Raw genomic sequence first — 144,179 nt, 5'->3', positions numbered from 1 at the left:
ATTCAAAACAGTTCCTGTCTGCAGAGACACAGAGGGACACGTCACAGGCTCTCTGTGTCTCTTTCTCTACATTATGAGCTATTTCCTATTCCCTGCATGATCTAAGTGTAAAGACATGCACAGTTTTATTCAGCATGATGCTTTTGGCTTTCACAGCCTATCACAAAGCATTGTGGATTCATGCTAGCTGCAGAAATGATCGAAAACTGAATGCAAAATGAGTGAGAAGATGTTCAATGTTGGAGTTACTGGTGTGGATTTAATATTTATATACCCTGGAAAGTCACCCATGTTCCAGGCTCACTAGAAAAGCTTCTGCAAGGACTACACAAGCATGGATAGCATCATTAGAAAGGCACAATGGCAGGCACAACAAGGAAACCTGCGTCTCCTCTTGTCATATATGACTATGTTGGTCTCAGAGGATTATAATATTTTGGCCTCATTTAAAGGATGTGTTGGGTCCTGATGACTGTCGAGTTGAGAACCACTGATTTAGAGTGCAAATGGAGATTGTACTGGAGTAAGACAGTAAAACAAGAAAAAGTAAGGTTCATTCACATGGCTGAAATGTGTCCAAGTTTATATTCAAAAAAGGTCTGATACAGATCCGATGTAATCCTGACATACAGTGCAAGGAAAACCAGCAATGGTAAAAGATTACAAAATACTCCAATGGGTCTCAGTCAAATGTCAAAGAGACAATTACAAGACCTAGAGACATGTGAAAAGGTGACAAGAAATAAAAAAAATTACTCCTGACTGAAGTTGTGTCCACCTGTCCTGCTTTCATCACCGATTTATTTTCATTTCCACTCTCTAATTTTGGGTTTATCCCATTTCTGGATGCCATTTATCCACTCAGATGACCAGTTGGTGTAAATGTTACATGATGCTGTCACATGTCTGTATGTCTTTCCTTTGTAAACTGGACAAAGGCACAACGAGAGTCCTGCTGCATGTTTGTGAGACGTTAGCATGTGAGACTTCCATCAATGAAAAGCTCATGTGGCTTTTAGCTATACAGGACATGTCCCACAAACATTAAACCATGACTGAATGAACTCTGCTGGTGAATAATCGACTGTGTACATTGTTTACAGCTGTTTATGTGCGTGTGTATCAGTCTTTTTCCCTGGCAACATCGATATAAAGGAGTCAGGGTGAAGTGACGATGATGATGTACAGAAATAGCATTATATTTTAAAATTCAAGAATAAAACAGTGACACTTTACTCTCTTGTTCATGGTTTTTTATTGGGTTAACACCACACTCAGCCTCTGGATGATAAATACAGCAAAATGTAAATGATCTTTAATAAATACCCTCTGTTAAGGCATATAAATAAAAACTTAAATAAGAACATTAAGTCATAAATAAGTCATGATAAAATAAATACACCCATGTTGAATTCAAGCATAAGCAACAGTGTTTCTCTGCGTTTTGACCTTTTCCAGACAAAATATCAAAAACAAATGCAAATTCTTAATTTAAAAAGGTTATAAACACAACTCCAAATTCACAAAACAGCCTGCCTTACACAAATGTCTGCAACTTTTACAAAGCTTTCCTATCAGTGGCTGCATGAGGATAAGTATGTTATTTGTTCCTATGCAGACGACTTACTGTTATACACTCCAAAATCATACAATCCAAATCAGAACAACGTAGTTTCATAAATAAGACGCATGGATGTCAGTGTGTCCGCTCAGGGCTTCTGTTCTTGTCAATAGTACAAAAATATTTCAACATTTTTCCTTGTTTTTTTTTTTTTTTTTGGTCAGTGCCGGTCTTCCCGGCTTTCTGCGTTTGTCTGGTAACCAAATCTGCGTTGCTCTTCACTGTTGTTCGTGTTTATAGTTCGGTCGGACACAGGTGCAGCCCACAGCGATTTGGCGTGACTCCAGGCGGAAGCTGTAGCTGCTGTCTGATCCTGACTCATCCTCCGATGACCTGACCCGGCGCAGCACCAGCACCTGGTGCATTATGGGTCTGGACCGCAGGTTCATGTCCTCCTGGCCCGCAGAGTTCAAACAGCCTTGCAGCAAACAGTGAGCCTCACGGAGCACCGGGGGGTACAGAGAGTCATCACGAGAATCACTGAGGACAAAGAGACATGACATGAGCACATTCAATAATAGATACAACACTTAAAGGGCCATTCTGACTAATCTATGTGTGTGTTTGTGCCTTCTTACTTGTACGTCCATGGGGAGATTGAGGCGTTGTGCAGCGGCCTGATGCCCCTGATATGAGAGAAAGTGTGGGGGTCAAGCTGCAATGGCACCGTTCTTATCACCGCTGCATTAGTCAACTTCTTGTGTGCCTTTGCTTGTGTCACAGCCGCAGCCTCTGTCATCATCATCATCATCATCATCACGGCCACACAGGCAACCTGCAGAGGAAGAGAGGAGAAACACATTAACCTTTGGGCCATTGCTAAGCTGACTGTGGCAGGAATAAAATGTTTGCTTTTTTAATTATGGATGAATGTTTTAAACTTTCAGTGTCTGATGATCTCCATCAGAAGAGTCATTAAAGTTTATAAATGACACAAAGGTGGAAAACATGAGGGCACAGCTTTCCTGAAAAAACTAAAAACTTTCCAAGGCAATTTTCTATGGACACACCCTGGTATAACAGGGTTCTATATAAATCAGGGATTTACAGCTGAGGTTGTTGAATTAGGACCATGTGGAATTAAGTCTGGCTACCAGAGGGTCTCGTATTTTTTATACTCATAATCAGACAGTGACTTCCGGTTTATCAGAAGGAATACTTAAATAAATATACCATCAGAATTTATCTAAGTGTACCAACACATTATGTAAACTCAACAGTGATGGAAAATTTCATGACCTAAACACAAAATTAAGACAATTTAGGCCCTTTTTAATGAGTTTTACTCAACTTTCTATGTTTTTCTAATGTAAGAAAACAGTTTCACAGATGCTAGATATACCTGAAGTCAACAGATTATTATAGAAATATTTGTCTTGTTCATGTACGCATATGAATTCACTTGTACTTTCATTGTGTTTCTTCATGTTTATAATTTATTGATTTTGTTAACTAACTTGCGGGGCACAGTGAGTGAGGAGGAGGGCCATAAATGGCTCCACGGGCGTGTGTTCCCCACCCGTGATATGAATGACAAACATTCACTCTTTTACGAAAGAAATGCAGAGATAGTTCCTCTTTAGTTTATGTCAACAACTTGTAATCAAATCCCAAAGATTACAAACGCATTTACATTTGATTGCAAATGCATTTAAAATGTTAAAAAATTAATTTAAAGTCACATTTTACAGGTGGAGCATTCAAAATGTGGTCTTTGTTTGCATGGAAATATAACCAGGTATAAAAGAGAAAATAAGAAAATAAAGAGAAGACATTGCAGAAGAAAATACTAGAAAAGTAAAAAAATATCAATGATGGCTTTACAATTAAATTCCAGTGACATTATGTAATTATATACTATAAAACTATAAAGAGGATGGTCATGAATGCATTATTTATGATTCTTAGTATTTATTTATTTTTAATTAACTCAGGATGTTAAACTAACATTGTAAATATATTGTGATATTATGATCTATCCAAAATATAAATATAAATAAATAAATCAGAGTAGAAAATAAATAAATAAATAAATAAATATTTAGGCTTAAGCTTCAGAAATATATGGAAGCCCTGTGAGGTCAAATTTATCAAAAACTAAACTAAACATAAAATAATTTAAAAAAGGAATTAAATTTTTCAGTGTTATTTACAATGAAATGGTTTAAGAATTTTTTTTAATTGCCTGTCATAATATCACTTTTCCCATCAAACCCTCTGCCTGACTGCAGCCGACTGGAATAGAAGTTTAACTTCAGAAAAATAATCCAACCATAAAACACTGAAAATCACATTTCATAATGATTTAAGTTTTGTGCATTAAAATGATTAAATATTTGTACTGAGTTGGCTATTCTGAAACGCCTCTTGACCTTTTAAGGTGCCTGACCAGACCCCGTTTCTGTCCTCGACCATGCATTCAAAGCTTTAGTCAGTGATAAAAATCAAATCTTAGAGATGAAGTGATGATCTGGTCTTACCGTCACTTTGGAGTAGCTCGATGTTGAAAACATGCTGGTGGTCTGGTCTCTTCTGCTCTGCTCTATCTGTCCTTCAGATCTGGATTTTGCGTAAATGTTTCAGCCTCGGTTTCAGGGGTCCTCTGGCTCTGCTGGAGATAAAGTTGTTGATTGATACCCAGGTGGATTGATGGTTCTTGTCTCCTGATGTTCACACCTTTTCTGTGTGCTCTGCTGGACCTGGGGCCTCCTCTGATATTTATCCTGATCGCCGTCAGAGTCAGCACTGCCGTCGGACTTCCTTTGATGATGTCACCATCTTTCCTGTCATCCTCTTTGAGTCTTTGATCGTCCTCTGTAAACCACGCAGACCAGACTGCATGACAGAGCCCGATGCTTGACCCATTTTCACAGCCAAAGCTGAGGTTCAAGAATCCTGCAAAGTTCCTGCAGATTTTCTGGGTCATTTTTAAAAATCTACTGCATCAAATCTGCACCTCAAAATATCTAAATATAAATTCAAATCAGCAAACTGCTCCAAGAAAGTCACTGACAACTCTGCAAAATGTTCCTAGTTTCACACTTGAGAGTACTTTGGTCTGCTTGACCTCATTTGTTCACACTGAGAGTGATTCAAATGCCACAGCATGGAATCATACTTCAGATCAAAAGCTCTTGCATCAGGTTGGTTTTACTCTGTTTCATAATACCACCTTGCAAAAAATGCTTACACGAGGAAATTATTCATTCATTGATTTATTTATTGGAAAAAAAAACATTTGAGATGAGCTTGAAAAATACACTGCCTCATTGAGGACGATGCCGTACGTAGACATGACCCACTGAATATGTCTTATTTTTCTTTCTCAGTAAATTTTCTTGTTTAGATGATAAAATCATGCTGTGCACATTTACTGACATAAACAGATTAAAATGCAATAGTTTACATGCCAGATGAGAGGCTGGCTCTGTAATGAATTGACACACATGCACACACTTGCTTCCTCCTCCTGAAGGCTGAGCGGGTTCAACTACAAGATTAAGTGGGCCAACAAAGTTTTGACTGTGCCTGTTAATATCAAAAGTTTAAACTGTTTTCCTTTCTTATCCGTTACTCTATTCGACTCTTATTTTGAAGAAAATACTGGAGGTGTATAAAATCCAACACTTAGCCATGCAGTCTCCATTTGTGGTATAAAACGGGTTGTTCTGAAGAGTGTACTGTGATGGATGCCACCCTTGAGATAAGACGGTTGGTGGAATTTCATCCCCGCCGGATATTCCAAAGAAAGTGGAAGCATTTAGGAACAACAGCAATTCAGCCACGAAGCATAAGACCACGTAAAATCACAGAGCAGAGACTGACTGCTAAGGCACATGGTGCATAAATGTCGCCATGCTCTGCTGATTCCACTGCTGAAGAGTACTGAACTTATACTAGCATTAATGTAAGCACAAAAAATGTGTGGAGGTATCTTCATGGGTTTCTATGGCGGAGCAGCTGCATGCAAGCCTCACATCACTAAGTCTAATGCCAAGCATTGTATGGACAGACACTGGATTGTGATGCGGCGTGTTCTGTGGAGTTGCAAATCATGCTTCCCTGTTTGATAGTCAAATGGGTGAGTCTGGGTTTGAAGGATGCTGGTAGAACATTACTTGTCTGGCTGTATTGTAGTAACTTTGAAGCTTGGAGGAGAAGGGATAACGGTATGGACAATGCTATGCTTCCAACTTCATGGCAACAGTTTGGGGAAGGCCCTTTTCTATGCCAACATGGCTGTGCCCCAGTGCACAAAGCAAGGACTATGAAGACATGGTTTGATGAGTTTGGTGTGAAGGAACATGACTGTCCCACTGATGATCTCAATCCCATTGAGCACCAATAGGATGAACTGGAACAGAGGTTGAGAACCAGGCCTTCTCCTCCAACATTAGTGCCTGACCTCATAAATACTCTACAGAGTGAATGGGCACAAATTCCCACAGAGACACTCCAAAATCTCGTGGAAGCCTTCCAAGAAGAGTGGAGGCTGTTTTAGCTGCAAACGGAGTGCTACTCCATATTAAAGTACATGTATTTGAATATAGTCTCATTACAGTCCCTACTGGTGTAATGGCCAGGTGGCTGAAAACTTTTGTCTATATAGTATATGTTTTTTTAATCATGCTTGAGAAACATAAATGATAGGTTATACAGTGCTGGGAGAAAGTATTTGCCCCCTTTCTGATTCCTGACTTCTTTACATATTTATCACACTTAAATGTTTCAGATCATCAAACCAATTTTTACTTTTCACAAAGACCACCCAAGTTAATAGAAAATGCAGTGTCTGAATAATTATTTAATTTTTTTTAGGGGGGTAAAAAAAAATCAATCTGGCCCTGTGTGAAAAAGTAAACCCCCATTGTTAAATCATGAGTTAACTGTGATTCACCACAGGTCTTGGAAAGCTGAGTTCAATTTCACTGGCCACACCCAGGTCTGATTACCACCAGATCTGTTTAATCAAGAAATCACTTAAATAGAAGCTGTCAGACAAAGTGAAGTATGCTACAAGATCCAAAGAAATTCAAGAACAAATGAGAAACAAAGCCATTGAAATCTATCAGTCTGGAAAAGGTTACAAAGCCATTTCCAAGACTTTGGGACTCCAGTAAACCACAGTCAGAGCCATTATCCACAAATTGAGAAAACTGGGAACAGTGGTGAACCTTCCCAGGAGTGGTTGGCCAACCAAAATTACTCTGAGAGTGCAACGACAACTCATCCAGGAGGTCACAAAAGAACCCAGAACCACATCCAAAGACCTGCAGGCCTCACTGGCTTCAGTAAAGGTCAGAGTTCATGACTCAAACATAAGAAAGACACTGGGCAAAAATGGCATCATGGGAGGGTTCCAAGGCTAAAACCACTGCTGACAAAAAAGAAAGAAACATCCTGATGATCCTTTGGAGAAATATTCTGTGGACTGACGAGACAAAAGTTGAACTTTTTGGAGGGTGTGTGGCCCGTTACATCTGGTGTAAAAATTACAGAATTTGATAAAAAGAACATCATGCCAACAGTCAAACATGGTGGTGTCAGTGCGATGGTCTGGGGCTGCTTTGCTGCTTCAGGACCTGGACCACTTGCTGTGATTGATGGAACAATGAATTCTGTTGTCTACCAGAAAATCCTGAAGGCAAACGTCCGGCCATCAGTTCATGACCTCAAGCTCAAGCACTCTTGGGTTATGCAGCAGGACAATGACCCAACATATACCAGCAAGTCCACCTTTGAATGGCTCAAGATAAACAAAATTAAGGTTTTGGAGTGGCCCAGTCAAAGTCTGGACTTATATCCGATTGAAATGCTGTGGTGTGACCTCAAACTTGCAGTTCATGCTGAAAAACCCTCCAATATGGCTGAGTTAAAACAATTCTGTGAAGAAGAGTCAGCCAGAATTCCTCCACAGCAATGAGAAAGACTCATCACCAGTTATCACAAACACTTGATTTCAGTTATTGCTGCCAACAGTGGAACAACCAGTTATTAGGTTCAGGGGGCAATTACTTTTTCACACAGGGCCAGATAGATTTTTCCCCCTTAATAAATAAAATCATCATTTAAAAACAGACTTTTTTATTCACTTGGGTTGTCTTTGTGCAATATTAAAATTAGTTTGATGATTCGAAACATTTAGGTGTGATAAATATGCAAAAAAATAATTAAATAAATTAAAAAATCAGGAATCAGAAAGGGGTGCTGTAAGCTGGATGGTCCCTCTCCTCTTTTGTCAACAAGACATGGTGACCATATAGAAATTTTTAGAATTCCAAGAATTTCAAAATATCAAGTGAATTTCAGTTGATTCATCCGACCACAGAAGAGTTTTCCATTTTGCTATAAAATGGTGAAATGTCTCAGTTTCAGCATCTGATTTGTTGTTTATGTTTATGTTGTTGTTTATGAGATTTGCACTGTGTTTACTTAAATTTCACACAGTGCTCCAACTTCTTGGGAATTGAGGTTGTACATCACATTCTTTGTATATTTGTAGGAAAACAGTTAATAATGTTGGATAGATTTATGTCTTTTTTTTTTTTACCTGTTGTGTAAGCAGTCGGTGACTCTACAGGAAGGAAAATCATGTATAGTGACATCACATTATGACTTCAGTCTTTAATATCTGACAACACAGGAAGAACACCCCCTCATGACGACATTTCGGCCACTTCATAAAGGCCCCTGGTCAATTTGGGCCCCTGAATCACCAACTGCCCCCCCTTCACCTTTATTGGGGTTTGATTTGCTGAGTTGCCTCTGCAGCATCACAGTCGCTGCAGGAAGCCAGCGTGTTGCAGTCTGACCTGGTTTACAGTCATGCTGTGACTCAGGTTGCTCTCTTCTGTAGAAGCATCACTACCTCGTTCATTCTCTGCTTCTACTTCATCCCACGCTGTCAGCTCGTCTCTGACCTGATTTGATCGATAGGTTGATGCTTATCAGCGATGTGAGAAACTTTCTGCAGCTAAGGGTTTTCCTTTGTTGCCCACCAGTCTTCAAAACATGTACAAAGAAAATCTCTGAAGTGGAAAAATCTCTGAAGTGGATTTGTTCTTATCGAGGCTTGCTTCTTCTGTTCTATTTTCAGTGTATTTAATCATTTGCATAAGACGAGGTATATCTAAAACACATGATGCTGCCCTATGAGCTGCAGTGGTGTTAAAATAGAAAGATAATTTGTACCATAGTTCAGTATCGCTAAGAGTGCAGTGCAAAAATGTTCGTTAGAAAACACACAACGTGGAATATCTTTTTCGACTGTTTAGTGCTGCTAAATTTGTTGCATTTTTAGTAGGTGTAGTCAGTCCTGTTCAAGGAGGTGGTGTGGTTTTTGAGGTTCTTCTTTGGTCACAACAGCTCATATAATTTGCTGCAGCATTTGCACTCTGTTGCACTTCACCCAGCAGATATGGAAGCTTCTGCTCATTATTCATCCTGATGAATTGAAAAGTAAGAAGAACTTGTCAGTGTTGTCCTTGTATAAAGGACAGGAGGTTAGAAAGCACAGCTCTGTTTCACCTCCTGTTGGCTGCAGTGGGTGCACACTCTTTCTTTTTTAGGGTTCCAGCTTTGTCTGTGGCGTCTGCTCTTATTGGCGAGGTTGTGTTCACTGAGCCTGTACAAGGTTAAATATTTCCTCAGCTGTGGATCAGTCACAGTGCTTAAGTATTCTGTTCTGCATGTTAACCTTCTGAGGCCTAAGCATACACTGGCATGTTTTGGCTGAGCTTTAATTAATATCTTTGTCATTTTACATCATAGAAAACACTCCTGTGAACAGAAAAATCTCATCTTTTACTTTCACCTTTCTTTGCCATTCCATGTGATCCACAGACAGAGTTACCAGGCCAATAAGAGAGCAATGGGCATATGCTGTCACTTCTCCCTGTGCGTCATCCGTCAACCTTTTCCCAACCAATTGACACTCTGAAATCCTTAAGGCCCTCCTTATCACAGATTTTGCAGGAGAGGAAAGGGGAGCGACTGGAGCACGAGGAGAGAATCAGACCTGTTGATCTCCAAAGATGGCGGAGCGTTTTAATGTTGCAGAAGCCGAACAAATACTGAGAAGCAGTGATAAAGCTAACACAGTTTCGTTTTGGTGAAAATAGCATGACAGACAACATTTATGCTCAACAAACAATATGGCAAAATTTCATTTTAGACACGTTTTCTGCACTTACCTGTTATATTATTCATTTATTCCACTACTTTTGTGAAGCTAAGACATTGATAAATCTATTTCAAGCACCAAAACAATTGGTCCACATGAGTAAAAGTGTGTTTTCACAAGAGATTTAAACATTTTCAAATTTTGGCATTTGGGCTAAAATAACTCTTTACACAGTCCTCTAGGACAAACATGAGCCTCAGCATACATAAAGCTGAGATTGTCCTGAAAATTTTGGTATAAACCACTGGGGTATTGTGTTAGTTGCATGTACAGTAAAATGGTAACCTTGCCAAGCAGATGGATTCGCCCGTTTCCGTGTTCCTCACTGGTTACTCCATCTTGCAAAGCTCCCATCTGAACTGTTTGGGCCCCGTTAGAAAGTGAAAGGACCAATCAGTGTCGAGGGGCAGTACTTTGGGGCGTGGCAGAGTCATGACGTAAGCAAGCAGCAACAAGAGGCCAGTGCAATTATGGTGAAAGAGATTAGCATGGATGCTGCTGAAGGGCCAGTTTTATCAGAACTTGTTCTTTGTTAAAAGAAGAATAAAGAACAGCAATGGCTTGTTTTCTTTTCAAAAATGACAAAAGTCATGTACTGACATGTCTACAGACGCCATGGTTTGCGTTGTGCAGTTCTGCATGGAGTTTATGGTAGCGGCTATGTCATGTGTGAAGCACATCCATCTGGCATGTCAGGTTAGTAAAATGGCAAATTAGAAAACAAGGTAAAAATCAAGGAAAACCCCGTAAGACCTTAGAAAGTTAATGCTGATAGTTACAGCTACCAGCTCACAAAATTTAAAAATCCACAATTTCAAAATATTGGAATATCACAGAAGGCTAGTCCAAAATAAGGATTCATATTGCAGAAATATTGACCTTTTGGAAAATTGTGCTAATTTATGCAGGTCCTTTTGCATGAAGAATTGCATCTATGCTATGTGGTACTACGCCAATCAGCCTGTTACCCTGCTGCCCAGGTAGTTCTAATAGCAGCCTTCAGCTCATCTATATTGTTGAGTCTGGTGTCTCTTATCTTCACTTCTGACATTTCCCTGAGATTCTCTACGGAGTTCAGGTCAGACCAGTTGGCTGACCAATCAAACACAGTAACACCATGGTCATCAAACCAGTTTCTGGTAGTTTTGGCTTCACAGTTGGCAGGCGCCAAGTCCTGCTGGAAAAGGAAATCTGTATTTCTATAAAGCTTCTAAGAAGATGACAGCATGAAGTTCTCTAAAATCTCCTGGTAGACAGCTGACAGTGTTGACTCAGGATTTGATAAAGCAGAGCGGACCAACAGCAGCAGATGATATTATTATAAACCATAATCATCAAGATTAAAACGGGAAGGCCTTTGAAATATTTCACTTTGTTTGAGACAAATCTAGAATACATGTAAGCCTAACCTTTTGAATTAAATTTTAAAAATTAACCTTTTCATGGTTTATTTTTCTTAGATGTACCTGTATGGACAGAAGTTCTAAGCAGATGTAGAATACCAAGGCTTTGTAATGATGGGCTTTACTGGCCAGTTTTAAGGAGTAGTAGTAAATGTGCCTTTATTTGTAAGGGAGGACAGTCGATAGAGTCAGAAATGGGATGAGAGTGGGGAGAGACATGCGGCAAAGGGCCACAGGCCAGATTCGAACCCAGGCCGCCCGTGTACATGTGCCGTAAGGCCCATTTATACTCCCTTTACGTACAAAAATGTATACGTCCTTTTCAAACGATGTTAGCGTCACTGCCCACATACTTCCATGCGTCCTTTACGTTGGCATGGATGTTAACCGATACATCCACCAGGGGAGGCAGCCCAGAGTCAAAAGTTTATGACAACAACAGACTCAAAAACAAACATGGCGACTGTGGAGGAGGTATTGGTAATGTACCTCTTGCATAAAAGACAAAAACGGAGGCATCGTTTCTAACCAACTCGCACAACTTTTCCTCAAAAAGTTCTGCCATTGTTATTTCTTCTTCGTGTCTCACTAGAGCATCTCCATTTTCACTGCTCCATTTGGCCCCTATCTGTAAGCTTTAGGGAAACATGCAGAAATACGAACGAAATGAACGCGGAGCACGGACAGAAGGCTCCGGCCGTATCCGTATTTAATGTTGAGCATAAATGAGCCTTTAGACCGCTAGGCCATCTGTGTGCCAAAAATAGTATTGGTTTTTAATACAAACTCCTAAAAATTTACAGAAAACTGCTTATAAAAGCCTACCTCGAAAGGTGCTATATAAATTCAAGATATTATTATTATTATTATTATTATTACCCATCATGCTTATCAAATTAATGAAACTTTGAGAGTAAGAATAAGTTTTTAAAATCACATAATGGAAATATCTGAATAAAAAAGGATCTAAAATGTTTCTTAAATCAGAGCCCTCAAACATATCGGGATTTTTCCCATGTGTAGGTTTATGTCTCAGGATTCCGATAAACTTTCCTCACTGACCCTTTAAAGCAAACTGTATCATATTTGATACACGATTTTGTGAGACCTCTGTCTAATCAACATGGTCAATAATTTCCTTGAAAACCTCTTGAAAACAAACTGATGAGTGGTTAAAAAAATTCTTTCCAGGTCATTATCAATAGTCAGAAATGCCTTATGCATCAAATGTGATGGAAAAATATATATGTGAAATGTTATGGCAATTTTTGTTTTTGGTGTTCTGTAGAAGGTTAAAAAAACAACTTATTTCCAAACAAAAGAGAGAATTTTCTGACTATTATTTGAGGCATCAGGCTTTAAAGGGTTAAAATATTCATCCATAAACTTCCAGCGAATGCCGAATATAATGAGCAGAAAAAATGAAGGTGCAACAAGGAAAGAAGTGTCATCTTCCACAGAATCTGTTTACCTCCCCCACCCACCAAAATAAAAGAGGGTCACAATAATTCAGTTTCCTGCAAAGGAGGCGGTTTTGGTTTTCTGTGACACATGCTCAGATTTATTAATCAGAGGGGTGAGTTTCAGCTACTCTGATTGCGGCGGTGTTTGCCTTTCTAGGACTTGTACTGCTGCGGTGACTGGAAACACCTTGAGAGAGCGGTGAACCTGACGCTGCAGCGGGGGCTTTCTGAACAAACCACTCTGCTGTGGTCAGAACGGAAAGCTTTTACTCTCTGAGTGACAGGAGGAGAGGACAATTTCAGGGGGATCAGACCACGTGTTACTACCATCTTCTGATAATACAATTTAATGTAAAACATGAAAAACATTTTTATAAACTGTACTAGAAGGTGAAAAGATTCAGTTAAAACTACAATACATTTACCTCTGACACTGCTGCTGCAGTGGCGTATGGATGTGTGTGGATACGTATGAATGGATCAGACTGAAGGCCACCCTTCTTACTGTAGGCCTCTACAGTTCATCACCAGATTAAATCATATCAAAGAGATGTAAAGCTTATCATTTCTGTCATTACTGAAATCAGGCCGCAGAATTACAGATTCTGAGCTCTAAACTAAGCTGTAGAATGACAGTAGTCGGCACATTCAAAGGAAAACAGTCAGCTATGACTTTATTGTGAGGAAATCACCAAAGTAGAACAAGTCACTTCAGAGTTTCAGTCTTTGGAAGTGCAAAAGTGTTTTAATGTGATACCTCTCTCAGTACATAGGGCCTGTTTTAGTTATTTTGAGCCCCCAAGCAGAAGTTAGCACAAGGCCCCTCAGCAGCAATCTAAAACCAATCGTAGCAAGTGAATAAACTATTTTGGAGCGTCTCTTCTAAGGTAACAAAGCCAGAGAACCTCAGGGAATATCCAAATCTAAAATAGAAATACCCAAATACCCAACAACACCTACTTATCACATTTATTGACAGGGGATCGCAAACTTTTCAGCCTGCCACCCCAGAATAACAGAGCCTGTCCCTGAAGATGGTTAAGGCATATAATGTCCATATGCTCAACATAGGCCTTTCCCAACACTGGTATGAGAACAACACAAATACAACAGGCTGAAAACTATAGAATAATTTTAATGCAATTACTTCTGATAATTCTAGAAGCAGAATTAAAAGAATCCCCATGTATGGATGGCAGCACTGAGGGGACAAACTAAAAGTAATAATGCACAGGTGATGTAAAGCAAATCCTCAAATAAATATTAGGCCTCTTTTGAAAAATAAAAAAAAGTAGAAAGTACAATATAAAGGAGGATTATTATTTGGAGGCAGGCCTTTATCTGTATTTTTTGCTGAGAAAAAGAAATATTCCTATTTTAATAAAATGAAATTGAATCTCTATAGTAATAGCCCAGAAAATATTTGATGAAGTGGGACTTATCTGATAACTATCTGATAACAATGGAAAAATATGGCATTCAATACAATATATTTTTCAAGTAAACTAAAAGAGGGCTTTAAAGTACACAGAGTATGAAAAAGGAATGTTAAACCATTTATCTACTTCCCTTCTCTCTCCCATTAATTCAACTTGAAAACATTTGAAATCTGAGCTCAAAGTGTGACAGGAAAAGATTTTCATGTTGATATAAAACCAGTGTTAAAGAACATTGTTGGCTCATTATTAGTCAGGAATTAGTTGTGTAACCTGAAAACTGGCACATCAGGCTCCGTGATAACTCCATTGCGCCCTCCAGGCTTAAAACTTACACATGCGACCCCCAACCCCCATCATTACTCAAACCTACAACATCTAGATATATATATATCAAAATGTCCATGGGTCTAACTTTTGAAAATAAACACATAGACTGTGCATGTTCACTATTGTTGCAATATAATGCTTTGGTGTTAAATCTTATTTTTGTACTTATTTCATGCCATTTTTCCACACAGTAATCATTGTACTCATTGTCTCCATGTGTCTATAGGGATCTACCTTACTATGGTTTGACATTTTAATGCAGTTGCTGCTCTATGAAATGCATCTTTTGATGCTGTACATATTATGAATGTTGTGTTTTTCATAGGGCTGTGAGTATAAATGCTAATCGTGATAAGTCAAGGTCCATTATTAGTGCATCAGTTTTTGATCCTGATTAATCTCACACTTTATCTTCCCTTCCAGCACACTTTGATTATGCCTCTGGAACTTCTCCCTGCAGCTGCAGTGATGTAGAATAAGTGAACCTCTGCTCCTTCATGTCATATTTCCCTTTAAAATCCTCACAGACAGCTCAGTGGACCAGTCCAAAGTCATCTGAACCTTGTGTTATTAACTGAGGTTATGAGTGTGCTGTGATGCTTCCTCTTCTGCTGCTGCAATCAGGACAAACCACATTATTTCTTCTGTGTTGGCATAAGGGGGCTAGTACTGGTTTCGCTCAGTTGTACTGGTAAATGTTGAAGTGTAGCTGCTGGCTTCATTTCCACCCTCATGATCAAGTAGTTTCTCTAGTTGTAGTCCTGCATTTTTCTGGTCTCTATGAAGATATAAACCTCCTGATGTTGCTACTCCTTGTCTGGAGGTGTTTATCTTACAGTTTGGGGTTAAAATCGTTTCCTGTCTGCGTTTAAAAACTGCTGACAGCTTTGACAGCAACCAGCGGCGGGGTTTGAATCCGTTGAATTATCAGATGAATCCTCGTCGTCTCAGGAGCCTTCTCGCTCATTTAAACCAGGTCAGAGAGAAGCTGCTGACGCCTCTGATAGAAACCCTCAGAGTCGACCACAACACATATCAAACCACAACTCCAGCTGTGATGTCACAGAGAGGGGCGGGGCCGTGTCACAGCAGGCTCTCTGCTGTCTGGGCTCCATATAAGGAAACAGGAACAGGAAACAGCCTGGTGTATGAAAGGAAGGTTCACAATAAAATAAAAATCGCAGCATTATCAGAACAACATGTCATTATATTAATTTAAAAAAAAACTGAATTAATGAAGCTCCCATCTATAATTTTCTATAATTTCTGAAATCCAGTGACATTTTTTTTCCTTTGTTTTTAATGGAGAAGAATCCCTGTGTAAAATGTTGCTTTTTGGATTTTAGACTAAATAAAAATTCACGATTGCAGATTTGCTATTAAAGTATCTCTGATACTTTGTTAGAATGTAAAAAAATCTGACCGTAAATTTATTTTATTGTGATAGAAGACTTTTAGACTTTTAATGGCACTTTAATGTACACTTTCCTGGGCCTGATCCAGCTCATTGCTTACAGGGAGTCCAGAACCTGATGGGCTGGTCCATACAGTGGGTCCTAGACCGCAACTGGGAGGGTGGAGAGATGGGACATGGGCCTGGCACAGGCTTGGAGGATGGCCATCAGGATGCCAGAGCAGTATGGACCAAGGTTGATGTGGCGAAGTGCTGAACTGGGATATGTTCCCAGACCTGACCTGACCTGAAGACTTATCCTGATTGTGCTTTTTACCTGTGAAAAAATGAAAAAAAAAAAAAAAAAAAAAAGAAAAGAAAAACTTTACAGGAAAGAGTGAAGCATTTAAAACAAATACTACCTTTATAGGGAGAAAAGTTAGTGAAATGTCTCAGTGTATGGGCCTGGTGGTTGGTCTGTTTGACTCAGAGGTTATTGTCCTTATCGTCCTCAGCTAGCCATGATCCCACTTGTGGCTCCTTTTCCACATCATTCCCTGTTCTACCTCTCCCCTGAGAGTTTCTGACTCTGTCCCCTGTCTAATCTTACTACTATAAATGGAGAGCTGTCTGTCTCTATGTCTGGATGTATGTCCGTCTCGACTTGCAAACCTCCCTGTTGCTCCAATTGTCATTCATACCTCTCAGAGATCTTCTTGGGTATACTGGTTCGAAACTGGAACCACAACATCATTATTAAAATGTATGGATTTTGTATAAAACTCAAAAATTGCTGTTTTTTGCTTCAGTTTGCTCCCCCTCACAACCCCATCCATCAGTATGGCTGGCGTATGGTGAGCATATTCTGTCATTTCCTCCTACTGCAGATGCTCTGCTAAGGTTTTCTAAGCGCTGATCAAGCTACAGTTAATTTTATGTACTCTTTCTACGTCTAATCACTACTGTTTTACAGCTATTGTGTGTTTAGGCAAGCAGTTTAGGGTAGCAGTTCAGCTGCTTTTCTCTTAGCCCCCCTTTCCTCTTTTACCACGACTTAGCTAAGCTTAGCCTCGGCTTCTTTGTCTGCATCTGCCTCTCCTGCTCGGCGAGCCAGAGGTTCAGCTTTTCCCTGTCCTCCTTTGACGACAGTGGTAGCCTACATGTATTAATTGGCCAAGTACGCAACAAGGACTTTGACTCTGGTTAGCTTTCCTCTCAATGTACAGGAATGAAATATTAAATACGACAATACATAAACTTGCAAAGTATCAAAATTAAGATTGAGAAATGTACAAGCTTTTGCTGGTATTATTTCTACTCTCTCTAATGGAGGAATTAAAAGCTTATGATAAAATAAAAATCAAAAACCCATGGGTTAATGATTAGATATTCATGTGGAAAAACTAAACCTTTTGCAGCTTTAACAGCCTTCACTCTCCTTGGAAGGCTTTCCACAAGAATTTGGAGTGTTTCTGTGCGCATTCATTCTGTAGAACATTTATGAGGTCAGGTGCTGATGTTGGACCAGAAGGCCTGGTCCATAATCTCATGGAAACCCATTCCATGAAGCTCCTGCTGCACAGTTTTAGTGCTTAGATTAATGCTAGTGGGACTTCAGAACTCTTCAGCAGTGGAATCAGCAGAGTGTTGACGGCATTTATGCATCAAACCTTAGTGATCGTTGACCCCACTCTGATTTTATGTGATCTTCTGCTTTGTGGCTGAGTTGCTGTTGCTCCTAAACTTTCTAATATCACTTACAGTTGACAGTGGAATATCTAGCTGGGATGAAATTTCACTAAATGTCTTGTTGCCAAGTTGGCATCCATCACAGTACCACACTTTAAGTCACTGAGCTCTTTACAAAAACCCATTTAATACCACAAATGGAGGTAGGTGTTTGATTTTATACACCTGTCACAGCAGGTCTGGTTGGAACACCTGATGTCAAAAAATTGACAGGGGTGTCCAAATACTTTTGTCCATAAAGTGTCTTAGGGCTGAAGTGGTACTTGTATTCATCCTGACACAGTCATGGTTTGATAGAGAGGTAAGAACCAACATGCGGCCTCTGTGAATTGTTTGACCTGTAATATCTGTCGTCTTTAACTGCTAAGAATCATGGGTAAAATCAGTCAAAAGTGCCTGTCCAGGAATACCTAAACTAAATTGAAAGCTGGGTCTGAACCATTTGGAGTACAAGCAGAGACAAGGTGTCTTTGGAAAGGTAACATCCTGAAGTGTGTCACTTTTAGTATTGTTTGTTTGTAGTCTGACAAATGCATTTATTGTGTCTGCTGTGATTTTATCCTGATATGGTTTACGTGGTCAGAATCCTGAGAATTGGAGCTTTCTGGTGGTGTATAACATGTTATACACCTGTTATTTACTTTTTGTAAATAACTGAATTGTTGCAACAAAAACAAACAAAACAAAAAAAAAAAACAAAAAACAAAACCTGCCCTCAGAATTCAATGGGGTTAGTGTGTAGTCTGTACAGTCTTTATATACAGCCATGCTTTTAATGTCTGTTCATAAGCATCTTTTATTCTTAGAGGTTAAGGATGAGTTAGAAATCATGTTCACTTATCCTGTTTTATCCTCCCTATGATGGTTATCTAAATCTAAGCCAAACAAATATTTATTTCATGGTCCCTCCTCCTCTGGGTAGTCAGTCTCATTTTTCATAACGGTGATTCTCAGAAATATAAAATATTTTGTCAAAATTTGAACTTAAAACAAAATTTAAACAGCGATAAAGTCACTGCTTCAGTCTTAGTCATGGCATCGTGATAAATATCAATGCCATCATTATTACCATAAACTGTATCACATTATAATCTGTCTCTACTGCCCCTTATCATTTCATCAAGGTTTCTGGGAACCTCAGGGTCATATCGAAACTTTGACTTGGCATCTTTGGTGCACGTTTCAGCTGCACTGACATCTTCTGCATCTCTAGGAACTGACTTAAAAAAATAATCTCGATGTTAATCAGCAGAAATGCTGGCTGGATGCCTTTGTCTGCACGCGGAGGTTTCTGTTGTTTTCTTATCAGTCAGTCAGAGATGTTATCAGTGGGTCAATTACATCAGTTAGCTCTTTTTGATGATGTGCAGAGGTAACAGGAAACTCCCCCCTGCTTTCAGCCTGTTTATCTTCTCAGGAATCTGCTGTAACCAGATCAATGGTCACATCCTTATCATAAATACACCTGAGGCTGCAGCCGTTGCACGAAGACGCCTGGCAGAACAGCACAGACAACATGAAGATGAGACCCAGCGCCTGCACCCTGCTGGTGAGCATGAACTTATCTAACCAAAACGGCAATGATAGAATCTCTTTCTCTACCAGACAAGACAACATCAGCGATATTTAATCTAATGAAACAAACATGGCACAAATAAACAGTTGCAGCCATGTTTACTATCATACTTTACCTGGATGACACTTAAATATGTGACTTTGTTTTAGCTGGACTGGTTTATTCAGATTTATATCATTACATGGAGTTACAAACAGAGCTCTAACTACAGATGTTACCTCAGTATTTAGTTACTTTTCAATTTAATTACTGTTCATTAACATTTAATACTATGTTACTTTATTCTTTTAGTTTCATCGATTTGTGATTAACTTTTCAATACTTCTTATGCTTGAACATATTTTGTACTTGAATTATGGTCTTTTTTCTAATAATAAAATAATGCAGTCAAAACTAATAATTTTGATGTAAACTCACAATTCTGGAAAAAACACGTCAAAATGATCAAATAAAAACTCATAATGATGAGTTTTAAAAAATCAAAATTATGCAAAAAAGTCAAATGTCAGAATTTTAAAATAAAAACCTACTGTGATGAGCTTAGAGGTCAGTATGATGAAAATCCAAGTTATGCAATATAAACATAATAATAATATTAAACATGGCATTTATGAGATGAAAAATTGGAATCATTAGATTAAAAAATAAGATTGAAAATTGAAATTGTTGATTAAAATGTATAATTATGTGACAAAACATCCAAATTAGGGCATTAAAAACCACAATTCTGGAAATAAATGTCAACATTTTCTAATAAAAACACAAATGATGAGTTTAAAACTCATTTTGATTTAAAAAAAATGAAAATTATACAAAAAAAAAAGTCAAATGTCAGAATTATTAAATAAAAACCCACAATGATGAGATTAGAGGTCAATATGATGAAAATCCAAACTTGACATTAAAAAATAATAATGAGATTTAACATCGTATTTATGAGATTAAAAATTGAAATAATAAGACAAAAAAATTTAAATTGTGGAATAAATATATATGAGTATGAGAAAAAAGTCAAAGTTTTGAGAAAAAAAGTCAAAATTATAAGATAAAACTCAAAATTATTTAATAAAAACTCACAATGATGAGATAAAATGTCATTATGACAAAAAGTCAAATTTATGCAATAAAAACTTAAAATGAAAAGTAGATATTATAAGATAACAGTCTTATGAAAATGCTGATATTTTGAGGTAGTAAGTCATAATAAAATATTAAATAAATGAATTTATCATTAAAAAGTAACATGAGATAAAAAAAAGAAACTCATTGACATTTTAAAAAGTCAAAAATACAACATAAAAATTCATGTGATGACCCAACAGAATGGCATTATGAGATAGTTAATCTTAATTTTGAGAAAAAAGTTCTCATTTTAATTTTACACCTTAGTAATTACATGCTAAATCATAATTTTAGCATTCTAATCTCATATATAGGACTTTTTATATCATGATTTTGACTTTTCATCACATAATGAAAAGGTATCTCCAAATTAAGACTTTTAAAATTAAAAATGTTGACTTTTATCTCACTTTTTATATGGTTATGACTTATTGTCTCATAACTTTGACTCTTTATACTGACAAAGGGCAAAATATGACCTTTACCCTTTATTATCGCACTTATGGTGCATTGAAAAAAAGATGGTAAATTAGTTTTTTTATTTGTGCATGAAAGACAAAGGCGATACAACACACAGAGAAAGTGCATGTACTGATGTTTACTGATGTTCGGGCAGCTCAGTCTGGAGACGCTATTCGAAAAGGCCTCTAGGGGTGCTGTGGAGTCATTTTTAATGCATGTACTCAAACTCGGTGAAATATCTACATTTTCATCCGGATTTATATATCTGCAAATTTTGGTGAGTTTTAGAGCATATGTCGATATCTAAATTATCAGTTTATTTGCTAGAAAAATCACAACATCTACCATTTACAGTAGGGTCCTCGCACCAATGCTGGGCTTTACCCAGATGATCAGAAAGTTGGTGTTAGAGAAAAATGTTCCTAGAAAAGCCACAGAAATGATGTCTGGCTTTATTAATTCTAGCTTTATTTTCTAATTTCCAAAGAAACCACACAATGCAGGACACTAACAATATAAATCTCTTCTCAGATATGCTGCAGTGTATTGTGGGTTGCGCCCTCTTCCTCCTCATCGCCCTCCACTGTTAAGGCTTCTCCTCCTCACAGCTGTCACTCCAACCTGACGTTCTCCTCAGAGGTCATCTCCTCAGCTGAAGGAAACGGGGACATCCACGTCAGATCTCTGTCTCCGTGGATATGGAGGTCTGTGTAGGGTTAAGATAATAGCAGTCCTTTTCATATCCTGTCTTTAACCACCACTTCAGCTGAAAATAATTAGCAGACTCCAACAGCTCCAAGATGGTTCAGACAGATTCCATGTTTTCGGTTTTCATGTTTCCATGCAATAAATGTTTGAAACAGTCTATCTGGGGTGCCAGGTTACCAGAAAAGAGTGTCAATAACATGACGCCTTCATGGTTATTGTCTAAAAAACCCAATCCATATACTAAGCATTAAGAAAGTATTCAGAAGCCCCTCAGTGTTTTTCAGTTTTTTTATGTTGCAGCCTGATGCTACAGTCACAAAGAATCATTTTAATTCTGATTAATCTAATCTCAGTACATTATCATGACAAAGTAAAAAAACAGATCATATTTTTAAATTTATCCAAAATAGAAAACTGAAATATCACATTGACATAAGTATTCACACCCTTTGCAAGAAAACCTTGAAATTTAGCTCAGGATCCTTCCATTTCTCTGGATGGTTACTGGGATGTTTCTGCACCTTAATTGGAGTCCACCTGTGGTAAATTTAACTGGTTGGACATGATTTGGAAAGGCACTCATCTCTCATGGCTTTATTTGGAGATTTTTGCTAAATCTGTGCAGGATTTGATGAGTTTTACACTGAGGAGAGGTTTCCGTCTAGCCACTCTGCCATGAAGCCCAGATCAGAGGAGGGCTGCAGTGATATTTGTCCTTCCAGAACTTTGTCCCATCTCCACACAGGATCTCTGGAGCTCAGTCATAGCGACCATCAGGTTCTTGGTTGCCTCTCCCCTGATTGCTCAGTTTAGCCAGGCGACCAGCTCTTGAAAGCACGCCTGCCCACACAATTTTCTGGGCCCCTGAAAACCCAAAGACAGGGCCCTCCCCAGCTGTGATTTATTGATATCAACATGTGTTTGATAAGTAGCATTGGTGCTAGCATCCTGGCTAACATTTACCTTATTTTGGTGTTGAAAAGTTTGTCTAAGTATTATTGGGTTCTGATGCTGGAATGATTTATTAACGGTACTTTTAACTACTTTCACTACTTCTTTCCATCCATTATTACCACATCTTTATGCCACTTTTAACACATTCTTTGCTGCTTTTGTCCCATTTTTGCCACTTTGCCCATTTTTGCCACTTTAATCTCATCTCTGCCCTTTTTTAACCATTTCTTTCCTGCTTTTGTTTTTACCACTCTCTGTCCCTTTTCCCATTTCTGCAACATCTTTTTGCAACTTTTTGCCCACTTTACCTGCCTTCAGCCCCTTTTTGCTGTATTTAACCCATTTTTGCTACTTTTGCCAATTTCTTGCCATGTAACGCAATTTTTGCCACTTTTCTCCCATTTTGTTGTTTTATGAGCCCATTTTTCCCCATTGCTTTCACTTTTAGAACATTTCTTCCATTTTTACCCCATCTTGCCAATTTTCACCCATTTTTGCTTTTTTTTTGCCTATTTTTTGCCACTTTTAATGCACTGATGCCATTTTCTTCACTATTTTGACCCATTCTTGCAGGGTTGCATGGCAGCACAGGGGTTAGCGACGTTGCCTCACAGCAAGAAGGTCCCTGGTTTGCATCCTGGTCAGGGCCTTTTGTGCTGAGTTTGCATATTGTCCCTGTGCATGCGTGGGTTCTCTCTGGGTACTTTGGCTTCCCACCACAAAAAACATGCTTATCAGGTTAATTAATCACTCTAAATTGGCCTGGTTGTCTGTCTCTATGTGTCAGCCCTGCAATTGACCAGCGACTAGTCCAGGGTGTACCCCACCTCTTGCCCAATGACAGTGACCACAACGGGATAAGCAGTGTAGAAAATGGATGGATGTGTCTGTGCGTTGAGTGTGTCATTCATTAGTGTATAGTTCAGACCTGAACTGGGTGGGTCTGGGGTAGGGTGGGGTTAGTGCTTTAAGACATTGCTATAAACCTGTGCCTTACTAACCAATGCAACTGGATGATGTCTGTTGTAATGTCGGATGGACACATTCTTGCCACTTTTCACCCATTCTTTTCACAGTTTTTTAAATTATTCACTATTAAAAAAGAAATTCTGTCAGTTTCCTCTATTTTATTTTCTGGTATCCTGACATTTGTGCACATCATGGCTGAGCTATAAAGCCTGACATCATTTAATAGTTCAGTGCATCCATCCACATCGTTAACATTACTAAAAAAGGGTAATTCTTTTTAATAAAAGGGCTTTGCATTTGGAAAAGGCCTCAGCGTATATGAATGAAGATCATGTTTAGTTGCTTTGATAAGCATGGTTGTTATCCAGGGTACAATAAAATAGGGTTATCACAGTCTAACTTTACAATTGACCATGATTTTGCTGATCTTCATGGGCCTCCAGTTTGGCTTGGCCCCAGAAGGCTCACCCCTTTATCCTCCCTTACATGCAGCCTTGCTTGGAAAAGTCCTGGTTGTGCCAAATTTCTTCCATTTGACAATTATGAAGGCCACTGTGTTCCCACACAAATACACAAATACTAAGGAGTCTCTAAGACTCTTTAAATTAATGAATAGTTCAGATCCCAGTTTAGATCAGTGTAATTGTGGCAGTCTTTTTGGGCAATATTGTGAAGGTTGACAAAAACTGCAAAGAGAAGTTTTATTCATTGTTTGCATTATCTAAAAAGAATTTTCAAATCAAACCTCAGTCACACATGAGGGCTTAAAAGCTGGCATTTTTGCTTTACTGTTACAAATACAGCAAAAAAATAAACAAAGTTTCTTAATCTAGAAACTAAATTATTGTAACATAGTGTCATTGAATAAATTCAAACATTGACTTAAATGAAGAGAGAGGCCACAGACCACATGATTATCAAAACTGGAGATCTGATAGATCTGTATATGAATTTTATTCGATATTATTGTAGGATAACATTCTAGAAAAGTTTTTATTTTTATGAGTCTCCTGCATTCAGTCAGATGTTGAGACACTGATTTTCCTGTTTTTGATTCAGGGCGTCCACAGTGAAGAACCAGATCAGCTCTACAATCTGGGAGGCTGAGTGCGTTAGTTCCTTCTGTGTCAGTCCTAACCCAGAACAGGAAGACGGGACCAGCCTGAACTCAGTCCCCATCTACCAGAACATCCTGGTCCTCCAGCGGCAGGGCCGAGGAGGCTGCTACAGGGCATCGTACCGGTCTGTGGCTGTGGGCTGCACCTGTGTCCGGACCAAAAGTAACTAAGATAAAACTCCCAAACCAACAATAAATTTATTTAGTTTAATCAGAGACATTTTCTATATAAATAAAAGTATAATTAAACTGTTTAAAGGATCAGTCTGCTGTGCTGCATCTCACAAGGGAAAAATTAAGATTAGCCTAAATGTAAAAAATAAAACATTTATTTCAAACCAAGAGTATGATGTGACTTTTTCTTTTGTGGGACATCAGAGTTTATTGGGAGGGTAAAGCAGGAGCATGGGGGGTATATTATAAAGGGCAAACACCAACTCCCCAGTATGTGTGCATTGGGACACAGCTTTAAAGCAAGTTTTACACCAAACACACTGTTTAACACTTTCAGCAGTTCATTCACAGTTAGCTGCTTTTTCTTCATAAGAAACCCAGACAAGATTCTCTTAACAAACTTGTTTATTATGCTTTTATTTTGTAATTCTACTGTCTTAAGCTTAAAGCACTTTACTCTGTGTTTAGAGAAAAACCTATTTTTTATTTTGAAAGTGGAAATGCAACTTCAACTAGATAAAATGTGTTTAAAATTAGTCTAATGAAGATATCAGTGAATGTGTCTAAAGTGATTGCAGTATAAAGACACCAGTGTCTGAAAGGTCCAGTCACTGTTTTATTGGTATTCCTGGCTACCATTACACCATGAAGACAAAATAACACTCCACTCACTAACAACTCAGAGAAAATGTCCTTAAAAAAGTATAAGCGGCAGTGAACATCCTCTGGGGTTCAGTTTATAGACCCTTGAAAGCTTGTAAAGGTAGAGGGTAAAAAAAATTTTAAAATGCAAAATACAGGAAAATCCTGGAGGACAATCTTATTCAGTCTGTTAGAGAACTACGGTGTGGGAGGAGATTTATTCTCCAGAAAGACAATGACCTGACGCATACAGAGGAAACTACACTACACAATCTTAAGACAACAAGGTGAATGTTCTGGAGTGGCAGAGTCAAAGCCCGGACCTCAGTCCAGCAGAGAATTTGTGGCTGGACTTGAAAAGAGCTGCTCATGCCTGATCCCTGTACAGCCTGACAGAGCTTGAGCAGTTTAGCAAAGAAGAATGGAGTAAAATTGCAGTGTCCAGATGTGTAAACCTGACCGAGACCTATCCACACAGACTCAGAGCTAGGAATACAGCTAAAGGCACATCTACTAAATACTGACTTGAAGTGGAATGAATATCTATGCACTTATTCTACGTTACATATTTTTATTTAATTGATATTCATTTATAGAAATGTGTTTTTACTTTGACATTAAAGCGTTTTTTTGTCATACAGGCCAAATTATGTTGACCATGATTGATGTATAAAATCAATAAAAGGATAAAACATCCAAAAGGGTGAATATTTTCATAGGCACCGCTGTAGTCGGGGTGTGTTCTGTGTGTGTCTGCAGTGTGTTGAGTCTCATGATGGCTGAAATCCTCCGCTGAGAAAAACTCATTCAGTCTGAAATCAGACAGAATTAGCCGAACAAGAACACATTGTGGAAATTTGGTGTGTGTGCATGTTGCCGTGCATGTGACAGCAGCCTGTGGTCTGTGGAACTGAACTTTGCAGCAGCCAGTAACTCTTACAGATCAACAACACTTACACACTGGACAGATCAGCGGTTAATGAGATAGAATCGTTTAAAACAGAGAAGTAAATGACTCCTGCAGTGCTGTAGAAGCTCACTGATGCCTAGCTGGATTCAGGTAGGACTGTTCTACCTGTGAGCTGTCGTTATCGTGTGTTTTGACTTGTGTCTCTGTGATAATTTTGTTTTCTGGAGAGCATTTCTCCTGAGATTTTATCTTTTTAGTAACATTAATAAACCAAGCCCAAAACTAAGACTATTAACCATTTTCTTCTGAATGTATGTACTGCCTGATGATAAAAATTTTCTTAATAATCCTGCAAATGTTTTATTTCTCAATTCTAACCACAACAAAAATCAAGAGAATCTTCATTGCTGCAGCCAGATTTTAACATTGTGTTTTCCCCTTCAGTTTGTGTTGTTTCATCAGGTTTTCTGAGAAACTGGTAGGTGTTCAGGTCAAAAAGCTGGATTAAACCTCCTCCCATCATGCCTCTGGTATCATTCGCTCCTCCATCGTTGTTCATCACCCTTAAAAGTCTGCTGGACCGCCTCCTCCCCTCCCTCCCCTCCACTGTCCGGGACGTTGATGTCCCTCTTCTGTTTCGAGAGCGGTTCATCCAGTCCGGGTACCGTCCTGTGGGTCTGCCATGGCGCTGCTACGCCCTCAGTCTCTTTCAGATCCATAATGAGACGATGAACGCGTGGAGCCACCTACTGGCTGCCGTCTGCGTGGTGATGAGGTTCATGATGTTCAGCATTTTCAAAGGAGGGGTATTTAACTGTTTAATCTCAGATTTGACACACTGATGTTTAAAGCCAGTTGGTTCAGCCTCCTCATGTCTGATCTTTGACCTCTTCAGGGGATTCTGGGTTTTCGACTGCAGGGTCCTGAAGGTCAGGGGTTTTCTGTGGATGTCTCCTCTTTGCCTCTGGTCCTCTATGTTTTCTCTGCTGTCACATACCTGAGCTGCAGGTGAGCCAACTACAAAACTTCACAAGTAAAAATAAATGTACACTGACCAATCCTCACTCTGACCCAATAAATAAATGAAATAAATCTGTGGTTTCATGTTGCAGTGCTGCGGCTCACCTGTTCCAGTCACACTCAGAGGAGGCTCATTACTCCCTGTTCTTTCTGGACTACGTCGGCATGGCTGTCTACCAATATGGCTGTGCTCTGGCTCTGTACCTTTACAGCTCTGACATCAACTGGACACAAAGCATGCTGGGACAGGTCTGTTATTGTGCATTACATCTATTATCATTGAGTGCATTTGGAGTTTCTTATGATGTTTTCTTTTTTTTTTTTTTTTTTTTTTTGCAGGTCTTCCTCCCGGCTGCTGCCCTCCTTGCCTGGTTCTCCTGCACCACATGCTGTTATGCAAAGCTTCATTTCCGGAGGCCATACCCGCTCTGTAGGAGGCTCTGTCAGGTGGTGCCTTTGGGTGTGGCCTACCTGGTGGACATCAGCCCTGTCGCTCACCGTCTCATCACCCAGAGATGGACGAGCAATCCGGCACTGCCACTGCATGTCCTGCAGGTAGTTCTGCACCGCTGTCATCAAACAGAATCTTTTGTTACTGTTTAGATTGGAAGACTAAAACTGGATGCCCAAAGTAACTCCAGGCATAAACACAAAAAACTTCCTGCCTATAATTTTTCCAACAGATGGTGCTGTTTCCCATCTCAGCTCTGTTCTTCTCCTGCCCCATACCTGAGTGTTTCTCCCCTGGGAGCTTCGACACCCTGGGCCACAGCCACCAGCTCTTCCACATCCTGCTGTCCCTCTGCACGCTGGTCCAGCAGGAGGCGCTATTTGAGGACTTTCTGTGGAGACGGCCTGCACTGGTCAGACAGTTTGGAGAGGAGCGCCTCCTACTGGCCTGTATCTCTTTCCCCTGCCAGACACTGTGCTGCACAATGACGGCGCTTTCCATGAGGAGGCGAGTTCAGGATCAGCTGATGAAAGAGCAAAGATAGAAGAAAAAAAACTTTTAGAACAGATGTCTGTTGTGTGCTGTGGACTATTGTGTTTTTGATGTGGAAGCAGTTTCTAAAAGTTACTAGCCACTGTGGAGTTTCACAAGCCACAATTTTGTTGTCAGGGGAATTTAATTACAGCCGATTATGGCTTTCTAGAATATTGTTGCATCCCTTTGAAATGTAAATAAAGATTGCATTTCCGACTTTAGGACTTTGGCGGGGGTTGTTATATTCTTTCTGGGGGGCCCAAATCCCCTAGCTACGCCCCTGCTCTCTATAGTAGTTGTAGTGAGTGGTGGAAAAGTAGGCCTACTAGACTATTGTACACAAGTAAAAGTACAGTTACTTTAGTTCAAATGTACTTGAGTAAAGGTAAAAGCACTAGTCCAAAAATCCACACAAGTAAAAGTAAATAGAAGATCAGTCAAAGATTACAAAAATACTGAGTAGCTACTTTTGGCTACCTAAGAGGCTTGAGCAGTAAAACATGGTCTTTCCTTAATGTGTACTAACAAGAAAGTATGGATCTCCAACCAGGCTGATTATTATTAGGTGTGACTAAACCTAAAGTTAAAGATGACAGCTGTTTTAGAATGGAATGTGGAATCAATATCTACCAACAGTCATGTGTAATCAGATCAATCTACTAGCCCATTTAATGTTGATGACAGAAAGCTTGAACATCCTCGTTTTGGCTTTAGGTGTTTTTTTTTAACACTTAAAATTTTTAAAAATGTATTTAAGTTCAATACTGCCCTTCACTGAATTCAAAATATTAAATAAAGTATAAGTACAAAAAGCGGTTCAATTACAGTAATCTAAGTAGAAGTAATTAGTTACTTCCCACCCCTTGTTGGTAATTAAGAACTGTTATTTTACACTTAAAACTTCAAGTCTTCTGTCTCCATGCTAATGTTCTTGCAGGTGGTCTTAGGGTGCTTTCTCATTACTCCATGTCAGTCACTTTGCTGTCATGCTGCTATATAATAGGTGTGAAACCAGAGAGTAGCCTCCATGACAGAGTCTTGAATGATCACAGTGTGGCAGGGTCATCAACATAGTCTCATCCGATTGGCTAATTTTCTATATATATATATATATGTGTATATATATATATATATATATATATCCACATATATATGGCTTCCTTTTAGATGTGGAAGCAGAAAAATATCCATGGCTACTGTAGTTTCACCACACAACTACCTAGTAACAGCTGAAGGGCTGCTGTGTCACACATAGAGGGAAAATAAAAGGAGCAGCAACGAGAAAAAGACTCTTTGAAAGGAAGGGCTGGCGTTCTCTGAATAAACTGGGGAACCCAGGCCTCTTTTGGCCTCTGGGAGTAAACGCAACTGATGAGATAAAACATGAGCTTTTCAAAATATTTCTGTCTTTGTTACAGAGAAGGCCTCATTCACTAAGGACGCATCAGGAGTGGTAAAAGCTTTAAAGGTACAGTGTGTAGAATTTGGCCTCTATTTCGCCGAACAGAAACGGTGTAAATGGGATATAATGTTAATATATTTATGTGAAGTATGTTAAAATAAGCGTCCAATCATCCCCTTAAAACTTTCGTTTTCTTTTTACAAAATTAGAAAAAAGCTTTTAAAATTTACATAACCGTTGGTCACGCTCAAGGAGGCTGACATAACGAACGTAAACGTTGTCTACGGCAACGTTTTAGGGACAGAAAGAGCGAATTGCGACTTTTAAATATGAACCTGCCCGCCAGTCCTGAAATCTACCTGGAAGGCAGACGAGCTTACAACTGACCTATAATCTATAAAATAATGGTTACAAAAATGAATGAATAAACCCTCACCTCGTCACTGCTGTAAATGATGTCTGGCTCATGATCCTTTTCGGTCTTCACAGGCTCCCGTCGCTTAGCGATGTGATGTTTTGGTAACATTCTAAAATCTGAACACTAGATGTCGCTAAAATTCAAGATTCTACACACTGTACCTTTAAACTATTGTGCATCGTTTGCTCCTTTCCATAGGCTGAATCTCAAACTCCACACTGTAAAATGTGATAAGAAGAAAAAGACTAAATTCAATTAATTGGTTCTGAATATCATGTTTGAAGAGTTGCTTGTGTTTTCAAAGTCATGTGTTCACAAACATTTATGCTTTTTAAAGTTTTGATGATGTGCAGGGACATGTATCTATCAAAGAAATACACATGCATTGGACTGCTCTGTCTCTCATTTTGTCTTTAATTATTTCATTTTTTCTTCTCAAATTAAATAAAAAAGATAAAATCAATGGCTTCATAGTTTGCTAAAATAAAATAAGAATCCACTGTAATGCAGGACAAACAAATTTATAATGAAGGCCTCTTTTCTATTATTACTTGGGCCACGTGTTTCCAGGATACATGTGACGTTACGGGCTGTCCCATTTCTCACAGGGGGCTCCCCTGACATCAGTGACGTCCATGGGACTCCAGTGTTTAGGCTCTAGGGTGGAGACTGGGATTGGCCTATACTGACTGTGTGTCTGTGAATGTGGATTTTGGGATTGAGCCACTTTAAACAGACTTACTTCCACAAACAGTCCTGAGAGTTGATCATGTCACTGTGACTTGAAACTGATTGGAGTGGAGTAAGAGTTTAGGTGTTGGGTCGGTTTTAGTCATTTTGAGGCTCTAGCAAAGAGGTCCATGAGGCCCTTTGACATTTGGCTTGAAGCAAAGGTCAGGTAAATTAAATACTGAATGTATTTCTTCAGGGTCAGAGCCAGAGAACTATGGGATAAACATGAGATATAAATACTCAGATAACCAACAGACTCATCAGTTATTATAAGAGCATCATTCTAACCAATCACACCTCTCTCTGGACCAGGTGGAACTTCAAAAAAGTTTTAAAAAGCAATATCAGAACATGTGCATTTACTGCTATTTTACACACACAGTAATCCACTAGTTCACTGTTTCAGTGTGTCTAGACCGTTTGCATGTACCTCACTATTATGACATCACGTAAACTTTCCATGTACAGAATGTGCACTACACAGATTACTACATAGATTACTAGATAGAGTAACACTTTCATCCAGTAAGTAACATGTCCCTTTTGCTGTCTGGATGGGAGCACAACTGATCAGAACAGACTGGAACTTCAAAAGGTCTATAGGTTGTTTGCAATCATGTGATCCTGGATAACCTCTCCATGGGGGTCAGGAAGTGGGGGAGGCTTAGGAATGAACTGCTGTAAAGTTAGTGCTTTAAAGCTCTAAATGCACCTGTACGCTACAATTATCATCGGAAAACTTCTAAATACATTGAGTATTATCCCTACAGTTTACAAAAGAGTGTTTTTTCCCCCACAGTTTAACTGATTTACCTGCACAGATAAGATCAATACCAATGTCCTGCAGATCTCTACACAGACAACGGGAGACCAGAGTCTTGTACTGAGCTAAGAGGCTAGCTGAGCTCCTCTGACACATTAAAAGTCCTCATTTTATCACAAACACACTTTAAATGGAAAAGTTGTTCAACTATCAATCAAATAAACCTTGTGAGGTGAGTGACTGAGGAATGAGCCTGTTCTATGTTAGCTTGCATGTTAGCTAGCTCCAGTTTGAGTGCCAGTTTTCTTTCATCAGCCTTTGTCATTTTTAATCCACATGTTTTAAAAATAAAGCCAAACTGTGAAGAGTGAAGTGAAGAGCCATTTGGGAACAACCAGCTCCACTGAGCGAAGCCAAAAGATCTGGATCTCTTAAAAGAGATGGATTTCCAATCACAATGAGTGAGACTGGACAGACAAAAGCTGAGGAAACTGTTAGGCTGCAAGACTAACCCCTCCCAGCCTGCTCTCGTAGTTGTCCACTCAGTTATGACGTTCTCCCAACATCGAAGAAGAAAAAGATCCAGCGTTCCCAATCTGTCTTTTTGTCTTAGGAGTAGTGAGTTTCAGTGTCCTTCACACTTGGCGTCCATTACTCTTCACCTTCTCTTTTCCACCTTCACTGGTGTACCTCATAAAGGCTGATCAGTCAGAGCCACCACGTCCCCCAGTGTGTGATGTCAGTCATGACCCTGCTTCAGTCACACTGCTACAAGACCCTAACACCAGACTAACTAATTCCCTCTAACAGTATTGTAACAAAACACTGATCAGCGTTTAATGAGCTAAACCCTAGCAAAACTGCAATGAACCAAACCGGGTCACTTAAGAATTAAGAATGGTTAATCTTGTGTTTCAAACATGGTTCAGACATGGCCACCAAACAGATTTTATTTTTTATTCTATTTGCAAAGAACCTATAGACATCTACCTAACAATAACTTGATCAATATGGATAATCAAACTCTATTTTAAGTTATTTTTATTTATTCTTGGCCCATATTTATATGAAAATTACATATTTTAATCATTTCAATTACTTTTAACTGTTAACCTAAGATGTTAAGTTCACTAAATGACTGTCTTAAGGCCCCTTTGAGCATATGATTCCTGTTTGTTTATAAATGCCTTTAGGACTATTGGGGTGACGCTGAAACAGAAATAATAATAAAAAATAATCAACTAATTAATAATAGATAATTAAATCAATATTAGTAATTATGCCTATTCATGAAGGCATTAAATTAAAAAAAATGACAAACCCTCAATTTTAGATCAAAATGTCTCACTACCTTGGAGTCCAATGCATCCTTGTTAAATTTGGGGATTTATTTACTTTTTCCTTCAAAAGCACAAAAGACAAGGAGAAAAAATAAAGTATGACTATCAAATGGAGCCCCTCAGGTAACATGAGTAGAAAAAAGAAACCATCTAATGCAATCTACTGCAATCATGAGAAACATTTGTGTTTGCACCCTGAATTTCTGCTGTTGAGTCTCACAGTATCTCAAAGAGTTTCACATTTACATGAAAAACTTTTACAGGAGGGCCTTAAACTTTTAGTGAAACCTCAAAATGTTCTTATTAATGCAAGAAACTGTGTTGTGAGCACAGGATATTTTACAGTTTGATGACTTCCTTTGCTATTTTTTTCACGACTTGACGTGTGATTGAAAACGGAAAAACAGAGATAACTAAAATAGTGGTTACAGTCGTCCATAACAATTAGTGCTAAACTACCACCATTTCCTGTTTTCATGCAGTTAAACTGAGGTTGAAAGTTGTTGGTAAAGGAAACTGCTCTGTTTGGGGTGGAGGCAGAAATCCAGCTGCTGAGAACTTAAAATATCCACAAATAAAACTGAAACTTTCTGCATGACCAGACACGATAGTAGACAATAATTTATAGCCTTTGGCTGTACAGCGGGTGGTGTTATCTCCCCGCCACAGCTCCCTCAGGCCTCGCTCTACCAGTCAAGCCTTCAGTGTCAGTTGCTGTGTTTGGGTGGAGCTGCTGATAATGTTCCACTGTCAGTTTGATTTGGGCTTTAATACGATTATCAGTCCCAGCTGCCCGAGGACGCAGGAACTGCAGTAAAAATAGAAATGACTCTCACTGTTTGTTTTAGTATTTGTCATGACAGAGCGAACAACAACTGACACGCAGAAAAGAGATACGTAGAGTAAGTTTAAGCTAAGATTAGCTAAAACTGAAGACACAGAAAGTGTCACCCAAGTTATGAGTCACTGGCGAGCTTTTAGCCAACTTGTCACAATCAGAAAATAACAGAACAGTTCTTATACTCTAAAAGTTATTAAACACATTAAAAAAACAGCTCAAAACCATCTGTACCGCATTCTCAGAGCTCTCTCTCTGAGACACAACATGTAAATCAGGCCGGTTTGGTTTGGTTGGATGCTCAGCTAAATCCTCTTTGAGCTTAGCTAGGCTTAAATACCAGGGTTTATGTCATAAAATATTCACAATGCATGAGACCCACTTGTTTTTATGTAATCTGCCTACAGACAAATTTTGAAGTTTCACAAACGGCTGCTAGATATCTCAAAGACTTGCTTTTGTCAACAAAAACTCATGATAGCACCGCTGCTAGCTCAAGAACTAGCATTTTCTCTTTTAGCTTTAAACCACAATTCTTTTAGTCAAGATAAGATTAACACATTTTTAGAGTATGATATTACAATGTTTCCCTCTCTTCACAAACCTTTAACTAGCCCTTCTCTGAGGTCCATCTCACCAGCCTCCAATCTTTCTCCTCGTTTGGGCGAGATCCAGAGATCCAGATTTGGCTCAGCTTGGTAGAAGTCAGTGTTTGGCTCACAAACGGCTCTTCACTTGGTATCAGTTTTGCTTTTAAAATGTGAATTTAACAGTGACAAAGGATGGAGAAAAGAAAACTGGTGCTCAAATGGCAGCTAGCTACCTCAGCTAACATAAGAGAGCCATTTTGTTGCACAAGCATTGCATGTTTGTGACAGAATTAAGATTGTTTTATATGTTAAAGAGGCTCAGCTAGCCTTACAAGACTCCTAGTCTCTTGTTTCTCTCTATCTGAGTAGACGATGCTAGACTCTAGGAGGTATGCAGGACTAAGTAATAGTGATTTTGATCACCTGCACACCAGGTAGATCTTTTAAGCCGTGCCAAAACTCATTTTTTGTAAAGTGTGTGGGTTATATTCAATGTACGTAGATATTTCTGATGATAATGGCATCGTAGTGATTCACTTAGAGCTGTTAAGTACTAACTTTCCTTCGTTCCCGCTCAGTCCTAATGGCTGTTCCACACTTCCTGACCCCCAGTGGACTTTTGGGATCACAAGTGCTATCACCCTTTACAAGCTCAGGTCCATTTACCAAGTTCATATTTAACAACAACTTATTTCAATTCAATTTGACTTTACCCAATCAAAGTGGGGCTTCTTACATATCTTCAGGAACAAACGTTTGATGGATCAGACTTCCTCTGACAGAATATCCACAATAGCCAATAACAGCAATCAAGCTGGAAAGAGTCATTGATCTGATACTACATATTTTTATGTTTAAAAAACACAACAGTGAAAGTAAACACGACTTTACTCTGAGCCAAGTGTAATGGAAAAGAAGACAATCGTCATCAATACTGATCTCAAAAAGGGATTCCACTAACTTCTTGTAATGTCAAACATTGATATATGGTCCTGGAGAACAATGGTTCTCAATGTGGGAGTTGGGACCCCCTTGGGGGTCTTGAGACATCGACATGGGGTCTCCAGATGCCTGAAAGAAATAATAACATTCTTTAAATGACACATTTGCCACTTTACACCAATTTTGCTAAATTCAAAACAGTTTTCATCACCTTTTCCCACCAATTTTGCCAATTTTAACAATTTTTGTCACTTAAACCCCATTTTTTTCATTCAAAACCCTTTCCACCACTTTTTAGTCTGTTTTTGCCACGTCTAAAGCAGTTCTTGCCACTTTCCGTCTATTCTTGCCTCTGTTGTCCCATTATTGCCACTATTAACAACTTTTTGCACTCTTTACGCCCATTATAACCATATTTCCCTATTGGTAAGGCCCATTTTTGCCAGTTTAAACCCATTACTGCCACTTTTTAATCCCCTTTTACCATGTTGTTATGCCTACTTATGCTACTTTAACCAATTTCTTGCTATTTTTTTCTTATTTTTGCCACTTTTATCTAATTTCTGCCACTTCTAACCCATTTCTGCTACTTTTAAAATCCCATTTCACCATCTTTTTAGCCCATTTTAATACGGTTTTAAGAAAAGGGATTTACATTTTTAAGAGGGCTCTTATGGCACAAATGAATAAGAAAGATATTTGTTTATTCCATAAGAGTGGTTATTACTCAGTTTAAATATAAATTATGGATATCTCATCTTAACTTTACAAGGTACCATGATTTTTTTGACCACCATGGGACCCTATAAAGCCCCCCCCCCCCCCCACACACACATACACATGGGCATCCTTGTCTGCACATGACTATTCATGAATGTGCATGGCAGTGTTTAATCACCTTCAGGTACATTGGGGATGCCCAGTCTCTCATACCTTTATTTATGTTGAGAACCTCTGCAGTAGAAGACAAAAGTTTTACTTTGTTTTAAGAAAATCTGAGAAACTACAGTACCCATAACTCCAGAGTGTCAGTGCTTTCTCTGATTGGAGGAGCTCGGTGTAACCATGTAAATGTTTACCACATTCGCAGATGCTGATAGCAAAGACACAGATCGCTGTACTAGAACTATAATACACATAATAAGATATTACATTATTATTTTCGATGTACAGACTGTAAAATTATTACAACAAACAGCAGGTGTGTGGTCTCATTGTCTGGCTGACTCAGCCAGAATATTAATTTGGAGGATTAAATTGCTCAAAACTCGTTTAAACTCTCCTTCTGTTAGTGGTTTTCATGTTTTTTTCAATATGAATTGAAAAATTTCTTGAGCGTAGCCAGCCTGAGATAAACATATTAATTTATGGAGAATAAAAGTGGATTTTGATTAAAAATGAAACCAACTGTTTCGTCCTGTTTCCAGTCTTTCTTCTAGCCTAAACTGTCTGTAGTGATGCTCAGAGATCAAACTTTATTTTCCCCTGATGGACCAGAGCACCGTGTCTCTGCTGTCTTCCCATCAGTGTCAAAATGGAGTGGCTGATAAACAGGGTGTGTGTCTTTAAGCAGCTCAAACAGCGGAGCTCTTCACTGTTTGTTCAGCCCGTCAATGAGTAAACCTTCACCAGGAAGAACTCCTCACATACAGTATCAGAGGCTGAACCCACAGCTGTGTGCACCATGGACACAGGTAGGATAGACTCTTTATTTATGCTTTAACTGGTTCCTCAGCGGGCACGTTAGGGGGAATGTTGAGCTCACTTCGTCATTTATTTCTCAAAAGTTTGGCTGTCCTGCTGCTGTCTTTTTTCAAATTTATTAAATATTAGGTGATGATTCTAGGTCTTTCTTTCGTGTTTATATAGACTTGAATGTAACAATACATACAATATATCTATAACATATATAAAGGGAAAAGTAGGATAAACTGTGAGTTTCTGGCTGAAGAAGAGTTATCAGACTCTAATATTCATGTTTAAGGTGTCTTTGTCATTTCAAAGGTCCTATAATTCGTAGTTTTTCTGTGTGGGCCTGTCTGGAATAATGTCAGAATAAATGTTTAAGGATTCTTCTGTAAGCTGCTGATTGTTACACACTACATGAACAAACATTTTCTGATATTTTGTGTGATTTTTGAAACTTAAAGAGATACTTCAACATTTTGGCAAATTGACCCATTGCCATAATTCCTATAGTCTTAGTAATAGGTTCGTTACCTTTAGTTGTCGGTGCAAGCTATTTTTAGATTGCCGCTACCGAGTTCGGACCTGCTGTGCCAACTCAATGTAAGCAGACGGTATTCCGGCTTTCCCTCATCAAACTCATCAAATACACAATCCAACAACTCCAAAACGCTCTCGTGGACAAGTTGTGACCTTCACATTCACCACGCTATGAAATAATAACGTATACTTATGTAACATTACGACACATGAAGCAAATACTCGGAACTATTTCTTGAGTAAACCACTGGGCGGAGTGACACAGTGCAGCAGCCATGTCTGGAGTGTAGTTCCGGCTTTGCATTTAGCTTTAAAATATCTCTGTCTCATAATGTTCCATGATTATTTCATAAAAGAATTTGCTCAGATGTTATAATGTTATTCTAATCTGTTTCTCTGAAACTTGAAATATGGACATTTAGGACAGCAAAAGTACTGTTCGTAAAATTCACCTGCTGTGCCTTTATCATTGTCTTTTTTCCAAGCTACACTATGCTGAAGTTTTGCACTGAAATGTCTATATTAGTTTAAAAAAGGCTACTCCCATGTTTATTTATTTATTTTTACTAGAGTTCTTAAATGACCTCAAATGTTTCCAACAAATTTCAAAACCAGAGAAAATCTTAATGTTTATAATTGTAGCAGGACGTGTTCTGGCGGCTGTTGGAACTGCTACTTGAAGCTGACGTTCTGTCGCTGTATCTCATTCATGTTTTGTGCTCCACGATTCGGTGGTTCTGTGATTAGTTGCACGCTCAGTCAGCCAAGCCCTCCAAGACAGTCTGGTTGCAGACCACTGCTGTCAGACACCAGCACTGTCAGGATAGAAATACATAAAAAAATGTTCAAAATAAAATCACGTTACATTTCTTAGGTTTAGGGAAAGCTTTAAGGTAGGGTGAATTCGGAACGGTCAGAACGATCGTAAAAGATACATTTATTACAAATTTTAAGCTTTTAACACCTAAAGTAACTAACCCGACCTGCTAAACCTAATTGAAAATAAATAATTTTATCCAAATGTATAGTCTGCTCACAGTAAAAGCTCACCTTCCATGAAAAACATGCGAATGCAGCTAATATAGCTATGGCTAGCCACATACACGCAACTACTTCTGTAAATATGTTGTACCAGTAAATGACATTGTCCTAAAGGAGGAGGTGTCTGACAGCTGTGGTCTGCAGGAGGGGGAGTCTGAGAGCAGTGCTCTGAAGCCAGCTCCTCTTAAACCATTACCCCTCATGAATTCTACATAATTAGTGAGAAAAGCTGTTAAAAGTGGCCTTTCTTGGAGTGCAAATGGCTGAGTTAAGGTCACACCTGATATATGCAGGCGGCCATGTTTCAGATCCAGCCTGTGGCTCAATCCCTGTATGTCTCTCCTCCTCTCTCTCCTCCCTGTTTCCAGATCTGTCCACTGTCCTCCACTATAAATAAAGGCATAAAGGACCAAAAGTAAATCTGGAACTTTAAAGAACTGTGGCATTCCTGGTACGCTGCAAGCGACCCAAGAATGCTTAGATGCAGTGCAAACCTTGAAGGCCACTTTTAACAGCTTTTCTCCCTCACTATGTGCAAATTATGAAAGAAACCAAAGTATTGGAGTACTGTGAGTGTTTTTGATGAAAAACTGGTCTCTAGTTGTCATATTGGGTTTAGTTATGATTACAAGCCCCTGGTGATAGAATTTGTATACCGTACATTTAAAACTGTTGTGATTAATGTTGGGTTTTAATTTCATAATGTGCAGCTCACACTGAATCTTTGACATGGAAAATTTCAAAAACATCAGAGTCCACAGCAATCTGTCTATCCTCTCCTCTGAAACTTGTCCTCCTGGTGGTCTGATGATCTGGTTTACTTTTGTCACTCATGTGAGTCAACACAAATCTTAGTATGCTCCAAAACCTTCTCACGGGAGCCTAAAGACATGGAGGAAGAGCCATCATCTGCTGGCCAGGGCTAAATACTATTTAACAAAGCAGCAAACTCCAATAAGCCAGAAAACATATTTATGTGTCAGCCTGAGCCTGTCTGCAGAAGCACAGGAAGTCACACACACAGCCAGTGTTAACATGTTTATTTGTACATCAGAAATAACACTGTATGTTTACAGCCTGATTAAAGACATTATTTTGGTCAGATTTTAGTTTTAACTTGTCCATCTTTGTTTAGATTTGGGTATTGAATTCCACGTTATTATAAGTATGTAGAGTCAAGTCAAGTGACCTGACTGTAGCTGAAATTTACAGTTAGTTACTGTCTTTTATAAATAAAGCAAAAAGCTATTATTTTAAACCTTAACAGGATAATAATGTTAAAAGATTAGTAGTTTTTTTTTATCATTTATTTACACTTTTTCTTAAGAGGTATATTTACAGATTTTTACTGTGAATTATAGTAAAATACTACACCTTGCTATTCATTCATTTCCTTCTAGCAAAATTACAATATACATTAATTTTTCTAAACCTAGTGATTTGATAAATTACTCCTTGCATGTCATGTTATAAACACCATGTTTTAATGTGATGAACATGCAACTTAAAATGTCAAGACAACAAAACTTCAAAGTGTCTTCTCAAACCATGTCTCTTTATTGAAATTGAACATACATACAGGTATGTGTTAAGTATCAGTGCTGTTGTGCCAAAACCTTCTGCAAAAAGTTCAACTTTTCAAGGTTTAACAAAAACTGGCCATAATTTGTTTATATATTGGGTTTTTAATGAGTTTGATGGTTCTTAGGATCATCAAACTTTCTCATCACATAGAGAATAACTTAAAACTTCAATTCTACTTTAAACACTAAAATAACAAAACAAATATAAGTTGGTTCAGGACTGACAACAGCAGTCTGCTTCAAGCGTTGCTGTCAAAGAAAATTGTAACGCAAACAATTAATATCAAAAAATTTGGTTGTAAAAAAAATTGCATCACTATAAACTTAAGTTTCCCATCGGCCAATACAGTACTGTTGATGTCCAGAGATCACGGAAACATTATTAGAGGTACTGTAGGATATCCTGGACTACAGACATTTTTATTTTAGCTCCCTCTGAATTTCCTTGCTGGACAGGAACGGCAAGGATTCTTGTAAGGGGAAAAAAACAGCATTGGAACAAAAGCAATAATACATTAAATGAATTATCTGAATTCAGTTTTTAGCAACTGTTAAGATCAAGCTAATGTTAGCTGGCAAAGAATTTGCTCGCTCTGTGTGCCTGCGGTGTTTGTGCATCATGTCAAACTCTAGCTAATGCTAATTTTACAAATGACCTCAAACTTAGTAAGTGATGGTTTCTGCCTATTCTAACTAGCAAAGCAGTAAGACATTAACCTGTTTATTGTTGGGATGGAGTTAGATAACAATGTGATTTCTAACTTCACTCTCCTTCCAAGCATGTGCTCTTACCTTCTTGTTCCCAGAATGCAATGCAAAAAATACAAGAAATGACTGTTTTCTTTCCTTGAAGCAGTAATACAGTAAAATACTGTTCCAAACCGTTATTATACAGTGTTGTCCTGTATTTAAACATAACAGGATCCTACCATTGAAATTTCCTCCTAAATTTACAGCAATTTGTTAGAGTGTATGCTGGTTAGCACCAAAGTGGCTAGTTAGTTATAATAATGGTTTGGGGAGTAATCAGTTTGGGGTTGAATATAATAATTTTAACTGAACTGCAGCCACTAGATGTGACTAGAAGCCACTGCAGATTAGGTTAAAAACTATATCCATAAACATCTATCACCATTCATAATTTAACATTAAGCAACTAAAAAGAAACTCTGCATGTTCAAATATATGCTTGACCATATTTAAGTCTGGCATGGTTCTGATTCTCATACCAGTATCAGAAAACGCCTGATACTGCTGAAAATGCGAGTATTTGTATCAGTGAGTATACACGTTCATGTACTGACTGGACACAGTTCTGTTTGAACCCTTCCACACAGGCGTTGGAGTATATGACAAGAAGTGACATGTCATTAAAAGTTAAACACGTTCTGAACCATATATCGTATATATTTTCTTTTTCTCCCTTTTAAAGATAGCCATTGTGCCATTCTATTGATGCTTCCCATGCCTTCAAATTCCTTACAGAAGCATTTCTAGCAAGCCTGGAAGTTGGGTGGCTTCTCTGGGTCAGTAAAGATTAAATCCGCACCTGAAGATCTGATATTGACTGCCTTTAATCCTTTTTTGATCATTTATTACTGCTCACTCACGTGCTAACATGCATGATGTTTTCCCAGAATGCTTTGTGAGGAGCTGTCAACCAATGGCAGGTTATTCTGTTAAACATTCGTGCTGTGTCAAACTGCACATGCTTAAACTCTCAGATCATTTTGGAGATGACCTGAATAGAGAAAAATGGAGTGAAAGATAGGTTGAGAGTCTGTGATGTGGCCCTCTGTGTCATTGTTGTTTGAAAATTTAGCAGCAAAACTCACAATAAAACAACTTTAAGTGTCACAGAGAGGCTGTAAATACCATTTTACTAAACCATGCTCTGGGTTCACTGTAGGGCTGAAATAGTGCCAGTTTTCCAGATCATGGTCAGTCCAGAAAGTTACACCAGTATCAGAGTGGTACTCGGCCGATACCCAACACTCTGGTATTGGAATCTGTTTCATAAAGGAAAAAGTGGCATTGGAACATCTCTACTTGAGTCTTGTATTCTTACATTTTATATTATTTTAAATTATTCAACTGATTAAAAAATGTAAGAAAACAAAATTATATTTTATTATTTTATTTGTAATCTTGTAATCAATTTTACTCTCACATATCAGCCCTCAGCTGTTTGTAAGAGTGCTCCGGTCTGTTCTTAGATTTTAAGACTCAGCTCAGCCGTGCATTTGGCCTCATGCCGTATTTAATCTAAAGTTAGCATCTTGACATTGTGTGTACCAGAAGTGCCACTCTGCACTGCTTCACTAGAGATGTATACACCACTTTCAGTCTTCCATAATGCCTCAAAGTCATTCATTGCTTCATACTTCTGTGATACAGAGGAATCCCTGAAAACATGACACACCTTCTCATGTGAGCGTCCGTGTGACGAGCTTCATGTTTGCTCTGTTGGTCTTGTGTTTGTTTGACAGGACTCAGACGGGATGATTAAACTGCTGCTGCTTCAAATCTTGCTGAGCTGGAACTGAGAGAACAAGGTAAACACAAAAAAACCCTCCTCCACCTCATCTGTTAAACTGACATCATGCTGCACATGCAGCTTTTCGTGTCTTTTTCCTGAGGAAGAAAACTTCCTCTATCTATCCATATTCTATCCATATTCTGTATCTTTTCTTGTATTTGAATGCACGAATGAATGAATAAAACATTTCACAAGATTAAAGTGAAATTTCTAGATTTCCAAGCGAACCGATAGAGTGTAGACAGAAGCTAAATCTTATTAAATCCTACCCCTCCTATTTTACAAAAACATAACCATCACAGAAATAAGTGCATAGCAAGAACAATGCTGATACATTGTTGTTGTTTACATTCATTAGAAATATATGCATAACATATTCATATTAACTTACATTTTCCATGGTGTATTTCAAAAACCACTTGATTTTTATACAGTCATATATATTTCTAATCAGATATACTGTATGATATTCAGCGATTGAACTAAAGTACACAAAGAGGACGGTTTCAAGCTCCATCCCCCTAAATAAACCACATCAAAGACTAGACAAACTGTTCCTGGTTTACATGCAGCAGTCATAAAGTTTTCTTACCAACCATGAAAATGCAAATGAAGGTTTTGACAGAGTATTTTTTTTTTCTCTGTACCTGCTGTGACCTCAGTGATAAATGTTGTTCAGTGTTTAATAATCTTTTACTGATCCTCTCTGCTGATTTGAATCTGCATGTCAACAGAAACTGAAACCAAACAGCCTGCAGCGTATTTTCATCGACTGTCTCAGGTTCACGTTCAGCTCAACATGGAGCTTTTTACATCAGGACAGCTGATCTGTTGATGAATATGAATCTTTTGTGGATAGTTAGCATTTTATATATATTTTCAATCTTTGATAAACTTATGTTAGATTTCCTGCTGATGCCTTTTGGCTGTGACTTCTAAAACTGCTCTGAAGAAATGGTGGGAAAGCCAAACCAGAGTATCAGGGCCACAGTAAAGGAAAAAAAATGCAGATTTAGAGATAGACGATGTAATATTTCAGGACATAAAGGTGCCACCTGACAAGAATTCAGTTGTGAATGAATGAGCATGAAATCATAAAGGCTTTATAAGTCATAACATTAAGAGTCAAAAGATTTCAGCTTAGGGGGTTACAGCCTTAATTTTAGGTAATAAAGTAAATGCACTCTCTTATGACCTTATTTGTAAAAAGCAGACATTATGACCAGTGCCAGGGTTAAATTCCATAGTATACACAAGATCCATTTCTGTATAAATACACTTGCACACAGAAATGTCTGTTCAGCCTCCTCCTGGAGCTGAAATTATGTTAAAAAGTTCATGTTGGAAGTTGCTTCTGTCTCTGCTCCTTTCTCGTACTGCAGCTTTATTTTTGTGCAGGTGATGGCAGTTATGAGCTCTGACATTACAACCTAGATGGTGCACTGTTTGATTAAAAAGGATAAAAGCATACCCTTTAAAAAATGTATATAACATGTTTCATTTTGCAACATTTAAAATGTGCTTGTTGATTTATGACCAGATTAGTTAACAATTCGATCCGAAACTTCAACTCCAGCTTTTTGTTTTTTTCTTTTGCTGATCTCCAAGCGGGCCCACCCACAGATTTGGCCGTGCCCCTGATAAATCAGAGAACTGTCCCTCCCTAGTTTTGACTGATTGATGATATCAATGAATGTGTGTTCTATCAGTAGCATTTATGTTAGCATCCTCACTAACATTTCTCTCATTTTAGAGCTGAAAAGTATAAAACCATCATTGGTTTCTATTGTTGAAATACTTATTTTTGACATTATTAACCGCTTTTCCCACCCAATTTTTCTATCATTTTTGACACTTTTCAGCAATTTTGCACAACCCATTTTTTTGTTCTTTTATCATTTTCCACCTAAGACCAATTTTACCACATTTTAACCCGTTTTTGTCACTTTCCTCACAAATCTTTGCCAATTTAAACCAATTTTAGCCAATTTTAATCCAATTTCACCACCTTTTCTGCTCATTTCTTCCAGTTTAAAGTCATATTGTCACTTTTAAATAATTTCCACCACTTTTTCTGCCTGTATTTGCCACTTCTAACCATGTCTTGCCACTTTCTGCCTATTCTTCTGCCTCAGTTAACACATTTTTACCAGTTTAAAGGGGCCATATTATGCAAAAATCATTTTTAGGCTTTTCTAACAAAAATATGTGCCCCTGGCCTGTCCACACTCCCCTCAAGTACCAGAAAAATCCCCCCCCCCTTTTAGAAAATGTGTGCTTAAACAAGTCGTTCTCTGATTTTACCCTCATGATGTCACATAGGGAGTAAGCACCCGCCCCCAGGTTTGGTTGGCCCTCCCCGCATGGAAGAAAGTTCCATGTTCGTCTCCTGGTCTTCCTCTTAGCTGCCGGCTGAGATGCTTTATAGTTTCGTGGGTTATGCTGCTGATGATCATCTGGTTCAAGTCTCAGTCAGGTCCTTAACTTTGGATAAAAGTGTCTGTAACATTGTAACATCAGGAGTGCCACGTCCATTTCCTGAGAGGGGCGTGGTCAGAAAGCTCATTAACATTTAAAGCCACAGACACAGAAACAGCTCGTTCTGAGCAGGGCTGAAACAGAGAAGTTTTCAGACATGTAAAAATGCAATACTAGAGTGTTTTTTCAGCATCAAACTTCACAGGCATGTTTTGGAGACCTCTGAGAACAATCTAAACTTGTCGTTAAAAGGTAAAATACGTCCCCTTTGAACCATTTTTTGCCACTCTGTGATCCCATTTCACCACCTTTTCCAACCATTTTTGCCTCCTCCAAGCCAATATTGATACTGTCAACCCCCTTTACCACTTTCAATGCCAGTTTTCTACTTTAATCCATTTTAGACACAGGTTTGCATATTTCCCTCTGACTTTTGACCCATTTTTGCCACTTTTAGAATCCCATTTCTCCACCTTTTGTTTTGCCAATTTTTGCCTTCTTTACCCATTTTAATTCTGTAAAAGGGATTTACATTTTAAGAAGGCTATATGCTATGGCACAAATTAATAAAAAAAGGCTCTTTGTTGCTTGGTAAGAGTGGCTAATATTCTTGTTAAAAATGAAATGTGGTGGGGCACGCAGATGGTCGAGTGGTTTTAGGTGACCCAGGTTCGAATTCGGCCCATGGCCCTTTGCTGCATGTCTCTCATCCCTTTTTCCGAGTCTATCCACTGTCCTCCGCTACCTAATAAAGGCATGAAAATGCCAAAAAATAAATCTTTAAAAATAATAATAATAATAATAAAATATGGTTATCACAGCTTAACTTTGCGATGGATCATGATTTTGCTGACTCTATGGGCCCCCAGCTTGGCTGGGACCCAGAAAGCTCCCCTTTTTCCTCCTGATGGCCTACCTTTAGGAAACCTCTAACTTGTTAGTTTCCACACAAACACAACAACACTGAAGAAGGAGCTAAAAGGCAAGAAAGAAAGAAAGACAGAGTTCAATAATGCTACACATAAAACAGCTAAACTCTGCTTATCCACAGGTAGCCAGACACCTGGGCTTCAAAACAACCTCAACCTAATATTGTAGTGATGAACTCTAGTGTAACACACAGTTAACAGCCTTAATGAAGCTCTTATGACCCGGAGAGTCTGAGGTTGTCAAACAACAACGTGAGTCTGTCTGTGGCAAAAACTGAACTTTAATCAGTGCAGTCGCCTCACAGGATTATATTTCAGCCATTATGGCCTGCTTTGTCTGCTGAAGCTCAGTTCAACCCCAAATAAAATCCAGCACTGAAGTTTGAAACCACCAGAATTCCCCTCTGGTAAAGTGAAAAGTGTTTCACTTTCCAGATAAATTAATAAGTTATCTAAAAAATGTGAGACCTCTCCCATCATTCCCTGCAGGTCTCAGGTGTGTTTGTTCTCGGTTGTGTAAAAGAGCCACACCATCAGTAAATTTAGATTGAGTCATTCACTGCTGACAGAGAGGTCATGCAGAGGTGGTCCTTTGTATGACTCTCTCTCTCTCTCATTCGCCTTTCTTTTCGTTTTCAGTGGCGTCTCTGATTCCTGCCTCCTTCAGTGATCATGGCTGCTGTCGGAGCAGAGGTCACCGCCTCATCGTTCTTCTTCTCATCAGGAGTCGTCAGTTTCTTCATCCTCCTCCTGCTCCTCTCCATCTTCCTCACAGCTCTCTGCAGCGACTGTGGCAGGTCAGCGACTTCTGTTCTCCACCAGACTACTAAAAATCATTATTTAAGTTTATTTCCCCTCCTGTTCTCTAAGTTTTTACTCCAGCCGTTATCATCAGTCATTATCATTAGTTTTGTTGGCTGATAGTTTTATTCTATTTGTTCGCGCTGATATTTTAGGTTGAGGCGATCTCAAACAGCCACATTCTAGATTTTTTATTTGTAAGTGCCTCAGCCCACTGCTAATCTCACTGTGAGCTATAGGGAGTGGACATGATTTATTAAATTACCATTCTAAGGTGCAACGCCAATCAACTACAAGACATATGTACTCAAATCTGAAATAGAAATTACAGATACCCAACATTGCTGGTTTATCAGTTCTCAGAAGAGCATTTTAACTGAAACTCAACACACCTAAATCCAGTGCATATAAAGGAGAATAATCCCTTGGATGTTTTAGCCTTGTATTGATTTCATAAATCAGTCATGGTCAATATAATTTGGTGCTTTTTTGACAAAAATATTACATAAAACCCTACTATAATGTCAAAGTTGTAAAATTTGATAAAGATATGTAAGGTAAAGACTGCATAAATATTCAGCCCTTAAATGGATTCAGTACAAAGACCCCTGTGTCTGGAAGGTCCAGTCTCTGGTTAATCAGTATTCCTGGTTACCATTACACCATGGAGACAAATTTTGTTGAAAAAGCCACACTATAGTGACCAGGATTGATTTATGAAATAAATAAAAGGGTAACACGTCCAAGGGGGTGAATACTTTTAACGGGCACTAGACTTTAGTACTCCTGTAGGCCAGGTTCATTTTAATAACCAAAATAATTTTTGATCTTTTGTTGTTCTCCAGACGTTCATTTGAGCTGCGAGAACCTGAGGACAAAAACCCTTCAGCTCTGATACGAGTGGTAAGAGACCTTTGACCTCTGAGATGCTTTTTTAAAAAACATCTGAACAGACAGAATAAAGCGTAATGACCTGCTGACTGACAGGTGAAGCTGGAGGAAGCCATGGTGGCCAGAGAGAATCCGATGATCAGTGAGATCCAAAAAGATGAAAAAGGTGAGTGAATCTCTGAACCACAGCAAACAAGCAAAGACCCTTTGATTGGTAAGAAGATCATCTAATAATCAATCAGTTCATAATTTTAAAAACAAGGATCTCGATTAAGCAGAGAGAAGATTTTAGACTTATCTGCTGACATTGCTGACCTAAAATGTTTTCTGCATGGTTAATCTGTTTTTGAAATTTTGAAGCATTATAAATTATTGTTACTGAAGTTTCCCGTTCAAACAAAAAAAAAAAAAACTACCTCCTCAAGCCTTTTTTTCCCTTCAGTACAAAAATAATCCTGTGCTGTCTTTAATAAATCTGTTACCACTGTTTTTACACATGACATACAGAGCTTTGAATTATTTTCTATATGTTTTATTCTGATATACCATCAGTTAGTCTTTATTTGTGAAGACTAAAATGAAATAATGTCAACAAATCAGCCAAAACCCATATCATGAATCCCTGTTAGCTACCAAGTTCATAATGGCAGCTGAAGTCAAACAGATTCACTCTAACATTTAGAATAACAATAATAGGGCTGTTAGGATTACAATTTTTATCATGATCAATCTCAGGATATCTGATTTTAGTTGCAATTAATTGCTTCCTTTTAATCGCATTCAAAATTTCCACTATTTTGCATTCAAAGTGTTTAATTGCAGTGTGATTAATCTTGACAGCCCCAAATAATAATAATAATAATAAAAGTAATAATAATAATAATAATAATAATAATAATAATAATAATAATAATAATGGAGTTAATAGAGCACAGCGTTGTTTCTGAATGGAGCAGTGTTCATTTGTCTTTAAAGTGGAGAAGATTGTAATAACTGTCAGCAGCAGGTCGTCCATGCTGACTAGACTACAGAGGTCAACTCTGCCCTCCAACTTCTGGAGGAAAAGCATATTTTATTTTTACCACATTTATTTTATTTGAAACTGAGCTGCAGAAAAACTTCTAACTCTAAGTCTGCTGAAGTGTCGGAATAAAATGAAATCATATTTTGGATCACTGCATGAAAGTGGGTACTTCTTTATTTCTTACACAACAAATAAAATCAACAAGAAAGAACATTTTTAAATATCATTAAAGGTAAGGGTTTTTTAAGCTCTCTGTAGATTTTTTTAATTGATCCTTCCTGTGTGTTTTCATGTGTTTTGTGTTTCAGACTTCAGATCTGTAGAGGAGAGCACAGTGTCCTTCAGCACAGCGAGGATCCAGCAGGGGGCGCCACCGATTCACAATGGTCAGTCTGGAGAAAGAAATGAGAGTTAAAGAAGAGGAGGGTTTTCAGCAAGGACAGACAGAGTACAAATATGTTGAACTCAAGTTAACGTGCAGTTATTCTTTTTTAAATGTCATTCAAATTTAAAACACAAGTCTGAAAATCTTCTCATGTAGACAAAAAAAGGAAAGAGTTTAAAATGTTCTAAATGACTATTTACTTTCAGACATCATGGGGTAGAAAAATTAAATAAAATCCCTCCTTCCTGTGAAGTTTAAAACCAAGAAGCATACCTTAATGTCCAATCTGTTCATGTGTTAAAGGAACACTTTAAAACCAACGTCAAGTCTGAGCATTTAAACAGAAGTATGAGATATTACCTAATGCTTTAGCTTACAGTCTCTATGTTGTCACACAGTTACACCTACATCAGTCCTTCTTTTCTTTATATTTGCATCGGTAATCTCTATTAACACATTAGAAAGTGTTTTATCCTTGGATAAATGTGTGTCTTTGTGTGTGTTTGTCCTCAGGTGTGCAGACTAATGGCAGCACAGTGGTGGGAATGACAGAGATAGATCCTAAACCTGCTGAAGGTATTCTCATTTCTACACCTTAAATGTGTTTCAGGTTTTCTGTTAATTCATCTGAGCTTTTTTTGTGAAGCTAGATCTCGAGAAAACTTTGAGGATTTTTTTTTTTCAAACTGCACAAACCTCCACTCCGACCCAAAAATCACTTTATGACATTATATTCATATTTGTCACCAATAATTTATTTTTACATTTTCTCTTCTCTTACCAGTCTTATTGTTTTTGTTTTCTTTAAAATATCCTCTGTCATATATTTATTTATTTTTACAGAATATAATCAATTAAATAAAATGTTTTATTTATTATTTTTTTGTGCAAAATTAGATTTTATATATTGACTTGTACATGCAAATTCATGAACATACTTTTAAATCACATAATTAAAAAAAAAAAAAACACACAAAAAAAAAGCAAAATATATATGCAATAAAAATGTTTAAATGTGTCCAGATTCAAATCCTGAAGATGAAATCACTGTTACCTTCACTCCCTGGAGGAGCCACCTGAGGGCGCCACAGAGCCCAGGTCTGTATTTATAACCTCTCTGACATAACTAATAATGTATGTATGTATGTATGTATGTATGTACAGAGCTCAACAAATTTATTACACCACACGTCATATTTGAAATTACTATTTGATAAAGGTGGAGGATAAGGTGAAAAAACTTTCCCCCATACTTCTTTTAAAATTTTGAGTTCATTAAATTAATTTAAGGGGGACAGTTATAAAATGAAAACAGATGCGTACAGACTAATGAACAGATCAGCTAAAAGCAACACTGATGAGGTCGGCCATCCAACACCTGTCAAAATGGACAGAGACCTTATAAATTTGAGATTATTCATTTTTACTCATTCATTTTTCAACACTACAGGTACATCAAAAAATTAAAAATAATGTCCAAAAAAGATTTTTAATACAGAAAAGTACATTAATTTATGCACTCAGTACTTGTTTGGAGCTCCTTTTGCACAGATTCCTGCGTCTATGTGGCATGGCATGGAGGCGATCAGTCCGTAGCACTGCTGGGGTGTTATGAAGCCCAGGTTGCTCTGATGGCAGCTCTCAAGCTTGTCTGCTTATTGAGTCTGATGGCTCTTATCTTCCTCTTGACATTTCTCCAGAGATTCTCTACAGGGTTTAGTCAGCCCTGCTGGCTGGCCAATCAGCAAACAGAAGCAAGAAGGTCTCTAAAATCTCCTGGTAGATTCTGTGGTTCTGATCTTCTTCCAGACTCTGGGACCTTGATTTCTGAATGAAATTCAAAATTTACTTTCACCTGAAAACAGGTCCTCTTAGACCACAACAGGTGAGAAGCTGTTGACATCTGTGGTTCTGGAGTGGCTGGACTCTAAGAACATTTGTAGTCCATTTTCTGGACTCATCTGTGTGGTGGCTCTTGATCCACAAGTTCTTGAATCTGCTTTGTTTGACAATCATCTGAAGACTGAGCTCATCCCTGTTGCTTGTGCTGCTTTTCTTACCACCCTTTTCTCTTCCAGTCGACTACCCATGTTTGTTTTGGTACAGCCTCTGAGAACAGCCTGCCCTTTCAGCAGTGACTTTCTATGGCTTACCCTTTTTATTTGGAGGGTGTCAGTGATTGTCTCTGGACAAGTCAGCAGTCTTCCCCATGACTGCTGCAGAGAGAACGAAGGCTAGGGAAACCTTTGCGAATTGAAATTTCAAACAACATTTTAGTATTCTGAGGTATTGGATCTTTGATTTTCATGACAATAAGCTGTAATCATCAAGATTAAAACAAAGAAAGTCTTGAAATGTAAATTCTGTAAAAAATGAACTTTTACATGATATTCCTATTTTTACAGATGCAGCTGTAGAGAGCAGACACCTTTCAAATTTAAGATTATTCCTTTTAACTCATATATTTTTCTTAAATTTGTAACTTTTGAAAATAAATCTGCCACATGTGTTCCATGTTTTTATTTCTTCTCTTCAGGCGTTCCACAGTTTACTGCTCATTTTTGGAACATAAATACACCTCTGTGACAGAGCAGCCACATCAGACACGATATGTTTATTGAAATAAAGAGAGGATAGAAAATATCAACAATTATGAAGGAAATATTTCTTTAAAAAGACCTTTCTTGACCATGTAGGTTGCCATCTGGACTGACATTAGCCAGAAGTGCCCCGATAAAAGCTTTTGTCCCAAATAATATGAAGTTCAAATATGAAACCTAAATGGTGCTTCACTATTTAGGAAATGCACCTTATGGAGTGTATTTTTAACTGAACAGAGTTCTTAATTCTAAACTAGTAATAACTGTTAAAGGTGATCAGAGCAGTTCATCTCTCCTCGTCATCTTTTGTTATTGTTTTGATTGGGAGCGTCCCGCCAAGTCAGATTTGTACTCTCAGTTAAACTTCATTTTTTTTCATGCATCTCTGTCTTCAGAAGTGAACATCTCCGCCCCCTCAGACTCCGCCCGCTTCTACAACAACACTGGAGGAAGGCGGGGAAGCAGCGGCGAAGCTGACGTGTCATCACCAGTGACCAATCACATTCTAGGAGAGGAGGTGGAGGATCTGAGCGAGCGTGATGTGAGGTCTGTGTATGCACAAGTCAACAGGCAGGCGAGACTGGCCACGCCCACTCATCAGACACCTGAGGAGCTGCAGATGGAGGAGGCTTCACCTCCTCTGTCGGAGAGGAAGACGGCAGTGGAGGCGTGAGGATGATGATGATGAAGAACAAGAGACAAAGACTGAAGCTAACGAACCAAAACATAAAGACTAAAGCTGGAGGCTGAGGACACCTGTCTGTACATTTATCCACATTTATGTCCCTTTATATGAAAATATGTTTTACTTTTATGTTACATGTTTTTGAATTTGTGTCGTTTATTACAGACAGCCGCTGTATTTAAGTCTGTTTCTTTGAAAATCAATGATGATGATCAACGTAGAGCTTTAAAAAATCTACTGAGTCCATCTCATCCAACATTTAGATGCTTTTAAAGTATTTATACTTTCCTATGTTGTATATTCTATTCGATTTGGTTGCTAATTCAGCTCAGTATAACTTCTTGTTGGACTTTTTCATCACATTGACCAGCTTGGCTCAATGTAGGTGTGGGCTGACACCATGTAGTAAACTCCAAAGAGAGCTGCATAACGCGAACCACGGCGACTGTAGACATGTCAGTGCACAACTTTTTGTTGTTTTTGAAAAGATAACAACTCATTGCTGTTCTTTGTTCTTCTTTTAATGAAGAAATGTTGTCAAGTTCTGATAAAACTGACACTATAGCAGCATCCGTAATTGCACCGGCCTCTTGTCGCTGCTTGCTTACATCCTGACTCAGCCGCACCCGAAAGTACTGCTTCTTACTCCTGATTGGTCCTGTCACTTTCTCACAGGGCCCAAACAGTTCAGTCAGGAGCTTTACAAGATGGATTCACCAGTGAGAAACACAGAAATGGGCAAATCCATCTGCTTTGCAAGGTTACCATTAGTGCCCTTTAATTCAGATAAATCTTAACCCATATATAACTTATCCTGTTGTCTTAAATCTTCAGTTGACAAAATGTCTTGATGGGAGATTATTTCTCATTTGATGAAAAACTGTTACCAACACAAGTGTAAATTTGCTTGATTTCAATTAAATAACATTTATATATGATATTATGTTTGTTTACTATAATATTTTTGAGTGCAAATCTATACTGTGTCCTGATGAAAGCGCTAACGCCAGGCTATTCAAATAGAGGCCTGGGGCCAGGTCAGGCAGTCAAGGTCATTTTTAGTGGTCCTTAAGGTAGACTACTTTTAAAGATGATCCATACAAGTTAATTTTAAAACAAATATCAGTTTGTAATATTTGTGGTTATCTGTCAGATTTATTTCCCTTTTGTTTGTCCACACCGTGGTGTTGCAGTTGTCTGTATTCGTACAAATCCTCTTGCCTTGAGTGAGTTGAACAGCAAATAGACAGAGAGGTATGAGTTTTTAATTTTTGTGCTTACTCTGCAATGACTGCATACAGGTGTGCAAGGAATACAACTCGAGATGGCATTTTAAGGTAACTTATGCTAACTTTGACAAAAAGTTTTCTCTTTGGGGTGGACCTCATGTTGAGGGCAAAGCCATGGCACCGTTTCTTGGGCTACAGAACAAGACAGGGCTGACTCAGCATCTTTACAAGCTGCATGGATTTTAAGTATAAAGAAAAAGCCACTTACAACTGCAAAGACTACTAAGGCGTGTATGTTTGCATCAATTAATGAAATTATTAAGGATGAGAAAATCCGAAACAGTTCCATTTATGGACGGAAGCTATTAAAAATATTACTCAGACTGTAGGTCATTCTTAAATAAAGAAATTCTCTCCAGTCCAAACAGGACTAGTGATGATGAAACAAAACCGGTTCACTGGTGACACTCTCCTGACTTGTTAGATACAGCAGCCCCGTGAGCAGCTGAATTCTTCAAGATATGAAGATCTGTTAGCACTTCCAGCATTAGCTAAAAATGCAGGTCTCAGGGGCAATGATCAATTAAAGAGTCCGCTGGCAATTACGAGTAATCCATCTGCTAGTTTGCCCAACAATGCCAACCCTGTGCCTTTCTCTGTGGATACCTTTCATCTAAAAAATGCAGTAAATGGTAAAGATCAGGTGTCTAGTGATTTGGAGGCTTGATAAACGAAAAGAATGATGACATCAAAATGATGTCTTCTCTGAGCTAGGACTGGCATCATAACATTAAAGTAGTGCTGACAATCAGTGAAAGATATTAATCTAAAAAACCACCGGTGATGTGATGAATCTATCACATCCATGCTGCTCATATGATATTACATGACAGATTTGATAATAATGGTAATGAAACCATCTGAAAGAATGTGCTGTTGAATGGCATTGGAACTTTTACAAGCCTTTACAACATCACCATCTATATTAAAGACCACGTGTGTGTATCTTGGTAGATGCAGACAGGCACAGGAGGAGGAGAGGATACGGGCAGTATGCCATTCATTTAACAATAGCGTATTGATCTGCAGGATGTGTAATACAACAAAAAAATGGAAGAGCAAAGGGACTTTAGGGCATGTGTTATCAAATTTTCAAAGCTACACCAACAGTTGTGTGACAATGTTAGAGGGCAATTAACTGGCATACACTTCACACCTCTGATTGATTGATTTAGTGAAACTGAGTGAAAATTTAACCTCACTAACTGAAATAGATAACACAGATGTTTGTCCCTCTATCGCATGTGACTGGGAGATGACAGCTGACCTAGAGAGGCAGCAAAAAATTCCATGACACATCACCCAGTCAACACTAAGACCTGACATCCTGTTGGTTTGCCAAACCACAAAAACAGCTCATCCTGTTTGAGCCATGGGAGCAGAGATTTGAGGACTGTGTGCATGACAGTTGAAGCTGCAGGGGGTCTGCCAGTCACAGCAAGGCATACAGAATCCTGGGCATCATGGGCATAAATTAAGGAAAGCTACTGTGAAAGTAAACCTCCAGATAGCGCTGGCTGAGATGTAGCAACAGGTGGGGTCAGCACCAGGCCGAGGCTTGAATAACCTCAGCTGGGTGATCTGGAAGTGGGTGTCTGTTGTGAGGCCAGAGGATGTTTGTTAACTGTCAGTTCAGAAGAAGTCTGTCAATATGGATGCAGTGGCTGTAAACTAAAAACTTCCCATAAAGCCGCTGCTGAGCGGAGTTAGCATATGTAATCAAAGTAAAAAGACAGCTGCTAATCTAACTTCAACTTAAGCTGTTATCAAATTATCAAACCTATTCTAGAAAAATAAACTACTTGCAACATTTTCAGGGTAACTTTTCTTTGCTGTAGAAAAAATATTCCACTCCAACCCTCATGTGAGCTCCCCACAGGTGTCATCACTGAATTATCAAATGGTAGGAAGTGGCTCTTGGCCAAAGTGGAGGGGAGAGGAGGGCGTAAATGCCCCCAAATTCATTTATTCATCTACTTTATCAGATTTATAGAAAGGCATAAACACACCACAGGAACAAATCATTTCAGTCAGGGACACTCGTCATACATTTTACCATTTTATTGCAAAAGGATATTCAGTTTTACCTGGAAGAGAAAGCTCTGCTCAATACATGCATGGCTAAGAACCCTCATATGGATAGATACATCTATGACAATGCATACTGAATACAATACAATTTGTTCTGAAGTAATTACTACATAGTTGCATAAATCTCAATATGAGGGTGCAACCTGCTTTAGGCTATAAAAGAGGAGGCTGGGGTGGAGGAGGTGAAGCTTTGGATGGAGAGATGCCAGCATGGTCCATCAGCATTAATGCAAGCAGGGATTAGTGAAAAGTATGTCATATCCAAACACCGCCGTGTTGAGAGAAAGGGCTGTGATTGGCTATGGGAGCTGGGAGGCTATAATTAGAATCAGCTTGCCGTCAGCTGATCACAGCTGGGTTTATGACTGCCGTGACTACCGAACGTGGAGCTTCTTTTCAATGCAGGGTTTTGTCTTTTTCTGGACATGACATAAACTGAAATCTAATTTTTCCAATCCTAACTTTTAAAATTCCCTTTATACTTTAATGAATGTGTGCAGAAACAGAGCGATTGCTGGCTTGTCGGAATACAGCACTAGCCCCATATTTGACCCCTTTACCCCTCTCTAGTTTGCACCTAAAGTCACTAAACTCTTCTTTTACACACTTAGCCCTTGAGGATGAAAAAGAAATCCCATACAATGGTATCTCAAGTATAAAACAAAGTACAAAACACATCATAATAATATTTAATCATGTTGAGCTCAGTGTTTACCAGTTGACTGCCATACAGTCATGGGACTTGTGGGTACAGTCTGGGTGTGGTGACTCTGGAGAGTGGGACGTGACATTAGATCGTTCTTATCATTCCACTGAAACTTTCAGCCTGCATATGACTAACTTTCTGTGGTTTCTGATGTAGCCAACAGATAGCAAATAATAGTCTGCCAAGACAATTCTTATTCTATTTAATCTGATGTTTTACTTCTGAAGCCAGTATGGAGCTGGAGCTTAAAGTGCCCTCTGTTTACAGATATCTGTTAGCATTACCTCATTAGAATTTTGCAATCTGAATCTTTGTGTGTCACTGGAAATTTTAAACTAACATGATGTCTGTGCATGCACAGATAAGTCCTGCTAACTTTAACTGGACTACTGTCCTAGTTTCTGTATATAAGATGAGCTAAATTGTCATTAAATGACAACGTGGAGTGCAGCCTGCATCCCTGATCTCTAAATGAACAGTTAATTATGTGTGCAGCCATGCCTGCTGAAAACTAGCAAGCAAAACAACTCTGAACACACTTTTCATATCAAAATCCAGATTCAGCTTTTGACTTGGAGCCTGTAAATAAGTATAACCCAATATAAATGTGCAACAAGACTGCCAACATAAAGCTATCTTGGAAACATTTTACACCTTCTGTGGTTCTGAATATGTGTTCTGAGGTTAATGATGTGAGTTTTAATGTGTCATGCACAGAGGTCACTACAGTGGACAGATATTCAAAGCCATGTTCCTTCATATGCACAGGTTTTGATGGAATTGTTGCAAATCCACCACCACAATAGACACAAGTGCATCATCGCATACACTGACTTCTGCTGGAAAACTATTTTATGTGCATTTATTTCCTCTTCAAACCAAGGTGGCTGACCACTAGTCAGCTATGCCAAGTTCCTCTGAAATATCCACCAAAGCCTTCTATTCCAGGATACCTGTGCAGGTAAAATGAAAATAAAACATCAAGTAACATCTAAAGAGTCTTGCTGTTATGAAATTTTACAAGTATTGATTTAGATTGGGAGAAAATTCCAAATATTGATCTGTCCACTACAAATTGAATACTATTAGTGTGACTTTTCTTCTTCAAAATACTACATCTGTAGTGACTTTTTAGGCTGAAAATTAATGTAGTTAAGTATCTAAGTCAGGGCCGCACGGCAGCGCAGTGATTAGCACTGTTGCCTCACAGCAAGAAGGTTGCTGGTTCGTTTCCCGGTCAGGGCCTTTCTGTGCAGAGTTTGCATGTTCTCCCAGTGCACGCGTGGGTTCTCTCCAGGTACTCCGGCTTCCTCCCACCACCAAAAACATGCTCATTAGGTTAACTGATCACTCTAAATTGGCCGTAGGTGTGAATGTGAGTGTGCCTGGTTGTCTGTCTCTATGTGTTGTCTGTCTCTATATGTCAGCCCTATGATTGACTGGCGACCAGTCCAGGGTGTACCCCGCCTCTCGCCCAATGACAGCTGGGATAGGCTCCAGCCCCACCCCCGACCCGGAACGGAATAAGGGGTATTGAAAATGGATGGATGGACAGAAGTATTTAAGTCGTATAACATCATATTTTGTCATGCTCAGAGCAGAGTGTGATCAAAGGTCTTTATGATAGTGAAGCAAATACTATCTGAGTCAAGTACACTGTAGAAAGTGTTATAATAGAGCTTTAAGTTTTACAGTATAACTGTTATATTTAAAGCAAATCCCTGTGTTTACACTAGTTTTTTTCCTTCAGAAATTTAGAATAAAAAAATAACAGGTTTGTACTTTAATATTTATGATTGCAGAATGAAAACACCGTTTTGTCTTACACATTCTCACCGTATTTTTTTACAGTATATTTCAGGCAACCACAGCTGCCAGGACTTTACTGTAAATTTAACAGATTTTCTTTTTTTTTTTTTTTTTACAGTGTACAGATGATGTTATTGACAATGATGAAGAGTGGCTTCCAGAAAAAGAAGAATCAGCTTATTCCAGTAGTAGTGACAGCTGAGGATGCTGAGGGATGGAGCGCTTTAATGCGGACTCCTTCATTTTCAGTGAGCTCTCCACGTTTTACCATTTTTAACAGGAATGAAGGATTTCAAACTGAATTCACTCAAATATGAGCCGGCTCACTGGGCTTCTCTGAAAAGTCAGAAATTCAGCAAGCATAACATTCAACCACTAAAACTCATTTTTCTGTTCAGGAATGCAAGTAAATAACTATAATTTGACATATTAATCAAGAAATATTAATGTGCTTTACTATTTTTCAGTTTTTTGTAAATCATTACATTTGAAAATTCATGGATAACAATAATAATTATATTTTAGCATTAAAAATATCATTTGGGTTAAAGAGCTTCCACATATTGGTGTATTAACCATTGCAGAAACATAAAAAATGATTTTGGTAATTACCAATGCTGTTAATTTAGGGCAGCTGTGGCATAAAGCTTACTTTGGTTAGGGTTAGGGTGGTCTAATAAATTTGTTAAGCGCTGTACAAGTTAGTCCTCTCTTTTGAGCAAAAGCAATGAGACAAGAATGGTGATAATCAAAAGTCATCGGGATTCATTCTACATAAGTGGATGGAGAGCTGGAAAATAATAGAGCACGTATTCCACTAGCAGAATAAGGTTCACTGAGCTATAGTTCAAGTATGGTTGCACATCTGACGTGTGCCTGAACAAGGTCTACAGTTCTACAATTGTAAAGACGAATGACAGTCAGTAAATATTTCACTCATGTTGTTTGCAACTAAACAAACATGCAACTAAACTGGACATGATTGGATCTTTTTTATCGTTACTCTTCCCTCAGTTCAGAGGTTCTAATAGACAGACCGACTTTACACCAATGTGTGTTTGCTCTTTCCATATACACTATATTGCCAAAAGTATTCACTCACCCATCCAAATAATTGAAATAAGGTGTTTCAATCACTTCCATGGCCACAGGTGTATAAAATCAAGCACCTAGTCATGCAGACTGTTTCTACAAACATTTGTGAAAGAATGGGTCGCGCTCAGGAGCTCAGTGAATTCCAGCATGGTACTGTGATAGGATGCCACCTGTGCAACAAGACCAGTGGTGAAATTTCCTGGCTTCTAAATATTCCACAGTCAACTGTCAGTGGTATTATAACAAAGTGGAAGCAATTGGGAACAACAGCAACTCAGCCACGAAGTGGCAGGTCATGTAAAATGACAGAGCGGGGTCAGTGGATGCTGAGGGGCATAGTGCAAATACTTCTGGCAATATAGTTCTGATTTATTGTGAAATAGGGTATATTTTGGTTGCATTAACAGTTGAAAAAAGATACATAAAAATAGTTATCATATAATTTTACTTCAGTTTATTTTTAGGTGATTACTGTAATATTAATACATCATCTCTTTAGTTCAAAACAAGAGCACATGCTGTTCACTCAAGTGGACATGTGACAATCTTGTGAACAACTGTGTTGAGAAACAAAGTTGAATCTTGTTTGTCATGCCTTTAGAACAAATAAAAAACATGGGAAGTAATCCTAACTGAAGTTTCATAATGCATGCGTGAAAGGGTTAAAGACAAAGTTATTTCATTTACGGCACTAGGAGTGGATGGAGGACACGTCATGCAGTGATAGGAGGTACAAACAGTTCTTTATTTTGAAGGATGGTGACTGAACAAGCTGCTTTATTTGACATGTTGGGAGGGACTGTTTGACTTGTAAGTCACAGCAGCTTCTCTCCATTGTCTTATCTGGTCTCACATGTTCTTATTCTAGTGGTACAGGGTGATCATTAATCCCAGTTTGACTGGGACCAACCCACATTTATACTCTGTAACCTGAGTCCCTTCAAGTACATTTCCTGATTTCTTATTTTTTGCCCATTTGTCACTCTTAAGTGCTTCAGATCATCAAACAAATTTAAATATGAGACAAAGACAACCCAACTAAAATCAAAACACAGTTTTTGAATGATGATTTCATTTTTTAATTGATTTAATTAATTAAAGCCATTCAAATTTAACTGTCCCAATGCAATTACCCCCTAAACCTAATGACTGGATTTGTCACCCTTGGCAACAACAACTGTGAGCGTTTGTGATTACTGGCAGTAAGTCTTTCACATCACTGTGGAGGAATTTTTGTCCACTCCTCTTTGAAGAACTGTGTAATTCAGCCACATTGGAGGGTTTTCAAGCACAAACAGCCTGTTTAAGGTCATACCACAGTGTCTCAATCAGATTTAAGTCCAGACTTTGACTTAGCCACTCCAAAACCTTCATTTTGTGTTTTTTTTTTTTAGCTCATTCAGAGGTGGACTTGCTGGTGTTAACCCAAGTGTGCTTGAGCTTTAGGTCATGAACTGATGGCTGGACATTCTCCGTCAGGATTTTCTGGTGGAGAGTAGAATTCATGATTCCATCACCCATGACAAGTGGTCCAGGTCCTGAAGCAGAGAAGCAGCCCCAGACCATCACACCACTACCCCCATGTTTGACTGTTGGTATGATATTCTTTCGAATGAAATTTCAATCAGTGACTTATTTAAAGATAACATTTTATTTTACATATGAGATAATGAACAATATTTATTAACATAGATGCGATATTGAATTATTGTCAGAGTCTCTTTGGCGCTGGAACTCCACAAGGACATAGCGTGATCGAAGGGTGTCTGCCCTGAGTGGCGGAAAGATCTATGGACTTGTAGACTTGGTGGTGATGGGGAGGTGGAGGGTCGCTCGGAACCACGCTATGGATGAACGGATGGCAGAGAAAGCCAGATTTAAAAAGGGCAGCAATGATTTGATAGTCTAACAATGAGGGAGTGGAGCAGTGCTATTGGATAGGTGTGACCAGGTGATGTGAACAGCTGATTATGATGTGACGGAGAGTGGAAGGAGGGAGTGCTTGAAATAGTGCAGGCATGAACTACTAAACCCGCATGGAGAATATGGTCTTCCTGACTGAACTTACGCTAAGCTTCATGTGTTAGTTTTACTCCAGATGTAACTGGTGCACACCCTCCAGAAAGTTCAACTACAATTTGTCTTGGGGATCAACAGGATGTTTTCAGTCCAATGTGAGATGAGTCTTTGTGTTATTTCTGGTGGCTTTGGCCTTGGAACTCTTCCATGATGCCATTTTTGCCCGGTTTCCTACTAACTGCTGAACCATAAACACTGACTTTAAGTGAGTCAGTGAGGCCTGCAGGTCTTAAAATGTTGTTCTGGGTTCTTTTGTGACCTCCTGGATGAGTCATAGATGCACTCTTGGAGTCATTTTGGTGGGCTGGCCACTACTGGGAAGGTTGACCACTGTTCCCAGTTTTCTCCATTTGTGGAAAATGGCTCTTATTTTGGTTCACTGGAGTCCCAAAACCTTAGAAATGGCTTTTTAACATTTTCTAGAATGTCAATGACTTTGTTTCTCATCTTGAATTTCTTTATATTTTACCATCTTTTAGAGATCTTTTAGTCTACTTCACTTTAGTCTGGCATTGATCAGGTCAAGGGTGTGGCTGGTCAGATTGAACTCGCTTTTCAAACAATCCGGTTATTCACAATTAATTCATGATGTAACAAGAGGTGTGCAATGACTTTTTCCCATGGGGCCAGGCAGGTTTGGATTTAGCTAAAAGAAATTCATCACCTATTCATCCCAGGACAAAGTTTGCTACTGCTTTGTCGGTACCTGTGCCAGTAAATGTAAGGATGTGGCTGTTACTCTGCTAACCATGTTCATCACACTGACAGGACCTGCAGCTTTCTCCTTGGAGCCCCAGGCAGTGATGCTTTTTGCACACACTGCAAGTGTTCATTTTCAGTCGGCCACAGTGGAAATGCTGACATAGAAGGTCATATCTAAAACTAGCAAACACAAACAGCGGGTACAGGCTGGAAGTAGCACTGTGGCGACCTACTTCAGTGAGACAAATGCTGGCGAGAGCAGACTTAAGCAGCCTCCTCAGGGAGGTTTCTTTGCCTAGTATGCTGTGGTTGAAATATACAGGAATGCAGTCCGTGTGTATTGTGTCACCGCTGTTACATTTTCAAATAAAGTGTTCTTATTTTGAGGTTTTAAAAATATGGTCACCCTATCCCACAATGGTTGAAGCACAGCAACTTTAATGTTTCCAAGTGCTATAAGGAAATTATTATTTTTATGTCTTATTCAGCTTCTTTGACTGGTGGAAAAAGAAGATTTCCCTTTTATGCAAACAAATTGTTCCATTTTTCTTTGTTGAAATGTTCAGAGAGTGAACTGTTGCAGTGTGACGTCAAATATTTCATCAGTCCATGTGAAAGTTTGTCACCGGGTTTATGATGGGCGGATGCAATTCTGGAATAAAACTGCAGCAGTATTTTGAAATCCTCTGTGAATCAGGTGATGATTCTGTGTCTCGATGACGCACAGCTGTAGCTGGCAGCCTCCTGTTTCTGTGTGTTTGATGTACTGTGTCACTGTGGCTACAGAAAGTTCTGCAGCACGTTCACCTCGTCGACCAGCTGACTGAGACGTTCACTGTCTGTGTACACGGTGTACTCAGGGAGCACGCAGCTGCCAGGAAGAGGAGGAAACTCCGGCTCGTTTCACTGTTGTTTTAATGGGGCAAAGCTCCTCCGGTATAAAACCATTTCTAGCCCAAATAATCAGTGTGTTTGATGACAAAGGCATGCAAATGCTGCAGGGCTTTGGGTTTGTTTTGCTTGATTAATCTTTGGATGGATAAAAAATAATCAGGGATGCCCCGACTGATTTTTTTTATGCTACTAATCATCTTTAAATGAGATCAGCTAATAGCAGTACACCAGCTGGTGTAGCTCTTGGTCGGTCCACTTAGCTTTCATAATGTCCCGAGACTACAGGTGACAGTGTAACCTCCTGGTAAAGACCATCCCATCAATGTTTACAAATAGCCGAACCAGCTGACAGCAACCGGAGAAAGGTCAGTAAAGAGTTAATCCCGTCACAGCTGCTCAGCGTGTAGATTGAAGCTCATTATTCACTAATCAGGATTAAACAGCAGCTGGATGATTCACTGTGTATGTACAGTGATGATAATCTGATAGGATCACATCTAACCTTCATAAATTACACTCTGACATCTTGTTAACCTTTAAATACATCATCATGGCATTATTTCTGTGTTGAAACATTTTAATGCATGCATTTTACTTACACTATTTTTTTTCTGCAGTGCAGTGTAAATTCCTCACTGACCCATTAATTTTTCATATACTGGAAAAACATGCCTTTACTAAGCTTGATAGTGCTGAGCTTTCACTGAAGCGTACTAAGTTTAGCACGTTAACATTTAAGGATAATAAAGAGCAATGACAGCATTTTTAACACATAATTATTATTGATATATCATGGACTCTACATGACTATAGCCCTGCCAGTCGACAACTACATTTGAGGTGTATTCGGGTACCATTTAAAAGAGAGTCTATCAGGACCCTAGAGGTACGAATGTGGAGATGACTTTGGTAGATGTCTTTAAGGGGAGAGCCAAAAACTCCCTCTAGTCTTGCCAGAGTTGGGTGTCCAATCCGCTCTGTATATGGTGCGGCCTACTAGTTCCGCAGCTAGGTCCAGAATGTTTTTGCGCAGTCAGGTCTCTGTTATTATCAAGACACAGTCGTCCAAGCGGTGGTTAGAGATCTGAAGCCTTATGTTGTCCATCTTCTTGCCGAGGGATCGGGCATTTGCGAGACAGATGTTTGGTACAGCAGGTGTATGTGGGGCCGCTCTTAACCTAGCCTGCAGCCCGGCTCGTTTGCTCCACTTCCGCCTTCTTGCATAACGCCATCTCTGCTTCCTCCCCACCTGGCTGTAGGTGTCCTGCTGCCTTCTCATCCTCCTCCTTTCAGTCTCCTAGTGCCCCGTTCTCCAAATATTCTCCGTCGGGAAAGATGCAAACTCGCACGCTTCATTTGCTAAATGGGTATTGTGGCTTATGGAAGAACAAAAAATGGCTCTAAAATGGAACCTGGATCTTGTCATTCAGATGAAAGAGAGGTGAAAGCTAACGACGGCATGAAGTCATGTAAACGCCTGCATCATACTGACAATAAACACCCATGTTTGGTTACACAACCAAGGGAGTTTGTGACAGGAAGTTAAAGAAACTGCAGATACTGAAAAGAACAACTGAAATGTTCAGCACTGAATACACCAAGACAGCCTGTGCAGGTTTCTGGCACTGACACTGATCATAACTAAATACCTGGAAAGGCTGAAGGTAAAGGATAATCTGCAGTTTTTCATTGCCACAGTGTAACCCCGTATCTCCTGCATATGTGCAACATTAGCAATTATTTCATTGCCAAAAACAATTAACTAACTGCCTTGGGGGGGACACACTATATGGACAAGAGTACTGGGCTGCCTAACCTTTACAGCAGCAGGGACTGTAATGGCTTTGTGTTCAAACACATGTACTCTAATACCAGGTTGCCCCCCTTTTGCAACTATAAGATGGAATTTGTAACCTTGCAGAGCAGATGGATACGCTCGTTTCTGTGTTCTCACTGGTGAATCCATCTTGCAAAGCTCCCATCTGAACAGTTTGGGCCCGGTTAGAAAGTGACAGGACCAATCAGCATTGAGGGGCAGTACTTTCGGGTGCAGTGGAGTCATGATGAATGCAAGCAGTGAGAAGAGGCCGGTGCCATTATGGCGGAAGAGATTAGCCTGGATGCTGCTTTAGTGTCAGTTTTTATCAGAACTTGATGACATTTCTTCATTAAAAGAAGAACAAAGAACAGCAGCGAGTTGTTTTCTTTTCAAAAACTACAAAAGTCTACGGTCACCATGGTTCACATTATGCAGCTCCATCTGGCTCGTCAGGTTCGGGAATTTGTGCCCATTCACTCTGTAGAGCATTTGTGAGGTCAGGCACCAACGTTGGAGGAGAAGGCCTGGCTCACAATCTCTGTTCCAGTCCATTCCAAAGGTGCTTGATGGGTTTGAGGTCAGGACTCTGTGCAGGCCAGTCAAGTTTTTCCTTCACCGAACTCATCAAACCATGTCTTTATAGTCCTTGCTTTGTGCACTGAGGCACAGTCATGTTGGAACAGAGCCTTCCCCAAACTGTTGCCACAAAGTTGGAAGCATAGCATTATCCAAAATGTCTTCTAATGCTGAAGCATTAACCCTTTAACTACCCCACCTAGAAAAAAGTAATAGAAAATTTTTTTGTTTGCATTTCTCATACCCTTGGGTGAGAAATAACCACAATCAATGATTTTTTTTTTCAATAGACCCCCTGGTTTATGAAATATTGACCTCTACCAAATGGTCGAGATGTCACTTAATGGTTTAAGTACGTAAATTCATACAAATAACACAAAAGGTAGAAAAAAATCAAATAAAATTCAAATTTATAAAGAAATAAACAACAAAAAATATCCAGGGTATTGGATACACTATTTCAGCATTGAAACATAACATTTCTGAACTTTTCACCTCAACACAACTCGTCTGTGTGACTGTGCATCAGCACAAATGCATTTTGAGCACAAGTTCCACACTACCTCTGGTGATATGCTGCAAAGCACTTCTGGTATGTGTTCAAACACAGGAAAACATTGCATTTCTGGCAATTGCACCTTGACACACCCATGACCTCATCCACACTGTGCTTGTAAGACAGTCTTGTTTACTGATGAGTGCCATGCAAACCTTGGAACAGATGGAGGAGTAGTGGATGGCCACCATGTCCCAACAAGGCTGTGACATTAGCAAGGAGCAGGTGAAGTCATGTTTTGGGCCAGAATCATGGGGAGAGAGCAGGTAGGCCCCTTTAGGGTCCCTGAAGGTGTGAAAATAACCTTGGCAAAGTATATATAGTTTCTGACTGACCACTTTCTTCAACGGTACAAAAAGAAGAACCGTGTCCTCTGTAGCAAAATGATCCTCATGCATGACAATGCACCATCTCATGCTGCAAAGAATCCCTCTGTGTCATTGGCTGCTATGGGCATAAAAAAAGAGAAACATCCTCCCCTGACCCCAACCCTGTTGAGAACCTTTGGAGCATCCTCAAGCTAAAGATCTATGAGGGTGGAGTTCACAGGTCACATCAAAACAGCAGCTCTGGGAGGATATTCTGACATCTTGCATAGAAATTCAAGCAGAAACTGTCCAAAAACTCACAAGTTCAATGGATGCAAGAATAGTGAAGGAGATATCAAAGAAGGGCTCCTATGCTAGCATGTAACTTGGCCTGTTAAGATGTTTTTGATTGAAATAGCTTTGATTTCAGTAAATATGACCTCCTAATGCTGCAAACTCAACAAATGTACATTTTCTGTTCTTTACAACCTAAAAACATGTTTAGAAACGCCGTTGTACATAATATTGTGGAAGAGTGTGTTTTTTGCAATATATATTGTTTTAACCTCCATCTAATAGTTGTAAGCAAGTGAAAAAAATGAATTTATAATTATAAAACTCTCTTTATGGTAGTAATATTAGTTTAATAGGGTGTTTAGTTGATTTCCACATATTTTTCTAAATTTTTACCATATTTACTAACATCAACTCAGAAAGTGTCAAAAACGACTTACAAAGGAATTTTTTTAACATATTCATGATGAACAAACACTTAATGTTTCATATTTACAGCAACAGATGAACAGAGGTTTTGATTTTATAAAAAAATTAGTCCATTAACTTACATGGCTTCATTTCGCTACTCGTACCATAAAGCGACAAATCAACCATTTGGTTGAGCATGTATTTAAAAAATTATAAGATATCTAAGTTAAGTTTTTTTGTGGTATGAAGGAATATAATTATGTTTAGGAAGGCCTCTAACACCATCCTATCACAAAAGTATTCCTACCCTTCAAATATTCACCAAAAACAGTAAAAGTATCTTTAATGATTTTCATGTTTGTGACTTCCTGGTTGGAGAGCAAATGAAGAAGCATACCATTGACAGACACAGTGACACCTGGTGGTTTTTTTAAGTATAACATACCTCAACCAAGTGGTAGAGTTGGCTCAATTAGGTTGAGTTAAGTTGTGCACTCCTCTCATTGAAATATAGTGACTCAAAATGTGCCCAACCATATGGTCGACCAGGCAGTTAAACGGTTAAGGCCTTGTCCACACGGAGATGAAAACATTTTATTGCTGTTGCATTTTGAAAGAGCTTTCTGTAAATACAGGATCATTTCAGGAAATGTCCGCGTAAGCACAGAACCACTGAAAACGACTGGAAATGCTGTAGTATGTATGCCAAGCCTGTATGTGGCGCTGTATTACTTCCACAGAAATGCACCAAAAGAGAGAAGAAGATCACAGAAAACTGACACAGACTTTCTCAGTTGCCCTTCTGGTTGTTCTCCGCGGTGGATTTAAGAACATCTGATGTATGCTGTTTGCCGTGGTGGTAAAGGAGCATCAGATTTTGCTGTAAAAGCCATAATAAGCTCAATAGCTTCTGCAGCACAAACACAATCTTGTAATTCGCCATTGTTGTTTTGATTCGACATGTGCATGTGTTGTAAGTGGGCTGTGCTATGTGTGAGGTAATCGTTTCAAGAAAGATGCTGTTGGCTGTCAACATGGAGATGAAACAGTAAGCATTTACTCTTTGTTTACTCTAGGACCCGATTTCAAAAAGTAGCGTTTACAGCCTCCCAAAACGCTGTTTCCGCGTGGATGAAATGCCGATACGACAAAAACTCCTGAATTCGTCTCCGTGTGGAAGGGGCCTAAGATTGGCCTTCACTGGAAATAAGGGGCCTAGCCCAAACCCTAAAAAACAGCTCCATACCATCATCCCTCCTCCACCAAACTTCACAGTTGGAACAATGCTGTCAGACAGGTAATGTTCTCCAGGGATCCACCAAACCCAGACTCGGCCATCTGACTGCCAAACAGAGAAGCATGACTCCACAGAACACATTCCCAGTACTCTACAGTCCAGTTCCAGTCTGCCTTACACCACTCCATCTGACTTGGCATTAGCTAGCATGCAGCTAGTCTGTCATGGAAACCCATTCATGAAGGTTCTGTGGGACACATTTGTTTGCTTCTTGCCACGATTATGTAATTATTTTCCATCAAAGTTGTCTCAGTGTTTTTCTGCTTCATGGCATCCTGACACAGTCTGACATTCAAATGGTTTAGTCCATTTGCCTGTCCACACAAACTTTACCATTAACAAGGTGATTTTGTTTTTAGGATTTAAAGCTATATTTGTACTTCAGCATAACTAAATTAAAACCATGTTTGTTGCTGTGATAATATTGTTTTTTTTAATTCAGGTTAAAAATGAAATACCCTTATCACAACTTAGCTTTACAATGGAGCATGATTTCACTGACCTCCAATGGGCCCCCCAACTTGACTGGGCCCCAGAAAGCTCTCCCCTTCACCCCCCTTCCTTTAAGGGTGGACTTGGGTATAAGTGGTGAAAAAGGGTGGACCTCCAGAGATTTTACCTAAGTGTGTAAAATCTTTGGAGCCTGTAGTCTTTTGGCCAATCTGTTCTTCTTTTGCTGTTAATTTCATAACATCCTTCCTCCTTTACTTCCTTAAACAAGTGACAAGGGCAAATCTGAAAGGCTAATTCTTAAGTGAACTGAATATGCGAGATGTTCTGACATGTCTTTGTTGAAGACACAGGGTGGTGATCCTTTGCTGGATTGGATGCTTGGAAAATATGGGGAATATCACGTCACTGCAAGGGGAATTATTGCTTTCTGTTCCCTGGTGGATTATAAATGCACACTGTGTACTTTATTGTATTCAACTGGGGTTTTTACAGGAAAACAAAGATCTCAGTGAGGATGCAGAGGTCTCAAAAACATGATTCAATTGGCTTTTTAATTTGCTTTCTATAACTGAGTGAAAATTGCCGCAGTAATCTGCAGATTTGCTGCTGAGGTTGTCAAATGTGTAGTGCAGTAACCCCCACCACCCCAGAATGTATAAACTAAGAAATAATAAATATCTAATAAGAAGGTAGATTCAACCAATGATGGCAGGTTTATGACCTCTGCTCCTCTGCTCTTAAAATTATTTTTTAAAATCTTCTCTATACTGTGCATATGCCATCATTACTATGTAACATCATGATAAACACTATATTTTACAGCCTGTATCCTCAGCAGTGAAGTGGGTCAGGCTCATATAAACAGTCTGGATGTTCCTTTAGAGCAGCAGGAGCATCACTATCAGCACGTAGCTCACGAGCCGAGCGGCTGCAGTGTGTTGCTGCTACGTGCAGCGCTGCACGCACACACACACACACTAACACAATCACAGAGTCACACACAGAGGACACAGAGGTACAGTCCGACTGGATTATGTAATCAGTGAAGGACTGATCTCCGCCCACAGGCTGCTCTTTGTTATCACCACACTCAGTGCTGCAGCACACAATAAAATGACGTGCAGCATCAAACTGACTGAAGCTGCAAAAACATGAATGCTGCATGAGCAAAAACTGGGATGAAGATATAATTGTCTTGTAATTCCCAGATTTAAAGGACATTTTGGGATTTTATATACATGGTATTTCTATAATGTTGCTGTAATCCAGGATTATTTGATGGTATATGCACTATATTTCATTCAGAATGATCTGCTTTTCTATGCATCACACTGGATAAGGATGCAGCTGCAGGATTGCAGAAGCCTTTACCACAAGTTTGTCATAACCCCCCCCCCGCAATTTAAAAACATACAACATGATTATCAAGGTGGGAAAAAGACAATGTTTAAATTCCCTGAAGATCTGTTAAAAAATGATGCAGAAACAGGAGCATTAATCTGCTCAAACATCCCGGTGCATGTGTGTATTGCATGTCTGTAACTCCTGTTTCCTCCGCTGTCGTCCTGTTTGTAGGTCAAAGGACATAAAATAAAGTCCCATTATGTGGACAGTATCATAAAAGCAGACCACAGCGGTCATGCAGGAGTAAAACTGAGGCTTTATGGCTGCTGTAGTTGTATTTTAGGATTTTATGCGGTACTGTATTGTCAGTTTGAAGTGCAGAAAAGTCAGTAAACAACAGACCTCAGTGGGGTGTGTTCCTGCACGGGTGAGCTCCACCAATCAGAGCAGGGATTCTCACCACGTGGTTCCCTTGTTTACTACTAGGCTGCAGAGCCACTGTACAGGCTGCTGGGAGAACCTGGACCGGATCAGCACCAAATCTGCACATGTATCATATCAGCTTGACATCTAAATAATCTGCTATTGAATTAACAGAAGTATCAAAAATATATGAAATCTTTACAGGAGATGAATTTTTTTTCATAAGAGAGACGCTGTGGAGAGGAAAGCAATCCTTAAAGTATGCAAGCACACTCTCTAAATTGTACAGATAAGTTGGCAACAAACAAATTAGTGAACAGAAGTGTGCATGCATTTTTGTAGGGTGAAAAAACAAAGCACTTCATATCAGGACTTCTATTTTTGTTGTCATGGTGTTAAAACATGAATTGATATTGTTTGATTAAAACAAAGTTTATCTCCTACATTAGTGTCCTAAGGTCATTTTTAGACAGCTTCATTCGATTCATATTTTGAAATATTTTTAGGAATAAGGTGTTATTACCTTGTTGGCAATTTAGCAGGTAATAACTAGGAACTATGGCAATATTAACAAAGTATTTGCCTTGTAACAATGTATCAATTATCACATAATTCCTTGTAATATTGTGGCAATTCTCTGGTAGTTAGGGGGTATTTTACCCCTAACCCTTAAAACTGATTGAAAATTATTCAGGAAAAGATTTACTTTAATTTAGTAGGCTGAAATGAAGAAATAACCAGGCAGTTATCAAGCAATTCATATACAAATCAACATCTTATTTCAAGAAATACTTTGTAAAATACCACCTAATTCAGTGGTTCTCAAACTGGGGTCCAGGGAGCCCTGGGGGTCCGAGAGCCACAGCTTGGGGGTCTGCGAAATAATTCAGAATCATTTATAAAGGTTTGGCCATGTAATTAAAAATCAAATAAATACATAAAGGGACCACAGCACCATAAAACAGCCATACTAAATCAGTCTTTCCCACATAATTCAGCTCAAATATGATAACGAGATATCACATAATTCTATCATTTGTCACGCATATAAAAAGCACAGAGGGCTTCTTATTTGGCTGCTCAAAGGATCGCAGAAAGTAAGAGGCCACACTCAACTGAGCTTGTATTTAGGTTGAAGAGTTTAAAATACAGCATCTAAAAGTACAAATGGCAGTTAACATTGTTTACTCAGCGGGAGGATTATGTGGGGGGTCCTTGGAAAATTTTCTCCCCTTTAAGGGGTCTCTAGCCCCTAAAAGTCTGAGAACTCCTCACCCAATTACAGGTTAGGGTTAGGGTAAGAGTATTAGGGCCAGGGTAGGTGTAAAAAAAACATCTAATCATCAGAGAATTGGCACATTATTGTGAGGGATTCCATGATGAGAAATAGATTCTTATAAGACAAATACTTCTTATTATTTCTTGCCAAAATGCCAACTTATTATAAGGAAATTACCACTGAATTCTTAAGAAATTACTATAAGATTACGAGGTCATTAGGGCCCACTAAACTGAATCTCTGAAGGCATATAAAACTATGTGAAGGCCTCCGTGTCTGGCATTAGCAGTTAAAGACCTGGACATTTTATCCTCTAAAACATTGATTCCCAACCTGAGGTCTGGGACCTCCTGGGGGTGCCAAAGATTTCAGGGTGGGTGTGGGACTTTGTTTAGTCTGAGGTTACCAAAATTAAATTTACATGTATTAAACAAAAGCATGATAAAACAGTAATCAAGTAGTTCAAAATAAGTTATTTCAGAAGGAAAAACATGCAGGGTTTTATCAATGAAATTAAAATCAGTGTTGATTTTTGACAGTAATGTATTGTTTTTCTTTTTTCTGTGGGTTGAGGGCTCAGCTTTTCTTTGGATCAAATAGGCGGGAGTCCAAGGAAAAAGGCTAGGAAACTGCGATTTAGATGATTTAGGTCAGTTTCTCTTCTGACGCTGCTGTTGACAATACTGGTGTCATAACTTCTTGATTTTCACTGGTCAGGAACGGAAATATGACGATAACAGGCCCTGTACTCTCAAAGCTCAACTACTGGAAAGCGCTGTGAGAGTTGCAACAAAAATCAGCTGACACTGAGGACCTTTTAGCATCCTTTACACCAGTGGTTCTCAAACTGGGGTCTAGGGATCCCTGGGGGTCCGGGAGCCACAGCTTGGGGGTCTGCAAAATAATTCAGAATGGCATGTAATAAAAAATCAAATAAATACATAGAGAGACCACAGCACCATAAAACAACCATACTAAATCATTCACTCCCACATAATTCAGCTTTGGGCCCATAAAAACTCAAGTATGATTGTGAGAGAAATGCACACTTACATTAGTTTTGCATTAATGAGTGCTGCCAGCACAAAAAAGACAGCTGTGGATACAGGCCCACCAGCTGTTAGCACAATGCAACAAAAGCATGATATGGGTGTAATACCAATAAGAGCTATAATACTAATTGTAATTTATGTGAAAGTTAAAAGGTAAACACCCGCACACTGCCCAACTTGCAAAAAAAGGTTTGGTGTTTACGTTTTAACTGTTTGCTGGATACCCTGCCCTCCGACGCACCTGTCCTGAGTAATAGATGTGCGAAGTAACCTTTCCATTGTGAATTTATGTGAAAGTAAAAATCCATCTGAGGCATCAACTTTTGATTTCAACACTCAGTGTGCTCTGTGGAAAATTCCCACTTCCCTCATAAATGACTCTGTGTTGACTCACCCCGCAGTAAAGACTCCCCTCCATGACCCTGGCCTGATCCGCTCCACGTTTTGCGTGCAGCCTCTGGCTCTGTGTTCAGACTGGCTGCAGCCTGCAGCAGCAGCAGCTCTCACTCTCAGCCCTGAATGAGCAGCAGTGGACCCACTCAGTCCTCCTTGAAGTGTTGTTGTTTTTGTGCAGGAGCCTGACTCTGAGCAGGTATGTGACAACTGATGCATGCTTTAAATCTCTGCTTCATCTTCATGCTCTTAAAGCACACTCTTCACTGGTTTTCTCTCTTTAAAGATTTCTTCAGTGTTTGCTGAATCTGCGGCTGAAGTTCACAAAGAAAAATGTGACTTCATGACTTCACCTACTGTCCTACTTTAACCTCAGTATACTTTCTCTTGGTCTTTCATTGCAGTCGTTAACATTTTTAGTGGTTTATGACTCAGTTTAAGACACCACTGCAGTAAAAGTCTCTTTTTTTTCTTTTTCCTCTTTTGCCCTTCAGGTTGTTTTGTTGTTTTTCAGACTTGTGACATAATGTGGAGAGAGAGGAAAGTGGACAACAACTGACTTTGGTTTAGGTTCAGACAAAACAGGGCTGAATTGAAATAGTTCACAGAAGCTCAGATCCCAGAATGAGTGGGTTTTTGTTGTTTTTGTGTTCATTGAGGACTCTTGTTGTGGAGGGTGTGAACATGGCACTGAAGGAATGTGATTGGTTCAGAGCTGCAGGCAGAAGGGGGTGTGTTTGTACAGTATGTAAGTGTGCTGTGCATGTCTGCATATGTAATAGCTGGCACACATGTTTGTGTTTCTGCTCCGGTCCACAGGCTTCAGTGAACTTTTGGCCTTTAGTTTTCTGGTTTGGTTTTTCAGTCCCAGTTAGATTGAATTCAGAGAGAGAATTTAAACAACAATGCACCTTTTTGTTTCTGTTTCTCTACACAAAGCTCCATGAAGATGAAGTAGTTTTACTGTTTGGTGCAAAAAAAAACATTGATCCAACAAAGTCCTTTCAGTTGAAACGGAAGCTCAGACTGTGCAACAGGAGTGTGACTGCAATTGATTTGATCTGCTCCAATTTTAGCATTTTAGCTGCTGCAGTCTTGTTGATGTGGAAGCAAAACAGACTAAAACTGGTGAGTTAGTGTTTTAATAACTTTTTATTAAAAAATTCCCTAATTGTGTTGTTTTTTTCACTATCATTTTAATATTTTTTAGTTTTTATTCTGCATTTTGAATCTCCTTGGTGCTAAAATATGCCGTATAGACAGAATAGCTTTGGCTTGTATTGAACAAACACTATTAACAGCACTATTACTGAGCTAGCTTTAAAAGGATCAATCAAATACAGCACTGGTTCCCAACCTGGGGCGCACATATGAACTAAAATCACAATAACACAATTATCAGTTTATACAGAGGTCACTAGGTAAGATTAACATGTTAGAGCACATTTCATTTTGGGTTTACTCAATGAACAATTCAATTTTATATTGATTTTTTGGCATTAATTGATCATTTTCTCTGTCATGGAGGTCATGGGTGGTCTCAGCCTTAAATAGATAAGAGCAGGGCCTCAGAAGAAAAAATGTTTGGAAACACTGTTGAAAAGAATTAACCTTAAAGTGTACTGGAGCAGATTTAAAAGTAGATATTGAGATGATAAACTCATTAAAACCATGTTCACAGAGGGAATATATTCTCCAACATGTATCCTTAATGCCTTGTAAATGTCTTGACAAACATCTTCATAATGCCCCCTGCTGGCCATTAAAAGAAAGCAGGTTTAAAGCATTTACGCAATGGATTCATTTTGTAACTAACTGATTACTTCCAGTTCTGATACAGCACACAGTTAAGGACTCAAACTGGAGCTGAAAGATGATTCACCAAGTGATGAATGATCCAAAATTTTAGATCAGTAATTTCTTTGATTAAGTTATCGTGGATGTTGGAATTCAAGCTAAAACAACCCCTTTGAAAGGCTTTTTGAGCCTCATTTCTAGGGCCCAGAAGTACCTCAGTAAAGACTCATGAACCAGAGGGTGGTTGATTCAAGTACAGGTTTGACCAAGTCTCAAGAGGTGCCAGTCCATACCTCTACTGAGGCGCCCGTGAGCAAGGAATTTCCATACAGTTTGTGCACATGCTAATATTTAAATACCTGTGTGCAGCGTGATCAATAACAGTGCAAAACATTGAATTTCCCCAAGAGGGATTACTAAACAGCATCTCCATTCTATTGTTTGAGGATTTTAATGTTTTTTAAACTCCTATTTAGCATTAAGGCTATATATGCCTGAAAATTAATTCAGTTTCAATTTCAATCACAATATTATTCCTACAATCATGAAAACAAGATCATCATGATTAATAATTACTTTACTATATGCAGTGTTAAGCTGATTGGCCATATGGCAAATATTTTAGTGTTTTGTTTTGTTTTGTTTTTACTTTTTTTGGCCTTGAAAGCAATTCATTTTGTTTATTTATTGTTATCTCATGTCTCACATTTTTTTCCTGTTTTTGTGTTAAACAGGTCAGGAGTTTTAAAGTTTGATAAATTCAACTGATGCAGATGTAGTAAATTCAGAGAGTAGTCATGCTAAATAATTGCCATCTAAATACCAATCAAAATAATTATGAATAGGAATATTGACAAACTCCTTAATTTCAACCTTGCAAAGCAGCCGAATTGCTCCACGTCTATCATCAGGCACATCCATCTTGCAAAGCTCCAATCTGCCCGGTCTGAGAGCGGACCAGAACAATTATTGTTATTTTAGAGGAATGAGTAGTTAGTTACAGGCGGGGTTTAATTGTACTGGAGGCTGATAGCAATGGCAGCTCCCAGTGTAGCGTTTAGCCCAGATGTAGCTTTAGTGTAGCAGCAGTTTTATCAGAACTGAACCACATTTCTTAATCAAAACAAGAGCAAAGAGCCACACTGACATTCTCATGACAAAAACAGATGTTCTGTCTCTTCTCCTGACCTGCTTCGGTATGAGTTTGATCCACCAACTTTCTCTACAGTTCATAAACTATGAATGCACCTCCCTGCCAAGCTCAAGTTGCCTTCATCCAATCACCCTGAGATTTTTTTGTAAAAGTCCTGCTCTTCCCAAATGCTTTCTATGGGAGGTTTCCCAGAAGAGTGTGAGATAAATTGGATTTATGACACAGTCTATCGGGTGCGTCTGGTTAATGCTGAATGACAGCAGGACTTTGAATTCGTCAAGAGGGATTGATAAAGTCTGTAGAATTGTTTGTTTTTATGCTTTTATCCCGTATTTGTTGCAGAAAGCATATCTGTAACATTTAGTCTTTGTGTCTTACAAATCAAGCAGTTTGAAGGCATTGCAGTTACCTCCAAAAAATAAAAATGAAGACTTTTAAGAATTGTTCTTAAAAAATAAGTTTGTGAGAGAATAATGAAAATGATTTTATAACCTCGACGGGGATTACTGGTTAAAAGATGGATGCGCTGTCCCAATGTGATGGTGAGATCTGGTGAGTCACTGATTTACTGGGAACCTTTAAGAGGGGAAGGGGGGTATCATGTTGCCATGGCAACAGTTAAGCAGTGAAGGTGTTGCAATAGCCTACTCCTCAGTGTAAGCAAATGTAATGTAATAAAGACAGCAAAGCCATCTGCCCGGATCATTTTAATCCTCTGTTTAGTTAACGACTAACACACACCTACACTCACACACAACAACACACACACACACACACTAACTGTAAATGACTCTGCAGCCTGTGAGTCACTCAGATCTGTCTAACCTAGAACAAGTCCAACTGTGAACACTTAATCTAGAGCAGAACTTTTCCCAGCATTGGGGCTCTTTATTACTGGATCGTGAAACTGATCTTCTGTGCTTACTGTTAAACCTGGAAGCTCTGGGTTTAGAGTAGATGGCACAGGCAGAACCCGACGTTGCACGGTTTGAATGTGGTCTGGTTGCAGTTTAGGCTGGAGTTTGTTATTACTAACATTTAAGGTGGTGTAACTGCTGAGATATTATCAACACATGCAGGATTTACACCTAGTCCTCCATAAATACAACTGTTTTGAAAGGTGGGATAACTTTGAGGATGATCAGAAGCACGACTCGTCTTTGCTGCTTAACTTTAAATAAATATTTAGAGGATGTGTCTCGATGATCCACCTCCTTGTCTGTGACTTGGCTGATCTAAAGTTAGTTTAGGACAATGTTTTCAGTATGGCAGCAGCTGCAGATTAGACTAAGATGCATCCACACATGCAATCAGTGTTTTTCAATACTTCTTTAGGTGTAAGCCTCCCAAAAATTCCAACCTTTCCCCCATGTTAGAGCACATTAACAGAGCAGAGTTTGTTTAAATGTTTACTTCTTTCACCTGTTAAAACCCTCTTCTGTGGTGTAAGAGATGGCTCCATTAAACTGATCAGCACAACAGATAAACACTGATGACTGGTATCTGGTCATGCCCCATTACTGTGTCATGAGGGCTGATATCTGCTACACTGATGGTGAAATGATGCACCGGTGCGTCCCTACCAGTAACCAGATGGCTGATTTCACAACACTTTCTCCATCATTTTCTGCAGTCAATGGTGGGAACTGACTCTAAAGCAGATCTTCCCAAAGTGTGGGCCAGAGGTGGGACGCCAAAATGTTATTTACAATACCTTGAAACCATAGGAATTAAGGAAAATTAAAAAAAGATAGATCACATTTTTTTGATATATAAAATAGTTGAGTAAATGCTACTGGTTTTAGTCCAAGCAGTAAAGAATGTATCAGTATTTAGAGACATTATTTAGGAAGAGTTTTCTGGGCCATAAAGTACTTTAACTGAGATAAATATTAGCTAAGAAAATGTGTCTTTATAGATGCCTCATTAAAACAAAATAAATGGCAGTGGATTATTATTTGTAAACACTTTACAAGCAATGTTAATGCATGTGAAAGGAAAGCATTTGCATTCCCTGATTTTGAGACAAAAACATGATAAATTAAAGTTAGATATGTAAGTCTCATGTCATGGTTGTACGAGGATTTTTGTGGACCACTGACGATTTTCTCGATTTGGTCTCTGATTCAATTAAATTCAAATCAAGCAATTTATTCACAAAACCAATAAAAATTCAATATAATCCATCGTGATAGTTCATAAAAGCTTATTTGTGAAATAAGACTCCCAGAAGCTACATGGAGCTTGTTTAAGGTTTAACATCATTGAGCTGCAGCATTGTGAAGTTTGGGAAAGCAACCACTGGCAACTTTCGCCACCAGTTTGGATCCACCCATGAAATGTGTCATCACCGTCCTGTACACACACCATGACTGTCGGTAATGCAACAATGGCGTAAACTGGCATCGCCTCCAGGTAACAAATGAGTAACTAACAGAAACGGTAGATATTAAGTGGTGATTCAGTACTGAGTAACTACCCAGTATGATGATCAACCGAAAGTGATCAGTCCTTTTAATCTGATGTGGCGTCATTCAGTATCTACCTGTTAACTGCTGGTTAATTGTTAGGTCCCCCCAACTTATGTAACTGTTGTTATCCACTGAGTAAAGATAAATACAATTAATAAGTTACCTACCATCTACATGTTACTCCTCTGCTCTTCTCTGGTCTCAACTCTGTCATTTTCTTTTCTCTCCTACCTTATAACATTGATAGAGTAGGGGGAGGTAGAGCCTCAAGTGCTAGCCCAGGTCAGGGCACTTAAACCTAACTCTGCCTTTCTAGCTCCCTCTTGGTTCATGTGAAATGTCTGTACTAGGAAAAGTTGTCTTTTTTAGTTGTGATTATGAATGATGATAGGGAAGGTAGTACAGCATCATCATAATCTGGTGCGTTGAAGGTGGCAGTGATGTTTGGTGGCGTGGTGGGTGGTCAGAGCTAGAATGTGGCTGCTTGACCCTTGGATGCTGAAGATCACCGTTTAGCCCTCTGAAGGTGTTGTTGGACTAACTGAATGAAACACTAGCAAAGGGGGGTCCAGCTGGACAACCCTGGTGAAGTGCTGGCTTTTTGCTGCCCATCAGTCTGCATAGTTGACTTATGGGGGCCAATATACCAGCCAGAATGTCCATGTGGGCGCCCTATGGGTCCAGTATCCATCCATAAATCCATGCCCCGTCTGGAGATATTCAAGATAGATCTTACTCGTAGTAAACATGGGTGATTGCAGGATCTCTAAATGGGGCCTATATGGGACTCCTATGAGCTGACTCACACTTGCACATCGGCAATCACAGGTGGGGCCACCATGGAACTCATATGGGACCCATACTGTAGCCCATATATAACCCATGTGGGGCCCACAAGGACATGCTGGCTGGGATGAAGGGCTTAACTGGAGTCAGGGATTTACTTAGAAATTATCCCTTCTGTAGGGCACAAATAGTATTTACTAAAAAAAAAAACAACAAAAAAAAAAACAAACTCTGTTAAACTAGCTGTTCTTTGCCCACACCTCGTAACTATACCAATATTTGTGTACTATTTGGCAGATTGATACCAAATGGTATATTAGTCATGTTATGATACTTCAAAACACAGCTAAAAAAACAAAACATATTTTGCCAATTCAAATTAATTTGACTTAAATATACATTGCAAAAGTCTCTTCTACCAGCAGATGGCGCTATCTGATTTTAGTTTCTCTTCTTTGACATCGATAGGTGAATAAGAGAAGGGCAGACATATATGATAGAAAAGGAGGGAACATTTTGAGGTGAAAAATTCAGATATATGCATGTTTTATTAGTGACTATATCATAGAATTAAAATCAATTGGTATACGTAATGGAAATTTTGTCAATTATTATAAGAAAGCTGAATTTTTTTTTTTTTTTTTCATAAACTGACTCCAGGGTCACGTGTAAGAAAAAAAAGTTGAAAATAGAGACAAAAAAAAAAGAAAAAAACTATAAAACTATATGATTGTATAAGGGCTATAGGTAAGGAATGGATACAAACCAACTGAGGAAATGATCATTTTCATTGTTCTGAAGTTAATTTCCTGTCTAAAAATGATTGGTCAGAACAACAACCCTTCCTCTAAACCAGGGGTTCTCAACCTTTTCAGCCCCCCCCCAATAACCCTGAGACCGGGGACCCCCACTGGACCTGAAGGTGGCTGAACACAGCCATGCACATTCAAGAATAGTCATGTGGAGACAAGGCCGCCCATAAGGGGGTATAAAGGGGAGAACTTTCTGGGGCCCTGCCAGACTGGGGGCCCATGGAAGTCAACAAAATCGTGGCCTATTGTAAAGTGAAGCTGTGATATCCATATTTTATATTTAACCTGAAAAAATAACCACTCCTATCAATTAAACATGTTTCTTTTTTAAATCATTTGTGTAGTATATAGCCTTCTTAAAAATGTAAATCCATTTTGTTATAAAAATAAAATAAAATTGGTTAAAATTTTTAAAAATGTGTTAGTAATGGCAAAAAATTGTGGAAAAGGTGGTGACATTTGATCTTAAAAGTAGCAGAAATGGGTTAGGATAGGCAAAAATCATGTAAGAATGGCAAAAAATAACCGAAAAAAGGCAAAAATGCGTACAGTGGCTAATATGGGCATAAATAGTGGTAAAAGGGAATCAAAAAGTGGCTGAAAAGGCTTTAAGTTGGCAAAAATGGGTGGAAATATATAGAAAAATCGATATAAACTGGCAAAATAGTGCTAATTAAAAAGAAAAAATAGGCAGATACTGGCAGAAATTGGTCAAAATTGGCAAAAATTGGCATATCAGATAGTGAAATGTGGATAAAATGGGGAAAAATAGGCATAACAATTGTAAAATTGGGTTAATAGTGGCAATAATGTGTCAACAGATGCAACATTAGGCTTATGTGTCAAGAATTGTTTTAGAAGTGGCAAAAACAAGCAGAAAAAAGTGGCGGAAAGAGTTTAAAATGGCAAAAATGAGTGTTAAATGACAAAAATGTGTCAAAATTTGTGGGAAAAAATGATGAAAACTAGTTAAAATTTGGCAAAATTTGTGCAAACTGACAACAGTGGAATTTGAAAAATATTCTCAGTTTTTCTAGGGAAACTGGAGACCCCCTCTTAGTGTCATGACCTCCAAGGGGGTCCCGACCCCAAGGTTGAGAACCTCTGCTGTAAACTCATTCTGTTTGTGTTTCAGAATCAGACTTCATTAACGGACATTCAGCTGCTATCAGACAGACAGACATGCTACCAAAGACTCGCTTAGGGAAGCGCTCTCCTCTTGGTGCATTGGTGAGCTCCACCTGCCCAGCAGGCCAGGAGACAGGTGAGACCAGCATCACCATGGCAACAGCAGCAGGACAGCAGCCCATTAGCAGAGTTAAAGTTCACCCAGGAATGAAGGTGAGATTTACCATCAGCATTTACATTCAGGGAGAGCAGCCATGCATTGTTTCAGCCTGTCACAACAAGCTGTGTTTGTTTCCTCTCTCAGGTGTATTTCCAGTGTGTTGGAGGAGCTGAATCTTCAGGTGTGGTGGATCAGCTGGAGCAGAGTGACCTGTCAGTGTCTCCGTCATGCAACAGATCTGTCTCTTCCTGCATCGACGTCCCTAGAAGGTCAGACCTCATGCCACATGTTTGTGTATCTGTGTGCTGTTTGCTGTACATAAAATTGACCTCCTCTGCTCTGCTCTCCTCTCCTGCAGTCAGAGGAGTCCAGAGGAGGTGGACATGGATGAGCTGATGGCAGCAATGGTCCTCAGCAGTTTGTCCTGCAGCCCCCTGCTGCATAGCCCCGCCCTCAAAGACACACCAGGTACAACAACAACAAGAATACTCAACAAACCAAAAAACAACAATAAAAAAACAATAGTTATGGCATAAACCAGCTCAAGTAATGACCGATAACAGATAATAGTAAAAAAAAACAACATAAAGTCAATAATATACAATCAAAATCAACAAAATTCACACATCAAAATATCAGCAAACATAATTATGAGCTACTGCAAAGCATAAAAAACACCAAAATGAAAAGGAAAACAGTGTACTAAAATGACTGGGCTGCACAGTGGTGCAGTGGTTAGCACTGTTGCTTCAAACCAGAAGGCTCCTGGTCTGAATTCCAGTTAGGCCTTTCTGTACAGAGTTTTTGAATGATGTCCCTATGCATGCATGGGTTCTCTCCGGGTACTCTGACTACCTCCCAAAGACTAAAGACGTGCTTGTTAGGCTGATTGGTGACTCTGGTGATCAGTCCAGGGTGCACCCCACCACTCACCCAATGACAGCTAAGTCTGACTTCAACCCCACAAAGTCCTGAATGGGATAAGCGGTGTACTGTTTACTGCACTGGAGTGATGTATTGCCTTAACCCTCCTTGGTATGTGTTTGCTTTGTGCAGCTGCCATGTTTTTTAGCTCAGATGACCATGTGGGCTACAAATATTAAAACCCTTTCACCACTCCCTCCACTTGTCAGTTATAAAATCGACATAAAGCGCCTGCACACCTGCTTTTCAATGTGTTGACTCTACTGTCATAATATGCCGCAGTTTACAGCCCATAATCTGTAACTCAAAAGCCTGATAACACCACTAACAGACACAGAAACCTTTACAGCTCTTTAATATGCCAACAATCTGGCATCAATCTGGATAGAGGCAATTAGAATCACCAAAACACTGCACCTAATAACAGTGAGTAGCACAGCAATAAAACAATTCAACAGGAGCCTTTACACTTATGTATCACCATGTTTTCCTTGTCCATTTCATCCAAAATCCAATATAATGTGGATATTTGGTCTGTGGCCTTTGGGGATTTTTCAATCAGTAACAGATAACTTTTATGAAAAATAACTAATGATGGATTACTTGAATTGTAACGGTACACTGGTGCCATGGAGTAGTGAGGTTTTAAAAGTCACATATTATGCCCCTTTAAGACAAGTTTATATTTGTCTCAGCAGTTCCCAAAACATGCCTGGGAAGTTTTTTGCTGAAAAAACCCTCCAGTATTGGATTTTTGCATGTCTAAAAAATCCCTCTGTTTCAGCCCTGCTCAGAACGAGTCATTTCTGTGTCTGTGGCTTTAAATATTAATGAGCTGTCTGCCCCCGCCCATGACTCCGCCCCTCTCAGGAAATGGATGTGGCTTAATGGATGGTTCTCCTGATCCACTTCTCAGCTGAGGCTCAGGAGAGGACGGCCGAACTTTCTTCCAAGTGGGGAGGGCCAAACGAACCTAGGGGTGGTGCTTACTCCCCACATGATATTATGAGGGAAAATCTGAGAATGGCTTGTTACAGCACACATTTTCTGAAAGGGGGAGGGAAAGGATTTTTCTGATTCTTGGGGGGATTGTGGACAGGCTAAGGGAACATATTTTTTGTCAGAAAAGCCTGAAAAAGTCAATTTTCCATAATATATGACCTTTAACATCTTATACAGACTTTCTTTAAACTCTCTCTGTCTTCCAGCTCCTCCGATGGACTGTGGAGGCGGCGAGCTCTCAGACAGCGGCAGCAGCGGCTACTGGAGCGTTGGCCACTGCAATGGAAGCCCCGCCCCCTCTCCACCAATAACAGAGCCCGCTGTGAGCCCTGCTACACCCTCTGATGAAGGCCTGGACATGGAGCTGGAGCAGGTTCTGTTTGATGAGCCAGCACCTCGTAAACGCAGGGTGAGCTGATTTTACTGTGGTCATTGGTCAAATTAAACACCGACAGAGACGGCGAGTGCTGAAGGTTGTTTCTTCTTCCTGCAGAACTCGGTGAAGTCAGCATACAAGTGTCTGTGGCCAAACTGTGGGAAGGTGCTGACCTCAGTGGTGGGAATCAAACGCCACATTCGGATAACACATCTGTGGTAAGACTCGCCTAAACGACAGGGATGATGATTCACTTCAGAGAGAGTTTTGGGTTTATATGGAGGCCTGATCCTGACAAGAAAGCCAAAGATAGTTAGATGGCAACATCAGAACCTTTAACTGCCTGCCATGTTTATCTCAGTTATTATCCATGAACAATGACACTTTTGTGACCTGTTATTTAAAGTAGTGGACTTTTCTAATCCAGCATGTCCTCCTACAGTCGTGGTGGCGAACACGAGCGTTGTTCCCGCAGCGAGGAGGATTTCTACTACACTGAGATCAACCAATGGGATCAGCAGCAGCAGCAGCAGACTCAGCCTCTCCTGTGCAGCCCCGCTCCTGCCTCACCAACATCCTCCTCCTCCTCACCTCCGAGCCCTCCTCCTCCGTCTCCGCCATCTCCACCTTCTCCTCCAGGCTACAACAGTCTGAGTCGCTCCGCCCCCTCCACCCCTGGCAGCCTGTGGCAGGTCCAATCAGAGCACTCCTACCAGGTAGGGTGGGGCTTATTATCCGTGACTGACAGCGATTGGCGTTATTTATCAGTAAACTACACATAATTGTGTTCATCACTTTAAATGGGTTGTTTTTAGACAGTTTAGGTGAAAACAAGGGCTGTCAAGATTAATTGGAATGGATCCACAATAAGTATTCATTTTGGTTTTCATGATTAGTCACATGCTTTATTGTCCCCTTCTTTGGTTATTCCAAGTCAGCGTGTCCCTGCAGCCACGATGATGTAAAAAAAAAAGTCCACAACTGCTCCTTAATGTGTTCTTAAAAACTCACAGCTCAGAAGCAGAAGTCGTCTGCATGCAGTTATCAAACCTTTATCTGTCTACCAACACCTTATTTCCCCTTCAGTCCATAGCAAGTTCCTTTTTCCGTGTAAAATTTCTGTCATAATCTTCAATCAACCTGGTAATGCAGGTCTAAACTCAAACAGGAAGTCAATTATACACTTAAAGGGAAATAGAAAAATCTAAAATGAAACAAAAACAGTTTTGAATTAAAAAATAGTTTAATTTGAAAATTATATATAACGAATGCAATTTATTGCTGTTGATTGTGATTGCTTGACAGCCCTACTATTTTTATAAAACATACATTTTTTTTAAATATCAAACATCCATGTTTTCAATAAGAAAGAAAAATAAAATCTTGTATTATTTTTTTTAAATTCAGATATGTCAAATCAAATGTTGGTTTTAAATTCTTGTGTCAAAAGCAAATAAACTAAAAAAGCTCTTTTTCTAGACTTTGTGTTTTAAAAACTTAACAGCAAAATAAAAAAGGATTATAATCATTGTACCTGAGACTTTTTATCTATTTTATTGATATCACAGACATTGGTTTATATTTGAAATTTCATCCTTTTCTCCCATTGTGTTGTTGTAAAAGACAAAGATGATGAATTGCAATTTTATTTGGCCTTAAATAAGACCTAGAGGACAAACACAACTGTTTTTACTAAAGCATGACTTCGCACATGGTAAATTAAGTTGTGTGTCTCTTGTTTGTTATTTAAGCTTGAATGTCTGAATTAGATTATTTGTGTTTTTTTCAGGCTCCAGTCCCGAGTCTTGTGATGTCAACAGCAGTTCCAAACACCGCCCCCTGTCGCTGGACGGCCACGCCCACCACTTGTGTCCGACCTGTGAGTATTCAAATATAATAAATTTAACAGTGAATCATGGGTATACAGCCAAAAGAGTGCCATAAAAAACTCCATCATAAAGGAGCAAATATGGAATAGAGTTTAAACCCCAACCCCCCCATTTTTCAGTGATTTATCTCCAAAAGCTCTACAGATGTTATTCTTTTTATTTTACCCCCAAAATTAGATTTATTGCTTGCTTTAGGAATTAGAAAAGATCCAAGTATTTTAACCAATAATTTAAATTTAATCCAGTTAGTTTATAATAGTAGGAAATGTGAGAATCTGTGTATAAACCAGAAGAATAAAAGCAGGTAAGTTAACTAAACAAAAGCAGGCGTGTGCCACGAGTAGTAAGCACTGTCTTAGAAAGTGATGGCATTCTTTTGAATGTGTTTATTAAATTAAATTATTCACTGTATTTCTATCCGTACAAATCATGACAAATTAATGAAGCAATACAGGTAGTTTTAGTCACATGTAGTCATTTCTACTCTTTATAGCTCTAGTCTAGTTTTAGTCCATAAAGAGTCTTTACATTTTAGTCTTAACTTTTAGTCAAAGCTTTTTTTCTCTCTTCTGAATCTGTTTTTCAAATCATTTTAGTGTGTTCTCTGCACCGTGCTATCCTGGGATCCCTGCTTTCTACAGCTGAGAGGCAGAAGAGATACAGACGCATTGTATTTTGACAGATTTACCCACAGTGGAGAAATATCATGGACTTTGAGTGTCAGATGAAAACTACATTACATTTTAATGTCTTTTTAGTCATCTTGACAAAATCTAAACTTACCTTTAGTCAGTTTTAGTCAGCAACATCTATTTTTGGCTAGTCTTTGTCTAGTTTTTAGCACAGAAAGTGCGTTGAGGAACGTTTTAAGCTATAGTTTTAGTCAACAAAATTAACACTGCTTCATTTTTACAGTTTAGCACTGTCTAACTTTGCTGGAATATATTCATTAATAAAGTTTTGGCTTTGTAACATCACTGATTAGTTCACTGCAAGTAAGCATGAATTCACATGCAGTTTTAATGGAAATTTCTCTGCATCTTTCGGATGAAAAAGATGCATATTTGCTGACATTTTAAAGTGCAGACAAAAGCTAATAGGCTTCTTTGACATTTAAAGAAAGCTACTAACCCATTGCAACACAGACAAAATAGATGATAGTAACTTAAGTCCCAATAACAAAGCAATAAACCAGAGTTGAGGAATGTGAGGTAACATCTAGGATCACCATTAATATTTCAAGATGCATAATGGCTTGTTCAAGATCATCTCAGTAATATACTTGTAATGGAATAAAAAAAACATCATCATGATGTGTTTAAATATAACGTCACCAGAAAGAAAATCTATGGGCCATGACTGGAAAGCTGAATAAATTCAGTTTTTAGGGGGTGGATATGTTTATGTTTGTTTTCCCAACAACCCAGAAATAGACAGAACTGCTGGAATTGAAATGTGTTTAAATCTAAACATTGCCTACTCAGTAATTAACATTTCTGTAAAACCTGTACTGTTGTCTCGTCTTCGGCTACATAGTAGTAGAGTATTAACAGGGATATCAATAGGAATTTAGATGCTGTAGGGATATCGATAAGGGCATCATACCAATGAAAATGTATGTTCCAAATACCTGCTTTTCATTTATAATACACCATAAAAAGTATTCCAACTGCAGTCAGCCTGGCCCCTGAGCAGGGTATGATTACCGTTGCTCTAAAACAAACAGACAGTGTGCAGCAGAAAACCTGCAGACTGCTGGGAAATGCTGCAAACATCATTCAGTGTCTTCATAGTTCTCTACTGTTTTGTTTCGATAGAAGAAGTATGGTTAGGGGGATTTCCTGACTTTATTAAGTTTAAATCATTTTCTAAATCTCCTTTAAATGCCAGCTTCAGCCCTCACTCTCTCCTCTGATTCACTTCTTCTCCTTTCTCTCTGTCCCGTCCCTTTACAGCAGTCTATTGTTTATTTCCTCCAGCAGCACAGAGAAGCCTGTTAAATCTGGTTTTACTCTAAAGGGGGGCGGAGAGTATGCGCTCCTCCCTGATGGTTTTCATTCAGCAGGAAAATCCCCTCCCGGATGGTTTGTTTGTGGTCACATTTTCCATCAATCTGCCAAAGTGCAGCGCCGCCACCTGCAGGCGGAGGGAGCAAACTTCAGGATGTTTTTCACCAGAGGGAGCAAACACAAAGGACATTAGGAGTAGAGATACAGAGGGGACATAAGTGAGGGAAATAAAGAGGAACAACCAGGACAGAAAAACACATTAAAAATAAAAACAGAGACCAACAAAGACAGCAGAGACAGGGAACAAGGAAAAGGTCAAATAAACAAACTTACTCCTCTTCTTCTCCTCCTCAGGGTCTGACGTTTCGGGTGCGATCAGTCAGCGTAGGAGAGCAGTGGCTGCAGCAGCAGCACAGCACCCCTGGGAGGTCAGTGTTTATCCTGCTTTTTTTCTCAACATGTTGTTGGGACTGGTGACTAAGAGGTCCAGAAAATTTTGGTTGATTTAGCCAGCAGTTATGCATCAAAAAAACTCAAATCTAAACAAGTTTTTGGTTATTGGTCTAGTATAGTGTCAGAATTAGGCTTTGCAGGTCTGGTTTTGCTCAATGTTTCTGCCTGGTGTTTCTTCTTTGCTGTTGTAACTTTGCTAAATGTTTTGGATGTGTGATATTAGACTGTGCTGATATCCACTGTGCTGACATTTCCCAACTCATTTTCACCGAGTTATACCAATGCAGCAGAAATTTTCAGAAATGCTGATACCTTTATTGTGCTCACAATATCCATCCAGAATCAAGTTAAAGTTAAAGAGCACAGTTGAGTTCTGCTTTTTTGTGTCATGAGATTTGAAGGAAATAAAAGATATTTTTGCCATCAGTGAAGAAACACCTAAACCCACTCATGTTCTTAGTGTTTGCCCCCACAAGTCAATCAGCAGACTGATAGGTGGGATCAGCTTTTCAGGCAAGCAGACTTTGATGGAGAAAACAACCAAAGCTAGTTATTTAAGCTCAATTTTCAGCCTCTACAGCTTTACAAAGTAAACCTTTCACACCAACTGTAGCTTGCTTAATTATCAGCCAGGAGAAGAGCAAATCTACCCATTTTCTATGCAGCTTGTCCCATTTGTGGTTGCAGGGCTGACATATATAGAGACAAACAACCGGCCACACTCATACACCATTTAAAGTCTTCAATTCACCTTGCAAGCATGTCTTTAGTGGTGGGAGGAAGCCAGAGTACTGGGAGAGAACTCACGCATGTACACGGAAAACATGCAGCAAACTCTGCACAAAAGGCACTAACCAGGACCCAAACCAAGCGTTCTTTTTCTGTGAGGGAACAGCTCCAACCCCTGTGCCAACATGCAGTCCCTAGAAGAATAAAGCAACAGCCATAAACCTTCCTGGATGACAAATTTATATTCAGCTCTTCTGGTCAACGCTGGTTTATCCAATTTAGTTGAAAGATGAAGAAAGCTGGGTAAAACAGTCAACCATTTTTAAGCCTCTTTTAAGTTTGAATCCATGATCCGGAAAAAGTGTCACACACTCAAAACATGCACACTATGAATGTTGCATTTTATTTGTATTCACTGCAGATTCGTAGAATGTGGCAAAGTGTTTCCTACTGTGATGAAAATTAGCAGTGAGGATAATTCTGTCTCTGTCACTTAAAAACAACACTGGGTTCATCCACCCTGACAGAGAGCTTCGTACGACACTAGCTTGCACATCAACGCCGTGCCAAGTTAAAGAGATGGAAAGCAACTTTAAATCTCTCTCTTTTACGCAGCTGAAACTAATTCTGTATCTGTTATATACTGTGGTTGACGTCCACATTAATAATGGGGAATCATGGTGTTAAAGGAGAGTTTTCAGTGCAAGAGAGGGAGAAAGAAGGGAGAGTGAGAAGGGAATCAATCACCCATCTATGTGATTTGGATTGATACAAAAAATGCAAACCTGTTTTGGCGTCAGTGTGCAAACATAATTATAGAAACATAGGATGATTTTTTTATTTGATATAAAAAACCTGACTCAGTGTGTGAAGGCTTAAAGGCAGGGAACTCTGAATAGGGCGTGATGCAGACTGCAGGCATCTGTGAGCCACTATCCTAAATCAGAAATGTACTGAAGGAGTGTTGTGAAGTCCCACTGGTGGCAGCAGTAGCAGTTTGCACGCCAACGCCACTATGTAGCTTGGGATCTCTACTACTCAACAGTTTCCACTGAAGTGTTTCTCCTTTCTCTTTCTTCCTGTTGAGTCTCCATTTGTAGAAGATGTTTCTCTATGTACTCTGGCTCATTACAGTATCCCCTCGTATTCACAGTAAATGTCACTTTATTGTCACTAAAGTTGAAATTGCTCTCTTTTTAGTTTAGAGTGTTGTTGTCTCTGTTGAGGCAGCAGACCCAAAGAGCTGATCAGATACGCTGAAGCGTGCATCGTAAAATAGTGCCAAACAGAGAGGTTTTCTGGGGGACAATAAAATTTTTTTATTTTTGGTCCATTTCTACCTAAAACTTGCTGATCTGTACCCGTCCTCAGCACTGTATAGCCTAGCTTCCCACACACTGAAATCTCTGAATGCTAATGCCATTACAATCACCAAGTACCTTAAACAACCCAACTTCAAAAATACTGAAATATCCCTTCAAGTCTTACCTGTCCAGAGAACTGGTGAACTTCATCACAGTATTTTATCAGCTTCATGAGACTCAAAACCATTTTCTCTGTGTCTGCTAGGAGGATTCGTGGTGAAGCCAAGAAGTGTCGCAAAGTTTACGGCATCGAGCACAGAGACCAGTGGTGTACGGCCTGTCGCTGGAAGAAAGCCTGTCAGCGCTTCCTCGATTAAAGACGAGGAGGAACAAAAAAAGACTGAAGCAGGCTGTGGAAATCAGCCTCACCTGGTGGATGTTTTATACTTTCTTACATCAGACATACTTTTCCCTAATTTTTATACTCTTTTTACATCATCTAGAAGTGTCTTTTTTATGTTTTATGTGTCTTTTGAATGTATTTTGTAGATGTCGTGTCCTGTCAGTGCAGCTATTCTGATTATGAAGCAGCCAAGTGAGAATTTTTTGTTGTTGCGTCCGGCTGACTTCACTAAGGTATTCTCAGTAAAACCAGCCAGAGACGCCAGGATCCAAATGTGCTTTGTTTATTGTCCGACTCAAAAATTTTCATTTTTATGTAGCAGGTCATTTCTGCTGGGTTCTCATGCCGAGTTGAGAGGAGAAAAAATTGAGCTATAGGTAAACTGTAAAAAGTATACAAAGCATCCCTGATGTTCTTAAGTTTTCAAGCCTCAAGTTTTTCCAACTGTATCATGGATTTTTAGATGACCTTAAGAAGTCATCAAAAAAGATGAACACTTTTTCAGTACCACGCTTAAGAACAACACAATCTCAGTTATTAAACGTTCGGTGGTATTCCAGAGTACTGAAGCTAACTCCATAGCTGATACAGAGCTGCTGCAACAGAACACTGCATTGAGCTGCCACAGTGACCATTAGAAGAAGTACAGCTTTAAGGTACTTCTTTATTTTCCATCCTAAAGCTGGCTGTAAAACATCACTCTAACAAGGAGCGGGTAGTGTGGTATTAAATCTATCACAAAGAGTATTATCAGAAGTATTTGGTGAAAATATCTCACAGCATTCCTGAATCAAATTCAGTGCAGCCCTGATCTCATGAGGCAGCTAAAAATGTTTATAAGAACCTGTAAATATAAAAGAAATCCCTCTGGACATGCTGCAGAATAGTTTAATAACTTTGCCTCTAAATCCTGTAACCTAACTAAGATTTATACATATAACTAACATAAGTGTCATATTTCAATATTTTTTTTTTTACATTATCTTAATGTAGTTTGAGCTTTCGCTCTGGCTCTTTACATGGCAAAGTCTCATTATATCTTCTGTAGCTGTTAAATAACACTGAGTTCAAATTTGTACAACAGCTGGATGTAAACAGGAAAAGTGAAAGAATAATTTGGATTTTTGCTGCTGCTTTCTGAATATTTACTGTTGATGTTGTTATGATTATGCTCACTTAAAGTTTGGACCTACTGGTGCTAAAAAGGCCACTTGATTCATCTGCAGTTTGTAAAGAAATGACTCTGGAGCGTCTGAACCTTGACACAACAAATCAAGCTTTAAGGTGCTATTGTCTCCATTTTCACAAGAACTGATGGAACATTTAAGGCCTCTTATTTGTTTATTAGCACTTTATTTTCACCTTCCTCATAACTATCTACAAAATCAGCAATCTAACATGTAGAAATTAGTCAGCACACACTGTTTTTGTTGACATGTGGTGCAAAAACCTACATTTAAGAAAGTGTATTTGTCTAATTTTTGTCAAAAGTATCTCATTATACTTAATATAAACATACAAGTTGACCCAACCACCTTTTTTTAGATGTACAGAATATTATATATGAAATTTGCCAGTCATATCCCCCAAAGGGGGGGGGCTTGGGAATCAAAAGCTACTAAATGAATTGGTCAACGGACAGAAATTTTTATCAAATAGAGTGAAATAAAATAATGGGGGTACCCTGCTTCTCCCTTAAAAATGTCCAAATGGCGGAGCACGCTGGTAGTCGGTTGGTTAAGGCGCGCACCATGTACACGGATGGCCCCGGTTCAAGTCCAGCCTGTGGCACCATTTCCAGCATGTCTCTTCCCTGTTTCTGAGTCTATCCACTGTCCTCCTCTATCTTATAAAGGCCCAAAAATAAATCTTAAAAAAAAAAAAATGTCCAAATGGTATAGTCCAGGACTGCTTAGATATTTGTAAAAATGGTGCAACATTTGTTGATTGGCCAGCCAGTTAAGGGGGGCCCTGTACAATATCCATGCTGGGGCCCAAAATCCCTAGCTACGCCCCTGGTACTCATGACTATGAGACATTAGATATGGAAATAAATCAGTGTAAATATTTCTTTATGAGGAGGAATCGACTAAGTATCCCACAATCCACTGCAATTTATTTAATTTGTTGTTATTGGTAGCTTTTTGAGCTTTCGAACCACATATGCACCTTTTTTCTCTTTTCTTTATTGTGGTGTTTGTATTTAAAATGATAATGAAATATGTCGTAGTTTGCATATTTACTGCTTCATACTGCGGCGGCATGTGTTGTCCTTATTAATAATCGACAGTCTTTGTTTGAGGGCTCCTTAGAATTTCCATGGTAACTGGAGACTCCCCCAATCAGAGATGTCCCTGCGACACTCAAGGATTGTGGGTAGTGTAGAATTTTCGGCTGAGATCGTGAATACTGTGTTTGATATCTTATGGACGTTTGTCTTCCACTGGAGCATATATCATCGTTTCACTCTAGGTAGCTCGTGGTAAATCTAACTTGGATACTTAGTAATATGGCCAATAATCAAATCTGCTTTGAAGAAAATGAAAGGGAGTTTTACAACCAGAACCACACTGTTGAGCTCAGCTCCACCCACCTCTGCTGTTTACTTATTGTTTTGAACTGATACACTGTTCGGTAAAAACAACACCTCACAAGACATATCTACTAAACAGACGACCGATGCAATCCATGCACTCTAGCAGCATCCTGGAACTGTTTCCAGCACGAACATGGAAGTGCCTTTTTTAAATGCTTTTCTCTCTTATTCTGAGAGATGCATGAATGAAACCAAACGTCAGCTTTTTCTTAGTAACTACGCTTTATGAGGTGCCGTTTTATTGAACAGAGTCCTCAGTTTAAAACATGAAGTAGTGTTGAGAAAGAGGCTGTGGAGGTGGGCATGAGCAGAACTGGTCTTAGGTTGCTGGAAAAACCAAGTGTGGGGATTTCCATGTTACAGAGGTGAGTTTAGGAAATTAAACTTGCAACTGATGGCAGCTACCATGGAATGGCACCCCCCCCCCCCCCATCATAACAATTAAGAAATTCTCAATCTTTGAAAACTTAAGGAAATATTTGAGATACTGTGAGACCACAATTACAAATGATTTTAACATGAATGGTCACTTTTTCAATTAATAAAGATATTTCAGTGCAGAAATTCCCAATATTGTATTTTTAAAGTAAAGGGATGAATATTAGAAAGGAAAAAATAGATTCTTGATCAACAAAATTAAACAGTGGTAGCTTGTCCAAGCTACCACTTGATGTGCTATATGGCACCACAGATTAAATTTAAACCACAGCATCTGCATTGAAATTCCGGGTTTATGATGTACAAATGTGGAGGTCAGTACTTGGAGTTTCATGTCATGGTTGCACAATGGTTCTGGTGAGCCCAAGGGAATTTTAAGTTTTAAACTGGGCCATGGTGTACTGAAAGGTCAATTTTACTCTAAAGGGGAGTGTTATTTACAATTTGAACATTGTGCTGCACTAGTAAAGACTTAAAAACAAATGTGAAGATCATAAACTGGAAGGATAATGTTTACTGAGAAGACCAATATAGAGAAATTTGCTTTTTCTTAAAGTTCTTCCATTTGAAACCATAATATCGCCCCCTTCTGCCCTTTAGAAAGAATGCAAGTTGAACTTCTTCACTTTTGAAACCATGCATCTGTCAGATTTTCACAGCTCCGCTCTAAAGTGTGATTATTATGTTTAAAGTGTTTTATGGCAGCTGTCGCTGTAAATTTAAAGCTGGTTATTGTGTCAAGGTTCAAAACACTTCAACCAATCAGCTCAACATTCATCCTTTCTCATATCTGATGTAAAATCTTCCAGCAGCAACTCTACCAAACTACAATCATTCATGTAAATACTATCATCACTCTACTCATGTCTTGTCTTCCCATCATGCCTTTCTTCATGTGAGCTACGGCTCATGTTTGGAAACAGAAGCCATCCGTCTCTCTGTGGGAAACAGATGCAGTATTGATCAAGAGGTCTTACTAATACAGATGACTATGTTTACACAAAGATATATATTTTATAGTACCTAAACGGTCCTGATGGATGTAGACAAATACCAAACAAACCTTCCTGAGCATTTAGAAACACTCAGATTTTAGATGTTTCTCTGCAGTAAACAAAGATTTTTCTCTATTTATATTCTCTGTTTGTCCTGTTTGTTAATGGAAAAGAAAGTAAATGTCGATCATTGTATTCGTTTCATTTTTAAAATGCACTCTTTTATACTTGATGTGAAATCCTGATGTTGTTATATTAAAGTGAAAAGCTTGATCCTGGCTCTTCTCGTCTGGCTTGGTTTGTCCTCTGATGGGTATCTTTACTTTTCAGACCATAAGGGAAGTTTTCAGATTCCTCTTTTAATTTCAGAACCACTTTTTTAACCTTACACAGCAAAAACTGGAGTGTTGAATTCTCAGTGTTAAACATTTCAGTGTTGATTTTAACACTCAAAGTGTTATTTTAACTCCTTTCAGAGTAAATGGTCTTCAGTGTTGGAGTTATTTGACAGTGTTAAATCAACTAGTATTATTCCAACACTGTAGAGAGTCAGTTGATCCAAGCCCCACCTACTGCAATTTCAAATCTGGGGGGCAGAGTTTTCCCATCATGCCTTAGTGCAGAGTGTTAAGCTGGGTTTCAGATGTTTTAGATATATTTTGATGATTAGCTGTGTTTAGATATTGCCTGTTGTACAGGGGTCACTGCTGGGATTCACTTGCACATGTTTCTTGAATTATCTTGAGTTCCTAAGTTTGTGATGCATAAACACTTTTGCACCATGAGTGTAGTTGTCTTCTAGGTTGGTCAAGTCTTGGCTGTGGTATTGGATTACATATAGCTGTGGAATGAAGGCAGATTGTTATATCAGCACAGCCTTTCACTTTGAGTCTGCCTCATAACTCTCTGACCACTGTCAAATGCCCCACAAAGTGAGGTGGCAGTCAATATTATCAAATGTATCTGATTACCAACACCCATTTCGTGGAATTTACGTTTCTTGTTATTATCAGATCAGTGTGATGGAAGAGGGGCAGTTGCTATCCACAGTATTTTACACCTGCTGAAATTAATTGTAATACACTCCTTTGTGTTAATTTTTTAACACTGACACCAGTGTTGAGTACTATCAACACTACTCAGTGTTCACAAGCGTAAATTTTTGACACCATACAGTGTTGCAGTAACACTGGTTCAGTGTAAAAAAAAAAAGTAACACTTTGAAAAGTGTTAAATTAACACTCAAAAGAGTGGACACATATACACACTTTTCTAGTGTTGGATTTAACACTCTCAGTGTTAATCTAACACTGGCGATTTTGCTGTGTACCCTTCAAGTAAGAGTGATAAAAAAAGATTTGAATAATTTTACAAAGATGAAAGTCTGAACACAATATTATACCTTTTAACTAAAACTCTCAGTGGAAATATCTCCGAAACAATCCAGAGAACTGAATAAGCATATTTAATGATTCAATTGAGATTCGAAAAAGAGTAAAATTTACTTCCCTTTTGGCTGCCAGGGGAGAGGGAGGAGCATGGCTGTTCATCCTAAAGGGATTAATACACATTAGCTCAATTAAGACCCCAGGTACACACGTGGACAAAATTGTTGGTACTGACTTAAGAAATAATAAAAAGAAATATACTGAAAATTAACTCTTGAATATCAGACATTGCTTTTGGATTGTGCTTCAACAAAACCATTAAAAACAAACTAATAAACTGTCCTGGACAACATTGATGGTACCCTTAATTTAATATTTTGTTGCACAACCTTTTGAGGCAATCACTGCAATCAAGCAATTTCTTTAACTCAGTGAGAATTCTGCACCTGTCCCAGGTATTTTGGCCCACTCCTCATGAGCAAATTGCTCGAGTTGTCTCAGGTTTGAAGGTCACCTTCTCCAGAGTGCGTGTTTCAGCTCCTTCTGCTGATGTTCAATAGGATTTAGATCAGGTTTCAAAGAAGGCCACATCAGAATAGTTTTTCTCTTAGCCATTCTTGGCTGTTTTTAGTTGTGTTTTGGGTTATTATCCTGTTGGAGGGCCCATGACCTGTGACTGGGACCAAGCTTTCTGACACTGGGTAGCAGATTTCACTCCATAATACCTTGATAGTCTGGAGATTTCATTGTACCCTGCACAGATTCAAGACTTCCTGTGCCAGATGCAGCAAAGCATCCCCATATCATAACTGAGCCTCCTACATGTTTCACATACAGTCTTCTCTTCTTTGGATGCTTCATTTTTGTATATGTGAACATAAAGCTGATCTGACTTGCCAAAAAGCTCCAGTTTTGTCTCTTCTGTCCAAAGGACATTCTCTCAGAAGCTTTGTGGCTTGTCAGTATGCATTCTGGCAAATTCCAGTCTGTCTTTTTAATGATTTGCTTTCAACAGTAGACTCTTTCTAGGTCATCTTCCACTAAGTCCAGTGATGGATGGTGCATTCTGACTCTGATGAACCTTGACCTTGGAGTTCACCTCTAATCTCTTTGGAAGTTGTTCTGGGCTACCTTTCCTGTTTTTTCGGGGGGTACTGTCTTTTTTGTCTGGGCTAGTTTTATGAGTCCATTTTTAAAAATTTCCTGTTGAAGCAAAATTCAAAAGCCTTTTAAAAATTTAAAAGGCCTAAATATTAGCTAACAGTCCAAATAATAAAATTAAAAGGTCAAAACATGGGATAAAAAGTCAAAATAATAAATATTAAAAGCTCAAAACATAAGATGAACGTCCAAATAATAGATAGAAGTTATAATTGTGCTATGCAAAATTGAAAATATGAAATGAAAACACAAATGAATTTCCCACATTTCTTTTCAACTAATTATTTTATTCTTTTCATATTTTATGACTTAAGGATATTAAATCATCACTGTCTGTAGAAACTTCACACTGGACTTCAAGCAACGTGGATGCTGTGCCTCTCCACTCTTCAAGGTCCCAGAGTCTGGAGGAAGAGTGGAGAGGCACAGAATCCATGTTGCGTGAAGTCCAGTGTGAAGTTTCCACAGTCAGTGATGATTTGGGCTGCCATGGCAACTGCTGGTGTTGGTCCACTGTGTTTTCTGAAGTCCACAGTCAACACAGCCATCTACCAGGACATTTTAGAGACCTTCATTCTTCCTTCTGCTGACAAGCTTTATGGAGATGCTGATTTCTTTTTCCAGCAGGACTTGGCACCTGCCCACACTGCCAAAGGTACCAAAAGCTGGTTCAGTGACCATGGTGTTACTGTGCTTGATTCTGACCCGAACCCCATAGAGAATCTATGGAGTATTGTCAAGAGGAAGATGAGAGACACCAGACCCAACAATGCAGATGACCTGAAGGCCGCTATCAAAGAAACCTGGGCTTCCATTACACCTGAGCAGTGCAACAGACTGATCGCCTCCATGCCATGCCGCATTGATGCAGTAATTCATGCAAAAGAAGGCCCAACCAAGTATTGAAGGCATAGAAATCAACATACTTTTTAGAAGATTGACATTTCTGTTTAAAACATCCTTTTTTTAAAAATTAATCTTATGTAATATTCTGATTTTTTGAGACACTGAATTTTGGGTTTTCTTATCTGTAAGCCATAATCATCAACATTTCAAGAAATAAAGGCCTGAAATATTTCAGTCTATGTGTAACAAGTCTATATAATATATGAGTTTCACTTTCAGAAAAGAGTGACAAAATGATTAAACTTTTTCATGATATTCTAATTTTTTTAGATGCACCTGTAGATATGGTTATATTTCACTTCATTGTAATGGAATAAAAATGAGCTGATGAGTCTATCTGAAGGCTGCTTGGTGCATTAAAACAGCTTTGAAAATGTCGATCCTAAACTAAGCATCAGTCTACTGGTTAGTTTATTTGTTCTTCGTGATTTTGATGAAAATTTGATTTTAAATGCACGTGACGGACAACGGAGGAGCAGGTAAGTGACGTCGGTGACGTGGCCGCTGTGGCAACCTGTGGCGTCTGGAACAGAGTGACGATCACAGCCATTAGATTATTTGAACGTAAACAAACTCGGAGTTATCTGAGAAAAGTCACAAAGTTTTGACGAGCGATTTGAGCGACAGCAGACCTCTCTACTGCAAGATTTGTACAACAGCGACCTCCACAGACGATCATCGACCAGCACCATGGACAAACTGGATTTCTGCTGGACAAATGTAAGACATCTGATTTGATGTTGAGCCTCGTGAGGCGTCAAAAGTCCTCACTGAACGATGTTACTGACAATGAGAATAAAGTCTGAAAAATGACATTTTCATGCTGAACTCATCACATTTGACAGACATTTGACAAACTCTACACAGTTGTAGCAGAATATTGAGAGAATAATCCACATTTGAACAAGAAGTATTACATTGAGTCAAACTGAAGCTCCTTTCAGGTCCACGTGTTTGATACCATGCACTGCTTCTTTGGCTATACAGGGATATTTCTGCATTTCTCCTTCAGCAGTATGTTATAATCAATATTTCACCCTTTAAATGCAACATCTTTCAACAAAATGTCCTAAAAAAATACCCCCCCAAAGCTTGAATGCATTAATGGTGTAAGACAAGGTGAAATGAGCTCAGTGTGTGAGCTAGCATCATTTATAGACATGTATGAGAACTGCAAAGCTCTTCAAATAATTATTAAAGAAGGGTTACTACTGATAGAAAGAAAGAAAGCTGTTTATCATGGCAATGCTCAGCAAATGACTTGATTTATTTAAAAAGAGCCACGGCAAACATCCATCAGTGACAAGAATATTTTCTTAGCAGAAGGGTTATTATTTCAGACACTATGATGTCAGAGTCAGATCAGTCAGGAAAAGGCTGGTTTTCAGTTATTATGGGCTGGAAATGATTGAATCTTAATTACAATTTAAAGACTATCTGGGCTAAGAGACAGACCATAATTGACAAAGAGTCACTTTAACATCTGGATATGAAAGTCTTGAACATGTTTGAATGACTAAAATCAGAGTATTGTTGTAATATGGCCATCAGGATATTATAATGTGTCAGACATAAAACTGAAGTCTGACTGCAGTTTTCATTTCATGGGAGGTTTCCAGCTGACTTGTGTAATTCCTCTCTCTACATTTTCTCCACTGAAGAAGAGACTGCACACTGACAGAGGCCTTTTTTATTTTAATATATCACTTCATATGTCTGCCTGAGCTGACTGATATTCAGCTGGTGGGTTGGTCAGTTGACAAGCAGATTTTCACACGTTGGGTTTGTTTCTGTTTTCGGTTCCCGAGGAGCCCTTCATCAGCACCAGCACTACTCCTGGAAGACGACGGCCTGGACATCCCGACCCTACGACAGTGATGGGATGAACGCAAGTTCTCCTCTGACAAACCTCCCGTGACCTCCTCCTCCTCTTCTTCCTCCTCCTCATCTTCCTCTTCTTTTGACTCCTCCTCCTCCACCTCCTTTTCTTCCTCAAACATAAATTCTTCTTCTAACTTATCTCAAAGCTTCTCCAGCTCCCTCAGGTCTCCTGCAGGACTACGCCCTCTAGTGCCAGGAGAAGAGCACTGGATCTGTGTTCCACACTCTGAGCTCAACAGGGTCATCCTTAAAAGGGTGAAGACGCCAAGCAAGCCTGGCCAGCTGTGTGGGCCTAAAACAGCTGCTGAAGAGCCCAAGGGTGCCCCGACACACTTTCTGTGACCTTCTCCTCCTCTTCTTCCTCCTGCTTCTCCTCTTTCTCCTTCTCTTCCTCCTCCTCCTCCTCCTCTTCTAAATTTTTTCCCTCATCCCTTAGTTTTTCTTCCTCCTCTTCCTCAAGCCTGTTTAGCTCCCTTAGCTCTCCTCCAGGACTGCACCCTCCTGAGTCAGAAGATGAGCTCTGGACCTGTGTTCCTCATAGTGAGCTTAACAGGATTGTTTTTAAAAGGGTGAAGAGGACGAGCCAGCCAGAGGTCAAAGAAGAGGAGACACACCCTGTTCCATGGCAGGGTCCACGCAGTCTAGTCCCACCTGCTCTAGTGCCCAAGTGGGCCAAGAAAATTCGGGCACTGTTGAGGATGAGAAACCAAGGGCGTGGACGCAAAAGAGCTGCTGAAGAGCGAGAGGATGGCGCGCCAAAGAAACACAATGCAAACAGTTAACCCTGTTTGATGTGGTTTGTATATATATTAGATGTAGTTAGGTATTTTTTTTTATATTATTACATGTTATTATAAGTTATTTGATGTCATTAACAGTTATTAGATTTTATTATAAGTTATTTGATGTCGTTAATAGTTATTAGATGTTTGTAGAAGTTATTTGATGTTGTTAGAAAATATTTAAAGTTTTTGGGGTTTATTTAATGTTATTTAGTGTTATTTGATGTCTTGTGCCGTGGTGTGATGTGTTGTGAAAAACAAAACAAAACAAAAAAAGCCAAAAAAAAACAAAACAAAACAAAACAAAAAAAACATAAAAAAACAAAAAAGTATGTGTTTTAATTTGCTGTAATGTGTTGTGTTGTGATGTGTTGTGAAAAACACAACAAAAACAAAACAAACAAAAAAAAAAAACAAAAAAGAAACATAGAAACAAAAATTTGTGTTTAAATTTGCTGTAATGTGTTGTGAAGTGTTGTGTTGTGATTTCATGTTAAAAAAAATGTTGCATGTTTTGTCCATTCATGTACTGTTGTGTCATTCTTTGTTGTTTTGTGTTGTATGTTGTCTCTGTTGTCTGCATGTTGTCTCTGTTGTCTGCATGTTGTCTGTGTGTTGTCTGCATGTTGTCTGTGTGTTGTCTGCATGTTGTCTCTGTGTTGTCTGCATGTTGTCTCTGTGTTGTCTGCATGTTGTCTCTGTGTTGTCTGCATGTTGTCTCTGTGTTGTCTGCGTGTTGTCTGTGTGTTGTCTGCATGTTTTCTGCATGTTGTCTGCGTGTTGTCTGCATGTTGTCTCTGTGTTGTCTGCGTGTGTGGGTGTGCATGCACACAGGGTGTGTGGAGCGTCTGCTGCTGTCCTCTAGCCTTCAGTCAGTATTTTCTAGTCTTGTCCTCCATTCCTGTCTGTCTAACAGCAGCTGCTAATGGCTAGTCTTCTAAATACAGACTGAAAAAAGAGGAGGTGATAGTTGTAGACTCCTCCTCTTATAGTGAGACAGACTGTCCACCATCAAGACTTCTGTAGTGCCTCCTCGTGGCCACACATAGAAACTGGGTCTGTCACAGTCCCAGGCTGAACTGCAGGGGATCTCGGAGCAGCAGTGGTCCCCAGAGATGTGGCGTACAGGACCAACTCAAAGTGGAAACTCCCTGACGCCCATCAATCACAGCGAGTTTGATTCTCATGCATGTTTATGAGATAGGTTTGTGCTGGATGCTGGTTGATTGTTTTCTCTGTCAGTGTGGCTTTGGACTGTGGGATAGGGACCTTAAAAAAAGAAAGACCTTCATCTGAGTTACAAGAAGCTGGACAGACCCAGTATGAGCGACGGGGAAACATTGTTCTCCATTATTCAACAATGCCCATAGGTGGTTTTACCATTAGGCAAAGGTAGGCAACTGCCTGGGGCCTTGTCCATAAGGGGGGGCCTCAAGAATTTGCCTAGGTTTGTTTTTCTACAGTTATAGCTCACTTGTGTTTTTGCCACTCCCCAGGACAAAGAAAATTATTCATAGCTTAACATTTAGAGCAGGGAGGAACATTGTTAAAAAGAGCGCAGCTGCAGCATCACCTCTGCTCTCTCAGAGTCTTCTCCTGTCCACACCTCTGACTAGTTTCTTGCACAAGGGCCTTGACAGTAGTCAAATCCAGAGGTTTTTGCCTTGTAGACCCAAACTTCTTCCCTTGAGTGGGATTAAAACAGCTGCTCTCAGGATAACACTTTCCCTGCATAACTGTCCCTCAACCACAAACACAGACATCTTGCTTTAGTGAGCGACTCAGTTCAATGTCCAGCCTGATTTAATCCCACATTATAATAAATCTGTAATGCCAAACTAATATCTACTAATTCTATTTACATTATGATTTTATTTGATGTCATTAAGGAGTGAAATTATGGTCTTGATCACATTTTAACAGGGCACCGTATACATATATATATAAACCTTGTGGCATATTTAACTCCAGCTCTCATTAAATGGTAGAAATTCTTCTCGTAATTTTTAAAATGACTTAATAACTGAACATTCAATCCTAATGTGGACACAGGCTGTCCTATGATATGAGAGGTCAGCATATTTGATCTTGGTGCACAGCTAAAATGCATCCAAAATACACACGGAGATGCCCCAGTTCATGACGTGTGCAGGGATGTCAGAGGGATTCAGATAGAGTGGACATGCAGAAGAATGACTGTAGCACTCAGACATGAGCTTTAAAGTCCAGTTTTCACTCAGCAGGTGAGGGTTTGAATCTATATAAGAAGTACTAGCACAACAGAGTGATAAATATATAGGATCCTCGTCTCTGTCTCTCTCTCTTTCGCCTCGTTCTCCCACTCCTCTCTGGACTCTGTGCACTGATCCAAGATCAAGTGAAATAATCTCAGGGTCAGATCAAATACTGTGGACAACAGGTTGCTGTTTTAAATCCAGAAACAGCCACATTGAATGCATATTTATAATGAATATTCCAGTCTTCTAAATTCATCATCAGTGGGTCCTAAAAAATGTTAAAATCTGTAAAAATTGTAATATGTTACAAGGACAGCATATTTTTGCCTGACCTGTTTAGATTACCTGCAGGTTAAATTCTCTCTTCTAAAGTAGCAAATTAACCCTTAAGTGTGCAAACATGCAGCACTCATTAAATGGTACCTGCATCTAATATTGGATAATTTCTCTTTATAAACATTTCAGCAGCCTAGATATCAGCTTTGGTCGTATTGATGTTGCTAAAAAATTGCCCAGTCCACAGGATGTCTCATTGGAGCAAATCCATCCCCAAAATGAGCCTGACATCCCTGCTTTGCTGCAGTACAGTATGATTCAGATGCAAAAAAATACTGAAAATAGAACCTACTGTATTTTTCTCTTAATAGAATAATAAAAACTCATGTAATACAGCTGATTGGATGCAGAAATACAAATTAACTGCATTAAGTTCTTAATGGGACCTTGGGCCAGATACAGTTACTAAGATATTGTACAACATGAAAACCTGAGAACCAGAGAGTACATGAACTTCAGAAAATGATGAAGAAAAGCCACAAGTTTTGGCATAAAATCTTTGAAGTACAGAGAGTCTTTATTCTCATATCTCTTTGGAGGAGATGTCAGATTTACATTTGTTTTTTTTTATTCTCTGTCTAAGGTGGATACAGTTTGTCCAGCTTGATGTCACCAGGTATTCACTAATGATCTAACAGATGTTGGTTATTTTTATTTATTTATTTATTAAAGGGGGAACAATACATATTAATGAACATTTTAAAAAATGTAAATATGCCAGATTGTAGCCCAAGGTTATAATGCAGATGATATTACACTGAATGGAGTTAAACTTGTCATTAGTGGATCACTGCACACTGTGCTGCTTCTGTTCAGTCACATTCATATGGCAGTCATCAAAGTAGTTGAGGTGAAAGATATTGGAGGGGCCTCACATTGATCTTTGCCTGGGGTCTCCAAGTAACTAATATGTCATCCCCAACCTGACTTATCAAGGTATGTGCATATCAAGACAATTACTTTTGAAATGTTACTACTAGTTATTTGACAAGAAAACCAGAATGCACATCTCAGATTTTTGCTTGTGTGATACTAGGAGGTTGTTATGCAAAGTGGCCAACAGCATTACAGACAAACCCCTACCAAGATGTACCGTGCATTCGGAAAGTATTCACAGCACTTCATTTTTTTCTCACATTTTGTTATGTTACAGCCTCATTCCAAAATGGAATAAATTTGTTTTTTCCTCAAAATTCTACATACAACAACCCATAAAGACAATGTGAAAAAATATTTTTTTTTATTTTTGCAAATTTATTAAAAATAAAAAACTAAAATATCACATGTACATAAGTATTCACAGTCTTTGCTCAATACGTTGTTGATGCACCTTTGGCAGCAATTACAGCCTCAAGTCTTTATCAAGACTTGAGGTCTTTTTCAAGCCTCAAGTCTTTTTCAGGACTTGAGGCTGTAATTGCTCAAGTCTCTTTGCAGCATCTCTCAAGCTCCATCCGGTTGGATGGGGAGCGTTGGTGCACAGCCATTTTCAGATCTCTCCAGAGATGTTCGATCAGATTCAAGTCTGGGCTCTGGCTGGGCCACTCAAGGACATTCACAGAGTTGTCCTGAAGCCACTCCTTTGATATCTTGACTGTGTGCTTAGGGTCGTTGTCCTGCTGAAAGATGAACCGTCGCCCCAGTCTGAGGTTAAAAGCGCTCTGGAGCAGGTTTTCATCCAGGATGTCTCTATACATTGCTGCATTCATCTTTTCCTCAATCCTGACAAATCTCCCAGTTCCTGCCGCTGAAAAAAATCCCCACAGCATGATGCTGCCACCACCATGCTTCACTGTAGGGATGGTACTAGCCAGGTGATGAGCGGTGCCTGGTTTCCTCCAAACATGATGCCTGGCATTCACGCCAAAGACTTCAATCTTTGTCTCATCAGACCAGAGAATCTTCTTTCTCATGGTCTGAGAGTCCTTCAGGTGCCTTTTGGCAAACTCCAGGCAGGCTGTCATGTGCCTTTTACTAAGGAGTGGCTTCTGTCTGGCCACTCTACCATACAGGCCTGATTGGTGGATTGCTACAGAGATGGTTGACCTTCTGGAAGGTTCTCCTCTCTCCACAGAGGACCGCTGGAGCTCTGACAGAGTGACCATCGGGTTTTTGGTCATATCCCTGACTAAGGCCCTTCTCCCCCGATTGCTCAGTTTAGACGGGTGGCCAGCTCTAGGAAGAGTCCTGGTGGTTCCGAACTTCTTCCATTTATGGGTGATGGAGGCCACTGTGCTCATTGGGACCTTCAAAGCAGCAGAAACTTTTCTGTACCCTTCCCCAGATTTGTGCCTCGAGACAGTTCCTTTGACTTCATGCTTGGTTTGTGCTCTGACATGCACTGTCACCTGTGGGACCTTGTATAGACAGGTGTGTGCCTCTCCAAATCATGTCCAATCAACTGAATTTACCACAGGTGGACTCCAATTAAGCTGTAGAAACATCTCAATTTATTTATTATCTATTTAACCAGGAGAACAACCTCATTGACATTAAAAATCTCTTTTTCAAGAGTGTCCTGGCCAAGATAGCAAACTCCAAGGATGATCAGTGGAAACAGGATGCACCTGAGCTCAATTTTGAGCTTCGTGGCAAAGGCTGTGAATACTTAAGTACGTGTGATGTCTTTGTTTTTTTTTAATACATTTGCAAGAATTAAAAAAAAAAAAAATCTTTTTTCACATTGTCTTTATGAGGTGTTGTGTGTAGAATTTTGAGGAAAAAATGAATTTATTCCATTTTGGAATGAGGCTGTAACATAACAAAATGTGGAAAAAGTGAAGCATTGTGAATACTTCCGGATATGTTATATAAAGGAAAGCCAGCCTATTAACACCTAGTTTTGCAGAGTTGAAAACTCCTCTTTCAATAAAATAATTTTCTCCCAGCACTTTAATACTGGGACAAGGGCAGTAGCAACATTAAATTGACTGATTAAGCAATAACTGTGGCTAGACTTAACTGTGCATGTATGCATGCTAACTGTATGTTTGATAATAAAGTAGAGAAATGTTTTGATTTTTAAATAAAGTTTTTATTAAAGACGCTCCAGCTTAATAACAACAGCAAACTCAACACAAACTTCATGTAAACTGATAATAAAAAAAAAATTTGCTGCAGGTACAGTAACTGGTCCACTCTGACACTCACACAGTCACACACACATGCATCCCCCTCACACACACTGTGACTGCTGTAATAATAAATTATATGTACAGTCCAGGTCCACCCGAGACTCCATCTGATACACGGCCAGAGAGAGTCGCCGCTCTGCAGTGCAGCAGCCAGAGTCTGCAGGGAGAAAAACAATAGTTAATGTTCAGCACAGAGAAAACATGCGATGATACACAATTAGCCACAAATACGTTCAAACATGTTCAGGGGTTATAACTGAGTGTAACTTTAATACGGCAATCAGATTTGGTGTTTCATATGAATAATTGAGGCAAGGAAAGTTAAAATTTTTATGTGAAAAAATCTACTAGAGTCAAATGGAGCAAAGTTGTCCCTAACATGCAGTAAAGGTTTAACATAAAAAAAACTTCTATGCTCACCATTTATCCAACTTGTTCTGGGTTGACTCGCTCTTTCCATCACAGGCAACAATTTTGACCTTGTCCACCTTCACGAGGTCCGTTACCTCCCTGAACTCCACGTCGTTGAGTACAAATGTCCACACATTGTCACAGAATCTGTATGTGTTCAGGGATCCCTGCAGAACAGACAAAGAACAGCAGCTGAGAGGCTAAAATAACACAAACTTAAGCATCAACAGCACATAAAAGCAACATAAATGCCATGTTGATTTTAAATACATAATCATTAGGGGTGGGAATCACTAGGGGCCCCAAGATATGATATGATCACAATACTTTGGTCACAATTCGATAGCACTGTGATTTAAAACATTTTGCGATACAGTGAGGATTGTGATACAATATATTGCAATATATATACCAATTTTTCAACTGTTTAGCTTAATTTAGCTTTAGCCTTGCCCTTATGTTTGTCATATTTCTGCAGTATTTTATTTTCATGTAGCACTTCTTGCAAACCCCATGTGTCATGTCCATCTCATTTGTGCCCTGCTTGCATTCCTAATGCCCTTCCCCTGGTGCTGCCATGTTTGTTGTCCTAACTTTCTCCTGCTCTACCTCACTGGACAAACAATTGTACAAACTATTGGTTTTATTTTTCCATTATCATAAACTTCAGTTCATAGAAGCAATTACTTTGAAAAAAACTGATACTTGGTAGACGAGACAATTCGATATATCACCAGACAAAATATCGCGATACCATGCTGAATTGATTTTTTCTCCCACCCCTAATGATCATAGTATTTGGTGCAGGAATTCAACTTTTGGGGGGTATAAATGACAGTATGATATTTGTATATAGATTTACAGTAAAATACGAACGCACTTTTAATCTCTATTTTTTTCTCAAGTAAATGCAAAGACATAAGCAGTTACTCCGAAAGTGCAGCCGCCATCATCACAACTGAATAAGACCTGGAACATTTAAAAATTTCAAATCATTCATTGAACTTTGTAAGCTGTCATTTTACTGCTTAACTTGTGCTGGAAAACACTGGAACAAAAGACCAAGCTCAAAGAGGTTGGCGCCACTTTTTAACGTCTTTTCTTCCTCAACAGACAATAATCCTGCATTTGAAGAAAACGCTGAACACTTGCAGTTATGTGACTGTTATCCAAAACACTACAGTATATGCTGGAGGTAACAGTGTTGATCTACAAAGTCATTTAGGTGATCCTCAGTTTTGAAGATTATTTAATATCCATAAATGTCATGGGGATGTGAGGATATATACTGAATCAGCTAAAAATCAACACAAATAAGGAGGATTGAAAGGACGGCTGGGCCTCTAACGATCACAGCTCATGTAATAACTAGTGAGAGTGAAATAGCACATCTTGTTACACAAACTTGTCTTCTTTACAAAAAAAAAAAAAACAACAACAAAAAGAAGCATTTATGAGTACCATTTTCTGTTTTTCACATCTTATACAGTTTGAAGTCACCGATTAAAGGGGACATATTATGCAAAAATAACTTTTTCAGGCTTTTCTAACACTCACATCTCCTCAAATACCAGAAAAATCCATTCCCCTTCCCCCTCTTTTTCTCCACCTTTCAGAAAGTGTGTGCTGAAACAAGCCGTTCTATATTTTACACCTAGTGACCTCACCAGGGGCGTAAGCACCTGCCCCCAGGTTTGGTTGGCCCTCCCCCATTTGGAGGAAAGTTCCACGCTCCTCTCCTGATCTTCCTCTCAACAACCAGCTGAGATGCTGGATAGCTCAGTGGGTTACCCTGCTGGTTACAGTCTGGGAGACTAATGGTTCAAATCCCAGTTTGGGCCACAATTTTGGATAAAAGTGTCTGTAACATCAGGAGTGCTGCATCCATTTCCTGAGAGGGGTGTGGTCAGGGGCGGAGTCAGACAGCTGATTACCATTTAAAGCCACAGACACGTTCTGAGAAGGGCTGAAATAGACCTGAAAAAATCCAATACTGGAGTGTTTTTTCAGCAACAAACTTCACAGGCCTGTTTTGGGGACCTCTGAGACCAATATACACTTGGTAAAATAAGGGTAATATATGCCTCCTTTAACAACGCCACATTTTAAACCACAACACACTCTTCTGCTAGTGCAACTGTTAGACTGTTCAGTGTTTTATTGGCAAACGAGACACTGCTATGGAAAATGCTGTTTTGTGCTTCTCAGAGTGATTTTTAGCTTCCTAATACTGACATTTTAAGTGTTCTAAGCTGTCCTTGTTCAGAATGTGCACCAAGCAGTCATGTATACTTTAATGGCATTATCAATAACTGATAATTTCCTACTCCTGATGTACTATAACTGATAAGAATAGATTTTTTTTTTTCAATTAGTGATTTAAAAAAACAAGTTCATTTGATGTATTTATGCACATCTGGGGGTAAGGCGGGGTTAATATGTTGTGAACAAAGATATTTATAACTAATTCTAACTGACAACACTCTCATTTACATCAAAAAACAAAGAACAATTCTGACTTTAAAACTAATATTTTTTTGTTGTTGTTGAACATTTGTGTACCAAACAAAGTACAACATACACAAACAAGTGACATACGTTTTCCCCCTTTTATCTTAAAATGAATTTACATATCTTGACAAGTGGTAAAATCTGACATTTCAATCAACTAAACAAGAATTCAGCTGACTCATGTCAAATAAGACATAAAGCCAAATGATAACAGGCTGTCATGCTTAACAAAGTGAGATGCTTGGGGGTCTGGGTTTGGGTTTCCTTTTGGCTCTGGCAAACTTTCTGCAGTTTCCAATGCCTGCTGAATCAGCACTCTGCCTGTTATTAGCCGTTGGTTTGGTCCCAACACCCACGGCTAAGGCTAATGGTTACTTCCACTTCGTTTTAACGTCTTCAGGATGATGACTTTTAAGTAACTTATAAGATGCAATGTGTTAAAACTCAAGGACTTTTTTCGACTCTTTGGGATCTTTGCACGGCAAATTTGACAATCACTGTTGTGTTATCTTCTCTGTAAATACTGAATAATTCCTACAAGCCTCTATTAGCTTCTTAGCACTGAGGCTGCTTCCTCTTCTTCTCTGATGCTTAACAGTGGGTCACATACAGCAGCATCACCTACTATTTAGGAATGTGTAGTGTCGTGAGAAAGAAAACAAACACCATTATAATCAATGGATTTTATCGATTAGTATTTTATTATTGGGATAATAAAATTATGTAAAATATATGCAATATCAGACAATAATTTATCAGTACCGACAATAATCGTGCTTTTAACTGTGTGGGAAAACAATCTTTGTTCATTTTGCTGTACAGGGTAGGCTACAGGACTAAAAAAAAAATCATAAAAAGTGAAAATGAACTCACTCTGAAGTTGACTCTGTTGCGAACTCTGTTGGCGAGTGCAGTGTTGATTGCTTTATCAAACTGAAGGAGGACCTGAAGAGCCAGCTGAGGGGTGATCTGCTGAGTCTGAACACAAACAAAGAGAATTTAATTTACATTTCACGAAAGAAAGCTTCAACACAATGAGGTTACGAGGGATTTGAATGAATTTGCATTGGTTCACATAATCATTTTATAATTATGTCTGAAGGTTTAATTCAGTAGAGAGCAGCGGAGCTATAAAACCTGTAGAACACAGTTCGTGTTGGAGGTAGTGACATCGATTGTAATGTTGTGGAGTATGCAACTTATCTGTGAGGCAAAAGGGAGTGGGTTAGAAAGCGTCTATCCTTTTTCAGTAGGGCAGAACTATTGTATTATACTATAACATTATTATAGTACAAAAAGTTGCTCATTTATTTGTCTTGTTCAGCTGTTTTGATTTGAGATTGCCATTAAATCACAGTAAAATCTTTCAGTATGCACATCTTGCTAACTAAATTGCAAAGGGCCACTCAGTGGAGAATGACGGATGGTAAACAAACTTCAAAACAAGAGTTATGCTGCTGTCTAAGTCATGTGAGTGATGCAAGGAGAGAATGTGCTTTGTTTATTGTCTGAACACGGCGTACACTCGGAGAGGCAGCATAGTGTTAGAAACATGGATTTCCTGGAATTTGTACTTTGACTGATTTGATAAATGTTTGGGCTTTGTGCTGCTATACCCATTCAAAACTGGAATGACCATTTGCAGTTAGAACATATGATCTTGTGTGAAACAAGACTATAGTTTGGACTGCTACTTTCTGGCTGCTTTTAGGTGAAAACACAAAACTCTTGTAGTATTTTGACTGCCGTTTACATGGGAATAGCGTTTTCCCTGTGAAAACTACACTTAATGAAAACACACATGCACACTACTGCTCAGCACTCTGAACCGAGCCATGGCAGCTCGAGCCGTCTGGTGTTACCTATGATTCAGGTTGTCAAGTAACAGACAGCTGGATTTAGAATGGTGCCAACAGATAAATGTTAAAAGGGGAAAAATAATTTTTGTTTGGAGGGCTATCACTGCCAGTTTTGTTAGACAAAGTCAGGCTATTATGTTTTGGAATTGATTACATGTAGCTTTTTTTAAAGGTCTTTATGATAATCACTGTCATCACCGTCATAGCGCTGCAGAGAAATTTCATGGCTCATATAAACACAAAATAGCTTTGCAAGATCAGTCTTGTTATAATGTAGATATCTGCTGAGAATAATTAATGTTCAGCGGACAAATTCAGCTCCTGCATCCTTCAACTTTCTCATGGGTTTTGGAAAAAGAAGAACCCTTTCAGAACTATATTTCTATGTCCCCTTTTTCTCAAAGATACCTGCTTCTAAGAAATGATTTAGCCTTCTTCTTTTGTTCTTTATGTTTTAATACAGAAACTTCAGCCTGTAGACTCCCGTCTCCTCCTCCATTGGCTGCAAAACTGTGCACAGCCGATGGAGGAGGCAGGACTGAAGCTTTCATGTTAAGGTTGAGAAAGATAGCTGTAATCACTTACAAGACACGTTTTATGTTGTTAGTGTACACCCAGCTCTTGATAACTTAAGCTACAATACATACAGCTCCTCTTAACTGTACATGTAAGTATACTGCCTTAACATCAAGAGTGTCCCTGCTGTATTTGTGCTATACCAAAACGGGCCCATGTTCTTTTTCTGTGTAATTTAGAGACTATTTATAAGTTTGGCCTTAATTTTGATGCCCGAAAAAATTACCCTATGTTGGGTATGTTTCCTTCATTTTTTATAGTCTTTTCCTGACTGAATAATTTATCCTGTTTTCTGTTTCATCATTTAGAATTTCCCCCTGTGGGACTAATAAAGGAATATCTTACAACAAACAAAACTTTTGAATCCAGTTACGTGAAGTAATTTGACGTTTGTTTATTGATTTTACTTTTCAAATCTATATCAAAATTTCCTCATTATAACCCTAGTACATCCGCCAGCTGACGAATAAATCATTAAAATGATTCAGTGCCATCGGTGACAGCTGATGGAAATGGCAATTTCACGGTCTAGTCGACTAAAATATCACTTCAGGCTCACTAAACTTAGTGCTAGCTATGAAGAACTTTGTTTACCTTCATTAGCCGATTTCAAGCTAACGCAAATCGGCCTCATTTAAGGAAACCTACAACATTTTAACACCAAGGACACAAATAAACTCTATCTACCGCTGCCAGGCTGAAATCAGTGCTAAGGTAAACCGTAGCTAAAGAGCTAAAGCTAGCTCTAGAAGCTAACAACCACCTATGACCGTAGACACTAGAGTTAGCGTCATGCTATCCTGTGCTAGCTGTGGGCTAACGGCCATCATGTTTGAGGTTGGTGTCACCTGTATGAGCTCGTCTAGACTCTCCTGAAGGCTGTTTCCCAGAGTAGTGTTCCTGTAGAGTTGGTACGCCATGATAGAAACTATAAAGGGACAAAAAACAAACGTAAACTATCTTTCAAACACACGTACACAGAGCTAACACAGCTAACAGAGCTAGCCGCTTCCCTCCACAACAACAGCCAAACCGTAAGCGTTCAGTAACAACAAGCTAACGAAAAGAAGCTAACAACAAAGAGCGGGTTTCCGGTTTTACCTTTCAAAATAATAACACTTCTTCACGAATGATTATTGAATTATTGAGTATGTCAGCCATTTTTTCTTTAAAAAACATATATTGTTGGTAAACTATAAAATTGGCTTGGTCCCTCTAATTAGCAGTGAGCATATTTTGCCTTGTCTTGTTTATTTTCTGTGCATTTCCCCTGATTCACTTCATGTAACGCTCAGCTTAGCTCAAATTCCTTCAAGTAAACTTTAACCTTTAAAGCAAAACTTAATTTATTTGACTAATAAAAACTACTTTTTATTGTCAAATGAGGTTATGGGAACATTTAAAGAGCAGAAATTGTGACTTGCAGTGGGTTAAAACCGTAAACCGCTATGATGCTTTAACAATTTCTGGTCAATTTTTACCAATAAACATCAAGCATGCTGAAAAACTCATACAAATAATATGAATCATAAAGAAAATACAATAACTTGATGAAGAAAAGCATGATTGATAAGGTCTCTAAAACTAAAACGTGTTTTTATTAAATTTCATTATGCAAATATTATTAGGACATTAAAGGGGAAGTAATGTAATGAACAATAAATGATACTGGTATTTATGATAATACCAATTATACTCTGATAAAATGTGCTAAATAAATGTAGATTGTAAATGTGTTTGGTTATTGACATCTAAACTGAGAAATAACTAAATGATACTTACTGTATGCATCTTGGTGTTATATGTATGTGCAATAATAAAGTAAACAGTTAAGAATAAAGACATCATCAGCTTTGCGCTTTCTAATGACTATGAATCTTTGTCTGTGTATGAGCTGACGCTCTGTCGTTTTAAAGCCATGACCATCGCTTCCTGCTGGGATTTGTAGTCCTTTTCACTGTCATCGTGTCCTGTTATGCTGTGATAATCCATCGTCTCTAGAGAAACCGCACCCTGGCCAGCCAGTCGAAACGCACCTTTAAGATCATCGCCGCAGTCATCACCACATTCTTCTTCTGCTGGGCCCCCTATCACGCCATTGCTCTGACTGATTTGGTTCATCATCTGACAGAGAATCAGAGTCAAAAATTAGACTATGTCATAACCATCAGGGTCCCTGTAACCACCAGCCTGGCCTTCCTCAACAGCTGCCTCAACCCACTGCTCTATGTGTTTGTGGGTCAAGATTTCAGGGATAGAGTCCGCACATCCATCCTGAAAGTACTGGAGACTGCCTTCCAGGAGGACTCTGGCTCTCAGACTGACACAAACACAATGAACACCAGCCAGAGCAAAGGGAAGTCAGCACATGACACAGAGGTGTAATTATTAATTCACGCAATTTTTAACCAAGTTGACCAATTTTTCGATCCATTTTTAGTCACTTCTTTCGACAGCTTAAACAATTTTGCTGCTTTTTAGCTTTATATTTTTTAACCACTTCTTATTACTACTTTGACCCATTTTTGGCCACATTTTTGGAACTTTTTGCCACATTTAACCAATTTTTGCTTCCTTTTACCACTTTTCACCCAGTTTTGCTGTTTTTCAGCCACTTTTTCTGTCACTTTTTACCACCTTTTAGCAACTTTAACCCTGTTTTTGCCACTTTTCTGCCACTTGTCATCTATTTTGCCACCATTTGAAACGTTTAACCCATATTTGTCACCTATTTTACCAAATTTGGACCCCTTTTACCTTTGTTTGACCATTTTTTGCCCAACTTTGCCCTTTTTTTATCACTTATAACCCACTTTTACCACCCTTTTACAATATTTAACCCTTTGTAGACCACATGTAACCAATTTTTGTCACTATTTTGACACTTTCACCAAGTTTTTAACAATTTCAAGCCATTGTTTGGCCACTTTTTAACCAAATTTTCCCATTTCTGACTTCTATTTTGTATCAATTTTAATATGGTGTGCCTGACATTTTGGCTTAACCCTAGCTGTGCCTAGGGTGAAAAAGGTCTGAAAATAACTGCATTAAGTTAACTTTCAGATATCATCAATGATGTACTGAAGTTAAAATAGTGTAGTTTAATGTGTATTACTTGGATGGTACCCTAAATGGATTGCAGTACTTATTTCTAGAAATTGTTCTTATTTGCACATACAATTCAAATTTACAAGAACAGCATATAAAAGATATGTGTAGGTGAGAAATGGAAGTTGAGACAGCTTACATGAGGACCTCCATACATAAACAGATAAGAAGAAAAGTGCTTTCACAGGAATTACTATAAACATGAAAATAGGAGACCTCTTGGTATAGATCAGTGGTTCTCAATTGGTTGGGTCACGGGACCCACCATCAACTCCTCAAGGAGAATTACGACCCAAATTCTGGAGATTTTTTGGGGTCAAAACAGCGGAAAATAACATGGAATTTTCATTCTTGTAACCAAACTGACAAATCAGATCATTCTTTTACACTGCCGTGTAAAAAAATATTACATAAATTGACTTGAGCTTGTATAGAACTTTTCTGACTGCTCAAAGCGCTTTTACACCACAGGTCACACTTAATCATTCACACACATGAATTCACTGATGGCAGAAGTTGCTATGGAGAATTAGCCATTAGTATTAGCTCATCCCGTTCATACACATCCATACATTTCTATATTTTTGTAAATAAATCCTATCTGAAACCACACATTTTTCCTTTGATGTTCTTTGAAAATTAATAGTACCATATGGAAACATTTATGCTTGATCCTAACCCCTCCATTTGTCATGTAACTTTAAGATAGCGAGCAGTTTCTGCCCTTTTAAAGGAGGCAGAAGTGAAAGCTGTTGATCTTCCGCATGTTGGTTTTAGAATAACGAGGACACTCTGAGAACAGTGAGTCAATAATATTGAATTCGAGGAGTGGAACAGCATTATTTTTGCCCAGATGAATGGCTAGATTTGTTGTTATTTTATATCTGAACATATCCAGTAAAGCATGTCTCCAAGTCCTCCTAAGTGTGGGCCCTGCCAGGAGCCATTCTAGGTCTGTGCTTTGGTACAGAGCATTTAAGTACTTCCTCCACACTGAGAGATGACATAGCGTTTAAAACCACTTTATTGAGTTCAGCATTGCTTTTATCAATGAAAGGAAAAATATCAATGTCATCAGCAAAGAGAATGAACCATTTTACATGATTTCTTTTACAGATGAAATAAATTAAAGATTTGCTTTGGGTCTTTTTGCCTTTATTTGACTGGACAGCTGAAGAGAGACAGGACATTTTGGGAGAAAAAGTGTAGAAAGACATGCACCAAACATGTGTCGAGACCAGGGATGTTGTTAGGCCGTTTTGGGGGGGCTGAAGCCACCCTAAAATGTTCCTCAGCCCCCCTAACAATAATTACAGTAAAAACTGTGATGAAATTAATGAAGGAATGCACCACATCAACACGCTACTTTCTTCTTAATGAATAGAGCAGAAATACTCAACCCATGGCTCTCCATCTCCTGTGGCTCTTTAGTGCCAAGGCTAAATGAAAAGTTTTATTTCCTTTTAATCCGTCTATTATTATCACCGGGTGTGCGTGACAGAGGAATGTGCGTAAGAGAGAGCAGAGGAAGTCTGCTGGTGCTGTATCTTTAGATCACTGATTGAGGTGAGCTGTCCGGCTTCTTCTGCCCTTGTTTTAACAAGTTTCTCCAGTCACTTCCTGCCCATGCTCCTCCACACTCATATTTTATGATGATCACTGCGACACGTGTCATTGGTTATCAGTGACCCACACGCACACAGATCACATGTTGAGATAAGGGACTTGTTACACTCTTCCAAACGGGGGTTTTTACTTGACTTTTAATGCATTACTGATAATAGATAGAATCAAAAGAGCAGAAACAGGAAACCAAAGCTACAGAATAAGGCGGGGTGGAACGATGTGTCTAAGACAGCTGCAAGTGTGAGGCAGGGCCGGTTTCAGTCATTTTGAGGCCCAGGGCAAAGGCCCAAATAGCCAACCATAATTCATCAGCTCTTTGAGAAGCATCTCAGAGCTCAAACTATTTTTTAACACGCCATCAGACCAGGTGGAACTTGCATAAATACAAAAATATACGCTCATCATTAGTAACATATCCGTTCCTCTTACACTATAAAGATTTTTATGTGGCCTATTGCATCCCATTTAACTACACAATAATCCAACAATTCATCGTTTCATTTTATTTCAACCATGGATCAGCTGATCTATGGATCTTCTTACATCCCTAGTTTTGGAATGTGGCTCTCGCTGAAGTATTTGGCTGGCAGAAATAAACCAAATTAGTTTGTTTTGGAAAGCATGAAGAGCCTGAAAGAAGAAAGAGAGGAATAAACTATATATTTTTAGATATTATATACCACATTGATATTTTACTAAATGCATTAATGGATATGTTTTGCAGCAACTGTTCCATGAACTCTCTCCAGCATATAGACCTTTAAATACCAACTCACAAACTCACTTAGACTGTTGTTAGAAAAAAGGAGGACCTCCTGAAGGCTCAGAAAAGGACAGTCTTCTTAGAAAAAGAGAGTGACCCAGATGGTCTTAGTTAATGCTCTACAACTAATAATAAATAAATAAACAAATTAAGCATTTCAAGGTGTGGAGAAAAAAAAATGGTACATGCTATACGCTAAGCATTACCTGCAACCCTTGGGGCTAAGCCCCCACTGTCTCTCATTCCCTGGTCGAGACTGGGAATTGATCACATGACCAGTGCGTTGAGGATTATTGGCTCAGTAAGTGGATGCCCACTCTACAAACTGAGCTAAACCTGCACCACATCTTACATTATTGATAGATTTAAGAGTTGTTTTAGTGAAATAGTGACCAACGATGTCAATGTGGTTGCATCAAAAACCATATGCAACCACATTTACTTTCCATTTGACAGTACTTGTCAACCCACAGATCCATTTGTATCTTTACAAATCACATGTTAACTTACTTTAGTTGATAAAAGTGTATTCAGATACTTGATACCAACAGCGGTGTATAAAAAGACAACAATAAACTGACTTCTGTTTTGACAAATTGTGAAGCTTTTCAATAAACTGGTAAAAAAAAACAGAAATTCTTTATCCTCTATAACTTAAAAACAAATCAAATATTCAACTTTAATTGTTAAAAGGACATGAAACGGTGGAGAGCCTGGTGATGGTTGATGTGAACTGCTGGGTGTTTCCAGCTCTTTGTGGGAAAATGTTGTGCTTGTGCAAACATATTCTTCAATTCAGAGGTTCAGAGGAGTTGGCTGTATGCATGTGTCAACTACAGTGGCATGATAGGTGTCAAAACTCTCTGACCACATCTTCAAGAGCCACAACAGGATACTGACAGAGGCAGAAAACGAGGCTTTGACATTTCAAATGACATTCTCAGTTGAATAAAAATGTAAGAAAAAAGGATGTATTGTCTTTGGAGATCCTAAAGGGGCAGGGGCCAGGCACTAGTTGTGTCCCTTTAGAGGTGGCGTAATTATCAGTGTACCTTTCTTCTGCTTGCAGGGATGGATACACTGAAGTAACAGTTGTTGTGTGTCCAGTTTAGATATTATCTGCTGATGAGGGAGTTTCATGTTTTGGATCAAAGATTCACCAACACTCAGACTTTGATTACTGCTGCTTCCTTAAAAATGTTGCAGCGTGATGACAGAAAACAAGAATAATGACTCATCAGTGAATAAAAGAAACTCTGAAAAGGTTTTTAAGTGCAGCTCCTAATAGAGTAATACACAGCCAAGTACAGCGCTTGGACTTGTACATATCCATGTAAGATATTCATTACTCAAAGGTCAAGCTTGTCTCTTTTGTGCTCCGCCTCCACATAACGTCACATCTCTATCCACCTATTTATTTATCAGTCATCTTGATCATTTCTGATACTGGTTCATGCTCAGAAGACTACAAATCCCTGGGAAAGGTATGCCACTTTTTATTTTCACAATTCAAAAATGAATTTCACTCTAAATACATCCTAAGGTTGTGATAAATAACCATAAATCTAACCGTAAAATTAAATAATTGAACAATAAACTAAATCTGTATTACAGTTTTAAAAAGGCTCCATATCATAGACTTAGTTTCAGAATAGAGAAGTGAAAAGATGTGGTGACTGTTCAATTTCTGAGTGCTTACTTTGATCAAATCCACAGTCATCAGTTTGTGTTCACTTTTTTTTTTTATCATACTTGACACTATTTCAGTCCGAGGCAACACCCAGGAGTCAAGTTTTTTGTTTGTTTGTTTTAAGTATAAATGTTTACGACTGGTACTATTAATTTTTCAAAGAACATCTGTCTGTGTTTTATATTGCTTTGGGATTTGATGTAGTACAATAAAATATGTTTCATTCTTCATAATAATTTGATGGTTTTTATGGTGGTTGAAATCCTCCACCCCATGACAACTAGTTTATGGTTTAGTTGAAATAGCCTACCAGTATTATTCCTCTTAGATTATATTTCCAACTGGCCCAGTTTTTTACTCATCATGTCTGACCTCTACTTATCACAAAACATCTCACAGTCAACGCAGTAACTCCCCTGTGCACAACAGGATAGAGCCTGTAACACACGAGCTGCAGAAGGAAAGCAGTCCCTGTGAACTTTCTGAAACTTTGGACCTCACAAGTGATCACTTCATATCCTATTCAGCAGTCAGACACTGCTTCAGGTACTGGGCAGCACTAAAAATGCTAGCTGACAAAAGCAAACAGGGCCTAAGATTTCTCCTTGGAATGCCTGAAGTGGATTTGAGAAGGGACTGACTGCAGACCGTACATCTCTGAAGGCCACTTTCACAGACCGTTCATCTCTGAGACACCGTCTATTTCAGAAAGGAAGTGTCATAATTTGTCAGTTCAATGTATTTCCAGTTTTAGGTTTTATTTACAAATTCAACTTTATTCGTAAACACAGTCTGACACTTACATTAAAGACCCTGTAAAGTGAAAATAAATCTGTATTTAGGTTTGTGGTATGATAAGTCACATAAAGCATCTCCAAGTTTATAAAATGAAGCTTCAAATCATGAAAAATGAGGCAGAATAATCTGCTCCAGGATGGTGTGGGGGTGTCTGTTGAATGAGCTGAAACCACGCCCACTCAGGACACAGGCAGTCTGCAGCATCAACCCCCTCACTCATGGTGTCATACTTGGAAAAATATTTTCACCTAAAAACATGAACCAATAAACTAAACATGCAGAACTATAACTTTGCAATGAAACATGAACATTATAGAACGGTACAAGAGTACAGGACTGAATTCCTTTGCACAAAATGAACCAGAAGTCCCTGCTCCAGGTGACTGCTTCCTTCCACAATACTGTAGTGTTAGAGGAGCGGGGTCATTCTCTACTGTGGGCTCATAACATTGTGAGCCCACATATTGGCCCCGCCCACATGAAACCAAGCCAGGAAAGAGATGAAATGGCCTAAATCATGAATTCAGTCTCATGTAGATCTCAGAGTTTTCACATGTTTACAGCAACCATATTCCAACATTTCTAGAGTATTAAGACAAAAACTTTGGATTTCACTTTACAGGGTCTTTAATGACCACATTGCAAACAACACAGAGTAAGCAACATTTTATAAATAAAAACAGAAAAAGGTCAGAGGTGTATCTGGGACTAAATTATGTATAGACCAGCTTTAGAAATACTCCAGCAGTAGCTTGCTTTATCTGAAGTTTAGCTAAAGCTTACATAGCTAAATTTGTGAAATTACCACATTGCAGAGATGATCTCGGTCCAGACCAAACAGAACCATGGTCCGGTTTGTGCCCAGTGTAAAAGCAATATTTTGAAAAGTTCGGACCTTTGTATCAATGACAGGAAATTACGACATGACTACCGGCAAAGGAAATCCATCACCGTAACAAAATGAGCCACGAAAGAGCACACAACAATCTCACGCTACTGAAATTAACCAGCAGCCTGGACAGGGTGGGCTAAGGGTAGCTGCTTTAAGTTACGCGAGGAGTAGAAGTGTCCGTTATTATGTTAAATGGAGATTGTCCAAGCACGGAAAATTTCATAAAATTGTAGATAAAGTTATACCTCACTATTGACAGCTCATCTTTTCAAGAGTTTACAACACATACCTTCTCTCCCGAGTCAGTGTTGCAGTGGCTCGCAGGATTGCATACTTTCTTCTCCTTTCCTGTCGATGATGATCAAGTTGTCGTCTAATGATAAAACTCATAAGATGAACTCAGACCAGCCTTATGTACAGCTCTTCAAGTTGTCACTTTTGGTAGTAGAAAATCAATAATAATATGATGGTAGGAATGACGATTTCATTCATTGTTTACAACATTCAAGACTCGCGTTATTCAACGTGTGGATGTCAGACGCCTGCCGGCCAAATGACCAATCAATGTAAACTACAGAGACACGCAAATCTCATAGTTGATGACGATATCATGTAGGTACGTCATGTAACGTCTGTTAGTCCGGTTGCAATAATGACAGTGTGAAAGCCAAACAGACCGAACCAAACGTATACAGTGTAACAAAAACACGGACCTTGGTCTGGACTATCAGGTGTGAAAATGACCTAAGTGTACTGTAATACAGTATACTAACAGTGCTACATGTCTTGCATGACCATTTTTCTGCAGTATCACAGGAGGAACCAAACAACAGTCAGGTGTTTGTGTTTTAAATTACGATGGTTATCATGGTCACTACTAGACATGAATGTTGCAAACTTGATCCTGACTGAAATATGTCACTAATGTTGCATTTCACCTGGAAGTTGGATGATGAGGTTCAGCGGATATCACACTCAAACTGACCACATTTCAGTTTCTACAAGATAGTAACTCGGGGTACTGAAGTTTCTCCAAGTTTCCAAGTCAGAATTCTGAGTTCAGGGTGAGATGATTTATCCAACAGTAGCTTCCTGTTGCTGCTTCCACTTTACTGTCAAGCCTAATCAGGTAACCATAACCAAGGGGGTTCTGTGATCAGCAGGGCTTGTTAGTTAGTTAGTTAATTAAGTTGTTTGTTAGCAACATAACCCAAAAAATTATGGATGGATTTTGATTAAAGTTTCAGGAAATGTAAGAAATGGCATAAGGAAGAACCGATTAGATTTTGGGAGTGATCTGGATCACCGTCTGGATCCAGGAATTTTTTAAATGATTCTTTACTATTGGGAGATAGGGCTAATGGCGGAGGTCTGCCTGCATACCTGTACAAGCATTAGGCTAAATCTATTAATCTGCCTCCAAAATAGCACATGAAGAGTTTCTACTCGTTTGTGCAATAGTTGTGCATTTGTGGGAGCATTTTGGAATACAAACACAACTTGATTTTACTTTTAAATTGATAACAAGCTTGAACCTTCTCCTAAGACTTCCCAAGACTGATTATGCACTGGTGAAATCTGAAAGGGCTGACTCTTGTTTTTGTTCTTACTGCAGTTCTGAAGACAATGATGGATCTGATGACAACTACCCCTTTCTACCACATCAATACAACAGACGCCAGTGGAAGAAATGGCTCCATGTATGATGACGATGAAGAGTATAAGGACGAGCATGCTGGGCTGAGACAGTCTCTTAACATCATGTCTCTCATTGTTTACTGCCTGGCCTTTGTTCTTGGCGTGCTCGGTAACGGAGTGGTAATCTGGGTGACTGGGTTCAAGATGAAGAAAACAGTCAACACTGTTTGGTTCCTCAACCTGGCTGTGGCTGACTTTCTCTTCACTGCTTTCCTGCCTCTGAGTGTGACCTACACAGCCATGGATTTCCATTGGCCTTTTGGGAAGTTCATGTGCAAGTTGAACAGCTCTATAAGCTTCTTGAATATGTTTGCCAGTGTCTACATTCTGGCTGTGATCAGCGCAGACAGATGTGTGTCTGTGGTGCGGCCCGTGTGGGCTCAGAACCACAGGAGTGTACGTAAGGCGTCCCGTGTGAGTCTGGGTGTTTGGGTGCTGGCTCTGACTCTCAGTGCTCCGTACTTCATCTTCAGAGACACTGGACCCTCATATAATAATGACGACATCATCAGCTGCTTTAACAACTTTGCCTTCTCTGACGACTACGAAACCCCTTCTGTGAATCAGCTGCGACTGTTTCGTCATCGAGCCATGACCATCACCCGCTTCCTGCTGGGATTTGTAGTCCCTTTCACTGTCATCCTGTCCTGTTATGCTGTGATAATCTATCGTCTCAAGAGGAACCGCACCCTGGCCAGCAAGTCAAGCCGGCCTTTGAAAATCATCGCTGCAGTTATCACCACTTTCTTCCTGTGCTGGGCTCCTTATCACATTATGGCTTTACTTGAGCTGGTCAGTCACATGGCTAATCACACCAGTGAAACACTGGATCATGTCATCGATATCGGAGTCCCCATAGTCACCAGCCTGGCCTTCCTGAACAGCTGCCTCAACCCACTGCTCTATGTGTTCATGGGTCAAGATTTGAAGGATGAAGTCCGCAAGTCCATCCAAAATGTTTTGGAAACAGCTTTCCAGGAGGAGGTTTCCCGCTCTGCACACAAGCACAAACTCAATGATCACCAGTCGGAGCAAGGAAAAATCTTTATCTGATGCTGAAGTATCAGGTTCGTCCACGACATGAAACACAAGCACTCCAACTTCCCCAGAAAGAAAGCAACATCTTTTAAAGCTTTTATTGCTTTTAATTGAAGAAATCAGAGCAGTAGATATTTATTACCTGAGATTGAACATTTTTCCTGTTTAGTTTAACTGAAATGAGTTTCATAATTGGCCAACCACTCAGGACTAGTAGAGTTCAGCCTCCTATAGTACCTCCATTATGATGTAGGAGATCAATGGTAATATTGATCAGTAAGTGTTGGATCCATCAGTGATGTGCATAGTCAGATAAAACATTATGGAAAGGTTGAATGTGTTCATTAAAAGTCAATAATTCTGTGCAGCTTTTGCCAAAAATATTAGAACAATGAAGGCAGATATAAAGTACATTAATCCACATGTGCAGACATTTTTTTCTAAGTAGAATCAGAATAAAAGTGTCACAGCAGCAGGATAGTAGTTATATTTTATTCCTTCCTATGTTTTGTCTTGTGTTTCCTGTTTTATTTTGGTGACCTAACTTTTGTCTCTTTGGTATAGGTCTGTTTCCTGCCCTCCCCCCCGTGTGTGAGTTTCCCGTCTCTGGGATCATCCGATGTGTTCCACCTGCGTCTCATTGTCCCCCCCTCCCTAGTGTATTATACTCCCCAGTCCCTTCCTCCTGGGCCAGTTCGTCTTAAACCCTGCAGTCAGTCCAGCCTTTTTTCGTCTTGTTTTCCTAGTAGTATTTCTGACCACTTTACTGAATTTAGACCTAGTTTTCAGCCTTATGTTTTGGATAACTCTGCCTGATTTTGATTGCCTCCTGTGTATTGACCTCTGCTCATTAACCCTTTACTCCTAAGCCTCAAATGGCCGCCTGGATGATTTTTCTTATTTTAGCCATAAAAATGGCAGAAAATGTCCTATGAGGAAGGGATTTTGCCCATTTTTCCAGAACATTTTGAACTTTCAATATCTGGCTATCATTTACAGTTTACTGCATGTTAAAGAGTGTTTCAACAGTTTAAGATGAAGAAAAACACAGAAACAGAATATGATTTTTAGAGTTTTAGTGAGAAAAAACACAGAAAATGTACATGAACAACAGATTTTTCAATTTTAAATCATAAATTTGAACAGTATTAAACATATTTACAATAAATAATTTGGAGTGCTGTCTCTCAATGTGCAAATAAAGGCTAATAAATCAAACTATACAGGTGTTTTTTTCCTCTTCTGTCCTCTCTGGCTGCAAACACTCTCCCTTCTCACTCAGAGGTCTTTGTGGAACTGTACATCAACATGCCTATAAACTTTTTCATTTCTTCTGGAGTAATATCAGTCCAGAAGAATTGTTTTTCCTTTCTCCAGGTGTTTGGCTGCATTCTTATTTGTGTTTTCACACAGAAGTTTGAAAACAGAGGCATCCAAAATGTTGGAGAAGGTTTCATCTGGTGGTGGGTTTCCTATGTTGAATGAGGTTGGATACCAGGGGTACGTTTTGGGCTGAACCTCAGTGGCTGTGGGACTCCATTGTCAGGATCTGCTTCATTCTTCCACCTAGGATGATGTGATGAGCAGCTTTGCTGTCTCATAATATCCCCAGAACCTCCAGCATCCTCATGGCCTCTCCCTCTACTGCCCTGAGTGTGGCTTCTGCCTCTGCCTCTCTCTCTCTCTCCCCCAGGTCTCCCTCCTGCTCCTCATCACAAGACTAACTGAAAGTAGTGGAGAAAAATAAAAAGCTGGTCTCACACACACACGATAAAGTGCAAACAAGGCATGGCACACTGCAAAAATCCACATATATATACAAACACAACTTTGCACACGACACCAAAAAAGTCGCCAAGTAATGCATGCGTTACACATGTACAAAGCACAAATACACGTATGTTGTACAAACTTACTGACTTGGTACGTGTTCAAATAAAGCCACTACACATCATAAGCATTGATTTACTCGTACAATAATAATAAATAAACTAAAATCTAGACAGAGAGGGCATTTTTTATGAAAAAAATCACTGTTTTCTTGACTTTTTTTCTCTTGCTCTGCTCCATTTCTCCACTCTGCTGTGTGTCTCTCTGCTGGCCTGTGCATGAGGGAGAGGGGAGAGAAAGAGGCATACTCCCGTGCTCCCCTCAACAGCGGGAGTGAAACTATCATAAACCCATATCGACTGTAAAGTGCAACTTCTCAGCTTTCAGAAACCGTTGGAATTTTTTTGATAGCACAAACTATCGTGAAGTTATGGTAATCCAAAGACAGCCTGCGCAAATGTGTCGGCGCCGACACACTCGGAGTAAAAGGGTTAAACAGACTTTGATTCAGCTCTTTGCGACTCTGTCGTGCTTCTGGGTCCTTTTCTGGTTCAGTTGTGACAAAAAGAAAAGCAAGAGGGAGGATTTGTCTCTGAAGTATCAACTTGCTGTGGGCTGCACTGTCCCACAGAAGTATCTCTATCAAGGCCACACTTCACCTAATGCTCAGGTAATGTGTGGAGCCAAACCAGTATCCTGTATTACAACAATCTATGATTGGACTCTTTTCACCACAAGTAACAAAAATATACATTTATGATAACCAAAGTAAGGTTTTTATCGTCATCTGCTGTTAAAGATAAAGTTTTACAATAATGCGTCTTGCTTTATTGCACAGGTAATCTTGATTAAAGCTCCTGTGAGGAGTTTGATTTAGTTATGAAAAAGGCAAACAGTAATACCGATGCTTCTAAATTTCCTACTAAAGCAAACTAGACCATCAAAGATCAAACTGATTATTTATTTCCTGTTATGATTAAAAACTGAAACGGAAGCTGTGGGTAGACGTCAGGTAAGGGGAGAAACCGCATGCTGAAGAAACAGCCTCTTTTATTACATTTTCCACTACACAGATCCTCCACAGAATGACAGTATGTTAAACATACAGGGCAAAATCAATAAAGAAGGCAAAGATAAATCCTCACAGGAGCTTTGAATATCTTTTTTGTCCAGCTATCTGTGTGGCTAAAACATCGGGACCTATTTACTGACAAGCTGGTGTAAGATTATTGATACAACTGTATATATAAGAGTTGCTATGAATTGTCTACATTTTGCATTGTCTTCTATTTTTAAGTGTGATGTTTTGATCACTGCTTGATGCATTCAGGTTAAAGGTACACCATCCTGCAGTGAATGCATATAATCAGACAGTTTAATTTATCCAATTCTATGTTTTTTTAATCAAGCTATCATTTTTATCAGATTTGCATCAATCAATCAGAAGTGCATTTACAAAACTTCATGTATACATCAGATGCTTAATAGTGTAAGACGTGTACAGTGTGACTTTAGTGCACGTGGCTTATTCTCATGAAACATGTCAAATGTCAACATGTCACTTTAGGTCTGTGCTTTGGTACAAAGAGCATTTAAGTACTTTCTCCACACTGAGAGATGACATAGTGTTTAAAACCACTTTATCAAGTTCAACATTGCTTTTATCAATGAAAGGAAAAATATCAATGTCATCAGCAAAGAGAATGAACCATTTTACATGATTTCTTTTACAGATGAAATAAATTAAAGATTTGTTTGGAGGCTTTTTGCCGTTATTTGACTGGACAGCTGAAGAGAGACAGGACATTTGGGGAGAAAAAGTGTTTGTTCCCAGTTCTTCTTTCTTCTTCTATTGGTTAATCCAGGGGTTCTCAACCTTTTCAGCTCACAACCCCCAAAATAAAGGTTCCAGAGACCGGGGTCCCCCACTGTACCTGAAGGTGGTTAAACACAACCGGGGGACAAATGGGAGAGCTTTCTGGCACCCAACCAAACTGGGGGCCCATGGAGGCCAGCAAAATGTTACAATGTTATTTAGCAGACAATTTTAACCAAAGTGACCAACGTTTGAGAGCAAGAACAAAAAATCATGGCCCATCGAAAAGTTAAGCAGTGATATCCATATTTTATATTTAACCTGAAAAAATAACCACTCTTATCAAAGAAAAAAATTTTTTTTTTGATAATTTGTGCAGTAAATAGCCTCTGAAAAATGTTTTTCCCTTTGTTAAAAAGATAACTAAAATGGGCTAAAATGCTAAAATGGGTTAATAATCGCAAAAAAAAAAATGGTGGAAACAATTTCATTTAAAAGTAATACAAATGGGTTAGAAGTGGCAACATTTGATAAAAATGGCAAAGAAACAACAAAAAGAAAAAACAAAAAGAAAAAAGGCAAAAATGGGGTAAAGTGGCAAAAATGGGCATAGTGATAAAACAGAGTTAAAAAGTGGCTGTTATGGCATTAAAATGGCAAAAATGGGTGGAAATTTGGTGAAATGGGCTGACAATATATATATAAATTAGCTAAGAAAGAAGAAGTAGGCAGATAGTGGCAGAAATGGGTTAAACTAGCGAAAATTGGCATATCAGATAGTGAAATATGGTTAAAATGGGAAAAATTGGGTGTAAAAAGTGGTAAAAATGGGTTAATAGTGGCAATAATGGGTCAATCATTAGTCTTATGTGTCAAGAATTGATTCAGAAGGCAAAAACAGGCAAAAAAAAGTGGTAGAAAAGGTTTAAAATTGACAAGAACAGGTGTTAAGGCAAAAATTTGTTTAAATTAGTGGAACAAAAATGATGAAAAGGGGTTACAATTGGGCAGAATTGGTGTAAAGTAGCAACAGTGTAATTCAAAAATGTTCTTCGTTTTTTTGAGGGCATTTGGAGACCCACTGGGATCTCCAAATGCCAAATTTAAGAACCATTGGGATAATCCATCTGCTTATTCTGCTATGTGGCTGTAAAGCTGTGTCGTGTTTTTTTAATAGTTTTTTTCTTTGTTTTTTACCCGTGCCTGCCTACAAACTTATCTTTTCTTGTTACCAGTTTTCCTGCCAAAAAAATCTATAAAACCTGTCTATTCAAGACAAATAATGTCTGTAACCAGCTGGCTGTGCTCTAATCTCAGGCCTGCACAACTCTTTGTAGCAAGTTGGCTGTTGCCAAACTCTTAAGAGAGGATTTATAACCCTCAATAGCGCATTTTGGTATCACTTGAGAGCCATAAGCTGATTAAAGTATAGTCATCTGTTTAAAAGTACTCAGTTAATTGCTGGTAGAAATGCATAGGGCTGCTGAAAAGAGTTTCCTCTGCTGATATATCAACTAACTCTTAGTAAAAATAAGTTTATGGGACATATTTTCCAGATGCTTTTATAGACAACATACATACACGGTAGACACTCATACTTAAAACCGATCTCTCATTTAATATGCTTTGTTTCAAAAGTTCATAGGTCTTTCCACTGTCATTGCAGGTGGAGATGATCACAGTCTCTTTATATGACAACACAACAGCTATATCTGACACAAATGAGACTGTGTTCATTGATCAGCATGTGAAGCTGAGACAGTCTCTGTACATCATGTCTGTCATTGTTTACTGCCTGTCCTTTGTTCTCGGTGTGCTCAGGAACGGAGCCGTTATCTGGGTGACTGGATTCAAGATGAAGAAAACAGTCAACACAGTTCACTGTATCTCTGCCTCTGAGTGTGACCTACCTGGCTTTTAGATTCCACTGGCCTTTAGGGAAGTTCGTGTACAAACTCAGCAGCACACTGAACTCCCTGAACATCTTCGTCACTGTCTACATTCTAGTTGTGATCAGTGTGGACAGATGTGTGTCTGTGGTATGGCCCGTGTAGTCTCAGAACAATCGTAATGTTCGTAAGGCGTCCTATGTGAGTCTGGGTGTTTGGGTGCTGGCTCTGATTCTCAGTTCCCCATTCTTTGTCTTCAGGGACACAGGATCATCCTTAAGTATGAATGTAAAAATAAAAAGTCAACAGTGTCCCTGTTAACGCTGAAAGGGCTTGTTTTTAATCCTTCGATTGGATTTATCTTGCTTCTGATTCATTTTTTATTCTCAGTTCTTTGATTTTGTAGTGGCACAAGCTTTGCATGTTATTTAGTGTTGCTTTTATTTTTATTAGCCTATGTGAGGTGTCAACTTCCTTCTTACATACTCGCATGCTTTCCATGGTGAGCACAGATGCTGGGAGGGACTGAAACGTTTTTCCAAAATGTTTTTTGTTTATTTGTTTGTTTGGTTTTTTTGGGTTTTTTTTAACATTTAATTTGAACATCTACAATATTATAATTACAATTTTACATCATACAGTATTCTCTGTAGTTACATCTCTAAATTTTAAGTTTTTTAAATCATCTTAACACTCAGAGAGGCAAAGAACAGAATAACAAATGTAGTTTTTTCACTGAACAAAGCGTTAAGACCGAGCATGTGACTGATGAATGTATGAATCTTTACTCGTGCTGTGGCCAGATACAAGCAGTAAAACTTCAGCTGGAGTGACATTAATACATCTCCAGCAGATGGCAGCAAAGCATCAAAACTGAAAATCCACCAGGTTTGTAAAAGTTCTCTTCATGCAGCTTCTCCAACACGGTAGAGGTCTTGTGGAGAAACACACATTCCAAGACTGAATTTAGGTCATAATCATTGTATGCAGGGCCCCACGTTAATGTTGCTGTAATATTTTTTTTTGTGTGTGTGTAACATATTCAAATGAATCCCAGTTCCATAACTTAAGAAAACAGCAAGATTTTTCAAAGGGTTTAATATAAGTCTGTGGGTCCAGAAAAATTTCTGAAAGAAAGAAAACGATGGTATGCTCATTAAAGTGGTAAGCCTATTTAAAGGAGAACAGTGGCAACAAAACAGCAGGAATGGAGAAAAGTCACTATGTTTAAACACCAGGTTGATCTGTTTGTTATAGGTATCAGTAGAAAATTATTAAAGGCCTATACACCTGATGTGATCACAGAACTTGACAAAAAAAAACAACATACTTTTTCCCCCACAGGCTTCGTGTGGAAGTTTTTTTTTTCCATATATCACTCAGTTCTGCAGACTCTCTAGGCTTTCCTACAACACTTGGCTTTCATGTGTAGTTTATTGCAAACGCAGGCTTTCACATGTTTTGCACCGTGGAGAGGCCTCTGCCTACCGACTGTGTCATAAAGCCTAGATCAGTGGAGGGATGCAGTGATGGTTGTCCTTCTGAAACTTTGTCCCGTCTCCACACAGGTTCTCTGGAGTTAGGTTCTGACCACCACCTCTCTCACTAAGGCCCTTCTCCCTCAGTCGCTCAGTTTGGCACCCAGATCTTAGAAGTGTCCCAGTTGTGCCAAACTTCTTCCATTTCAGAATCATGGAGGCCACTGTGGTCCTGGGAACTTTCAGTGCAGCAGAACTTTTTTGTAGCCTTCCTCAGATCTGTACTTGTCAATAATCCTGTCTCTGAGGTCTGCAGACAGTTCTTTGACCTCATGGCTTTGTTTTTGCTCTGATATGTATTGCCAGTTGTGAGGCCTTCCATAGGGAGGTGTGTGCCTTTCCAGTGGTGGAATCCAGTCAAGGTGTAGAAACATCTCTGTTAAGATCCAGAGAAATGAGAGGAACCTGAGGTAAATTCCAAGTGTTTTTGCAAATGGTCTATGCTTAGCCAATGTGATATTTCAGGGTTTGATTCTAAATAAATTTGCCAAAATTTGATGGGGTACTGCGTGTAGATAAATTTGAATAAAAAGTTTCTTTTTAACTGTAGCTTCAGGCTTCAACATGACAACACTGAAAAGTCAAAGGGGTCTGAATGCAAACAACAAAAGTTGTGTACTGACATGTCTACAGTCGCAATGGTTCGCGTTACACAGTTCTCTATGGAGTTTACTCCTCTGTAGGGGCGCAGCCCAATAGGGGCTACGTCATGTTTTGTTGCTCTGATTGGCCCGTTAAGATGTGACAGACAGAACATTATTCCAATTAACCTCCAAGTTCTTTTATCACAGGCTCTGCCCTTTCCCAAACACTGTCTATGGCTGGTTTACCAGATGGATGTGTGAAACACATCCATCTGGCACGTCAAGTTATAGAAAAACTGTACTGAAACAACATGGACCAGTTGTCCAGGCTTTAGACAGGGGCTTTATAGTTCCTGCCTGCCACAGTTTCACTGTGAATTTTTAAAACTGCAGCTTAAGAATTAAGAACGTTGATATTTGTGCACTTTGAACACTTTGCAGTCATAAACAGCTGAAAATATGGTAATATTTTGGTAGTGATTCTCTATGCAGAAATCATTAAAGGGGTGTTCGCTGCTGCTGTGTCACGATATCTGCAAGGAAACCTATAATTTCAGTCTTTCAAAAAGACAGTCTGTACTAAAGACTTGTTTGGGAGCCCAGTGATTCAGGTCTCTAACTGGTCTCTAATCCCATCACACTGAGCGAGGCTGGATGGACATCGACTGTGGAAACTCAAATAAGATCAGTATTAACTGAGAAAACCACATCAATCTGTACTGAACTAAAGTAAATCGTTTGGAGGAAACAGACCATATATGGGCATGTTCTGACACCATTCCTCCAGACTTGAGACAGAGGCTTTTATTCAGCATTTTCTGCCATTTCTCTGTGAGGTTTAAAAGCTTTTTGTATCGCTACTTTTAGGACTGAAAAGTAGCTCAGGATTATTTTTTCCATAAAATTTGAGTGGTTGGCACAGCCGAAAAGAGTACAACATTTTGGCATTTTGATAGTGCTTTTCTATGAAACCACTTCCTGCCCCCCATCTGGAGCTCTTTTTTGAGACGTGATGTCATCTGAAATAGACTCAGTTGGTTGCAAGATATTGGGGGGTGGGGGTCACCAGATGCCTTCCAAAAACAAGGTAGCCACCTTCAGGTACAGAGGGGGTCCATGGCCTATGGCCACCAAATAGGAATGGGGCATCCCAAAGGAAATCAACATAATCCTGGTCTTTTGGACACTCATATATTTCTAACCTTGCAAATCTGAAGTATTATTTAATGAGTAAGCTTCATTTCCGCTTTGGTACTTTTCTTTGATTGAAGTACTTCTTTGTTTTTACTTCACCAGAGGGAGTAAGCGGATGTTTCTGGTAATCTGCTGCTGTTTGTGATCCCAAGGTTTCCTCTCAGACTGCCGCTAACACCGCTCGCCTGCTGCTGCTGCTGCTGTAAGCGTTTCTGTGTGATGGATGTCGTCTCTGAGTGTTGTGAACGGCTGTTTGCTAATGAACAGATCTGTTTAGCCAGCCGCTCCGCTGACCTCTGACCCTGCTCCGTCTCCACGCTGAGGGAAAATAAAGCACAGCGGCGCTCGGTAAATATATGAACGAAGACGGAAAATGCAATTATTGGGAGGGAGTGTGGGCCCAACATGTAGAGAAATGATTAAAAATGATGCTGGAATTCATATTTTAGATGTTCAGTGTGTTAGAGCAGGAGGCACCGATGATCATTCACCGAACAGGAGGAGCCTGCTCTTAATTACTTCATGAGGAGGGAAAAAACAGCCAATCAGCAGCCGCCATTCATTAGTACTAGTTCATCTTTTTAACTGTGAGTGGTTTTTACTGCTTTTTTTGCTAACATAGCATTTATGTTTTTTTTTAGTGTTTGCTGAAATGGAATAGAGAGGCAGAAAGTTTAATCATGTTGTTTTTGTCGTGCAGATGAAGAACCACTCCTCATCTCTGGTTTCTGTTTAATATATTCTGAATTTCTTGGCAGGAAAGTAACATGTTAAAGAAGTTCACCATCTCAGCCTCTAAACGTGTATGCTGTCCTTGGCCACTGTTTACAAAGTATCTACCAAATAAATGCGGATTTCTGTGATGTAATTAAAAATAACTCAGATTGTACTCTACATCACAGTTTGAAAAGACCCATCATTTTTAGTCCTTACAGGGTGTTTTATATACATTACTTTATAGCATTTGCACGTATGCACACAGACCCACAAATAAAAAATAAGTCAGTAATAACTCTCAGTATTTTCTGTTATTTTTTCTAATTATTCAAACTGGTATGAACTTTTTAAATAATAAATTGCTTATAATAACACTTTTTTGAAAAATATTTGTGTCTGATGATTTTTACCCTTTTTTTCCTGTTATTTGTGATTGAATTAAATCAGTCAGACCTGTGAACATCTTACCAGGGATCATAAACCAGCTCCTAATAACCCAAAATGATGTAGAATCTATTCTCATTTCACTCAAAGATGAGGGTTAAAAATCAACGTAAATGAGCTCCATTGGTCGTTAATTTAAAAGCAAGAGTAAAACAGATGGTTGTGATGATTGTTGCCACTTGAGGACAAAAAGGACCAAAACTATCAGTTTCTTTTTCAGTGTGCTGTCAATAAAAAAATGATAGTTTTCCTGCTGAATGTGAGCCAAAGGGATTTAACTGAATGTTAACCAAGCATACTGACAATACATTTAGCTTTTGCTATTTGATGGATGTTGTAATGCAGCTTTAAGGTGTGCCACAGAAGTACTGGATTAAAGCCAGGCATCGGTTACAAAACAATGTTTTTTTTTAATTGCATATCTAAAGTAAATAAATAAAAGCCATGTGAAATCTTCAAATTTCTCTTAAGATTTATTTTGGGGCTTTTTGTCTTCATTAGAGAGAGATAGGACAGTGGATAGAGCTGTAAACAGGGATGAGAGAGTGGTGAGGGACATGCGGTGAGCCACAGACTGGACGTGAACCTGGCACATATTGGTGCCACTAGGGCCCCATCCACACAGAGACGAATTCAGGATACACAAAAGTTTTTTGTCGCATGTGCATTTCATCCACAAGGAAACGGTGTTTTGAGAGGCCTTAAACGCTAGTTTTTTGAAACCAGTTCCCAGAGTGAATAAATCTGTAAACGTTTACCGTTTCGTCTTCGTGTGGATGGCCAACCGCATTTTTATTGAAACAATTATGTCACACATAGCGTAGGCCACTTACCCGGCATGCACGTATCGAACCAAAACAACAATGGCGCATTACAGGGTTGTGGTCGTGCTGCAGAAGCTATTGAGCTTATTAAGGCTTTTACAGCAATATCTGATGCTTCTTTACAGGAAAACAACCAGAAGGACAACTAAAAGAAAATCTGGGGCAGTTTTCTGTGATCTTCTCTCTTTTGGTGCATTTCCGTGAAAGCAATACAGCACCACGAACAGGATTGGCATATATTCTACAGCGTTTCCAGTGGTTCCGTGGTTACACGGATATTTCCTAAAATGGTCTTTTATTTATGGAAAACTTTATCAAAACTAAATGGAAATATATCATTTTCGTCTCTTTGTGGACAAGGCCTTTGTTATTGGTTCCTAACCTGGGGAGCAGGCTTTGTCTGCTCTGAGGCTGCCAGAATTAGATTTGCAAATATTGACTTAAACTATGATAGAGCAGTTCTTAATTAGTTTATCCAAATGTCTTATGATAAGGAAAGCATATGGCTTTTTTAGGGTTTTATCTGTGAAAAAAATTAAATCTATGTGGACTTTTTAACTGCAGCATGCCACTTTTTCTCTCTTAGGTCCTGGGGGGACTCTGCTTTTCACAGTGGTTCTCAACTGTTGGGTAGGGACCCAAAAGCGGGTCGCGGAGCAGTTTTTAGTGGGTCGCGACTAGGTGTCTGGAAAAAAAAAAAAAAAAAAGGTGGCAAAAGCCCTGAACTCCTTATTGGACATGCATCTTTTATTCTACCCTTTTTTACTGTGAAATTGGGTAGATTTAAATGTGCTGTTTAAATGTTTTTGGAAACTTGGGTCGGGATCTGTTGTGAGACAGACTGGTGGGTCCTGAGGCTGGACCAAATGAGAACCACTCCACTAGATTACCTGCGCCCAAACATCTGCAGTTTTCAAACAGTTATGACTATACAAACATTTGAAAATCATGTCCCTTCCTTAAGGCCGGCTCAGACTACACGATTTTTTGGTTGTTTAAGATGGCACCATGTCAGACTAATTGACCAAAATCTTGTCCCATCTTGGCCGACAGCCTGGCCACACTACAAGAGTGATCCTGGCCGCTCACTATATGTTGACGTCACCACTGAGTGTGAGTTCACAGGTTGTCAGGGGGCGGGTCAAAGAGTGTCAATCACTTTACGACAGAAGCGCTTTGTGTGATTGTAGTGGTCTTTTACTCAAAAAAAGAAAATAATTTACAATTATAGATTCGATTATGGATAACAAGTATGGATGTATCAAGAGGAGGACAATATGGACTGGCTCTCCTTCAGATAGAATTTAAAGTATGCATGTAATAATGTGAATAAAATAAAATTCACATAGTTTAAGGAAATAAAAGGGATAAAAAAGTTATAAATCTTCTAAATGATGACGCAAAGATAAGGAGCAAACACTCCTGTTGGTAGATGTCAGGATTCACGTCTCTGACGTCAGGTCAAGGAGTCTAACCAGACGACGATGTAAGAAAAATTCTGACATGCTAGTCTACTTGAATTGTGGTCATTGGGTGTCTTGGACACGTCATTAATTACGTCACACTTCGAGACTGTTTGTCGTCCCCGATGCTCAAAATCTGGCCCGAGTTTTGTTAATCCCTTTCTGGCTACGATTCATCCTTGTAAATCAGCAAGAAAAATCTGTAATAATTTTTACATTAGTATTTCATTTTGAACTAAACATGTTCTCATCAGATCATTTAATACATAAAAGAGTAGCACTTGATGTTAACGGGCCCAATTACCAAGTCATTTTATAGTAATAGGTGTTACTATCTAATAATTTCTCAAGGATAAGGCAGTTTTTACCTAAAACAAGTTTACACTTTACCGAGTAATACCTTGTTAATATTAAGCAAGTATTTACCCATTAATAATGTATCAGTTATCAAATGATTTGTCATAATATTGTGGAAATTCTCTGGTAGTTAGGTAGTATGTTACCATGTTATTTCTTAGAAATAATAATAATGATAATTTTATATAAAGTTGCTTGATAATTCTCAGGTACTTTCTTTCTCTTTATTGGCCCACTAAATTAAAGTGAGTCTTTCCTGAATAATTTTCAAGTAATTTTTGGGGAAAAGGGTTAGGGTAAAACACCACCTAATTACCAGAGAATTGTCACAATATTATAAGGAACTGCTTTATAATTAACATATTATTACTAAGTGAATACTTATTAAAAGATAATTCTTATCTTTGATAAATTAATAGGTAATAACTATTAATTATTATTATTATTAATTTTGTGATGATAAACTTTTGATTGACTATTTGGTTACAGAAGAACGAGTTTAAGATGGTTCCAGACAGTCAGAGACATAAACCTCACAATGCTAATTTTTTTAATTTAAACAGTGTGTAAAACACTAAAGTGTAGAATTTGTACAAAACAGGCCAACAGAGACTTTTCAGTTAAAAAATGATAGTTTTTAAAAGGTCATTGTTTGGAAGTGAGATGTCGTCATTGTTGTGGGGAGACTTTAAAAAATGAAGTTAACGAGTGACGGTTTAATTGTGTCGTATTTATCAGCGTGTCCGTGTGAGGAGGTTAAACAGCTGATTAATACCAGGCTGAAACGGTGCAGCTCGGCTCCATCTCTCACTGTTATGTTAATGAGCTCATTCAATATGCAGATTCAGTCCTCAGAGGCCGAACGCCATTAATTGTTCTCATTGACTCGAGTAATTGTTTGTTTGCAGATTTAATTCGGAGATTTAGAAAGTGTTGATGCCACATGATTTGTAGCTCTCTCTGTAGAAACCAGATTATGTAATCCAGAGCTGTTGGAGGAATAAAGCATCAGCTCATCATGAGATGTAGAAGAAAGAGTCATGGTGATTTTCTGATTAAGCATAACATTTGTTTTAAATATTTACTGATACAAAGTCAAGATTAAAGGAACAGTCTGGCATTTTGGTTCCAGATCAGAGAGACATTCAGGGCTTATAATTTCTAGATCAGCACTGGGGAACAGTTAGCATAGATCCATGACACAGAACAGTTTGGGCTGTAAAAAAATGTAAATCATTTTGCATTATAAAAAAAAAAAAAAAAAATTCCAGATCAGCACTGTAAAGCACTTTGTAGCAATGAGCATATGTCTATGCATGGTTAAGTTTAGCTTTGATTATATCTTAACTAGGCTCTTAATGGGACTACCGCCCTTCTCCTTGTATAGGTTGTTTGCAGTCATATGATCATAAAAACACCCAAGAGCCAGATGGGCTTCTGTGTTCAGTGTTTTCATCATTAAATAGGCCCAATGAGGTGCAGTTTTTTTTAACAGTGATCAGTTTGAAACAAGAAGTACTATTGAGAAGGAGGAAGGGTGGCAGTACTGGTCTTAAAGGGGACATATTATGCAAAAAATCACTTTTCAGGCTTTTGTAACAAAAACATGTGCCCTTGGCCTGTCCACAATCCCCTAAAAAGCCAGACCCCCCCCCCCCGTAGGTGCAGTCGACCAGTTGCTTCTCTACTGCTTAAAGGAATGGCACAAATGAATCTAACTGTAAAAAAGCACATGGAGTTTTTTGGTATATATATATATATAAACCTTTTATCACAGTATTTTTTTTTCTCTTTTGTCCCCAAAAGATGGGAGAATAAGTCTGTGCAAAGAAAAGTACAAGTGACTATTGTTTATTGTTGTTATCAGTAAAAATCTCTGAGTTCAAATTCCAATTTCATTTTTTATTTTGTCTTTAGAGTCCTATAACTATTTCAGAAAGCCAGTTACATTACTGTAGTAGATCTACAGTCATGGATGAAAGTATTGGCACCCCTGGAATTTTTCCAGAAAATACACCATTTCTCCCAGAAATTGTTGCAACTACAAATGTTTTTGGTATACACATATTCATTTCCAAGAAAAAGCCAAAACTGACATAATTTTACACAAAACTCAAAAAATGGGCTGGACAAAGTTACTGCAGGGTAGCCGCGGGGTAGTAAAAGGTAGTAAATTAAATTAGCTCAAATTAAGGCCACTGAAAGGTAGTAAAAGGTAACAAACACAATTTGACTTGGTAGTAAATTTTTTTACCACCCTTTAATATACTATGACTTTTGCATTGATGTAGAATTTTTGTTTTGAGTTCGTTTAACTAAAAAAAAAAAAAAAAAAAAAAAAAAAAAAAAAAAAAAATTAAAATAAAATACATGTGCGAGCAGGACAGCAGGACCTGTGTCGGTGTGATAGCCTCAATTGCTTCAGGTGCCTGATCTGTTGTGCGCATGAGTAGTGTCGGAAATTCATCGCAATGGAAAAATGTAAGGGTCTGTTTGAAAAGTCAAAAAAATTACCTCCTACGTCTCTTCCTATTCACTTTTCCTTAAAGGAGACATATTATACCCTTTTAAGACAAGCTTAAATTGGTCTCAGAGGTCCCCAAAACATGCCTGTGAAGTTTGTTGCTGAAAAAAACACTCCAGTATAAGAATTTTGTACATTAAAAACCCCCTCTATTTCAGCCCTTCTCAGAACGAGCCGTTTCTCTGTCTGTGGCTTTAAATGGTAATTAGCTGTCTGACTCCGCCCCTGACCACACCCCTTTCAGGAAATGGATGCAGTACTCCTGGTACTAGAGACACTTTCATCCAAAGTTCAGAACTAAACTGGGATTTGAACCACCAACCTCCTGGCCTATAGTCAGCAAGACAACCCGCTGGGCTATCCAGCATCTCAGCTGGTAGTTTAGAGGATCGCTAGAGGAGGGCAGAACTTTCCTCCAAGTGGGGGAGGGCCAGCTAAACCTGGGGGTGGGTGCTCACGCTCCTGGTGAGGTCATCAGAAGCTAAATCTGAGAACAGCTTTTTTCAGCACACATTTTCTGAAAGGTGGAGAGAGAGAGGGGGAGAAGGAATGGATTTTTCTGGTATTTGAGGGGATTGTGGATAGGCCAGGGACACATATTTGTGTCAGAAAAGCCTGAAAAAGTGATTTTTGCATAATACGTCTCCTTTAAAGATACAGTGTGTAGAATTTGGCTGCATTTCGCCACACAGAAATGGTGTAAATGGGATTTAATGTTTATATATTTATGTGAAGTATGTTAAAATAAGTGCACAATTATCCCCTTTAAACTTCCGTTTCCTTTTTACAAAATCAGAAAAAAGCTTTTTAAATTTACATTACCGTGGGTCGTCTTCACGGAGGCTGACATGTTGTCTACAGCAACGTTTTGGGGACAGAAAAAACGAAACACAATTTTTAAATACGAACCTGCCCGCCTGTCCTCAAAGCTACCTGGAAGGCAGGTGGAGAAGAAGACTGACCTATAATCTAAAAAAATAATGGTTACAAAAATGAATGAATAAACCCTCACCTTGTCACTGCTGTAAATGATGTCCGGCTCATGATCCTTTTTGGTCTTCACAGGCTCTCGTTGCTTAGTGACGTGACTTTTCGGTAACATATCGGCTCATTCTAAAATCTGAACACTAGATGTCGCTAAAATTCCAAATTCTACACAAAGCACCTTTAACTTCACAGGATCAAGGAGGGTTGGAGTAAGATAATAGGAAAGGAGAACATCGGTGATTAGGGAATCTGACTGCACTTTCCCTTGGCGGATGTTAAGAACGTGAGTGTGTTAGTTGAGTAAAATCTACATTTTAACATTGATGAACTACAAAATTCGCACCTACCACTGAAATAGCCTACTGACTGATCGGACTGTTTTGATAAAATGGAAATGAGAAGAAATGAAAACATGATCATAGGGCCCTATGATTTCGGTGTTAACGGAATCACAGAATTGGTCAATAAAAATGAAATTTACAATTTAACACAGAAATTGCTAAAATTGAATGAATTTGACTGAAATGCTGTGTTTTTGTTTTTTTCTTTTTTTAGAAAAAGGAACATATATGTGAGGAATATGTTCCAGGGGAACACTAAAGCGGGGCACAACTTGTCCCTCACCCAAAAACACTCACCCTGTCCCCTCTTAAACAATAACAGCATGTCAAAGTGGCTTCACGAAACATCGGCAAACATCACGTAGCCCCATACAGGGCAGTACCGTGGGACATAATGCACCTTCAAGAAAACTCATCCGTGCTTCGAGTTATTTTACCTCACCACAGCACCTGAGTTGTGTGTCTCACCTCAACCGCTCAACCCTCGGAGGCTCAAAATCAAGTCGGACTTACTGAAGATTTCATGAAGTCCCACAGTCTAAATTATGTTAAGTTCGAGTAACAGCTTAATAATTCCTCCCGTAGATACTGTAGTTCCCTTTGGTTGCTTAACGAGCCAACACGTGTCTGTGTTAATGTAGCGGTCTGATATGAGGCAGATGGACAGACAGCGAGGATGGAGAGAGATGAGGTGAGAACTGTTACAGTCAGGAGTAGAACAATGCAGAATCAAACTGCATGGACTGTTACAGACTGAGAGAGCAAAGAAAAGTTTAGCTAACAGGTTAACTTTTAACTATTTAACTTTAATGTGACCTTCTTCTTAAGTTACTTTCTCTCTGTGTTTGAGTGAACAGAAAGATTTTTTCATTTACATTATCAACATCAGTTAGGATGTGATTATATTTGTGAATGTGTCTTAAAATGTTGGAAATACGTGACTGTTATACTGGTTATAATTATTTTATATCAGAGTTATCCAAACATAAACAAGAAACGTTTTTTATGGTAAAATTAGTGGAAAGGTTAAAAACAGAATTCCAAAAAAATTTAAATAGAATTTGGAAAAAAATAACACAGATTTTAAAGGGCCCTATAAATGTGACCTGGAACGGTGTTACGGCGATCAAATCACACCTAGAGTCCATTGTTCACCAGCAGGGGGATTCGCACATGGGGGGCGCAGCTCCCTATTTCGTTTTTTGTAGCGACACAGAGCAGTGCAACTGCAAACATAAGCTCAGCTACGAGCACAAGTATTGCATGTTGGTAGTAAAAAATATTGTAGAGGTAGTAAAAGGTAGTAAATCCAACTCTAGGGTTCCTGTATCAACCCTTGGCACCCTTTTAAAACTGTGGGTAAATCATGTCATTTCAAACATGTGATGCTCATTTAAACTCACCTGTGGCAGTAACAGGTGCTGGAAATATAGAAATCCCACCTGAAGCCAGTTAGAATGTCTGGAAGTTGACTCCACCTTTGTCACACGTATTGAGTAACAGTCCACCGCTGGGGTGGAGTTTTTTATTCTTTAGAGTGAGAATGACTGATTCACTGCTGATTATTTTAAAATCATTGTGGAGTCTGTGAGTGTGTTTACTGACACAAACCTCCAACATTTTCTCAGAAGAAGACAAACAGAGCATAGGCTGTGTAATTTAGCTGGATTACGGCTTCAATCATGCAGCTCTCTGATCTCACAGAACAAACATGGTCGCTCTAATTAGCAGCATTAGTGTTAATTAGCTGGCACTAATCTGAAGTTAAACACTCTTCATTGTGTCTGACATGATACTGAGTCTCTGTTTGAAGCTTCTGTTTGGTTTGTTCATAAGGATCAGACATGCAGAGAACTGTCTGATCTGTGATTTTAATGAAGCTTTTTCAATGTAACGTACGATCAACTCATTCAAATGTGATACTGAGGACAGTGCTGTCTGATCTGCTGCCTGCTGTAAGTGAAAAACAAAATCGGCTATTGCACTGTACTGCATCTCTTGCATGCTGTTAGGAAACTACAGTATGACTCAGGCCTTGTTTACACGAAGTTTTGCTTCGTTTTCGTTCCCAAAAAGTTTCACATTTACACAGCAACGTTTTGAAAACAATCTCCATCTACACGAGAAGGACATAGAAAAACGCTGTAGTAAGGTGATTTACAGCACAAATGTATTTTTTTTTTGCTACTTTTGTGTGTGTGTGTGTGTGGGGAGGGGGTTGTATTTTCTTGTAATGTTTTTACATTTTTTTGTAGGTTTTCTTTTACCACCTGTCTTCTTTTTCTGTTGCATCAGCCTCAGTCTCTTCCCGTGGAAGGCTGACATGCTTCTCAACAGCAGACCTTTCTGTCTTGCCACCTGTATGCAGCGTATGCCTGCTTCAGGGCCTTTGAGGGGTCTGTATCAACAAGACTGTCCTCCATCTCAGTCCATTTTTTCTTGGAGAACTGGCATCTTGTTTCAGCCATTGCTGGTGTGTTGTGTTCCTCCTCGGGATCAACAGCCTGCACATCCTCAAATGGCTGCTGTTCCTCCTGCTCTGGTTCCTGGTTCTTCTCCTCTGTCTTCATCTTTTGTGAATGAGGACTGGGAGCCTTTTGGGCCACTTTGAACGGAATGCTCTCATGCAGTCTCCAAACAGTCAGTCCAAAGATTCTGGGCAGACTGAAATTGTACTGCAGCTGCATGGTCTGCATCCTGGCCTGTGGGAAGAGGAGTTCTTGAATCAGGGTCTTCAGTTTCTTGAAACTGACGTGGTCCCCATTCATAAACAACCCCACCGAGCTCAGGAACGTCAGTACCTTCAGAGCATCCGAGTAGGAGATGCCGCTTGGTTGAGGCACAGATCCATCCACGGCATCCCCCAGTCCCTGTACCTTTGGAGATTGCATGCATAGGTGTGGCCATGTCTCTCCAGCTCATTGCACACATCCCCTGACAGGGCTGCAGCCTTTGCTTGGAGGGAAGGTGACTTGTCAACCTCTAGGATTTCCACAAAGTAACCCTCCTTCTAGAACACACGCTTTGTTTTCCTACTGTCCCTGTACTTGACATCAGGGAAGAAGCGCAGCTTTAAGCACTCCAAGCCTGCTTTAAGTGCCTCCGCCACGTCCTCCCCACTACGTGTCACCAACTCTGGCTCTGCCAAAGGTGCAGGGTGCAGGGAAGGAGTTTCGTGTTGCCAGGTTTTTCGTGAGCTCTTCAATAGACACAGACCCCTTCAAGATGCCATGGCAGCTCTTTCCTGCCAGCTGTTCCAGGGGAATATTTTCATTTCTCCTGAAAATATCCTGTAACACCACACGTACCAGGGCCTCTCCCACCACTGCGGTGGAGGACCCAAGGGCCTCAGTCAGGGGGAACAGGCATTGGATCCTCATGACCTGCAAACTGTCCCTTGTCCAGTGCTGCAGGGGAGGTGAGACGTTCAGACACTCAGGCGTCACAAACGCAGAGACTTCCTTTGTCCGTTCTGTCAAAGGAACCTGCTAGTAACCTCTAAGCAAATCAAACTTTGACACAAACTGACCACTACCAATCTTGTCGAAGCAGTCCTCCAGTCTTGGAATAGGATATGCATCTGTTTTCGTCACATTATTTACCTTTCGGTAATGAATGCATGGATGAACAGTCAAATCAGGCTTAGGAACCGGTACTAAAGGAGAACTCCACTCACTTGAACCCTGTTTAATAAAACCAATTTCTTCCATGTACAACAATTCAGGTTTTACCTTAGCCCATTTTTGAGGGTTTATCCAATACGGATGTTGTTTAATCGGAGTTGCCTCACCTGTATCCACATCATGTGTTATTTTTTAATCAAGGGGAATCTTTGAACAGAGGTTTAAACTGATCCACAAGATGTAGCACATCAGTTCTCTGGTCTGAAGTGAGATGACCAAGTGACTCACTAAGACTAGCCAGAGCACTGGAGTTTTTAAGCCTAGCCGTGACTGGCTCAACTGTTCCAACCTCATCTTCATTGTCATCATCTTCAACAACTGTCCAAGACACCAGACAAACACCAGAAGATGTGTCACGAGCATAATAAGGTTTCAAAAGATTGACATGTCAAAGACATGACTTAAGTCTACGATCAGGAGTCTCCACAACATAGTTACAGTCACCTACTGTTTTGAGGATCTTGTACGGACCGTA

General features: G+C 39.0%; 8 protein-coding genes across 9 annotated transcripts in view; 6 read left to right on the top strand and 2 right to left on the bottom strand.

Moving 5' to 3' along the window:
* Positions 1-1,065, top strand: part of LOC121510356 (stathmin-4-like) — a 9,680-nt gene extending 8,615 nt beyond the window's left edge. For both annotated transcript variants that reach the window (XM_041788376.1, XM_041788367.1), the window contains exon 7: positions 1-1,065. This exon is cut by the window's left edge and continues 1,761 nt beyond it. The gene's annotated coding sequence lies outside the window, so the exon portion shown is untranslated.
* Positions 1,066-1,839: 774 nt separating this feature from the next.
* Positions 1,840-4,134, bottom strand: il17a/f1 (interleukin 17a/f1). The gene is made up of 3 exons (XM_041790282.1): positions 4,102-4,134; positions 2,200-2,396; positions 1,840-2,101 (listed from the first exon to the last, which is right to left on the bottom strand). Exons 1-3 carry the CDS (start codon positions 4,132-4,134, stop codon positions 1,840-1,842), a joined length of 492 nt encoding a protein of 163 aa, XP_041646216.1.
* A 14,928-nt stretch (positions 4,135-19,062) lies between these two features.
* il17a/f2 (interleukin 17a/f2) lies at positions 19,063-24,656 on the top strand. The gene is made up of 3 exons (XM_041792189.1): positions 19,063-19,126; positions 21,269-21,441; positions 24,428-24,656. The coding sequence occupies exons 1-3, from the start codon at positions 19,094-19,096 to the stop codon at positions 24,654-24,656; spliced, it is 435 nt and encodes a 144-aa protein (XP_041648123.1). The 5' UTR covers positions 19,063-19,093.
* A 2,076-nt stretch (positions 24,657-26,732) lies between these two features.
* On the top strand, positions 26,733-28,226 carry LOC121511528 (membrane progestin receptor beta-like). Its single transcript, XM_041790271.1, has 5 exons — positions 26,733-26,969; positions 27,107-27,219; positions 27,324-27,480; positions 27,571-27,786; positions 27,915-28,226. The coding sequence occupies exons 1-5, from the start codon at positions 26,733-26,735 to the stop codon at positions 28,224-28,226; spliced, it is 1,035 nt and encodes a 344-aa protein (XP_041646205.1).
* Positions 28,227-36,784: 8,558 nt separating this feature from the next.
* On the top strand, positions 36,785-52,963 carry si:ch73-204p21.2. Its single transcript, XM_041782533.1, has 9 exons — positions 36,785-36,935; positions 42,581-42,646; positions 46,677-46,834; positions 47,684-47,741; positions 47,826-47,895; positions 49,062-49,139; positions 49,652-49,714; positions 50,162-50,236; positions 52,134-52,963. Exons 3-9 carry the CDS (start codon positions 46,710-46,712, stop codon positions 52,409-52,411), a joined length of 747 nt encoding a protein of 248 aa, XP_041638467.1. The 5' UTR covers positions 36,785-36,935; positions 42,581-42,646; positions 46,677-46,709; the 3' UTR covers positions 52,412-52,963.
* Positions 52,964-73,381: 20,418 nt separating this feature from the next.
* Positions 73,382-92,551, top strand: znf395a (zinc finger protein 395a). The gene is made up of 10 exons (XM_041794903.1): positions 73,382-73,492; positions 81,448-81,653; positions 81,745-81,869; positions 81,959-82,068; positions 83,733-83,935; positions 84,020-84,120; positions 84,345-84,618; positions 85,692-85,781; positions 88,155-88,228; positions 90,552-92,551. The coding sequence occupies exons 2-10, from the start codon at positions 81,495-81,497 to the stop codon at positions 90,661-90,663; spliced, it is 1,248 nt and encodes a 415-aa protein (XP_041650837.1). The 5' UTR covers positions 73,382-73,492; positions 81,448-81,494; the 3' UTR covers positions 90,664-92,551.
* A 13,870-nt stretch (positions 92,552-106,421) lies between these two features.
* gtf2a2 (general transcription factor IIA, 2) lies at positions 106,422-112,946 on the bottom strand. Its single transcript, XM_041806774.1, has 4 exons — positions 112,749-112,946; positions 110,339-110,443; positions 106,964-107,121; positions 106,422-106,700 (listed from the first exon to the last, which is right to left on the bottom strand). Coding segments are annotated over exons 1-4 (336 nt in total). The 5' UTR covers positions 112,821-112,946; the 3' UTR covers positions 106,422-106,699.
* A 9,457-nt stretch (positions 112,947-122,403) lies between these two features.
* LOC121513890 (chemokine-like receptor 1) lies at positions 122,404-123,528 on the top strand. The gene has a single exon (XM_041793911.1). The coding sequence runs from the start codon at positions 122,404-122,406 to the stop codon at positions 123,526-123,528; it is 1,125 nt and encodes a 374-aa protein (XP_041649845.1).
* The last annotated feature ends 20,651 nt before the right edge of the window (positions 123,529-144,179 follow it).

The sequence above is a fragment of the Cheilinus undulatus genome, linkage group 1 (genome assembly GCF_018320785.1).
Source record: "Cheilinus undulatus linkage group 1, ASM1832078v1, whole genome shotgun sequence".
NCBI lineage: Eukaryota > Metazoa > Chordata > Actinopteri > Labriformes > Labridae > Cheilinus > Cheilinus undulatus.
The sequence above is the reverse complement of the archived record's forward strand: the minus strand, read 5'-3'. Positions and strand labels throughout refer to the sequence as shown.

Excerpts from the sequence above, each read along its gene's own strand:
- znf395a (XM_041794903.1), top strand. The coding sequence starts at position 81,495 with ATGCTACCAAAGACTCGCTTAGGGAAGCGCTCTCCTCTTGGTGCATTG. Across the intron at positions 81,654-81,744 it reads AAGTTCACCCAGGAATGAAG|GTGTATTTCCAGTGTGTTGG; the intron begins GTGAGATTTACC and ends TTCCTCTCTCAG. Across the intron at positions 83,936-84,019 it reads CAGCACCTCGTAAACGCAGG|AACTCGGTGAAGTCAGCATA; the intron begins GTGAGCTGATTT and ends TTCTTCCTGCAG.
- il17a/f1 (XM_041790282.1), bottom strand. The coding sequence starts at position 4,134 with ATGTTTTCAACATCGAGCTACTCCAAAGTGACG. Across the intron at positions 2,397-4,101 it reads CGAGCTACTCCAAAGTGACG|GTTGCCTGTGTGGCCGTGAT; the intron begins GTAAGACCAGAT and ends CTTCCTCTGCAG. Across the intron at positions 2,102-2,199 it reads ATCTCCCCATGGACGTACAA|TGATTCTCGTGATGACTCTC; the intron begins GTAAGAAGGCAC and ends CTTTGTCCTCAG.
- LOC121511528 (XM_041790271.1), top strand. The coding sequence starts at position 26,733 with ATGCCTCTGGTATCATTCGCTCCTCCATCGTTGTTCATCACCCTTAAA. Across the intron at positions 27,220-27,323 it reads GTCACATACCTGAGCTGCAG|TGCTGCGGCTCACCTGTTCC; the intron begins GTGAGCCAACTA and ends TTCATGTTGCAG. Across the intron at positions 27,481-27,570 it reads CACAAAGCATGCTGGGACAG|GTCTTCCTCCCGGCTGCTGC; the intron begins GTCTGTTATTGT and ends TTTTTTTTGCAG.
- LOC121513890 (XM_041793911.1), top strand. The coding sequence starts at position 122,404 with ATGATGGATCTGATGACAACTACCCCTTTCTACCACATCAATACAACA.
- gtf2a2 (XM_041806774.1), bottom strand. The coding sequence starts at position 112,820 with ATGGCGTACCAACTCTACAGGAACACTACTCTGGGAAACAGCCTTCAG. Across the intron at positions 110,444-112,748 it reads GTCTAGACGAGCTCATACAG|ACTCAGCAGATCACCCCTCA; the intron begins GTGACACCAACC and ends GTTTGTGTTCAG. Across the intron at positions 107,122-110,338 it reads GCAACAGAGTCAACTTCAGA|GGATCCCTGAACACATACAG; the intron begins GTGAGTTCATTT and ends TCTGTTCTGCAG.
- si:ch73-204p21.2 (XM_041782533.1), top strand. The coding sequence starts at position 46,710 with ATGGCTGCTGTCGGAGCAGAGGTCACCGCCTCATCGTTCTTCTTCTCA. Across the intron at positions 47,896-49,061 it reads GATCCAAAAAGATGAAAAAG|ACTTCAGATCTGTAGAGGAG; the intron begins GTGAGTGAATCT and ends TTTGTGTTTCAG. Across the intron at positions 50,237-52,133 it reads GAGGGCGCCACAGAGCCCAG|AAGTGAACATCTCCGCCCCC; the intron begins GTCTGTATTTAT and ends CTCTGTCTTCAG.
- il17a/f2 (XM_041792189.1), top strand. The coding sequence starts at position 19,094 with ATGAAGATGAGACCCAGCGCCTGCACCCTGCTG. Across the intron at positions 19,127-21,268 it reads CCAGCGCCTGCACCCTGCTG|ATATGCTGCAGTGTATTGTG; the intron begins GTGAGCATGAAC and ends ATCTCTTCTCAG. Across the intron at positions 21,442-24,427 it reads CTGTCTCCGTGGATATGGAG|GGCGTCCACAGTGAAGAACC; the intron begins GTCTGTGTAGGG and ends TTTTTGATTCAG.